This window comes from Halictus rubicundus, chromosome 7, assembly GCF_050948215.1.
Source record: "Halictus rubicundus isolate RS-2024b chromosome 7, iyHalRubi1_principal, whole genome shotgun sequence".
Classification (NCBI taxonomy): Eukaryota; Metazoa; Arthropoda; class Insecta; order Hymenoptera; family Halictidae; genus Halictus; species Halictus rubicundus.
In genome coordinates, this window is record NC_135155.1 from 20,724 (window position 1) to 164,902 (window position 144,179).

The 144,179-nt window shown below is 39.7% G+C and overlaps 7 protein-coding genes across 12 annotated transcripts in view; 3 read left to right on the forward strand and 4 right to left on the reverse strand.

Moving 5' to 3' along the window:
- Positions 1 to 2,782: 2,782 nt before the first annotated feature.
- Positions 2,783 to 44,225, reverse strand: LOC143355937 (ubiquitin-conjugating enzyme E2Q-like protein 1). Of its 2 annotated transcripts, XM_076791192.1 has the most exons (5): positions 43,488 to 44,225; positions 42,964 to 43,247; positions 13,353 to 13,760; positions 3,871 to 3,972; positions 2,783 to 3,796 (listed from the first exon to the last, which is right to left on the reverse strand). In XM_076791192.1, the coding sequence occupies exons 2-5, from the start codon at positions 43,213 to 43,215 to the stop codon at positions 3,791 to 3,793; spliced, it is 768 nt and encodes a 255-aa protein (XP_076647307.1). In that variant the 5' UTR covers positions 43,216 to 43,247; positions 43,488 to 44,225; the 3' UTR covers positions 2,783 to 3,790. The 2 variants fall into 2 exon arrangements, with proteins under 2 accessions (XP_076647307.1, XP_076647305.1); XM_076791190.1 differs by having other exon boundaries at positions 2,783 to 3,972.
- A 148-nt stretch (positions 44,226 to 44,373) lies between these two features.
- LOC143355934 (transmembrane protein 231-like) lies at positions 44,374 to 45,705 on the reverse strand. The gene is made up of 5 exons (XM_076791177.1): positions 45,567 to 45,705; positions 45,280 to 45,443; positions 45,070 to 45,192; positions 44,759 to 44,966; positions 44,374 to 44,660 (listed from the first exon to the last, which is right to left on the reverse strand). The coding sequence occupies exons 1-5, from the start codon at positions 45,703 to 45,705 to the stop codon at positions 44,398 to 44,400; spliced, it is 897 nt and encodes a 298-aa protein (XP_076647292.1). The 3' UTR covers positions 44,374 to 44,397.
- Positions 45,706 to 45,971: 266 nt separating this feature from the next.
- LOC143355920 (centromere protein I) lies at positions 45,972 to 51,756 on the forward strand. Its single transcript, XM_076791138.1, has 15 exons — positions 45,972 to 46,110; positions 46,214 to 46,339; positions 46,414 to 46,563; positions 46,663 to 46,751; positions 46,818 to 46,948; positions 47,515 to 47,695; positions 47,775 to 47,887; positions 47,952 to 48,106; positions 48,177 to 48,377; positions 48,663 to 48,769; positions 48,870 to 49,061; positions 49,174 to 49,298; positions 49,371 to 49,497; positions 49,570 to 49,740; positions 49,843 to 51,756. Exons 1-15 carry the CDS (start codon positions 46,062 to 46,064, stop codon positions 49,909 to 49,911), a joined length of 1,986 nt encoding a protein of 661 aa, XP_076647253.1. The 5' UTR covers positions 45,972 to 46,061; the 3' UTR covers positions 49,912 to 51,756.
- A 305-nt stretch (positions 51,757 to 52,061) lies between these two features.
- Positions 52,062 to 58,142, reverse strand: Trf2 (TATA box binding protein-related factor 2). The gene is made up of 5 exons (XM_076791178.1): positions 57,987 to 58,142; positions 56,772 to 57,065; positions 55,972 to 56,222; positions 55,766 to 55,860; positions 52,062 to 55,618 (listed from the first exon to the last, which is right to left on the reverse strand). The coding sequence occupies exons 2-5, from the start codon at positions 57,054 to 57,056 to the stop codon at positions 55,380 to 55,382; spliced, it is 870 nt and encodes a 289-aa protein (XP_076647293.1). The 5' UTR covers positions 57,057 to 57,065; positions 57,987 to 58,142; the 3' UTR covers positions 52,062 to 55,379.
- Positions 58,143 to 132,413: 74,271 nt separating this feature from the next.
- Positions 132,414 to 135,262, forward strand: LOC143355930 (uncharacterized). 3 transcript variants are annotated; one of them, XM_076791170.1, is made up of 6 exons: positions 132,414 to 132,994; positions 133,077 to 133,177; positions 133,269 to 133,465; positions 133,772 to 134,243; positions 134,322 to 134,544; positions 134,611 to 135,262. In XM_076791170.1, exons 1-5 carry the CDS (start codon positions 132,982 to 132,984, stop codon positions 134,493 to 134,495), a joined length of 957 nt encoding a protein of 318 aa, XP_076647285.1. In that variant the 5' UTR covers positions 132,414 to 132,981; the 3' UTR covers positions 134,496 to 134,544; positions 134,611 to 135,262. The 3 variants fall into 3 exon arrangements, with proteins under 3 accessions (XP_076647285.1, XP_076647284.1, XP_076647283.1); XM_076791169.1 differs by having other exon boundaries at positions 134,322 to 134,540; positions 134,604 to 135,262; XM_076791168.1 differs by having other exon boundaries at positions 134,322 to 135,262.
- A 476-nt stretch (positions 135,263 to 135,738) lies between these two features.
- On the forward strand, positions 135,739 to 139,495 carry Mts (protein phosphatase 2 catalytic subunit mts). Its single transcript, XM_076791175.1, has 6 exons — positions 135,739 to 135,992; positions 137,658 to 137,867; positions 137,979 to 138,242; positions 138,317 to 138,489; positions 138,994 to 139,101; positions 139,172 to 139,495. Exons 1-6 carry the CDS (start codon positions 135,891 to 135,893, stop codon positions 139,242 to 139,244), a joined length of 930 nt encoding a protein of 309 aa, XP_076647290.1. The 5' UTR covers positions 135,739 to 135,890; the 3' UTR covers positions 139,245 to 139,495.
- A 2,019-nt stretch (positions 139,496 to 141,514) lies between these two features.
- Positions 141,515 to 144,179, reverse strand: part of LOC143355928 (solute carrier family 25 member 16) — a 7,070-nt gene continuing 4,405 nt past the window's right edge. For 2 of the 3 annotated variants that reach the window (XM_076791165.1, XM_076791166.1), the window contains exons 5-8: positions 144,108 to 144,179; positions 143,688 to 143,844; positions 143,461 to 143,602; positions 141,515 to 143,392 (exon numbers count right to left, since the gene is read on the reverse strand). The exon at positions 144,108 to 144,179 is cut by the window's right edge and continues 114 nt beyond it. In XM_076791165.1, coding sequence (XP_076647280.1) covers positions 143,218 to 143,392; positions 143,461 to 143,602; positions 143,688 to 143,844; positions 144,108 to 144,179 — 546 coding nt within the window. In that variant the 3' untranslated portion in view covers positions 141,515 to 143,217. The remainder of the gene's footprint in view (positions 143,393 to 143,460; positions 143,603 to 143,687; positions 143,845 to 144,107) is intronic. The other variant, XM_076791167.1, reaches the window with a different exon arrangement.

Sequence of the window (144,179 nt, forward strand, 5' to 3'; positions counted from 1 at the left end):
GTGATAGGCCGACACCCCCTGGGTTAGTTTCCCGGTGTGGGGGGGTGTCGGTCCGTCCCTCCCCGATTGGGGAGGGGGATCCGTGGGGGGTATTGGGTGAGGAAGGGTCGGGGCGTGCCGGATCGCGCCTCCGACGGCCCTTCCTTCCGGTGGCGGCGTCTTCTTGCCTCGGCCGGGGCTGGTTCCTTCGGGATACCGGCTCCGAGCGGGACACGAAGACTCCGGGAGCTGTGGGTGGACCGAGCTGGGGCTCGGGAAGCCCAATCCGAAGGCTCCAGGGATGGGGACACCGGGCGGGTCCCTCCGCCCGGGGTCTTATAGCGTAGGCAGTGGGGGAGGTTAACCCCTCCCCCGGGGTATGATGATAGCCGGGAGGTGTCCTGTTGAGTACTCGCGTCATCCAGGCACCTCCCGTGTAGCTTAGGTGGGCGTGAGGTTTTAGTGGGTAGTCTCCGGGGGTTCCGCCCTCCGGGGAGAGTCCCACATAACCCCGGCTTCCCCCAGGGAGTCGGGGTATGTATAAAACATTTCCTCACGATAAAAAAAAGATATGCATTGACCTTTAACCGCTCAGCCAACCAGCAATGTTGTAAACGTTACGAACATTGTGGTATATGCCCCACTGTAACGAGTCCGTTTCCCGGCGGATCTCGATACAACGGGTTCCTCGCGGCCGGATTTGGCTCGCCGTGCCAGGGTTCGCGCGGGATAACGCGAGGGTTACGGCGGGACGCGGACGGTCGAGCACGGGTGATTAACGACACGAGTATTCAAAATGTTCGTCACTGTCCCGGCTTCGCGTTTCGGTGGTCGGCGGTCGCGATTCGGGTCTCGATCGCTCGGCGTTCGGGTCGGCCCTCCAGGTGATCCAGTACGCAGCGGCGTATTCGGGGTTCGCGGGTCGCGGAAAAATTCGGCACACTCGCGATTACAATTTCGCGGGTATAAATACACTCTCGCGAGTCGTATTCAGCGGGCGGCTTCTCGGCGTCGCAAAAGGACGATTCCGGTCGTGATCGGGCGGTCGGTATCGGCGGCTAGAAATCGGATCGGAACGTACGTCTTTTCGCGAGCGTGGCGGAAAGCCAAAGAGACCGTTTTCAGGCTCGTCTCTCTCGTCTCCTAGGCGAGGGGGTGCGGTGCGGTACGGTTCGCGGCCGACTTTTCCGGCGTCGTCATGTATCCGGCGCGACGGTATTCCATCATGGCGGGTTCCCGCCAAGATCGGTTCGGTGATGCGGGGATCGCAGGGGCGCTCGCGGGTGCCGGCGGATCTCGGTATCCGTCGGCCGTGTTCGGCTCGGAACGGGCCTGGCGCAGCCAGGTCTGTTACACCACAAAATACAATTTATTCTTTCTCTTAAATCACATTTCTTAGGTCAAAAAATGTAATAACTTGTTTCAATGTAATAAAGTTAAAAATTACTTAATATATACCTGCGGTAAAACCAACAAGTGTAACTTTCCTCCTAATAGCAGAAACGTCGAAAAAATTCGGTTTTTATTGTTTTTGACGATTATGTCCCACAAAAAAAAATCTTAAAAAAAATTGACGACACTGCCTGTTATAGTACTTTATCAGGGAACCAAACAGTAGAATAGCATGTTTTCATATTTTCGAGAAATCTGCATTTTTCCGATTTTTTGGGGGGTTTTCATTTTTTACGATCACAATTTGCAACAAAAAAATCTGAAAAAATTCTCAAAAATGCGCCTTAGGATCCAAACTTGCCACATTTTTTCAGAATTTTAGGAAGCATCAAGGTGCGGAAAATGCGCGGAAAAGCGCGCAATACAATTCACCCTGTAACTACCCTCACGGGCAAGCTAGGGGATTGAAATTTTACTCAGAGGGATTTGGGAAGGGCTTGGTCAGCTTTCGAATGGTTCATTAATCATTCAAAAACCTCTAAGGGCAGTTTTGACCATCTTAATCGGCTAGGCCTTTTATAAATTGTGTTAGATGAATAGTGTTTGTTATAAATATTTTTATATTTTAGAATGATTAAAAAATAAAATTAACTTTAATGTTTGAACTTTGTAATGTGTCCATTTTGCTTTCCTCCAATTTCCTCTGTATACCCCTGCATTCCTATACAGTAGATTCTCGTAAGTCAACCGAACGGTGTGTGTGTAAAAATATCCACTTTTAACTACAGATAATTAAATATTTTTTGCATTTGTTAAACAATAATTTTTAATTACTTTTCATTGATATTTTTGATAGAAAAATGAGTTGTTTAAATGTAATGTCTCAAACGATTTGTTACTTTCTGTGAGCAATAATTTTGTTAAATAAAAGAAGCGTTGGTTAATGGATTTTACAAACAACTGGTTTATTTTATTGTTGACTTTAATAACAAGGTTCTTGCACGAGGCTCACGCATACAGTGTTTCTATTAGACTGCACACACCACATTTAGTCGCAGATGGCGCTGTTCCATCATGGTAGCGTTCTCATGTATCATGTCGAATGTGAATGTACCCTAATACTCAACAAATTTTTAGGGATTTTAGAGGGATCCAGCGCGCTAGATTACTCTTTTTATCTAGCGCCAAGCATTACTGAAAATTCGCATCTTTGCATTATCGCGAAATGGCATGCGGATTCCCGGATTCCAGTGTGGTAGCACACTCTCACACACACCGCTCGGTCGACTAGGATATTGTACTAATTTTTGCGTAAGGTTATATTAATTATGCAGTAAAAACAGAGAGAAAGTATTAAGATAAATTGTGAAAAGAAAAGAAGAATGAAGTAATGTAATGTGGAAGGGTAAAGTTCAGTAAATATAAAATCACTGTTATTAAATGTAAATAGCTATACAGATAGATTTACAATAAATACAGAATATTTTATGTATTGATTAGATACAATAATGTAACACTGTAAATTATACTACCGTCAAAGTTATATCTATTTTGGACACATGGAAACATCGCCTGTGGAACAGGATATAATGTTAAATCTATTTTCTTTGGTTTAGCTATCGCCATATAAAAATGTGTGCTTCTGTGACATAAATATAACGAATGGTTAAGTTTTAACAAACAAACAACATACTGCATTCAAAAATCTTATGCACTCTCATGGCCCTATATAAAAAGTTTGCTATTGTGAGTTTATTACCATATAATATTTTAATACACTTATATACGAGTAACGACGTAGTTTGTGTAAATTCATAGCAGATTCACTTTCGCATCTCTTACATCCATCAGTGTATCATCATTCCTCATAAAATAATTTTTCTTTTTCGTTAGTAGACTGCAGGTTTTACGCATCTGCGGCAAGTGTAATTAAGTCAAAGATAATGAAGTATTAGCTTTAATAAAGCTTAACGAAGATGTGAATTTCTTCCTTAATTAGTAAAATTGTTCATTGAGATAACAAGATCCTATTTAATTACTGTTTCCATAGACAAGTTTATAAAAATGTGAATGCACACAAATATCCACAGTCTACCCATTACATGTCTAAAACAAGACACAAACAAATAATATTAATAATAGAATACAGGGGAAGCCCGAAATGGTGGCTACATACTTCATAGTACAAACTTCGCGGAAATCCACGACGATAGATTCAATATACGAAATCGCTAAGTAACATTCTTCAAATCAACAACTTTTCCTTTCTCAGCTAATCTGCTTTCTGCGGACTTTATCGGACATGCTTTCGCGACCTCGACAAAACTTCACGAAACGGTCACATTCTAAAAGGAAAACGATTCGAAATGAAACTAATCAAATCGGCACTTAAAACCTGCTCGCAATGACAGCGGTTCGTTTATGCCTGAAATAACCATGTTTCGTTTCATCGAAGCTATTTGATCGAGAGGATCAACCCTCGGCAAGCGGTGGCGTTACCCATCCATATTTTTCGTGCGTCTTAACAAGGCTCCTGAAAGATTCTTCAGCGGATCTCCTGTTGAACTCTTTGTTCGAGTTGAGCTTCCTCTCCACGCGACCCTGAAATTAAACATTTGTATGCAAAGTTAAACAATTAAATAAGATCGCTTATTAAATAAAACAAGTTCATCACGTTAGAATACGATTAAATAGCTTCGATACTGTAAATACGGTATGTAAATACGTCAGTAATCACTACGTCAGTAATCATTGCTACGAATTTGCCACCAAAATTTGTTTAAAAATTTCGATCAGGCTCAGTATTTGAGTGCAAAGTTTGCAGCCAAAATTCCATGCCAAATCAAGACCAAATCGAGGCCAAACCTTGGCTTCGTTATAGAGGGTAGGTCGATCACACTATTAGCGAACCTAACCTTGTTCTAAGAGTAAACCTTGCTGTAGGAGGGAAAACAGAATTAAATTATTGAAAATATGTGAAACTTAAAATTATATAATTTAGAAGTGTAAATAAAATTCTATCTTTCCTCCTACAGTAAGGTTTACTCCGATTTTGCTCGGTATACACTCGTAGAGCAAGGACTTAGTGCGACCGAACTGCTGTCGATAACGAAGCCAAGCTTCGACCTCAATTTGGCATGGAGTTTTGCCTGCAAACTTAGCACTCAAATCCTGTCGCTCTATTTCCGCATTTGGCTCAGAATTTGTCGACAAGTTTTGGTGCCATAGGTATACAAAATAGGGACCAAATTTTGTTCCAAGTAGGGTTTGGTACCAAATGGACAAGCCTTTTGCTCGCAAAGTGTGATACAAACATTGCGCAAAATTTGCTCGAAACAGCATTTGGCTAATTAGGGATGGACAAATGTTTTCTCACGCTCATAAATCGGTGTATGTTTTCCGGTATAGGCACATATACAGGAGCGTCAAGATAAATGCAGAATTTTTTCGAACAGTCACACAAATCAGATGTAGACAAGACAAATATAAACAAAGCAATTGTTGATAAGATAATTCACTATATAAGTCACCAATCAGTGAACAAGTGACGAAAATGTCACCCATTAATCGAGAATACGACTGAAGGGAGCGGCAATACTTAATTCGCACCGTGCCGGAAAATAGTCCGCTGAAATCATTTTTATAGTCAGCCCGACCCCTAGTCCCTGTTGCGGTCGGCCGCAATTCCTTTGACTGCTACATGTGGGGCGTAGTTCAGGCAAAGGTAAATGCAAAGCATTACAGTACCAAAGATACTCTATACAGCTCACCATCACGGAGGTGATTACAAGGTCATGGCAGCTAGTGAAGGCTACATCGAATAATTCCATTCTTTACATCATTCACTACTTTTGTACAAACTAGCGATAGAATATGACATTTTCTTCGAATTTGAACTGTTTTTTTTTTTATCCAATGACTTTTCTGCACATAACTCCACGACTCTGATCATGCATTTAAGTATTAATTTCAATACGAAAAATATTTTTACTATAACTCCTTCACTATGCAGATTCTAATTGTAAGAAATTTCTGTAGGTAAAAGTTGTTAGATTTCATGACATTTTTCTGAACATTCAAAAATTATTGTGCTACAACATTTAACAAAAAATGAGGTTGGCACCTTTTCAACTGTTAAGAAATTCACCTCCACAATATTCAAGTTAATATTTACAATAGTTTCTGACAAAGCAGCATGCAACACATCATCTTTTCCCACGGTATACATATACAGGGTGTTCATTTGAAAACTTCCCAGCCGAATATCTCGAAAAGTATGAAAGATATTAAAAAAGTGTAAAACACGTGTCCAAGGATTTCGAGGGGAAAAGAGGAGGACAGTACCAGTTTTTTATTTGAGTGGCGTTTTCAAGGTCATTTGAAGGTCAACTTTGTTTTTTCAAATGGAAACCCATATTTTTTATTATGGGATCTTATTGTACATAAAAAGTCCAGGGATTTTCGTACGATACATTTTTTTATCCGCGCACTAATTTCAGAGATATTTAAAGAGAAGTAGAGCGAGGTATATTATCGTGTAAAATTCTTTGACGCAAATCATTGATGTTTTCGAGTTGTACTAGCACGTACTATTTGAAAACAAAATAGTCCTCTATTGATCTCTTGTTTATGATGTCTCTCTTTCAATATAAGATTTTACTGTGACGTTCCTGTGCAAAGGAACGTGACGCTTGTGGCTCACTCGTAACGCGGTTAGCGGGAGCCACCCCCAACCGTGGAGTATCCCCATCGCGGGGTGTCCCCACCGCGAAGGAGCTCGCCACCAAAGTAAACAGCGAAAAAACTGGTCAAGCGCAGGTGACCATCACCCCACAAGGAAAAATTCGGAGAAGATCCCGAAATAGAAGAAAATATGGCGGAAACACTAGTATAAATTCGGCTGCTAGAAAGCCGCGGAGCGACAGCACAATAAAACCATTGAAACGTGCGAACTTAGAACCGGCACTCCAGTTTCCCTAACCGCTAGATTGGTCTGTAATTCAGCACGATCTAGCATCCGGTAATTTAAAATGATTAAAAGCTAGTATTTTACTGAAATATAGAAATTCCTTAAATCGCAGAAAACGAAACTCCCATTAGACACTAATTTCTAAGGTCCTATATTTTATATTATTAGAGCTTCAAACACCATATCCATTATCACCGATACAGGAACAATTACACTGACGCACACAAAATGTAAATAACACACACACACATACCCAGAATGTAAATACACATACACACATTGTAAATTTAAAACATTTTTTATAATATATCTATATATACACAAATCTTTGGGTATAAACATTCTTTTTCCTACTAGCTCTAAAATTCCTTTTCCTGCGAAATTAAACGACCCACCACGAAAAGACGTAACAGTACTATTTAGTCAAGTGTGGATCATCGTAATAAGAGATACTATATCGTAGTACAATTAATTGCATAAAATGGTGTTCTTTAGAAGAACGAATAGAAATAATTTTTATTTATGGAGCTGATGAGTGTACCCGTCGAACTGTTGCTATGTTTAATGTTTGAGAAGGTGGTTTGGTGTTCAGTAGAAATGAGTAGAATACCGGACGGACTTGGAACGTTGTTTATTTTCAAGGGCCTACTGCCTGCCTGTTTTGACGAGAGTGAGCTTGTAGACTGAAGTCTGTCTCCTCTTTTATACAAAATTTTAGTCTTTGTTAGGTGGGGGTGTCTTTGCATCCCCACTCTGGCGAATCGCACTGTAACGGAATTTCCATCGGCCGCACGCCCTCAACATGCTGTGTGCATCGTCAGGTAACGGGCCCTTTGCCTTCGCGGGGTTCCCGTACCATCGACTTGGTCCGTTAGAAATTCGGGGTTTTTTATGACTCTTTGCGAGGGCTATTGAGGCTGTCGCTAATAAAATCTAATTGCAACCCTAGAGGGCGTCTTAATGACTCTACCTGACAGTTTCCTCAAAAATAGCTTCAATTGCCGCCTGAGTTCTAAAACCTCTCCAGCATCTGCATTGTACGTGTCAACTTTATTATATGCAGCTGGCCGCTACAAATGATAGAAATCCTGATATACATGTTTCTCAATTTATTGTTGTGTTATTTTAGTATTAGGTATTTATTTAGTGTTACAATTAGTTGGGAAGTTTAAGAAAACAGGATCGGTGACTTTAAAAAGAAACCAGCCAAAATTCATAAAAGACGCTGATCAAATCGAAATTGTAGGACAGTTTAATGTGAATCCTACTAGTTCAATTCGATAAGTTGCAATGGTAACTGGTGTATCAGTGCGATCTGTACACAAATTACTTAAACATAACAAGTTTCATCCTCATAAAATGTAGTATATCATTATATAAAATGTAGTTACATCAAAAGTTATTGGAAGATGACTTTGACAGGCGGATTGAGTTTTCTGAGGAATGAACAAATATGATCAACATCGCTCCTAATCTAACAAGGGAACATATTCAGATGCGAAAATCAGATTTTGATGAAACTTATGGGAGCTTCTAGTTCTTTGAAAAATATTTTACACGTATTTTTTTTATCGGCAGACATCCACTTTGAAGGGGTGAAAACAGCCCTCAAAGTTGGGGTTCAAAACCACATTTTTTGAGATATCTCGGAAACCAGAGATCGAAAAAATTTGAATTTTTTTTTAAATTGGGTGTTTTTCAATGGGAAATGTAGTCGCGCAAGAAAATTTTAACAAAAGTTTTTTGTTTAAACAATATATTAAAATTTTGATTTTTTTTTGCAGTTTCTTTTATTTATTGTTAGTTCATTTTAATGTAAACTTGGGTGTGTGATCTTTGATCCAAAATAGGGGATACATGTTTCAGGATTTTCTTTTTTTTTGCCATTTAACAATAATTATGCATAATGGAAGATAGTCTTGCACCTGGCGTGCGTAGGAAGGAATTCTGGCTTGTTTCATCGAAATATAAGCATTTAGTATAAACGTGTATAGTATTTTAAACAATACCACTAGGTTATGTGTCGTTTATTGTTTTATTAGTAGCTAAAGAAGGTGGCGCAGGTAGCAGCGTGAAATACTTCAGTCAACCACGTTCTAAATAAGAAGAAGAAGATTCAATATGGACATTAGGTGCCGTGAACACACTTCTTCGTACACGAGGTCCTAACTGCCCTTTGACTCCTTTCAAAACAATATACAATGGCGATAGCAACTGTCCATCAGCTGAAATTGTGGGCTGGATAGTGTAGCTGTGAGTTGTTAACGATATGGATTGGACAAGAGCACCCGTTTCTTTTTCACCTTTGTGTGAAAGTGTTCGACCAGAGTGCAATTCCAACTGGAATCCACTTTGATCACTATTGAAAATATTGCTTGCGCCATAATTTTCAAAATACCCTTTCACATGACACACAAAATCGTCTGCTGCTGCGGTCAAATCTGTTAAATGGTTACTATGATGGCGGGTAACGAGTTTCGTCGTTTTTCTTGATACTATATTATAGTTCTCTTTAAACTTCCACAACCAACAGGACGATGCCTGAAATCCTGCTAAATTTATTGATGAATTTTCGATCATTGCCCACCGTCTCAAATTTATGTGGTGTACCAAAATTTTATTATTTCTTGCTACAATAAATTTTTCAAATGTAGCCTTTATTAATTTGTTCTTCCCATCTGTATAAATCTGATTGTCTCTTCAATTTCTTGTATTGGTTTTTTACAGTTTGGAAGTTTAGTGTTCTTTTTCTTCCACTCTTCCAATAATCTACAGCTTTCTTCTTATATTCTAAATCAATGTCTAAATATTCCATTTCTTCTGGACTCTCGTCCGGAGAACTTGAAGACGACGGTTTCGATGTTGACGCTGATTCCAAATCTTCTTCGTCTTCGGGAACATTAAATGAAGTCGGTTCGTCTGTTAGGTCATCGAATATCAATTGTTGTTGCGTTTCGAAATTCATGTACCCTGCTTCTCTGTACCTATCAATCAGATCTATAATAATGTGTGCCAGTTCAATTTCCTTCCCATTCGTGGGTGTTCCCTCGTTATTATTACTGTTATATGTTTCCATCAAAATGTTTATAACGTTCGTCGGATTGACCTTCACGTTTATAAAAACCGAATCTAACAAGAAAAATAAACAATCAGCAAAAGTAAAATTAATATAATTATCGGATGTTTTTTTTATTATCGTCAGAAATTATTTGTTTTATGTGGCACTGTTTTAAAAATCCGAAAGAAGTAGCCTTAACTTCTTAATATCCACGTTGCTTTACAAACCGTAATGCAGAAAGACTAATAGCACACGTAGCAAAGTGCCCATATTTATACATTCTTAAGACACCTTACGTTTCCCACTCTCTCACCCTAACAACCAATAGAAATGTTTGAAAATATTCGTGTTCTTCTGAAATGCTATATATAACTGAGGTAAAACTGATGTGAGGCATTTGCCACCAGCTCTTTTCAGAGCTACCATGAACGACGAGGGAAACTCCAACTTCGAGGATTCACAGTTTAAAAAGGCTGCAGGTATATTTTGACCGAAGGCCCAACGACTGCAGAAATTCACACGCGAATTGGCTATAAAAGTCGGTACCCTTACTCCGCCGCGGTAATTAGCACCGCGTCACGCTGCTACCTGCGCCACCTTCTTTAGCTACTAATAAAACAATAAACGACACATAACCTAGTGGTATTGTTTAAAATACTATACACGTTTATACTAAATGCTTATATTTCGATGAAACAAGCCAGAATTCCTTCCTACGCACGCCAGGTGCAAGACTATCTTCCATTATGCATAATTATTGTTAAATGGCAAAAAAAAAGAAAATCCTGAAACATGTATCCCCTATTTTGGATCAAAGATCACACACCCAAGTTTACATTAAAATGAACTAACAATAAATAAAAGAAACTGCAAAAAAAAATCAAAATTTTAATATATTGTTTAAACAAAAAACTTTTGTTAAAATTTTCTTGCGCGACTACATTTCCCATTGAAAAACACCCAATTTAAAAAAAAATTCAAATTTTTTCGATCTCTGGTTTCCGAGATATCTCAAAAAATGTGGTTTTGAACCCCAACTTTGAGGGCTGTTTTCACCCCTTCAAAGTGGATGTCTGCCGATAAAAAAAAATACGTGTAAAATATTTTTCAAAGAACTAGAAGCTCCCATAAGTTTCATCAAAATCTGATTTTCGCATCTGAATATGTTCCCTTGTAAGTAAAAACATTTGTCTTGGGGACGAATGCACTTTTTTCTTAAACGATGCTGTAAATCGTCATAACTGTCGCTATTGGTGTGACGAAAATCCACTTCTTATTAGAGAGAGTAATACTCAATGGACGGAAAAAATAAATGTTTGGGCAGGCATTTTAGGAAGTGCTATTATAGCACCTCTGTTTCTCCAAGAGAATTTGAATGGCAATCTGTATTTAAATTTACTGGACGACATCATTGATCCACTTATGACAGAAGGTCTTAAAAACCAAAGAGATGAAAGCGGCAATTTTTTGTTAAATGAAGGACTTTTGTACTTCCAACAGGATGGTGCTCCCCCGCAATACACATTACAAATTTGCCAGTGGTTAAACAATCGATTTCCACTAAGATGGACCGGTAGAAGAGGTGTTATTGTGTGGCCACCAAGATCACCAGATCTAAATCCAGTCGACTTCTTTTTGTGGGGACACTTAAAGTCTGTTGTTTATAAAACACAACCAGAAAGAAGAATTGTACAGGAATGTAGAGCTATTCCAACAGATACCTTAAAAAATGTTCGTTCAGAATTTGAGAATCGTATGTTGAGAAAACAACGGAGAACATGTTAAAAATTTGTTATAGTTATTGTTCGTGTACAAATATCGTCGTCGTTCCGTTGCTAGCTGACACAATACTGAGCTCACAGCCCGAGACCTTCTTATTTAGCCCGAGAATTTTCAATAATTGAAACCCCTCCATTGGTCCATATAATCTAATAGAAACGCAGCCATTGGCGTGCGGTCGCATCATCACCCGAAAGCTTTATATCCCTTTTTTGCGGAACCCCGGCATGTCGTCGCATACCTGCGGATTTCAATGGGGGGTCAGTACCCGATCTGTTCTTGACTCCTTGTTTTTCCTTCCTATTGTTTCCCTAAACATCTCTTTTCCCCCTCATGCGCTTAGCGAATCTCGTGGCTTCTTCCAGTAGCCTGACGGCCCCGGGTGGACTCTTCGGTCCCCCCTTGCTCGTTAAACCTTCATATCCGGAAATATTCCCTCCACTTGTTGAGGTTTTTAGCGGCCTAAGGTAGACGCAAGGCGTCTACCTTTACTCGTTGGCTTGACCATGCATTCTAACACCTGTATCGTTGCATTTCCGCCGCCGACATTCGCACGTCTTTACTACGCTTATGTCCCTTGCAATACACATATGACTACGTCTAATACGCACACAACTACATCTAATACTTCAAATTCTTATCTAATTAACTCTATCCGCAACAGTTATAAAGAAGTTACAAACTTTCTCGCAGCATAAGTATGACTCATTCTCCTTCTCTTTAAATATATCCGAAACTAGTGCGCGGATAAAAAAAAGTATCCTACAAAAATTGCTGGTCTTTTTACATACAATAAGATCCCACAATAAAAAAATTTAGGTTTCCGTTTGAAAACCAAAGTTGACCTTCAAATGTCCTTAAAAACGCCACCCAAAATATAAAACTGATACTGACCCCCTCTTTTCTCCTCGAAATCCTTGGACACGTATTTTACACTTTTTTAATATCTTTCATACTTTTAGAGATATTCGGCTGGAAAGTTTTCAAATGGACACCCTGTATACAGGGTCCCCCGTTAAGTTATGTCACCATTTTTTAGGAATTTCCGATAGTGCAATTAAAAAATGTTTTAGACAAAAGTTTGTCAGCACTTAGCGAGCTACATGTTCTCACATTCTTAAACCTAAAAAAATGCTTTTTACGTAAGAAAGTAAAGGTCACCTTGACTTTTTTAAAAGGCACCACATGTTTTGGACGTCATAAGATTGTTGCTGACGTCGAGACGAATTCAACAGTGTATTATACTACGACTTTGTATCGTATACAACGGATTGCAGATATCCTCAAAGATAAGGTGGTCATAGAAGGTGGATCGCAATTCGAACATCTAATGTAATTTGCTTCGTTTTGTAAGAAATAAGATTAATTGCACTATCGGAAATGCCTAAAAAATGGTGACATAACTTAACGGGGGGACCCTGTATAATTACATAATATCTACGTATGCATTGTATTAGGTTGTCCGGAAAGTTCGTGCCGTTTATCTGTAGGTGGCATTAGGATAGGTCTGAATATGTCAAAATGATTGAAAACAAATGGTATGCGTACATAGTCTAAAAATGTGATCTTTCAGGCATTTTTAGAAAAAAGTTTGATTGGGATACATTAATTTTTGTTAGTTTTATACGCTCTTAAATATGGAAGGAAATAGAATGAATTAGAGGTATTTAATGCTTCTTTCTTCCAAAAGCTCTTGGTGCTTGGTTGGGATGTGCTACCCCATTCACCCCATTAACCAGACATTACACCCTCAGATTTTCATCTCTTTAGGTCAATACAAAATTCCCATAATGACAAAAACTTTAACTCTATGGTCGACATAAAAAATCATATTTAAAAGTTTTTCGCCGACAAACGCAAGTTGTGTGAAAGATGGAGAAAGATTATAAAACAAAATGGCACTTATAATAATTCAATAAAGGTATGTATATCGAAATTTAAATGTACTGCGTTTGAGCTTCCCTTAAAAATCGGCACGAACTTTCCGGACAACCCAATACACACATACATAACATTATTCATATGCATGTACATACATTGTAAAATTGCCTCATTAGTGGATCAAATAATAAATCAATTTAAAATTATAGAATACTTCTTGCAGCAATAATAATATTTGCATAATATTAATCAAAAACAATATACATAAGTGAAAACAATAATCATAGCTCCTACCTGTCCTTTAACGATACTGGCGGCAAATTGTGTGATAACAGCCTCAATAGTGTAAGCACTGGCCCAACCTCGCGGTGTCAGAAGCTCCATGCAAATAGCACCACCTTCCATTACGAATCCCTTTTCAATTCTAGGCGAAATAACGCGCATAAATGGTGGCGCAAAAGGAAAGTTCTCTGGGAAGATGACATGTAAGAGGATGTAGGGTATATTGAGCTCTTTCATGTCAGCAGCAAGTTCACTCTCTGGATCGATCTTGTGCAGTCTGACATGCCATTCAAATAAATTATCGTTGACTAATTCTGCGGTGAAGGTCGACTCAAGCCGGTGCTGAGTCCTCTGAATTTCGCCAAGTTCCTTCATTAATCGTCGCAGACAAACTCTTTTGTCTGGTACTCCGACAGTATCCTAAAATCAATTAAAAAAGGAATATAATAAAACATATTATTGTCTGCCTATCGATGCTGCCTATCGATAGAAGTATGACTCGACATCTTTAAATTTCCCGTTTAAGTATTTGAAGTTGGGGCAAGTTGATACATTTTTCAGTTTTTTATTTATGCAATTTTTGTTTGAATCAATTATATAAAAAAAGTATCATAGATAAATATTAAGTTTAGCGGATCCAGCTACAATGACCTTGACCTTGACATATGTTGTTACGGACGTCATTTTAAACAACTTTTCGGCGGGTACATGTACAGGGAGGCGCTCAGTTGCGCACAATACGATTACGCACGTACACATTGCGCACATATCTTTTGGACACAGTATGATTGGACACAAGAAGAATCGGAAACGTTTCAAATGCGCACAAATAGAATTGGAAACATATTTATTGCGCACAGATAAAACTGGACACAAGCGAATCGCGAACAAATAGAAATGCGCACACTAATTTTAGACAGTGATGGAAATGCTGCCAAGTCGTCATTAATTTCGGGTTAGGGTTAGGGTTAGGGTTAGGGTTAGGGTTAGGGTACCAGGCACCTGGCAGAGGCTGCCCTGGACTGCGTTGTCGGGCGAATCCGGAGGATGGGGCTAACCGTGGCCGCCGCAAAGACCGAGGCGATCTGGCTGTATGGATCGCCTCGGCCGTGGCGGCTGCCCCGAGGTCAAGACCTCCGGATTCGTGTCGCCGAGACCTCCGTCGAGATCGGGCCCAGTATGAGATACCTGGGCCTGGTCATCGACGGCCGCTGGCGTTTCGTGGAGCACTTCGAGCTCCTCGCCCCCCGATTAGAGAGGACGGCATCCGCCCTTGCGCGGCTGCTGCCTAATATCGGGGGGCCGGAGCTGAATGTCCGCCGCCTCTATATGGAGGTGGTGCGGTCCATTGCCCTGTATGGGGCCCCCGTGTGGCACCGTTCGCTCGGGGCCAGCCAGAAAAGCCAAGACCTCTTAGAAAGAGTGCGGCGACGGCTGGCCCTGCGGGCCATACGGGGGTACCGCACCATCTCTGGGGAGGTGGCGGGTCTCCTCGCCGTGGTTCCACCACTCCATTTGGTGGCGGCGGAGCGGGCGAAACTATACCATATCGCCCGCTCGTTTCGCCGCCCGCCGGGGGTGGAACTCACGAGCGAGGAGGAGGAGGAGCTCGAGGCTCAGAAACGCCAGGCCCGGGCGGACGTATTTGCGGAGTGGAGGGTGCTCCTGGCACCCTCCGCACGTCCGATTGTCCGGGCCCTCCTGCCCATATTTTTTATATGGTGCGGGAGGCGGGGAAGGCTGACCTTCCGCCTCACGCAGGTGCTCTCCGGTCACGGTTGTTTCGGAGAGTACCTGCATAGGATGGGGCGGGAGCCGACCACGCAGTGCCACCACTGCGACGAGGACGTGGACACGGCGCGGCACACCTTAGAGGAGTGCCCGGCCTGGGCCGAGCCGCGCCGTGTCCTTAGAGACGCAGTGGGCGGGTGGGACCTCTCGCTGTCGACCGTGGTCGACCACATGGTCGACAGCGAGGGGTCGTGGAGAGCGGTGGCCTCCTTCTGTGAGGTTGTAATGACCCAGAAGGAGGTCGCCGAGCGGGCCCGGGAACCGGACCCGGGCTCGGCGAGGAGGGTGTGGGCGCGGGGACGACCCCCGCGCCGACGTGTGGCCCCCAGGAGGGGGGCGGCGACGGTTGGGAGGGCGCGGGGGTCTCCCCCGCGCCAACGTGTGCCCCCGGTTGTGGGGGGCGGAGTGGGGCTGGCGCGGGGAGTTTCCCCGCGCCCTGTTATGCCCCCACAACTGGAGGCGGTGAACTTGGGGGCCCGGGGTGTGAGCTGACCCGGGCCCCCGGGGGGGAGCATAGCTCCCCCCGTGATAGGCCGACACCCGCCGGGTTAGTTTCTCGGTGTAGGGGGGTGTCGGTCCGTCCCTCCCCGATTGGGGAGGGGGATCCGTGGGGGGTATTGGGTGAGGAAGGGTCGGGGCGTGCCGGATCACGCCTCCGACGGCCCTTCCTTCCGGTGGCGGCGTCTTCTTGCCTCGGCCGGGGCTGGTTCCTTCGGGATACCGGCCCCGAGCGGGGCACGAAGACTCCGGGAGCTGTGGGTGGACCGAGCTGGGGCTCGGGAAGCCCAATCCGAAGGCTCCAGGGATGGGGACACCGGGCGGGTCCCTCCGCCCGGGGTCTTATAGCGTAGGCAGTGGGGGAGGTTAACCCCTCCCCCGGGGTATGATGATAGCTGGGAGGTGTCCTGTTGAGTACTCGCGTGATCCAGGCACCTCCCGTGTAGCTTAGGTGGGCGTGAGGTTTTAGTGGGTAGTCTCCGGGGGCTCCGCCCACCGGAGAGAATCCCACATAACCCCGGCTTCCCCCAGGGAGTCGGGGTATGTATAAAACATTTCCTCACGATAAAAAAAAAAAAAAAAAGGGTTAGGGTTAGGGTTATATCCCCGTATGGCACCGCTCGCTCGAGGCCAGCACGCCCAGCAGCAAACTCTTAGAAAGAGTGCGGCGGCGGCTGGCCTTGCGGGTCATACGGGGGTACCGCACCATCTCCACCGAGGCGGCGGGACTCCTCGCCGTGATTCCACCCTTCACTGTGGTGGCGGCGGAGCGGGCGAAGCTATACCACATCGTCCGCTCCTTCCGCCGCCCGCCGGGGGTGGAACTCACGCGCGAGGAGGAGTTGGAGCTCGAGGGCCAGAATCGCCAGGCCCGGACGGAAAGTCTTTCGGAGTGGAGGGCGATGCTAACGCCCTCCACGCGTCCGATTGTCCGGGCCCTCCTGCCCATATTTTATATATGGTGCAGGAGGCGGGGAAGGTTGACCTTCCGCCTCACGCAGGTGCTCTCCGGCCACGGTTGCTTCGGAGAGTACCTGCACAGAATGGGGCGGGAGCCGACTGCGCAGTGCCACCACTGCGGCGAAGATGTCGACACGGCGCGGCACACTCTGGAGGAGTGCCCTGCTTGGGCCGGGCCGCGCCGTGTCCTGAGAGCCGCAGTGGGCGGGTGGGACCTCGCGCTGTCGACCATGGTCGACCACATGGTCGGCAGCGTGGGGTCGTGGAATGCGGTGGCCTCCTTCTGTGAGGACGTGATGTCCCGGAAGGAGGCCGCCGAGCGGGCCCGGGAACGGGACCCGGGCTCCGCGAGGAGGGTGTGGGTGCGGGGACGACCCCCGCGCCGACGTGTGCCCCCCAGGAGGGGGGCGGCGACGGCTGGAAGGGCGCGGGGGTCTCCCCCGCGTCAACGTGTGCCCCCGGTGGTGGGGGGCGGAGTGGGGTCGGCGCGGGGAGTTTCTCCGCGCCCTGTTATGCCCCCACAACTGGAGGCGGTGAACTTGGGGGCCCGGGGTGTGAGCTGACCCGGGCCCCCGGGGGGGAGCATAGCTCCCCCCGTGATAGGCCGACACCCCCGGGTTATTTTCCCGGTGTAGGGGGGTGTCGGTCCGTCCCTCCCCGATTGGGGAGGGGGATCCGTGGGGGGTTTGGGGAAAGGAAGGGTCGAGGCGTGCCGGATCACGCCTCCGACGGCCCTTCCTTCCGGTGGCGGCGTCTTCTTGCCTCGGCCGGGGCTGGTTCCTTCGGGATACCGGCTCCGAGCGGGGCACGAAGACTCCGGGAGCTGTGGGTGGACCGAGCTTGGGCTCGGGAAGCCCAATCCGAAGGCTCCAGGGATGGGGACACCGGGCGGGTCCCTCCGGGGTATGATGATAGCCGGGAGGTGTCCTGTAGAGTACTCGCGTGATCCAGGCACCTCCCGTGTAGCTTAGGTGGGCGTGAGGTTTTAGTGGGTAGTCTCCGGGGGTTCCGCCCTCCGGGGAGAGTCCCACATAACCCCGGCTTCCCCCAGGGAGTCGGGGTATGTATAAAACATTTCCTCACGATAAAAAAAAAAAAATTGGGTTATTAATTAGGGTTAGATAGGAAATATGTTTCCAATTCTATTTATGCGCAATTGAGATGTGTCCGATTCTACGTGTGCGCAATTGAAACGTGACCAATTCTTCTTGTGTCCAATCATACTGTGTCCAAAAGATATGTGCGCAATGTGTACGTGCGCAATCGTATTGTGCGCAACTGAAGGCCTCTCACATGTACAGACATGTATTGTACGCTCGGCGAGAGTTGGCACAGAATTTCGTCAGTGGGGTGCAGGGGGAATGGCGAGTCCCCACTCTTGACGCAAAGCTGCGGATCCCGCTCTTACGCTTTACTCCCGGCGGGGACGGTCGACATAGGCGTAAATAAGTAGGATCCGCGTAAACTATGGGGGGCACATGATATTCTCTGATTCTCACTAACCGTGAAGACTGGAGTCTTAAATTTAATAACAAAGTCATAAATTTCAAGCGTGGGTTGATGGATCCCTGCTGTGCGTGCAAGGAAAATAGGTTTCCATGGACCTGTTTTCCGTGCACGCACAATAGAGTTACGCCAATGTTCTGAACTCAGCGTTGCGTCGCCACGCGACATCGCTCTGTTGCAGTCACACTCAATACGCTTGTTTGCTGTCTTCGTTGAGCGATTCGGCCAATCGCGGAAGACGTGTAGCGCGTAGTGGGAGCACCACGTGGTACCGACGAGTTTCTCGTGCCAACTCTCGCCGAGCAAATAATACGCGTCGCTCGGTCTTAATTTCCGAGATAACAGCAGAAAACTTTGTGGGTTTGTAGGTGAAGCGGCAACTCCCTCTTTAAAACAATAGACGAGTTTCTAGTTTATTCAGTACTTAATTGGGTCGATGTTACGTTTAAGAGAGGCAGCTCGGATAACCTTGACCTTGCCATATGTTGTCAAGGTCACCTTTCTGAGTAACCACTAAGAGGTTTTAGCCGTCGCTCGTTCTTTATTCAAAAGTTATGTACGAGAAAGTTTGACAAAAACGACTAATATGTGCTTGGAAATATAGCAAGTATTAAGGAAAAAAGTCATTTCAACAGTAAAACGATAACGGACAGAGGATTGTCATATAAAAAATAATCAGTGAGCATGAGAAATGAGGATTTCAATCACAATTTAAGATATCTAATGAATACCCAGACCTCATTATTTAAAAAAAACATCAATGCGTTCGTGAAAATTGTATACTCTTTTAACACGTTGAACGCCACGTCAGCCATATGTGGCTGACGGAATTATTTGTGCAGGTTTTAAAATGAATTTTTACGTTGATATATTCATTGTACTAAACTTAATTAGGATCTGTAACATGCAAGAAAGTTGGAGGATTACTCAGTATCGTACATTTAATTTTTTGCCATTTTTATTTCATTAAATAACTTACTTTGATTTCATTGGATTACTCAGTATCGTACATTTAATTTTTTGCCATTTTTATTTCATTAAATAACTTACTTTGATTTTATGGAATTTTTGGGGTTTCTAGTTTGGCGTTCAAAGTGTTAAATAAAAATTCTGCAATGTAATTTCCTCCACAATCTCTCTATATTTTGTGTGTGAACACCAGTTTTGGGACCTATAAAATTTACGGAATGGTTCACTGTTCGATGTATATAATTTTCATTGCGTAAAGTATCGTATCCCTGCTGTGCATGGCACAGAAAAAATGTTTTTAGGGACTCCACAGTTCCTTAGGTAAACGGAAACTTAGGTATACGTAAATTGCACATATATTGTAAAAACGAGAATAGTAGTTTTTTTAAGGAAATATCCAAACTAGGAAGGAGATCATTCCATGTGAATTAAATCATTTGGGACCATGTTTCGAATTTTGATGAAATTGAAATACTGTTAAATCTTGGCGTTAGAGTTAGGATCAATGCGCACGTGGTGGATCGATTCTGCTTTTCCAGCGACCTTTGTTTTTGCGCGGGTCGTGAGAGAGTCGGTTGACGAACGCCGTTGCGGGAAGACACAAAGCTGAGTACTTCTCCTCTGTTTAATAAAGGTTTATTGGTATTTCATACGTTTTATTTATTGAAGATGCCTCGAACTCGTAACACTGGTGTCAGAAGTGGGATTTCTCTGGGGGCGAGTTGTGAGGAAACCGGCGACGTCCGGAGCCGACAGATTTTGAATTCGGAGGCTTGCATGGAGGAACGGTTTGCCGCCTTGGAACGGCAGGTCGAACGACTGGCAGAGCGCTCGGAGGAGAGATTGACGGAATACCAGGCCAGATTTGATCGATTTATAGATTCTTTTGAGATTTTTACTTCTTACTTTCCTAGTCAGCGTGGGGCAATTGAAAATAATGGAAATAGTGATGTTCACGTGTATAACAGTGCAGAGGATTGTGAGACCGGTAATGTTTACAGTATTTCCTCTGTCCCCTATCCCGCTAAAATCGCGAAATTCAATGGATTGTGTTCGTGGACACAGTACTTCACACAGTTTGGGTGTTTGACGAAAATAATAGCTTTATTGGATTCGCTCAAAGGGGAAGCTCTCTCGGTACTGACATGCTTGGAAGAATCCACATGGACTGATTTTCACGCGTTAGTTGCTGGTCTGAATGCTCGTTATGGTACTGAACACTTGGCCCAGTTAAATCGTTATAAATTTCATAATTATAAACAAGGGGCAGGAGAGTCTCTTCAAGCTATGGCAGAATAGATCTGCCTCCTTTCTCGCTCGGTCTTCGCAGACTTGTCTCTCGATTGTCAGGATAAACAGGTGCGAGAGAAATTTGTCGAAGCAATAAGAGATAATAATTGGAGGAAGGACGTCACCCTCGCTTCGATTAATGCCACTTCGTTGGGGGCGATGCTGGATGTAGCGTTGAGAACAGAAGCCCTGTATCATTCCATTTATGATCGAAATCGGTTTGAAACTGTTTGTTCGAGTAATCGTCGTGTTGAGCCTTATACCAAGGCACAGTCTGGTTTCAGTCTCGGGGCCAGAGTTTTCAGAATAGCCACAATAATGGACCTCAGAACTGCACTGTGGATCGCAGAAATAACGGGATCGTTTGTTGGAACTGCGGAATACCCAGACATCTGTCTTATAATTGTTCCGATGCTAAATTAGTTTCAAATTCTGGAAGCCAACAGTTTCAAAATTTGCAGAGTAAAAATTGTAAAAAGGATAGAGTTCCTTTTTTCGGGAAACGAAAGGGGGTCTGCGTAAAGGGGGTTTTGAAATCTCCGGTTATAGCACATAAAGAAAATCCCCCGTTCTCGGTAAATTCTAACGGTATCTGTGTAGAAGGTTTTTTAACAAAGTTGCACAGAAGTTTTTGATAGATACCGGGTCGGCGGTTTCGTTTGTGAGAGGTACATCACAGGGTGACACGAAAGGATCTGACATGAACTTGATATCAGTTACGGGAGAATCTGTCCGAGTTTTCGGTGTCAAAGAAGCTCAAATCATTATCGGAAAATTGAATACTAAACATGTATTCTATGTTCTCGATATTACGGACGTAATGTCGTATTTTAGGCCTGGATTTCTTGATGGAACATAATTGTTCGTTAGATTTGGAGCAGAATTGTTTTTCTTTTGATGGAGGAGAGAACGTTGATTTTGTGGGCTGTAGTTTTCGAAGACCGAAAGAAACGAGTATAACCGTAGTCGATTCTGCGGTTGTAGGTAGTCCCTGGAGACACTCTCCAGGGATAGTCCCACATAACCCCTGCTTCCCCCAGGGAGCCGGGGTATGAGAAAAGCATTTTCCCACGGAAAAAAAGACAAGACTGCTTCTATCGAAAGTTGCCCTGGGCTAGAGAATAAGTCTGGTGTTAAAAGCTTTTTAGGCTTGTGTACTTACAGCCGCACCGGAAAGTATGTTGACACCTTTTCAAGCGGAATAACTTTTTTAAAATTGGTCCAAATGACTTGAATCTTTTTTAGATGTTAGACCAACTAGTTTGCTAGGGAATGACTAAACAAACATTTTTTGAGATTGCAATTGGTTGGAATGATAAAAAAATGAAAAAATTATGATTTTTCAACTTTTTTATCTGAGCCTATAACGATAATTTAAAAAATGCGTTTTGTTGATTTCGGTAACTTACGTGCATACTAAAAATTTCATCGAAATCGGTCAACGTTGCAATGAGCTACAAACGTTTCAAGATGAGAGTTTATGGTGAAAGTCGCAGATTTTCGACCTTGCCAGGGAATTTCGCCGTTATGTGATCATCTTGAAACGTTTGTAGCTCATTGCAACATTGACCGATTTTTATGAAATTTTCAGTATGCATATAAGTTATCGAAATCTACAAAACGCGTTTTTTAGATTATCGTCATAAGATCAGATGAAAAAGTTGAAAAAACATAATTTTTTAATTTATTTATCATTCCAACCAATTGCAATCTAAAAAAACATTTGTTTAGTCATTCTCTAGCAAACTAGTCGGTCTAACATCTAAAAAAGATTCAAGTCATTTGGACCAATTTTAAAAAAGTTATTCCGCTTGAAAAGGTGTCAACATACTTTCCGGCGCGAGTGTATTTGTCACGGTTCGTGGAAAATTTTACTACTATTGCAAGACCTCTCTTTGATCTGACCGAGAAAAAGGATTTTGTTTGGTCACCTGATTGCGAGGAAGCATTCGTGGAACTGAAACGTTGTTTAATTTCGGCCCCAATTCTGGCATTTCCATTACCACAAGAACCGTTTATTTTAGATACCGACGCTTCTAATGTAGGCATAGGGGAAGTTTTGTCTCAGATCCAGGATAGTGCCGAAAGGGTGATTGCTTATTTTAATAAATCTCTGAGCAAAGAGGAAAGGAATTATTGCATAACTAGAAGGGAACTATTAGCAATGATTAAAGGCATGGAATAGTTCCACCATTATTGGTACGGGAGAAAATTTAGGGTACGAACGGATCACGCAGCGTTGCTTTGGTTGTTATCATTTAAGAATCCAGAGGATTAAATGGCGAAATGGATCGAGCGTCTTCAGCAATACGATTTTGAGATCGTACATCGGAGTGGAAGGATACATGCTAATGCTGATGCATTGTGTAGGAGACCTTGTTCGAAACAGGATTGCAAGCGTTGTACTGGTTTGGAAAAGAAAAAGGCGAGGCTACGGAACGACAAGATTCCTGTTTTTCTAATTTAGAATGATTTTAAGAAGTAAGAGTAGTGAACAGAGACCTTCTATGGAAACCTTATCCTCTTTTTCGCCAGAAGCTAAATTTTATTTTCTTATTTGGGATTGTATTCACATTAAGGACGGCCTGTTATTCAAAATGTAGGAATCTGCGTGTGGTCGTAAGATCATTTGGCAGTTAATCGTTTCAGAAAGTAAACGAGAGATGATTCTTCGAGAGGCCCATAATTCAGTCTCTGGTGGTCATTTTGGAGTGAATAAGACATTGAGTAGAATCAGGAAAAGGTTTTACTGGTTTAACTGTATTAGGGATGTTGAGAAATGGTGTCGCTGTTGCGATGTTTGTGTGTCGAGGAAAGGTCCACGTGATCTTAGTAAAGGATTACTTAATGTGGGTTTTCCTTTCGAACGAGTGGCCATGGATAGGGCCCCTTCCTAAATCTACTTCCGGGAACCGCTTTATGTTAGTTGTTCCTGATTACTTTACACGTTGGCCAGAAGGGGTATGTTTGCCCAACTTTCAGTCAAGGACGGTTGCTGAGACCTTTATTACACATGTTGTGAGTCGTCATAGTGTCCCTCGAAAAGTCCATTCTGACCAGGGACGTACTTAAGAATCGAATTTTTTAAAGAAATCTTAGCATTACTAGGTATCAAAAAGAAAGGTTGAATAGAAAAATTCTTCAATATCTTTCAATGTTCGTTTCCGATCATCAGAGAGACTAGGACGAGTTAGTTCCTTTGTTTCTTTTAGCATATAGATCAGCAGAACACGAGACATTGAAACTGTCTCCTTCCATGATGTTGTATGGACGAGAAATTTTATTACCCATGGATTTGATTAGAGAAAGACCTTTAGAAGGGATTTGCCGTCTAAACGAGTTCTCAGCTAATTTTAAAGATAAGATGGATTCTATTCATAAATTTGTCCGCACACAATTAGAGATCTCTTCACAAAAAATGAAACGACATCATGACTCCAGAATTGTGGAAAGATCTTTCCGAAAAGAGGAATCGGTCTGGCTTTATCAACCATATAGGGTTAAAAGTAAATGTCCTAAATTGCAGCCCAGTTGGGAAGGTCCTTACGTTGTTGTTAAAAAATTGAGTGAGTAGTATATAGAATTCGCAAGAATCCTAAGAGTGGGTACAAAGTGGTGCATATCGATTGCTTGGCTAAGTACCACGAGAGGTGATGTTTCTGTTTATGTTAGATTCTGGGTTGACTGTGTTGCTTAGATCACCTTTTTTTTTAATTGTATTGTTTGCTCTGGATTTTGGGAAGATTGTGATATGATTGTGGTCGAGAGAAACAGCTAGCTAGAAAAGATTACAGGTAGTCAGGATTCCCCGCTTCATTCGTACGCCAAGGTTTAGGAGTACAGACGAATTTTGATCGTTAAGGGGAGATAGTCTCGAGTGATGATGCGGAGCTAAGTCTAGAGTTGCTATACCGTGTCTTTTCTGATACAACCTACGTTACAGTGGTACTCGTGGCATTCGACCCCGAAATTTTGTTGGAACCGACTACTTCTAACGAAGGGGAAAGGAGGACGTCTGATATCCAGGATAAGAAGAGACCTACTGTTAAACTGTTCTTTTGGCAATGTTCTGTTAATGTTATCCTGCTTGGTGAGCCGCTAATTTCCTCAGGTTTCTAAACCGTGGGTTTCCCTGGGACAAGAAGGGCTTCCTTCTGACGTCCTTTTTTTGGGCAAATGCCAAATTAGTCGTGGTGCCGACGGGTCCACGGTTTTCGTTTCTTTATGTTTACTTCCGCGGTACCATTGGCCTTGTTGATTGAGAGTTTGTTCATTATTGTATTCACCTGTTGTTGAGGAGGAGGGAGGAAGTGTTACGAGTATCGATATGTTACGATATCGAGACATCGCGCCGAATGGTCTTCGTTGCAGGGTCGTCTTAGTGACGACGATACAACGGAGACATGAGAGAGTCGGTTGACGAATGCCGTTGTGGGAAGACACAAAGCTGAGTACTCCTCCTCTGTTCAATAAAGGTTTATTGATATTTCATACGTTTTATTTATTGAAGATGCCCCGAACTCGTAACAATATTATTAACCCCTTGCAGTCATATTAAGTTCATGCGGATAGTATAAGATTAGTATGATATAATATCAGTAGAGATACTACCACAAAGGGTTAATATCATTGTTTTGCAAATTTGACCACGGGTTCAAGTGTGAAAAAATTTGAAAGTAGAATTTGATTTGAATTTGATTTGTTTATATTTGTTATATATTTGTTACGTAATGTGCATCACCGTAGAAGGACGCCATTTTGAACACCTTTGATGATAACTTATGAGAAAGTGAGTGTTTTTTAACAGTTAACACACACACACATCTGCTGATCGATATTTTTAGTGTCATAAAAAATATTTTCTTCGCATTCACAGGTTCAGGATTCGTAGCCGAAGATATTCGACATCAGTTCAAGTAAAACTAAGTAAAACCTTAATTTTCAATGATCAAGGTCATGCTATTATACATATCTGGATGTATTTTTCGATCAGTTACACGTTGCAATAACAATAAAATGTAGTTATGCATAAAAAAAACACCGATGACATTGATAACTCCGAAAAAATGTCTTTCGGAAAAAAATATTCTTGCCAGATATTTGGTCCGTTGACACCATGCACATTACTTAACAAATATTTTTTGCATCACAATAACCTGAAGAGATACAGAGAAATCTCGTTGCATGGCAGTCCCGCCGTTCTTTTTACTGACACGAATACCAAATCGGAGGTTCTCACCGAGCGTCGCATTTGAAATACACAGGGCACGCTGGAAACCTAAGAGTCCTACCGTCTTCAAGTCATAAGAAACCTATGACCTCTCAGCGCTACTGACGTGGAGACGGCGAAAATGCCCGTCTCCGATACAATGTTGCACGGAGAAGCGGACAGCGAAGCTCGAGAGCCGTCGTCGCCGAGGAGTGTGCCACACATTGTAGGCTATATCGGTGTGAGACCAGAAGACCACTACTAACTCAATTACAAAACTTCTTTATTTTTCGTTATTTTTTCATGAAACTTTTACCAACATATTCGTGGCATTTTTCTGATTAAAATGAAACCAAATACGATATAATTCCGATGATATTTACTTGTGTAACGAGCGATAAAAGTTTCGAACGCAGAGAAGGACAGCGTATCGAGAGTAGGACGCGCTAGAAAATATCTCCAGCTACAAACTGAGCTATATTTTGTCTTGACACTCTGCAAAATAAAGCCAAAAACTCGAAGCACGTTCCTGACGTCAGAATTCATAATATCAATAATACAGAGCAAAAGATGAGACAAGTTTAGTCACAGACTAAAGACTCGTCGGACCAAGACCAAGACGAATCTTAACCTCTTCCCGTGCTAATTAGTCCGACGAAATCCGGCCCAAACGGTAAGGTTCAATGCGCGGTAAACAGACCAGAGTGATGCTCGAAAACAGTTGCAATACTAGCCGAATTGTAAATACCTGTGATACAGTCATTTGTAAATCATTACGCGAGTCTGACTCATGTTTACGTTTCGCCCGATTTTCAGTCCACAAGTCGGACTCGTGATGTTTACGTTTGTGCCAAAATCTTCATCACGAGTCAGACTCGTTAAAGTACAGGAAGAGGTTAAGTCTGTGGCTGAAGGCTGTGAACGAAAATTATACAGCAGTTACCGACCTGCTGACTCTGCAAAAGTCACGTAACTGCCCTTGGCTCTTGAGTAAAATATACAAAGTGTCATTTAAAAAAATGAAGGTGACCTTGACAATACTAAAAAAAATGTTGTCGAACTTTCTTTATTACAATGCATAGCCAATCGAAAACTGATCAACTTTTGCTGAAAATATTTTTTTGTCAGATTATCGCAAGTACTTGAAAAATCGTGAAAAGTGTTACGTGGGACACCCTGTATATAGACGATTGCCGGCAATTCGAAATTGTACCGAGAACCGACTGGCGCATTTGTTGACACATTCTTCGAAAGTTAAGGATCTTTTCTATGGCCTATAACTAAGGATGTGCCCCTCTTAAAAGAATAAAGGCCACATGTACTTAACGGACCTGGTCACAGAGTGGGGGAGGACTTCTCATTCCTTACCCTAGAACCATTCATGGCCGTGTTTCATTTAACTTTCGAGCGTTTTCGTTAGGCCTAGTTCAGACATTGCGGAAACCGCACGGACCAACTGCACGGTGCTTATTGACATTAACCTCTTCGTATTCGTTCAAACGCGCGGTTTCCGTGTCTGAACTATCCCTTAGTGTTGTGAGTCGTCGAGTACTTTGAACTGGGGCTTTGGACTGCGTTATTCCACATTGTTATTGCACGTCGTTATTTACATATTATTTATTATTTAAGTAAGTATTTTCATTGCTATTATTTGTTACTGTTGTTGTTTTTGCTTATGCCCTTCTGCTATATTTGTTTCAGTGCTATAACTTTTCTTTAAATATCATTATTTTAGTCTTCCCTGTATTTAGTGTCAATTCTTTTGTCTCTTTGTCCAAGCACTTTTCTAGCCTCTTCATCATGCATTTCAGTTCTTCCTCTTTATTTGCCACCGCCACTGCATCATCTGGATAGGCTAGGGACCAGAATCTTTCTTTACCCACACTTATTCCTCCACCCAGTCCTTTCCTAAATTCTTCCTCCATGTCGGCTATATACCGGATATTTCACTTAACTTGGCCATCTTAAATGTATCGTTTATTTTGTATGATAGAAAAAATGTAAGGGGAGAAAATATTCTGTTCGAAGGTGCCAATACGGTGATGGGCCGAATTTTTTCCTCAAGGTCATTTTTGTCGAGATTTCAAGGTCATCGTATTTTTTTAAAATAGGACTGCATATTTTCACTACAACAGTCTTATAGCTTATAAAAAATGAATCCAACGAGGTGCAATATGTTGACCTTCACGTGACCTTTAGCAAGGAAATTATGAAATGTTTATTAGTAACTTCAGTACGCGTTCAGGGACGGTAAATGAAGACACAAAAATTCTTACACTATATCGCACTGCTTTTACATACATGCACGCCCTCTAACCAAGTCCCATGGTTAATTTTAATTGCAATATTAATGTTGCGGAGTACTTCGCGACCGTTTCGCGATGACTTTCGCTGTGTATAGCACGTGATGTGCGGCGAGTTTCTTCTGGAAGGACCACCCACACCGATGTGGGAAAAAATAGTGTTGTTGGTTGGTGACCACAGAGTTTATTCGAACTAACTGTACAAAGGTGTTTCTCAGCACATCCCTTGAATCCGTGAGACCCCGTTGGTCTTGCGCTTATCGAAATGAACGAGAAAGCTCCGAAAGCTGTTCTGGTCTCGCAAACCGATTCCAAGTCGCAGAAGGCCGGATTCTCGCTCCCTTGCACCCTTATCTGCGTGAAGGGTGGGAGTAAGGAAAGTCTTCCCCTTCGCAGGAAGTGGACAGCAAATTCGACAACCGTGCCGAGTAACGCCATGTTAGAGGTTCGTCGGTGCCCGTAAAAAACCATTACCTTCACCCTGGCCATCACCGGTCGAGGCTACAACTTATGGCACGCCGAAATTACCGGAAAGACCCTTGAAATTGCTGCAGGATTCCCAGACATCTGCAAACCAACTGTCGACCGGCTCGACAAACCCAAAAAGTAAATCCGCGTCCGTGTCATAAATTGTTCCTTATTGCTAGCCTCGACAATTAATTTTAATCCCAATATTAATTTTAATGTTTAATTTTAATGTTTAATTTTAGTGTCTAATTTTAATGTTTCATTTTAACACTTTGAGCGCCCAACTAGAAACCCCAAAAATTCCATAAAATCAAAGTAAGTTATTTAATGAAATAAAAATTGCAAAAAATTAAATGTATGATACTGAGTAATCCTCCAACTTTCTTGCGCGTTACAGATCCTAATCAAGTTTAGTACAATGATTATAACAACGTAAATTTCATTTTAAAACCTGCACAAATAATTCCATCTCCCAAATATCGGTGAGGCGGCGCAGAACGTGTTAATGATTAATTTTAAGTTTTAGTTGTAATGTTTAATTTTAATGTTTAAGTTTAAGTTTTAATTTTAATGTTGAATTTTAATGTTCAATTTTAATTTTTAATTTTAATGTTTAAGGGGGGAGGGTCAAGTAAACAAGCGTTTCTTCTCGATTTCTTCTCGAATTTGTTTTGAAGAGAGCATAATATTTCTTTATTTACAAAAAATGGTATGTTATTGTGTAGCATCTAGACAATCTATATCAATTTTGAGATTATAAAAATATTCATAAATAACTGAGCAGCAGCTGCTTGGATTTGGCTCCTCTAAAATGCGCTGTGCAACACACAGATCGCTCTAATTATCTGAAATCACAAATCCAAAAGTTTTTCGTTAATATATAATAATACGCTTTGCATGAACCTAAAAGTTTTTTTTAAATTGAAATTAACAATGTTTATAACCATTTCTTTATAAAAAAAATTGTGACTTCTTTTCAAAGTGGCGCAGAATTTGTAATTTTTTAATTTTTTTTTAAATTTAGGTTCATGCAACGCGTATTATTATATACTAACGAAAAAATTTTGGATTTGTGATTTCAGATAATTAGAGCGACCTGTGTGTTGCACAGCGCATTTTCGAGGAGCCAAATCCAAGCAGCTGCTGCTCAGTTATTTATGAATATTTTTATAATCTCAAAATTGATATAGATTGTCTAGATGCTACACAATAACATACCATTTTTTGTAAATAAAGAAATATTATGCTCTCTTCAAAACAAATTCGAGAAGAAACGCTTGTTTACTTGACCCTCCCTTCTTAATTTTAATTTTTAAATTTAATTTCATAAGAAACAGTAATAAAGAAATTAATTAAAAATGATAAGCGTGCTTTGAGACTTATTTCCTCCATTTGCTTTTCAAGTTGTGTTTTACCTCCTACTCCCTTTTCGTATGACCCATTTCATATGTAGATTTGATTTTATTTTAATTAACATTTATGAACGTCTAAAAACGTTTGAAAGACGTACCTTTTTGTAACACAAAACCCCACGTTCAGGAGACCTTTGGAAGCCGTTCGGAAGCCGTTCGGAAGACATTCGAGACGTCTTTAAGTCGTCTGAATGTCCACCAAAAGACGTCTTAAGGACATCTTTAAGACGTCTCTGTGCTATCCGAGTTACATATTTTACCTAAACTATTATTGGAGCCATTATTGGGGACCATAGGGGCTATGATTGGGCCTAAACTATTGTAGTGCACTCCGAGCGTACATTGGTTTTTCCAAGCCTGCCGGTGAATAGCAATCGATCAGTCGATGCTCTTACAATTAGCTACCTGAATCGCAGAACGCCGCGTCCTTTGGCGTCCTTACCTGGCCGCAATTTTTGAGGCTGCGCAAATTAAAAAACAAAATGTCAAAGAGGAAGCATCGAAGTAACAATTCTAACAATTATGTAAAAAAACTATTGTATTCACTTTTTCACCAGGTCAAATCGTTTCAACCATGAGAAATGATATAGCCACTGTTAAAATTGGGTCATTCCACACGAAATCGGACACTTTACTGAGTAGTCTTTCGGATTTTGTAAAAATTTGAATAAACGAAATTAATAATAAGTGAACCACATGTGAAATTAATAATAATAAACTTACACAAATTATAATAGAAGTTGTTGAGACGCAACACAATGCAGGACCCACGAAAGGGTCTCTCGAACCTGACACCGAGTCCCAACCACTTCGATCACCCTTGCTAGAGGCAATAAATTAACCTAAGAGTCGAAGACTCTTGAGACCCAAACGACGGGACTCGTCCCATTTTCTCCGCGAGTTTCCGGCACGTAACAATCTAAGACAGCGTCTGGATAACTTCTAACCACTCACCCCCAATTTTCTCCCTCTACCATTTACCACCTCCACCACCAATTTCACATCTCTTAAATACCCATCTCTGCGTGCGAGTCGACAGTCTTCAGTTTGTATTCAATCAGTTCTCAACTAGTCACATCTTTGTACAGTCGTTATAATTAAACTACGTGTTATTGTTATTAACAAGTTGTCCATTTTCTCTACTACTCAAAACACCTCACCATCAAAAAGAACTACCTAGCACGGTTTTAATTAACCAAGCAGGAGTGATAGATGTGAGAAAAGTTGAATTAACCGATCTTTTCCATCTACGCACGTACATACAGTAGTAAACAAAATTAACAAACTTAACAAAACGCTATTCTCTATCCGACTCATTCTCAGTACTTTGAATGTGATTCCCATTCACGTTCTTCCAAACAATCTTGAATCTATCCTTACATTCTTATTACTTTTCCAATAGGTATAAAACATATATTAAAAACAAATTAAAACTGCATAAAACTGATTGATATATAATTATTACAAAATTGTATTATGCATAAAAATGATTATTATATGATTATTAATAACAATTTTCATTCTAATACCCATTTTTTGCAAAAGAAATTGAATTTTGACAAATATTGAATTTTTCCTGTAAATTCCGTACTGTGACTGTGTCCATATCTGCAGAGATTTCGGTCGCTGAGAAAACTTGTCTGTCGAGAAAACTCTCAAGTGGCCTTCGGATACGATCAGTCCCTGTGACCAACGAATCTAGCAACCATACAATTTCGGCGACTTGGCTGTCTTGTTTGCATCGACCCATATACCACCGTCACGGACACGTAACGGCACCGTTCCGACACAAATACAGTGAATCCAGGATATACGTCGCCGAGAATTCTGAGTTAGCCGTTGCGGAATTACCTCTACTACCGCGGGGTATACCCTGCGAGGGGCCAAGAAGCTCGAGACCCAAGAAGTGTGAACATGACACGGGTCGGGCATATCGGTGTGAGACCAGGAGAACACTACTAATCCAATAAGAAAACTTCTTTATTTTTGATTATTTTTTTATAGGACTTTCACCAATATATTCGTGGTATTTTTCTAATGTAAATGATACCAAATATGATATAATTCCGATGATATTTACTTGTGTCATGAACGATGAAAGTTAGTTCCCATTACAATTATGTTAACGGAAAAATAGTGTAAATATGATTCAAATTGTGCCGTGTTTGGTATCATCATAGACGAGGTATAGGATAGACCTATCATCCAATGTATTTTTGTGGCCCCCTTTTTTGGGGTCACGTAACCTTATTACCATTTTCGTGTCACATCCTGTATTACCAACTGGAACTAAAATCTGCTTCCTGAGCATCCTCAGTGGTAGGAATTAAAATTAAAAATAGCTATATATAGACTGCAGCTGTCACTGCAGTCTCGCGAATACAATAGAATATTGTTTTCTAAAATGCTTCAACCGTTTCAAATACTAATTTCGATTATGATTAATTAAACTTTATGATAGGTATAAATAATAAATGAATGAAACTGTACGTACAATAAAGAATATGTTTACCAACAAAATTCGAAATGTTGTATACAGCCAAATATTATGATAATATGTACTTTATAAATGTAATGTATACAGGAATAAATTCATTGTTTAGAACTGTATTGTTATTGTTATAGGATGACATAATTTTGATCCTATTATTGATTAACTACATTGCTTTCTGTTGGTATGGAAAATATCACACAACTTCACGTCTTCAAGCTGCGGAATTTTTAGCGCGTTTCGGCTTCTTGACCCGCGTGCGTTGCTGGTGGTTGCGTGGTTGTGTTTTTGTTTGTTTGGTCTGGGATTTTGTTCTGTTCGTTCATGTATTATCTTTTGGAATAAACGTTTGTTATTTGTGAAGCCCCATAAATCTCACACTTTCAACAATAAGAAAAGAAATAAACAAGATTTCGGTATATGAATCATACGTAGATTATATAGCAAATGATTTTTATGAAAATTTTCATGAACATTACAAAACAAATATTTTAATAACTTACTAAAAACTACAAAGCCAAGCTTTGAACGTAACTTGGTTATATACAGGGTGGCCCACATAACTCTGAACAGCTCAATATCTCGAAAACTATGCCATCGATTTTAAAGTTCTTAGTCTTAAATTGCATGGAACTGAAGGGCCTTTCCGACTACATAAACGTGAAGTGGCCTCCCTTCCCCTTTAACGGGGGAGGGGAGCTACCTTTGTAATTTTAAATGGAACCCCCTATAAAATGTTACATATTTAGATTCTACCGGAAAAAACAAGTCAATTTTGTCTGAAACATTTTTTTGTCAGATACTTCCATGATGAGATATAACAGTTTGAAGTTTCGAGTTGTAGGTACTTGAAGCGCTCGGAAATAGCGTTATGGAATTATACGCGCTTGAGTCCTTTGCTTATTCGTGAAGAAATAAAATGTACTTTAAATTAAATGTTCAAAATGTCCACCACGGGCTTGTAACATTTATTTACTCGAAACATGAAAGTTGTTCTAACATTTTTTAACATTTCGGGAGTCACTGAAGCGCAAGCGTCACGTATTCTTTGTTTCATATCCTCTTTTGTCGTCGGTGGTTCAAACATAACTTTGTCCTTTACATATCCCCATAAGAAAAAATCTAATGGTGTTAGATCGGGGGATCGAGGAGGCCATTGACGAGGTCCCCCACGACTTATCCATTTGTTCCCAAATATTTCGTTCAAAAATTGCCTGGTGATGATTGCAAAATGTGGAGGAGCGCTGTCTTGTTGGAACCACATTTCTCTTCTAACGTGCAGTGGCACATCTTCCAAAAGCGCAGGCAAATGATTTTTTAAGAAATCACAATAACTTGCAGATGTTACAGTTTCTTGAAAAAAATAAGGTCCAATCACAAAATCTCCTATTAGGCCACACCAAACATTTAAAGACCATCGATGTTGAAAGGGAACACATCGCATCCAATTTGGGTTTTCCACGGCCCAATAATGCAGATTATGTCTATTTACATGCCCTGAATTCATAAAAGTGGCCTCATCGGAAAAAAGTATTTTGCACAAAAAGTCGTTTTCCACAACACCCTGCAGCCACTCACAAAATCTTACGCGGTGATCGTAATCTGCTATCGAAAGCTCTTGTGATAAAACCATGTGATATGGATGATACTTTTGCCGTTTCAAAATTCGTTGAATTGATGAACGACTAATATGTGATGTTTGTGCAAGTGTACGTTGACTAATATGAGGATTTAATGTAATTGCAGCAAGAATACTGGCACGATTATTTTCATTAGTGACAGCTTTACTAAGCCGCTTTTCTAAATTATGAAATGTTTCTAAATTATGAAGCGCGTATAATTCCATAACGCTATTTCCGAGCGCTTCAAGTACCTACAACTCGAAACTTCAAACTGTTATATCTCATCATAGAAGTATCTGACAAAAAAATGTTTCAGGCAAGATTGACTTGTTTTTTCCGGTGGAATCTAAATATGTAACATGTTATAGGGGGTTCCATTTAAAATTACAAAGGTACCTCCCCTCCCCCGTTAAAGGGGAAGGGAGGCCACTTCACGTTTATGTAGTCAGAAAGGCCCTTCAGTTCCATGCAATTTAAGACTAAGAACTTTAAAATCGATGGCATAGTTTTCGAGATATTGAGCTGTTCAGAGTTATGTGGGCCACCCTGTATAATACTGTTCTGATTAAAAACATAAAAGCATAAGTTGCCAATAATGCTCGATTGTCCATCTGCTTAAATTGTAGGTTGTTGGTCGGTCGCCGATCTTTAAAGTTCCGAGCTCGATGAGTCGCGAGATATCGGTGTGAAACAACTACCAATCCAACTGCAAAACTTCTTTATTTTTCATTATTTTTTTTTATGGAACTTGCACCGACTAATTCGTGGCATTCTTCTGATTAAAATGACATTAAACACGGTACAACTTGGACTGTATCTAGTATTTTTATCCGTAGATTTATCCGAAGGCTTCGAATAAACGGCGGCGACGCCCGACGACACCCGCCGAAGACCCAGCGACTGACGAACGGCATACAATATACGCAGATGGAGAATCGAGCATTATTGGCAATTTAAGCTTTTATATTTTTAATTAAAATGATATTGTTAATATGAATAAGTTGTAGAGCTTATCCCGATGAAAATGAGTCCAAACACGACATCATTTGGACTGTCTTTAATGAGATTGCAATTTTTATCGTAACATTACGTATCAGTGAAACTTGTTCGATTACACTCGAATTTGACCTCATTTTCGTCAGGAAAATCCCCTCTATTCGCTCGTCACAATTTCATGAGGATATATTGAAAAATCTAAAAGTTTAAACTTTCATATATGCGCGATTCTCCATCCGCTTACATTGTATGTCGTCTGTCGTCGCTGGGTCTTTGAAGCTCGGCGCTCGGCAAAAGTTATTCGAAGATTTATTCGAAGCCTTCGAATAAAAGATACAGATAAGATATGAAAAAATTATTCCAAGATTGAATAAATCCGCTTCGAATAAAAAAAAGTATCTTTATTCGTCGGATAAATTCTCGTCGAATAAAATTATTTATCCGATACTCGTCGAATAAAGATACTTTTTTTATTCGAACCTTCGAATAACGAATAAAAATTTTTTATCTTTTATTCGTTATTCGAAATTTTGATTTAGATAAATATTTTGCTCAACTCTGCATACGAGCATCGAAAGTGTTTGTATGAATATGATGCGGCAACATTGCCCTTTTAAAAGCTGACAACGCAGTAAAATCTATCTTCCTCGTCACACACCTCTTGTGTTGCAACGTCAATCGACTTCCCTTTCTGATTCATAATAGAATACGACGATAGCTCCATCTCGTATTCATCAGTCAGCTACGTATTTGTAGGTAATACCATTTCTGTAAAGGAAACTGTACGGCAGATACCGACCACCGAGTCTTGAAAAGTCACGTGATTGTCCCGGGCCACCGACGAAATATATATAAAGACTGCCAGCCTTACGGGAGAATGTGTCGCTCGAAAAATACGGTGTTTTCTACCGCCCTCTAGGATAGATTTTGGCTGGAGTAAGAAACAGAAGGCCAATGACGGTATTTCGTCGGTGCAGAAGGCCACTAAGGAAATTCTCGTCGGTGAGAAGGTGAATCATCACGGACCCATATCGATTATCAAATGTTACATTCTCCGACCAGAGTTGGGCAAAATATTTATCTAAATCAAAATTAAGAATAACGAATAAAAGATAAAAAAATGTTTATTTCCTTATTCAAAGGTTCGAATAAACAAAGTATCTTTATTCAACGAGTATCGAATAAATAATTTTATTCGACGAGAATTTATCCGACGAATAAAGATAATTTTTTTTATTCGAAGCGGATTTATTCGAACTTCGAATCATTTTTTCATCTTTTATCTGTATTTTCTATTCGAAGGCTTCTAATAAATCTTCGAATTACTTTTACCGAGCGCCGAGGTTCAAAGACCCAGCGACGACAAACGACATACAATGTAAGCGGATGGAGAATCACGCACGAATGAAAGTTTAAACTTTTAGATTTATCAATATATCCTCATAAAATTGTGACGAGCGAATGGAGGGGATTTTTCTGATGAAAATATGGTCAAATTCGAGTGTAATCGAACAAGTTTCATTGATACGTAATGTAACGATAAAAATTACAATCTCATTAAAGACAGTCCAAATGATGTCGTGTTTGGACTCATTTTGGTCGGGATAAGCTGTACAACTCATTCGTATTAACAATATTGTCCTGATTAAAAACATAAAAGCATAAATTGCTAATAATGCTCGATCCTCCATACGTTTACATTGTATGCCGTTTGGCAGTCGCTTGGTCTTCGACGTTCGACGCTCGTCGGTCCTCGTCGGGCTTCGTCGTCGTTTATTCGTCGAGCTGGCAAAAGTTATCCAAAACCTTCGAATAAATCTACGGATAAAAATACTAAATACAGTCCAATTTGTACCGTCTTTAGTGTCATTTTAATCAGAAGAATGCCACGAATTACTTGCCGCAAGTCCCATAAAAAAGTAATGAAAAATAAAGAAGTTTTGCAATTGGATTGGTAGTTGTTTCACACCGATACCTCGCGACTCTACGAGCTCGGGACTTCAAAGGCCAGCGACCGACCAACAGCCTACAATGTAAGCAGATGGAGAATCGAGCGTTATTGGCAATTTATGCTTTTATGTTTTTAATCAGAACAATATTGTTAATACGAATGAGTTGTAGAGCTTATTCCGATCAATATGAGTCCAAACACGACATCATTTGGACTGTCTTTAATGAGATTGTAATTTTTATCGTAACATTACGTATCAGTGAAACTTGTTCGATTACACTCGAATTTGACCTCATTTTGTCGTCTGTCGTCTGTCGTCGCTGGGTCTTTGAAGCTAGGCGCTCGGCAAAAGTTATTCGAACATTTATTCGAAGCCTTCGAATAAAAGATACAGATGAAAGATGAAAAAATTTCTCGAAGTTTGAATAAATCCGCTTCGAATAAAAAAAAGTATCTGTATTCGTCGGATAAATTCTCGTCGAATAAAATTATTTATTCAATACTCGTCGAATAAAGATACCTTTTTTATTCGAACCTTTGAATAAGGAAATAAACATTTTTTTATCTTTTATTCGTTATTCTTAATTTTTATTTAGATAAATATTTTGCCCAACTCTGGTCGGAGAATGTAACATTTGATAATCGATATGGGTCCGTGATGATTCACCTTCTCACCGACGAGAATTTCCTTAGTGGCCTTCTGCACCGACGAAATACCGTCATTGGCCTTCTGTTTCTTACTCCAGCCAAAATCTATCCTAGAGGGCGGTAGAAAACACCGTATTTTTCGAGCGACACATTCTCCCGTAAGGCTGGCAGTCTTTATATATATTTCGTCGGTGGCCCGGGACAATCACGTGACTTTTCAAGACTCGGTGGTCGGTATCTGCCGTACAGTTTCCTTTACAGAAATGGTATTACCTACAAATACGTAGCTGACTGATGAATACGAGATGGAGCTATCGTCGTATTCTATTATGAATCAGAAAGGGAAGTCGATTGACGTTGCAACACAAGAGGTGTGTGACGAGGAAGATAGATTTTACTGCGTTGTCAGCTTTTAAAAGGGCAATGTTGCCGCATCATATTCATACAAACACTTTCGATGCTCGTATGCAGAGTTGAGCAAAATATTTATCTAAATCAAAATTTCGAATAACGAATAAAAGATAAAAAATTTTTATTCGTTATTCGAAGGTTCGAATAAAAAAAGTATCTTTATTCGACGAGTATCGGATAAATAATTTTATTCGACGAGAATTTATCCGACGAATAAAGATACTTTTTTTTATTCGAAGCGGATTTATTCAATCTTGGAATAATTTTTTCATATCTTATCTGTATCTTTTATTCGAAGGCTTCGAATAAATCTTCGAATAACTTTTGCCGAGCGCCGAGCTTCAAAGACCCAGCGACGACAGACGACATACAATGTAAGCGGATGGAGAATCGCGCATATATGAAAGTTTAAACTTTTAGATTTTTCAATATATCCTCATGAAATTGTGACAAGCGAATAGAGGGGATTTTCCTGACGAAAATGAGGTCAAATTCGAGTGTAATCGAACAAGTTTCACTGATACGTAATGTTACGATAAAAATTGCAATCTCATTAAAGACAGTCCAAATGATGTCGTGTTTGGACTCATTTTCATCGGGATAAGCTCTACAACTTATTCATATTAACAATATCATTTTAATTAAAAATATAAAAGCTTAAATTGCCAATAATGCTCGATTCTCCATCTGCGTATATTGTATGCCGTTCGTCAGTCGCTGGGTCTTCGGCGGGTGTCGTCGGGCGTCGCCGCCGTTTATTCGAAGCCTTCGGATAAATCTACGGATAAAAATACTAGATACAGTCCAAGTTGTACCGTGTTTAATGTCATTTTAATCAGAAGAATGCCACGAATTAGTCGGTGCAAGTTCCATAAAAAAAAATAATGAAAAATAAAGAAGTTTTGCAGTTGGATTGGTAGTTGTTTCACACCGATATCTCGCGACTCATCGAGCTCGGAACTTTAAAGATCGGCGACCGACCAACAACCTACAATTTAAGCAGATGGACAATCGAGCATTATTGGCAACTTATGCTTTTATGTTTTTAATCAGAACAGTATTATACAGGGTGGCCCACATAACTCTGAACAGCTCAATATCTCGAAAACTATGCCATCGATTTTAAAGTTCTTAGTCTTAAATTGCATGGAACTGAAGGGCCTTTCTGACTACATAAACGTGAAGTGGCCTCCCTTCCCCTTTAACGGGGGAGGGGAGGTACCTTTGTAATTTTAAATGGAACCCCCTATAACATGTTACATATTTAGATTCCACCGGAAAAAACAAGTCAATCTTACCTGAAACATTTTTTTGTCAGATACTTCTATGATGAGATATAACAGTTTGAAGTTTCGAGTTGTAGGTACTTGAAGCGCTCGGAAATAGCGTTATGGAATTATACGCGCTTCATAATTTAGAAACATTTCATAATTTAGAAAAGCGGCTTAGTAAAGCTGTCACTAATGAAAATAATCGTGCCAGTATTCTTGCTGCAATTACATTAAATCCTCATATTAGTCAACGTACACTTGCACAAACATCACATATTAGTCGTTCATCAATTCAACGAATTTTGAAACGGCAAAAGTATCATCCATATCACATGGTTTTATCACAAGAGCTTTCGATAGCAGATTACGATCACCGCGTAAGATTTTGTGAGTGGCTGCAGGGTGTTGTGGAAAACGACTTTTTGTGCAAAATACTTTTTTCCGATGAGGCCACTTTTATGAATTCAGGGCATGTAAATAGACATAATCTGCATTATTGGGCCGTGGAAAACCCAAATTGGATGCGATGTGTTCCCTTTCAACATCGATGGTCTTTAAATGTTTGGTGTGGCCTAATAGGAGATTTTGTGATTGGACCTTATTTTTTTCAAGAAACTGTAACATCTGCAAGTTATTGTGATTTCTTAAAAAATCATTTGCCTGCGCTTTTGGAAGATGTGCCACTGCACGTTAGAAGAGAAATGTGGTTCCAACAAGACAGCGCTCCTCCACATTTTGCAATCATCACCAGGCAATTTTTGAACGAAAAATTTGGGAACAAATGGATAAGTCGTGGGGGACCTCGTCAATGGCCTCCTCGATCCCCCGATCTAACACCATTAGATTTTTTCTTATGGGGATATGTAAAGGACAAAGTTATGTTTGAACCACCGACGACAAAAGAGGATATGAAACAAAGAATACGTGACGCTTGCGCTTCAGTGACTCCCGAAATGTTAAAAAATGTTAGAACAACTTTCATGTTTCGAGTAAATAAATGTTACAAGCCCGTGGTGGACATTTTGAACATTTAATTTAAAGTACATTTTATTTCTTCACGAATAAGCAAAGGACTCAAGCGCGTATAATTCCATAACGCTATTTCCGAGCGCTTCAAGTACCTACAACTCGAAACTTCAAACTGTTATATCTCATCATGGAAGTATCTGACAAAAAAATGTTTCAGACAAAATTGACTTGTTTTTTCCGGTAGAATCTAAATATGTAACATTTTATAGGGGGTTCCATTTAAAATTACAAAGGTAGCTCCCCTCCCCCGTTAAAGGGGAAGGGAGGCCACTTCACGTTTATGTAGTCAGAAAGGCCCTTCAGTTCCATGCAATTTAAGACTAAGAACTTTAAAATCGATGGCATAGTTTTCGAGATATTGAGCTGTTCAGAGTTATGTGGGCCACCCTGTATATATCTCGTCGGTGCCCGGGCTGCTGATACAAGTTGTAACTGTCGACAATTAATCACGTAATCTGTGTAAACTACGCAAGAATAAAGCTATAATCCTAACAATTAATTTAACGTTATATAATATATTATTTATATTTGAACCTTCTGCTATTAAATACAATTTTCAAAAGGACGGAAAATTATTCAAAAGATTATCAACAAAAATTTTAATGACAGTTGTTATGCGAGGTTCCATATTCGTTACAAGTTATGGCACGTCTGTTGTTATAGATAGTTAATTATTATCGATAACCAATTATTTTAAAACAGATAGCAATAATGGTAAAAGATCAACTAAATCTGAACTCCTGTATGCTTTTACGATTTAAAGATAAGTCAGATCAGCAATAAACAGAATTGTATACAGATTTATTGTTTATAATTAATAAGTTCTTGCACAACTTATGAAAATATTTGGAAAAAAGAACTAATAATTGTATATGTAATGTTAACATATAATAACAGACACGCTGCAACTTGTAACGAATATGGAACCTCGCATAACAACTGTTATTAAAATTTTTGTTGACAATCTTTTGAATATTTTTCTGTCCTTTTGAAAATTTTATTTGGTAGCAGAAGGTTCGAACAAGCCAAAACAACAGTTTACATGAATCAATTTCAAGATAAAAATAGCGCTAAATAGGTATTTCAATTTTCAACAACAATTATTTTGTTTACTATCAGTAAATAAAAGTTTATTTATATAAATTGAAAAAGCATTTATTCAGCTTTAAAATGTGTATAGAAACAGAAAGCATTGTATTTAAACAGAGATGAAATATTCAGGTTGAATTAATCATGTAATGGCTCGTTTCGTTTACTTTTCCAGAATTGCGACTGTAACTTGGAAAATAGCCGAAATACGCGCTGTGCATTACACGACAGTAACAGTAAATTGGCAACTATGCGACGAATATTCTCGGATGTGATTTGGCAACTACGCCTTCGGTACCTGTAATTGAATATGATTCCTAAACTCACCACTCTAAATCGTAGAGGGCATACCAAAACCTCTGATTTATTGAACAGTCGATATTTCAGAACATGAGACATGAAGTCCCATAAGATGATAGGTCTATCCTTATACCTCGTCTGTGGTCATACCTTACCTTCATGAAGAGGACAGTGATGAGATATTATGAGGGTTTTTTCGCACATGCGCTACGATTTCAGCGTCAGTAAAGTAAAAGATTGGCTAAAATGGGATACCTCGGTCATTCCGCAAAATTTGGTATGATTTGATTTTGAAAAATGAATGTATAACATGTGTATGTCAATCAAATATTAATAGTAACTTACAAAAAATTCGTAGCACGCTTGTGTCGTCATCTCGTCTTGGACTCTTCCGGCATTTTCCCGCCAATAATAGTACCCTACTACTTTCGCCTTTCGCCGCAATATAAATACGTTACTGCATTGGACGCGCATGCGCGCAAAAACCAACACAATATATCATAACTGGAAGAGGGCAAGCCGGCCGCATGGCAACCGATGTAACACGACATGAATGCACCAACGCATACCAAGTCAAAATGCAGTCTTTTGTTAAAACGGCCAGCTGTGGTCGTAGCCGGACCGGACTAGTGCGCGTTTAGCCATAGTCCGACCGACCTATCCTCTTCACGCGGGTAAAGTTTCGGATTCCACCTGCAACCTTTGCAAGTTTTGGTGGAAAATGCATAGCAAATAGGGACCAAATTCTGCTCTACGCATGTTCTTGGCACCAAAATAACCGCCTTTTTCTCGCAAAGTACAATTACGAACGTTGATCAAAATTTGCTCGAAGCAGGTTTAGCTAACTGGGTAGATATGATTCAAAAGTATCTACAAGGTACAATTGGTAAAAGCATTTACTTTAGCAAATGCTCGAAACTATGTCCATTGACTTCGACACACTGTCGTAGTCGATAAAGAACAATACTAAAAATAAATATTTTTCTCCGAGTTTTCTGTCGTAGTTATTTTTTAATTATATCTACTTCACGATGTTATAAGTCGTTAGATTCGTTTTGACTTTAGCTATTACATGACGACAATGGAACTATACAGATCCATTAAAGAAAAATAGATGACCTTAAAATCTCGGAAAATACGACCTTGCATAATAATAAATGAGCTATTTAAAGTGGTCAAGTTAGATGACACACCGTGCACACAATCGTGCTAGATTTCAGCGGGCGTCATCCTACGACAAATCGTTGCACGTATAAACGAAACAACATTCATATGTAAATGTAATAACGTGGATATGGGCCCCTTCACGCTTGATTTTTCTGAGAAACTGAATTTGAGATACTTTTATCTAGACTCTCGGCAATTCAGTGGATAAGAGAAAGAGAAACACAGATATCGGAGAGCGGTACCTGAGCTGGTGTTCCACTAGATTTCTTGGACTTGAAAAAGCAAGTTCCATGACTGGAATTACCGGCAGTTGAATTCTCAGGCAGAACACCATCCGATGGTGTAACTGCATCCGGACGATGGTGTCGACTGAGGAGCCTCCTCGAAGGCGAGCTTGTCGAACTACTTGCCGCCTCTTGCTCCGCAATTTTCTCAGAAGATCGGAAGAACTTCCGGAACGCGGCCACGACCTTCTCCTTTGATCTCGTAGACATGGCTCGTGGTCGTTTTTTTTTCCACCAGTATTCTAAAATTCGAATATTCGAATCAATTTAATTAGAATTCCTGAAAATCTTAATTTCCGATAACAATCGCAATAAACCGGGACGCGACCCCTTCGACTCTCATTATTAGACATCTCACCAATACACAGAAACGTAATCATTACAAACAAAAACAGGCGAGAAAAGCTGCAGAAGGGTGAACATCGCAGCAGCATTCGCAGCTGCTTAGATGTTATGTTACTATTGTATGGCAGTATTCTCACCCTTTTCCGTGGCGTTGATCAAGATTGGTTTCGGGAAATCGGATACAGCCTCTTGCAAAACATTTTAACGTTGCTTACCACTAAAAACACTGTATTTCAAGGCATAAATAATTGATAGAAGAGCTGTTGTGTATATTAGATGCGACACTGTGCGAGGGTGCAAGAGGCGAAAGACGCGGAGATAGAACACGGCGCAGTCTCCACCCTCATTGAACTGATCGAGCGCGTAGTTCGGAAAGAGTTGCTAACTTTGTCGGCCAGGGCCATGTTATTCTTCATTATTTCGACTTTACAAAATGTCCGTTAAACATAATGGCCCGCCTTACTTTAATCGTGGACTATAGGAGTCGCCGCGACCCTATTGAAATTTATAGTGATAATTATTTAACGTATATCGACGTATCTATTTGAAGGTTTAGATAAACTTATATTATCTCATTGCGTTTTCGATAGTGCAAAGCAAAATTGATTTCCATTTGTCAGTTCGTCAAAAATGAATATTAAATAATTAGATGTGAATTAGGAAACCAAAAAAACGCTAACATAGAAATCACATTACAAAGAAGATTTCTTTTTCAGTTTTAGAGGTTTTTAAAGTTTCTCCTAGATTTATCCAATTAGTTCGACATTAAATTATTATAATAAGGTGGTTTTTTGGAAAGGAACACAGGGCTGACAAGCAACAGCGGTCCTGTTCGACCACGACGATTTAAGACACTTGATATTGATCTAGTTTATGTATCTGATATCAAGTAATACTGGATTTTGTAGCAGATTGTAACTAAGCAACCATGTCAGTGTGTCAGGGTATTGATACAAGGGTTAGAAAATTTATCTATGTGTACATAATTCTGTAGTAACTTACAATAATGAAATGAACATGTAGTTTAATTATTAGTATTTACGATAATTATTTATTCTTCCATGGAACCATAATATAACAATTCAAATATTTTCTGGAGAATAGGAAAACTAAAATATGTTTTGTTAGATAAGCAAAGACAAGAAGGCACGATAAATACTGAATCCATGCCCATTTCAATTCTTCCCATATACTAGGTTGATAATAAATTAAATGTTCCCTATACATTAATTCTCCACTGACTATTACTTTATCTTCTTTGGAGAATTTGATTCGGTTTGTCACATGTTCATTATTTATTTTGGCTGAAACTAAAAATTTAAATATACTACCATATATCTTTTTTTAATGTAAAATAGAAAAATGTATATGTATGTTAATCTCAATGGATTCAATGGATAGTACTAACACTTTTCATTGGCATTTTTTATAAGCAATTCCTCTAATGTGTAGTCAGCCATTTCTATACTGTAATTGTATAAATTGTATGAACCTTGGCTACTAAGAAGACCTTTCTGCTCTAATGTCAAATCTCCAAAAAATTGTACTTCTTGTACTTCGTCATTTAATACATGATTAAATACAGCGATTGACTCCATTGTCATATGAAATATTTGCTACAAAGAATCAACAGCATAAATACCAATATCAAAATATTATACATAAATTTATAGATTCATAGTAATATTATTATCATTACTACCTTTATAATGTTATTACCTTTAATTTAAAATTAAAGAAAAGTAGAAGTTTCAAACTCTTAATTGGTGTGTTTGTGTAAAACTGAGCCTCGAACTTTAAAATATCTTTCATTCCATCACTGTTCATGTCTATTTCTTGCACCTAAAATTTCATAGACTTCATTACTGCAAAATACATAATTGATTGATTTACATGTACCAATAAAAATAATTGCGGTAATAATAAAACCTTTATCAGTATACAGTCATCTGTAATTTTATTATTTTTATATGTTGTGAACATTGAACAAACTATGGGATTAATATTATAATCCCTGTATGCTAATAATATATACTTATAATTAAATGATATATCAGGCATCTCTGCATACACACGATTCATTAGATAAAAACCTGCAAATTATAAGCATTAATAACAAAGTAGACTGAATTAAACATTTTTCCGGAATAATTGCAGTATTCTTTGAACAGTATCAATAACAAATAAATAAACTTAAAAAAAGAAGAAGTACTCACCTCCCGCGTTAGTAATAATCAGGAATGGTGTAAGGAATGACAATATAAAGAAAAATAATACAACAAGAAAACTTAAAGAACATATTTTACTTTTATATTTATAATTGACACAGCTTGAAAATATTTCTGCAGCCGCCATATTGACGCGCTGTTTTGACACTTGGGAAAATAAAGTGGCGGGAAGATGAAGTTGAGAATAGGTTAAAATGTTTGCAATGAAGTAACCGTGAATCTTTTACAAACAACGAAGTATACTTAAGTACATATTCTTTAGTGAATTACATAAAAAAAAAGACGTCAAAAGAATATGTTGATGTAATATTTTAAATGCAATAAATGAAGTGTTAAATGCAAGAACGGACAAGAAAATATATTAAACTAGGCATTTATTATCAAAACATTAATTTTAATACAAACAATAGTACAAACAATACAAATAATAGTAGCGTATTTTATGTAAACTACAACTGTTAAAAATTCTACTGCAAATATATCATGGACGAAGAAGAGAATATTTGTATACAATTTGTACAAAAACTAAAAGGTATATAAAAATTATGGAACATTAGTTATGCGAAATAATAGAACCAATGAATAAACATTTTTTTATATGTTATATGACTCATTTCTATAATATTTTTTTATAGCAAAAGGGAAAATCTTGACTAACTTTGAAGTGTTACTTAATACATTACGAACACATGTTGTGTCAAAAGGCTTAGAGAATGAAAGCATTAATTTACTAGCAGATGCTATTATAAATACTGACTTAGGTTTGCATATTTAAGAGCATATATAAGCATTAACACTATTTTAGATAAACAGACTAAAAAAAATTATTCCACAGGTGCTACTAAATTAATAGACTTAATAAAATGTTTGGTTCCAAGGTATAAAATACCTGAACAAACATTTAAATTAATTACTACATGGTGTTTGTCGTCTCTGAATAAAATACCAATCACTGTGTCTATTATCGTTATACAATGGATAATTGGTAATATCATATATATAAATATATTTGTAACAATATGAATTATATATAAGAACTTCATCTATGAAGTTACAAATATTTAAATTATATGTATGATTTTAGGCTTATGGAACTATCAACTAATTGATAAAAAGGTTTTAAATATATATTATAGCAATTTATTTTACATAATGCTAAAGAAAGAGAAATTGGTAATTTTATTGTCTATATACTGATAAACCATTGAATACGTTGTATTTTATATAATTTTATTTTAGGAAAAACATATAGCACATCTTATTTATATATTAACAAAGCCTGAAGATATAACACGTAGAGATATCACAAGACTGATCAAGTTACATAAAAAATATTCTAAACCCCAAAAGCATATCGTTGTATTGTTATCGTAAGTAATTGTTATCATTAATGAACTAATACTCTGTTTGTACCATACAATGGTATACATATCACTTTTATTTTTGTTTGAAATTATATTTATTAAAAAATCTGTAACACAATATAATTCTACATAATTACACTATATTACACTATATTTACACTGCATTAAGTGTTTTTTTGCTATATCTTAACAACACACATAAGTGCTCTTGATTTTTTAAACTTCTCTTTATCGGTATGCTCCAATTTGCAATGAATTTTATTCTGTAATAGGAACTACAGCATACAGCAGTAGTTCAGCAGTTAATTGCTTCACTTTGTCTGTAATGTCTATTTTGTAAAGCAATAGTTTTTGGAGCAATATTAGCTATATCAGCTCTACATTGGTTGATGTTTCAATTTTTGTGCGTTTTATTTTTTCTTTTTGTGAAACAATGTCTGCTTATATACTACATTTATTCAGTTAGATTATCGTAAGCTAATAAAAAAGTCATAGTTTACTAAATGTAGATTATAGTATAAAACAGGAGTACTACACATCTTAACAAAACAATTACCTAAACTGCATTTTAGATTATTCAAATCCTATAAACCTGAACTTGTTCCTGAGAAAGTTGAGTCTGTAAATATAGAAAGTGTATGGAAACCAATTCCGGAGGAACTGCAAGTAATGCTACAAAGTGCTAAAGCTCGTGTAGAAATTCAGGAAATGCAATCTCTTCATGCAACATCATTCAATTGGAATACATTTGATGTATTTATTTGATATATAAAATACATATGAATACAGCTCATAAATATATATATATATAATATTTTTAACATATTTCTAGCTATGTAAAACGAAAAAATCTGTGATACCACTGTTACCATCTGTACGATACTTCCAAATTGGTTCTAAAATTTTCAAAGAAAAGGATACAAAATCCATTTTTGATATATCCAAGTAAGTAATCAAATTAAATGTTTTAAATCATATAATGAAACTCCTATATAATGAAATATTTTAGAATAGAAGAATTGGGAAAATCGCATTTTAGCATGGAATTGCCATGCAATGCAATATCTCTTTTAACTAATACGGCTGGATATCATCTTCTTACTTTCGCTGATTTTCATTATCAAAGTAGATTTGCCTATAACCTTTATAATACGTTAATAAGAGGTATGTATTATAGTTCCAATTTTCTTTATATTCTATAAAAGTATTCATTACGATTGTACTCTTATTTTAGCATTTATTGTGGAAAGAGAGAAATTTTCTGAAGAAGAAATTAATAAATTACTCGATATGACTGTTGAATTTTCACGTTACATGCAGCAGGGTATACTTGTTGTTGGTCGTTTTCTCGATGAATATCTTTATTTTAATACAGGAGAACATCAATCAAAGTTATTAGCCTTATTACAATGGATGACATTGGTATCTGTTAGTGGTATGTTATTATAAAAGTTATATATAGACTCCGGATTTTATGCATTTTTGATAAAAATGTGCAGGTGCAATTTAAATCAGTGAAAAGATTAAAAGACTTTAAGATTGTTAACATATTATTTTCACTGCATTAAAATTGTTAGTGAAAAATATAAATTTATGTTTGGCTCTTGTGCCTTGATGCCCAAACTTCTTATTTTACATAAAAAGATCCAGAGTCTAGTTATATACTATTTAATGTATTATAAAAGTGTAAAGGTATATTATGGAAATGCTATGTTTACAGATTTACAAAACAAAGTATTGGTACACGTGAAAAACATGTATTATGAATCCTCATTAGAAGCAAAATGTGAAATTATCAGAACATTAAGGATATTGATTACGAACTTGGTAGATAAAATAGTAAACTGTATTCTTATCTCATTATTTAATCAAACACTATTCCATATAATTTAGTGATCATTAGTAAAACTAAAACTATTTATTGTAGTTTGTTCATCAAGGATTTGAAGAGTGCCATCAAAAAAATCAGGCTCCATTTCTGAGGCAAACCTCGGTGGATAATTTGGAAGATATTATTGTTATTCTGACAGAATTTATTAAAGATCTTATCATATCTGGTTTGAATCTGTACGTTTATGATATTGTATTACTTTCAGAGGCTTTAACATTTTATGAGGAGGTATGTAATAAAATTAAGTAATAGTGTAGTTAAAAATAGATTCATGTTAGTGAACCATGCAACAAAGTAAAGTTCGATCATTACATTTTTCACTTCAATATATAATCCTCAGGTTTGTAATTTGGAAACCCGGAGTACTATATCATCATTCACATTAGCACCCCCAGCAGTAATATATGGAAGTTTCCTTACACCAAGTTGTGCAATTTTGTCAAGAATCTGTAAATTATTATTGAGGTATGTTGTCTATGAATGTCAATTTTCTTATGCTTGAGATATATTTCATTAATGTGAATTGAATTGACATAGGTATTATGAAATGAGTGTAAAATTAAAAAAGCATAAACAACAATATAAACTAAACTTGTTAAAAAGAAATATTAATGTTATATCTACATATACTCGCGATATTATGACCGCACTCTGGTATGATGAGGTATGTAGGAATAGCAATAATTAAAATCATAAAATCATTTTTTGAATACATGGAATATCTTGTAATTTTTAGGCATTCACAAAACAAAAGGATAAACGCTTTTTAAGCACTGTTTCAAAGAAAGTATTAGATGATTTGGGATACTGTGATTTAAATTATCTTTTAAATATTAGTAATCATTGTGCCATTTTACCTTATAAATGTGTATTAAGTAAAGCTGGTCTTGGGATTAACACAAAAGAGGTGGGAATTCATTTTTATGAACATGTATATGATTAATATAGCTCTTAAAAAATGTATTAAATTTTGTAATGTTTATCATTAATCGTGAAACTTCTTTTTCAGGATTTTAAAAGTATATCATTACATTATTATTCAACTATATATGAATTCCTTAATACATTCGAAACTTAATGGGAATTGTAATTGGTGAAAAAACAAATATAAATTTCAAAATATTTGCTAAGTGTAATGGAAATTTTAGCAACTTATAATACATGATCATTTAAAGTGTGATATTAAATGATCTGCAATATTATATCTTTGTAAACGGACACTACTTTTAGCACTTTTTATAATCTCATCAATAAAAACATATTGCTGGTATGTTATAATTCTCTCAGTACCATAAGCAACTGTCATAAATAAAGTTAATTTGTATTTGTAAACATAAAATAAATAAAGTGATCAAAGTTTGTACCCCATCTTGTGTAATAATCAAGTCATATAATATATTTTAATTTATAATGTTTACAATAAATAAAATATATACATGAGATATGTATACTCAGATTAATTGTTACATTTTATTTTTTTTCGATTTACATACAAATTTCCATTTACAATTCATTTAACAGTCTTTAATACATATTTACCTAACAAAAATTATACATAAATTATTATGAATACCTTGGACTCCTACCTTACAAACTATATAGCTTTTTTTACAAGTTTTTCAGTTTATTTTAATGACGTCGTACATTGAGAAATTTTATTCATTGGACACATTGCAGTAGATTGACTATCATCAATTGCTTTTTTGGATTTCTATATATTTCTTAAGAAAAATGATTCGATAGTATACATTCATTTTATAGTAAGATTGTTTCAAGATAGCGAGTGTGAACATCTCCTGGTTTTCAAATTTGTAGCGTTACATCAAAAGTACTTAAATACACATTGCTTCTAAATGAGGCCATATATTAATGCAATGTTTTTAAATGCTAAGCACATCGTACAGCTATCTTAATTTACCATTATGCAACATATATAATATTTATTACTCTATTACTATTATTAATATATGTGTAGAATAAAGTGAATTAGATATAAATAAAACGAGACAATGTGTTTGTTCGAAAAGTTAAATAAAAACTGGAAACCACAATTTTACTGAATACTTCTCTAAATTTTTAGAATACAGATCCATGACAATAGTATTTTTGAAATATTATTATTTCAAGAGTTCAATTATTCAATTATACTTTGCATAGAATACGAATAAGGAGATTATGTTAAATTACTAAATTAAAGAAACATAATTTATTACAAATACTGACATAAATAAAATATGTTATCTTATTATTTAATTGATGTCACATGATACTGATGCATTTTACTACATTGTTTTTTCCTCGTATATTATTATACTCATAAAAAGCAACTTAACATTGAAAGAAGTCTTCGAGTATGATCTTATAACATCAAGGTGTTAATCATCAATAAAAATTAATAATTTCTTTTGCTTTTTGTTTAACAAAACAGAACATATTATCATATACTTTTAATTTGTATAGATTATCTGAATCTGAATTTGTTTTATATATTGTATTATTTAAAGATTTTTACAGATATAAGAATACACTTATGCTATTTATATATACATAAAAATGTGCCTATTAATAAAGTATACTATGAAATTGTATTTTACTATTCATCCATTATTCATTTGTTATTACTATGACTGTAAATTACATAAAAGAGTTGACAGAGAATGTTCACCTCTCTACCAAAATTGCCAACAAATTAATTTTTCTAACAGTGTAGAAGATTACTTCCAATTCTGAAGAAATCTAAGTACTTTCTTTTACTGTACAAGCACTGTCTGGAATCGCATCTAAAATGTGATCAATCTTGAGCAATGTATTCATGTTACCTATACTATTTTTAATCGTAACATGGTTTTATAAACTGTCTTTGGTGTATACATATTTTCAGACTAGAGAGTAGTAGTGTTACAAGGCCTGGAATGTGAAATTCTATTTAGAAGCACATAAACACTTTCGTTTCTCTGTTAGAATAATTGTAGAAATTCGATCAAAATAAATAGTATACTCGACACAAAAGTAAAATTGATTCTATTAATTGTAGGCAATTTCAAACATACACAAAGAAATATTGAAAGTTTTTGGTGAAGTTCTGTGAAGACGCACGTTTGCTGCATTGCTTGATGCTTATGTTGTATCCATGAGGTATAGATATTATAAGGATTAGCATTAATTATAAGGACAGTGGATAAATTATGACATGTTGTTAAAAAAAATCCATTTCATAGACAGAAGATGTTACATTAAGAAACTATATAGAATGGTACTATTTTATTGTCATGAATTTGAAAAATCATTGAAATCAATGAGTTTAATTAAACTATTGAAGAAATGTACAAAATAGATAGCATTAGTCATAATCTGATTGGCAGTTATACATACAATCATAATAAACAGTGGCATTGCTAAAACTTAATCTAAATTACGTATAATACTACTAAGATCATTGCAGTTCCATGTTGACACTAAGTTGAATTTGAATACAAATTCATCTGTAATTCTTCCTAGACCTTTCATTTATAACGTTTAAATAAAACGTGGTTCGCATAGACTTATTTAAAGACAATAATAATAAACGGCACAATGATAATGCAGGAATTTCCATTTTTTATGTTCATTATTGCATTTAAAAAAACTAGTAACACTGGCAGTTATGATGATGGAAAAATCTATAAAGAAATATATGCAGAAATAAACTATGTTTACCTGAAAGCTATCAAAGAAGCAGATTTTAATTTAAGGTCTATATATGAAAATAATATGATTCCTAATCGTGATAACAGTATTCTTTATTCTATATAAAAAGTAAACATTCCTGTACTTCATGCATACAATCGTACAGCAACAGTAAGTAATATATTCATGAATTAACAGCTATCACAATGTTCATTTTTCGTAACACAGTAACACAATGAAGAAATATTTTTCACAGTATGTAAAATGAACAGTGTGCGTTATTATTACAAAGGATTTGTATGATATGATCTACATAATGTATTAAAATTATTGATTACTAAATTTTTTAATATTATTATTGAAGAAAGTCGTTTTGCAAAAAGTAAATCATTAACGGTTCCTCTAATTTATTCTCCCAAACCAAACTGAAATTCTGCAATTAATTAAATAGAATACTGCAATAACCCATTTATTTCAAAAGTGTCACTTCAAACATTTACTTTATGTTTTCATAATGAAGTGTAGCTAAGAAGCGTGAATAGTTGTTTTATCAATAAACAATTTAAAAGACATAATTTCTATTCCAAAATTGTACATTTGACATTTGTTTAAAGAAAATATAAGTATAAAATACAGAAAATTAATAAAAAAGAAATTGTCACATTATTACATCATAAATTAAATGTAATTCATATTTAATATAATTGATTGAAACGATCATTCCTTTATTGTATCTCAAACCGATGATATTTTATTCCAAAGTGTATGGAACATTACTGTAGTTAATTACATGTTGTACAATTTCGAACCATTTCCAAAAAGTTATACAAAAACTAAACTAGATTAAATAAAACTGAATAAACTTTAAGTGATTAGACAATCATTCTCGCATTATTTCAATTCCCAATATGGCATGATTTTAATTTCTATGTTAAATTTGCTATATTTTAGACTTAATGTCACGTGTTTGTTCAAACTCAAGTCTTTTTAATTTTTGCATTGAATAGGTATATTATAGGCAGTGACTATAGCTTCTTCATAAAAAAGAGTTGTGTAGTATAACATATAAATAATAAATTATAGAAACTTATGAAAAATTCAATTAAGCTCAGTGTACGAATATTCTCTTGTATGGCACGAGGTACAGATTAATTTTTATTATATTATATCGAAAAGTATTGCCAATACATTTTCACACACACACACGCATACTTTTGATACGAAAAGGAATCATAAATCATGTTTATGTAACAATTGTAAAGTACGCATTTTGTTTACTAATTTTTAAGAAATATACAACTGACTGCGTACCAGTGTAGATGTTTGAATAGTTGTATTTATCGGTATGTCTTACGGAAGTCCGTACTATTGTACCTAAATAATTAAAAAATAATCAAAGAATGATTCTCTCTTAGATTATACGAATTTCGCGTCACATATATCCGCAATTTATAATATTAAACAGAACTTAAAAATAATTCTATGTCAGTCAAGCTTCTCGTATGTAAAACATATTAAATTTTAATCATTGAATACTTCAATAAAGTCAATAAGAAGAGAGAAGGAATATATAGTATAACAGTGCTTTGCAATCTATAATATAAAATGATATCGAAGATGATATGATTCAAATGCACTTATCGCCATAAGGATACTGCAAGTGACAAATAAATAAAAGCTTACATGTAAATGATTAATATAGGAAACGATAGGTAATATTGTATATGACTTTATTCTATTTTATTCTCTAAACTTCTGTTGCGATTCTCAAAACATAAGTAGAATGAAAAATGGTTTTGACTAAAACTTATAACTCATTTCGAGAAGTTCTTTTTTCAACAACAGAAACGAGAGATTGAATAGACAAAATATTTCCAACTAAAATTTGTTTTTATACGAATATATTAGAATAAATAATGAGACCAAATCATAGGACACTGTATTTAGACCTGTGTAATTTTCAGATGATTACTAGTTAAATTTAATATCAATTTTATGTATCTTCTGTAGAAGATCAAATTTTAAATTATTTGCATTGTTTCCAATATAATGTAACTTAAAATAATGTCCGTGAAATATTCTCACATCCACTGAAACGTGTCATTGTAGTACAAAAGTTAATAATTATAATGAACAAAATTTTCAGCTTCTTCGATGCCACTTTGATCACTTTGCCTCAAATTTTGAACATCCATCTTTGGCACAGTATGTTAATTAAGCAAAAATAGATTACATCTATGAGTAGAAAGAAGTAACACAAAAGACAGTAAGAATGTACACGCTTTTGATTGCCACCACAATACTTCAGTATATAATCATATCGATTACATATAATCAAGAACTTTAGCAGCATGTACTTTTTTTTTACCTAAATTATAAAGGAGTATACTTACAAACAAGTCCGCTGTAGAACTGTTTTTAATCACTTAAATGTACTAAGTTTTGTCACAGAAAAAAAAATGAGGAAAAAGAAAACGTTTGAAACAAATATTCGAAAATTGTTCGCTAAACAAAACGATTATGTATATAACATTGTTGTATGTAACATATTTAATATTTATATGTACATAGATGCATATATGCATACATAAATGTATCTATGTACATATACATACTATTAAAGAAAGTATATTACTACAATATTGTTTCGACAATGGTATTCAGTTCGATTCAATATTAATGTAACCATAATTAAATCACGCATGCGTGGATATTTGTTTCTGGCACTCACACATTGTCTTTTCACTAAGAGAAAACGAATGCTTCACTTCACTCTTTATGATTTTCAACACTTTTGTACACAGAGAAGTGCGTATCTATTTTTCAAAGAACAAGATATAACAGTTCCACAATTAACAAAAGGGCGGCAAAAGAAACAGATCAGTCCCAACTGGCATCGCTCTCAGCTCCTTCACCTTCATCTTCTTCATCCGAAAATATGGTGTCATATACATAATCTGGGTCATGTAGGAACTCGTCATGATTTCTTTTGTTTAGACCAGTTCTACGCTTCTTTGTTGCCACTGCAAGTTCATCTTCTGCTGTCCTTTCTTTACGAAATTCATACACTAATGGATAGATGTATTCGATTGCTGCCTGAACAGCAGCAACATTAGGAGCTGTAATATCCATTAATATGTTATATGTTCAATAGAAACGGATTTAAGTAGGAGCAAATTTAAAAGGAAAAGTAAATCGAATATATTCAAATTTAATGTCTTTTACTTTTTAGTCAATATCAATTTGGAATAAACAATAATACAAACCAGTTACAGTAACACTGCCTGTAGAAAATATCTTCAGAGTAGCTTTTGGTTCTTTTAATTTGTATGTAACACCAGGATGCAATTCTGGTTCGTAACTGTACAGAATAAACATTGTTAATAAATACTAATAAAGTATAGTACTATGAGCAACTATGAATGATAACCATTTCTTTTCTGATATTGTCATATAAATTAACCACACTTACTCTGCATTTTCCTTGTGATACAATGAAAATGATGTTATCTTGATTGCAAATGGCATACAACATGTACCTAACACATTAACCACCCTATAATTGTTAAATCGCACTTTGAATCCAAGTTTCTGTAATGAACGAGCAAATCTTCTTGCTGCTATCTTTGCTTGAACTTCACTGGTTGCACCAGTGCACGTTACTTTACCAGAAGACCATATAGAAGCAGTAGTATAAGGTCTTCTTAATTTCATTGTTATCATCTATAACAGTGCATACATATGCAAAGAATAACTACTACTGAATATCACAGCAATAAACACAAATTAAATGTAGATTATTTCATCACATTTTATAAATAATATCCTTTTTAGATTTTAGTTAACCTATGATTTGAAACATTCAATTGAAAATTAACATCACTACTCAATGTAGTAAATGTATTTAAACTATTTAAATTATTGTACAATATTGAAGAGTTTTATGATTTAATAATGAAAACAAATTCAAGGGCATCCGATTTTATTCATTTTTAAAAAATCACAATTCCTTATTATTAGTTATAAAAAATGAAGAATGTTATACTAACAGTTACTTTTAACTTCTTTTATAATCTCTAATGAAACATTGTCATTCAATTTCATTTCTACTTCATAACATATCATTTTTCATAAAAAAAACCTTGAAATATAGATTAAGAATACATTGAACTTATATTGCTAAAATCCATTTACATAATTGACACCATCACATTACTAAACATATTACCTAAATTCTTTGTTACAAGAAAGCAAGATTACTTTGAAACATACCCCATTTTCCCTTCTATACTCCACATTAGATCCATTAAGCGCAATTTCTCGTAAATTTAAATGACACCTAACACTGAAGCTGCAGACTACATTATTAATAACAATATCCAGTTCACGAGGCTCTTGTTCAGGAGGATCCATGTAAGGTTGAATTTGCCCATCAAACAGTCTTTCATCTTTCTCTTCTTTACATATACCTGTATTATCTAAATTATTTACACCTTCTACATGATTTATTGTGTTCGTTAGAGGTTTCATGCCATTCTTTTGAATAGCAGTTGCCATAATATATACCTGAAAACATAAAAGTGTTGCTTCTATTATTTTTATATATTATAGAGTACATTTAACTATTTCTTAGAAATGAAATCACATATTATTTTTCTTATTTTTCATAATATAAATTTAACCTTTCACAGAAGGACTTCTTAATTCTTATATGTATGTTTGTTTTCATTTCAATTAAATTTTCAATTGAATTTAAGCAACACTTCTTTTTTAGAAGTAATTACTATTATTAATTATGAATAAATCTCTTGTATTCAATATAAATAAATCTATTGTTATTATTCGATAATTAATTAATCTAAATACTAAATAATAAACGAATTTTTAAGTTTTTTTTACTATCAGTCGTTATTTTAATATTATAAATACATTAAAAAATTATAAATTTGTAAAGCTATATAGAAAACAATGTTTGAAAAAATATTATCAATGGAAACTAATAATGAAGAGATAGAAACTGAAACTTTTTATTTCTCCAAATAACAAAAAAATTCATGAAACATCGTTTTATTACATGGTCGTAACGAAATCATTGAAATTATTCGATTATAAAGTTTGCATGTTGCATGAAATAACTAGTAATTCGATCGATATCATTAATTTACAGAAATAATGAGCTTCTGTGCGCTAAATCAAACTAATATGTACTAAACTAGTTTTGTAGCTAATGCATCGTGGAAATAAGAAAACATTTTCAAGAAATTATAATTTATAAATGCACCCTCGTATACAATGCCAATGACGAGGGAACATTTTTGTACAGATTACAATACATCCGGAACATTCTGTGTAATACGAGGTGAGATGACAGTAGTAAAAGATGAAATGCACGATTGCTGTATCGTTGAGTATTAAATGCCAGAGATATTAAATGAAAAGGTTAAGATTTTGAAGAATGTCGGTAAAAAGAAAGGAAGGTGTACTCACGTGTGACTATGATGTGTGCTTCAGTTATGTTTTAATTAATGATAACTTCTTTGTTGACAAGTATTAGGAGAACACAAAGTTAGCTCAATAACCAGTGCCATTGTTTTCGGCCATCTTCACTAGACTGGCTACTAATCCGAGTCACGGACGTGACAATGATACATAAATGGGAATACTCATTGATGAAATGCGAATCATTGCACTTCTCATTTACAATTTCAATTAACCATATTTCACATATATACTTTCTCTTATAAAAGATTAATTTCATAATGTCAAATTATATTATATTACATCAAAATATGTTGATAATTTTATGTGAACTTATATCTATGAACATATATGTTTGTATAAAATACATCTAAATTGTATTTTGTAATGACATAAATTTTCCTAACTGTTTCGATTGTCCTAATGAAAGCAACAATAAAAATATTTTAAGCGTTTTGTTAGCATCGCATAGACTCCTCTATATAGTGAGAAAAAGATTTATTTTCATTATATCCACGTGGGTAAGAAGTAATGTTATTTGGCAATAGAGTTCAACTACCTATGCTTTGCGTATGATCACAGGCAAAATTATATATACAGAAGCAGACAAAAGCTTCTTACACAGACGAAACTCCTATCGAAATCTTTAATGTTTATAGTACCTAAGTTTAGTAACCTTGATAACATCTATCAGAGATGAGATGAGAGCTCTCACGCCCGGGCTTTTTGTGCAACCATATTGTGCTGCCCGATGACCTAAATTTAGTCTGGATCCGATCCTACACCCACGGTAGAGGGGCTCCACGTATAGCCTGGATGAGATTTCACATCCACGTTTAGCATGGAACAGACCCACGCCACCGACGAGATATACAGGGTAGCCCACATAACTCTGAACAGCTCAATATCTCGAAAACTGTGCCATCGATTTTAAAGTTCTTAGTCTTAAATTACATGGAACTGAAGGGCTTTTCTGACTACATAAACGTGAAGTGGCCTCCCTTCCCCTTTAACGGGGGAGGGGAGGTACCTTTGTAATTTTAAATGGAACCCCCTATAAAATGTTACGTATTTAGATTCTACCGGAAAAAACAAGTCAATTTTGTCTGAAACATTTTTTTGTCAGATATTTCCATGATGAGATATAACAGTTTGAAGTTTCGAGTTGTAGGAACTTGAAGCGCTCGGAAATAGCGTTATGGAATTATACGCGCTTGAGTCCTTTGCTTATTCATGAAGAAACACAAACAATAATATTTACAATTCTTGAGTTTGACTCACTTATCTATGAAAACGTTTTCTGTTTAGAGCTGTTATTCAAGCAGTAACATTGTGATTATGGCTAGTTTTGACACAGAAGTGAATATGTTATTAACGTTAGGTGAATGCCAAAAAAATTATCGGCGTGCAGCAGTGATGTTTTTTGAACGTTATGGGATCAAAAAATGTTATGCAACATTTCATAATTTAGAAAAGCAGCTTCGCGAGCACGGTGAATTGTATAAAAAAAACTCGCAATAAACCTAAAGCTGTCACTAATGAAAATAATAGTGCCAGTATTCTTGCTGCAATTACATTAAATCCTCATATTAGTCAACGTACACTTGCACAAACATCACATATTAGTCGTTCATCAATTCAACGAATTTTGAAACGGCAAAAGTATCATCCATATCACATGGTTTTATCACAAGAGCTTTCGATAGCAGATTACGATCACCGCGTAAGATTTTGTGAGTGGCTGCAGGGTGTTGTGGAAAACGACTTTTTGTGCAAAATACTTTTTTCCGATGAGGCCACTTTTATGAATTCAGGGCATGTAAATAGACATAATCTGCATTATTGGGCCGTGGAAAACCCAAATTGGATGCGATGTGTTCCCTTTCAACATCGATGGTCTTTAAATGTTTGGTGTGGCCTAATAGGAGATTTTGTGATTGGACCTTATTTTTTTCAAGAAACTGTAACATCTGCAAGTTATTGTGATTTCTTAAAAAATCATTTGCCTGCGCTTTTGGAAGATGTGCCACTGCACGTTAGAAGAGAAATGTGGTTCCAACAAGACAGCGCTCCTCCACATTTTGCAATCATCATCAGGCAATTTTTGAACGAAAAATTTGGGAACAAATGGATAAGTCGTGGGGGACCTCGTCAATGGCCTCCTCGATCCCCCGATCTAACACCATTAGATTTTTTCTTATGGGGATATGTAAAGGACAAAGTTATGTTTGAACCACCGACGACAAAAGAGGATATGAAACAAAGAATACGTGACGCTTGCGCTTCAGTGACTCCCGAAATGTTAAAAAATGTTAGAACAACTTTCATGTTTCGAGTAAATAAATGTTACAAGCCCGTGGTGGACATTTTGAACATTTAATTTAAAGTACATTTTATTTCTTCACGAATAAGCAAAGGACTCAAGCGCGTATAATTCCATAACGCTATTTCCGAGCGCTTCAAGTTCCTACAACTCGAAACTTCAAACTGTTATATCTCATCATGGAAGTATCTGGCAAAAAAATGTTTCAGACAAAATTGACTTGTTTTTTCCTGTAAAATCTAAATATGTAACATGTTATAGGGGGTTCCATTTAAAATTACAAAGGTAGCTCCCCTCCCCCGTTAAAGGGGAAGGGAGGCCACTTCACGTTTATGTAGTCAGAAAGGCCCTTCAGTTCCATGCAATTTAAGACTAAGAACTTTAAAATCGATGGCATAGTTTTCGAGCTATTCAGAGTTATGTGGGCCACCCTGTATATAAAGACTGCCAGCCCCCGTGTTAAACTGCGAGTCTCAAAGTGGGTCCCAGCCACTGATATATATATATATATATATATATACCAGAGAGGAATCTGGTGATAGGAAGCAGAGAGGATAGGAGAGTGCTCACGCCCGGGTTTTCGGCGTTCCCGATATAGTGCTGACATCTGCTCAGCCTTAGCATGGCACAGAACCGTGTCGTCTTTCCTAGAACAGAACCGGTCAGTCTTTCCTGGAACAGAACCGGTCAGTCTTTTAGCATGGCACAGAACCGGTCAGTCTTTTAGCATGGCACAGAACCGGTCAGTCTTTTAGCATAAAACTGAACGCACATTATTTTTTTAACCAGGATTAGAACGTACAGCTTAATTGTTTTATGTGAAATATGTAACTAACATGTAAATCTTGTGTACAAAATCTCTAATTAATATAAATTAAGAATAATATTAATTGTAATGATACGTATTTTATTTTTTTCCAATTTTGTAGTTGCAAACTCTAGTTGTAAAAAATGGAAAACCCGGAAAAATTCGAACAAATACAGATCTCATATCGAAGTTTAAAAGCGACCAACCTGAATATTAATCTAATAATGAGCTATTGTCATCAACACTATCTTAAATTTTTTCATATATTTAGCTACTGTTATTATTAATTAAAAAAAATTTTCTTTCATGAATAAATATTTTTTCCACCTCAGCACCATAAGATTTTTACTAGATGACTTTAAAAACACATTAGAACTATTTTTAAATAATTTTACTCGAAAACATTCTAGTTTGCTCTTTATTTCACCGTTCTACTAATTTTTTATGGGCTGCATTGCACTCTTTTACAACTCAATACCAGGGTACCATCCATATTCAAGGAAGAACAATTTTTTGCGACGATCATTGAAAAAACAAAAGTGTTTCCTTCATTTTAGTCCTTTAGTGCGTTGGTGACGTAGCGCCCAGCACACCTACCTGTGTTCTGTGTCACATCTGGAGTTTTATGGTACGCTAACTCGCAAGCCAGACCATACAAGCGAATGCATCCACAACTTCTAGAGACCTGCCTCCAAAACTAATTAAAGGAAGGCTAGACATGCAGTGTGTACTAAACTCCTCAAAAGAGGCGGATTCCAGTCGCTCGTGTTATAAACCTCATTCGATACTTCATCGAAAGGGTGATCTTACATATTTCTGTAACAGTTCCAAGTGCATGCACTTTGTTCATGATACACTCTTTGTAATTATTAAATTCAATTAAATATTAAGTAAATCTTTCACGGTGCTAACGGCCCTCGCAGAGATGGGCATTATTTGGGATAAAAAATTATTTAAATAAAAATTCGAATAAAAGATACTTTATCTTTATTTGTTATTTGAAGGTTCGAATAAAAAAAAGCATCTTTATTGGACGAGTGTCGAATAAATAATTTTATTAGATGAGAATTTATCCGACGAATAAAAATACTTTTTTATATTCGAAGCTTCAAATTAAATTTTAATTTTTTATCTGTACTGTTATTCGGAGGCTACGACTAGTTCTTCCGAATTTCGAATAATTTTCGTCAGCTTGATTAAGCGGCTTCGAGCCCCGTCGGCCCAGGCCCAGAAGCTCGTGCCACCTCGGTCGCCCAGCGGTGCAATAGGGTCTCTTTATACTTGCCGGGACCGGAGGGTTTTACGTAGGGACTATAGGTCCAAATGCCGTGTTACCGATTATCTGTCGTAAAACGGGCGCCGCCGTCCCGGCGTTAGAGCGATCCCACCGGCCGCCGTTGCCCGTCGGCCGAGCAAGCGGCTGATCATTACCAGATGGCCTTTCGAGACCGCGTTGACAGTTCCCTGCTGTGCGTGGCACAAAAAAAAAAAAGGTTTCTCGGGGCTCTACAGCTCCTTAGGTAAACTATCGGTATCCCTCCTCTACAACATTATGGAAATAGGAACCGTACCTGCCTCTTCGTGAAACAGCATCACACATCCTTATATATTAACCTAAATTGTACATATATTGTAAAAACGAGAATAGTTGTTTTTTTTTAAGGAAGTATCCACGTTAGGAAGGGGATCATGCCTTGTGAATTCGATCATTTTTGGGGGACTATGTCTCGAATTTTGATGACATTGAAATATGTTGTGGTCCAAGTGAAAGTGGAAGAAATCCTCAGGACTCAATCACATGATAATTTGTAGAATAAGAAGAATTAATTCCACATAAATTGCATCGTTTTGTCTTACGACACGAAAAAATGTATATGGAAAACTTCTGAATTGTTGTCCATAATGACCTACAGATGATTAGATGCAAGGTTCCCAGGCAGGAATGCGATGGCGTATCTATATCTTGTCCAATGAGACGAGACAGTAGACGTTAACATAGGCGCTCGAGTGCGACAGAGTTGAAGTTACCCTTGCAAGACAATTAGCAAAGGACGCACGCTGGGTGTTTCATTGCCTCGGTCTCGTTGGTCAGAGCATAGGTACGAATGCGCGGCCGATTGGATCAGAGTGCAAGGGACAGGCCTCGTTTCACACGACTATCGGCTATAGTCGAGATATTGGCTACAGCGGTCACACATACTATGTTGCGTGTTACGTCGAAGCCAAAACACTGGGACTGCGGGCGCGGCTGAGATGGGCATAGGCAGATCTAACGATAGACTCCCCAAAAATGGTGGCACTGAAAGAATGGCGACATTAAAATGGTTTTTTTTGGGTTGCGTCGTAAGACCTTACGTACGACGCGACAAGCACGCGACCAAGGCCAGGTATGAAAATCCCTGTCGACGACCTACCGACCATGGACGTCATAAATCAAAAATCCTTCCGATTGTACCCAGCACTTTCGTAATTTTTAAGCCAGCCGAATGCAGCACATGCGGAACCTTGTACACCGTTAGCGTACTAAGATTTACAACCGTAGATGCTTGCGAACCAAATGTTATACGTATATTTCCACTTTTCCAATTTTCCACTATTTCCACCAGCTTTCGAACACACCTTGCAAACCAATGAATTCTAATCATTTTAAACTTGTTCTCCGGAGTTTTGACTTATATAATCACTTATAAGATATAAGATATAATTTAACAATGCTAAAATTGATTTGTGAAGCTGATTTTCATCGTTCCATCGTTAAATTAGATTATAGTTTGAACCATTACTTCTTAACATTACAACTCAGATGAACAATATTCTTTTCTCTACTTCGAACATGGATTGTGAGGCGGATGCTGTGGTGGCACCGGCGGCCGATGCCACGCGGCCTCTGCCAGTTGGCGGCCGCCGGTGCCGGCGACCCGTGTCGGGCGGCCGAAAACGGATGCCCAACGGCTTGCCCAGCTCTCAGCGGATGCATAGGCATCCCCGGGGTGTAGAGGGGAGTAAACTGTTCGAGAGTTAGGTAGCGAACCCCTGCTGTGTGCGGGTCTTAGCTTTTGTTGCGAGCATCTCGAGCGCCTTCTCAGGTTGCCAGCGACGGTCCCGGCTAATATGAAGCAGGAAAACGCGGTAGTATTCATACTAACGCCGGCTCCGGCAAGTATACAGAGACCCATAAACGGCAGCCGCGCGATCCGAGGCGAGAGCAGGTATATCGGTGTGAAACTACTACTAATCAAATTACAAAACTTCTTTATTTTTCATTATTTTTTTGTAGCACTTCCATCAACCTATTTGTGGAGTTTTTCTGATTAAAATGACACTAAACACGATATAATTTGATCTGTATTGCTATTCAAACGCTTCGAATAATTTTCTTCGAATAATCTTTGTCAGCTATAAGCTGTTAAAATTTTTGTACAATTTGATTGTGTGGAGTTATACGTGTAGACAAAAGTATTTACTTTGATTGTAATTTCACTTACTTTAAAAATTAGCTTCTCTTATTTAAATTGAAATGTAGGGAATTTAATATTATATTTTTCTAGAATTGTCTAGACATCATGATTGCCCATGCTCAGACATCATGTCTGGATCTGTTTTACGATCGAGTGAGACACTGTCACTTTTTAGTTATTTATTGGCATGCTTGGCCCTAAGAATTCGTTACGGGCTTGGGTACGGGACCAGAAGCGGGAAGACAGACCAGCCGTACTCCACTCAATGACAATTCACACATTGCAGGCAGACACTCAGGAGAAAGGCGATACAAGTTTCGGGGAAAGATCCTTGAACAAGGGATCTTTCTGCAGTATCCTGCGAGGCTTACGTGAGAAAATGAATTCACGGAGTCAGTAGGCGTTGCACAATTTACGTAAGGTTAATGATAGTTCAGTAAGTTAAATAACACGATATTAAGCAAGCCATATAGAAGTTAATAATAACATCACTCTCCAAAAAATTGTTATGATTTACCATATTTATATACCTTCTATGTGTATGTAACTCCGTAAGGAGTTAATGATATTATCGATTTATATGTAAGTTCATTCGAAACAAATTCGTCAAAATGCCGGAAATATTGTCTTTTAAGTTTTTCACGTGAAACGTGCATTATTTCAAATATTAATACAAATAAAGGTTACGCACATACTTGCCGAATATACCTAATGTAGTTATTAAAAAAATCAAATATATTAAAAATCACGTTATAAGTTACAAATGAAATACTATTATTACCATTATCTATTTCAAAAAGAACGCAGAGTTGAATCTTGGGTATTGCGATAACTCGCTCGCCCGAACTTGCCCGATTCTTTTCGAACGCGCTCGATGAAGTCGGGTCATGGGCCGTCCGAAAGGCTCGGACCGCTCGACGTGTCCCGATTCGAGTGCCCGATTCACGAGCCGGCCCGCACATCCCTACTGTGTCACATCTGGAGTTTTATGGGATGCTAACAATCGACATTTAGTTGCAAATCAGACCGTACAAGCAAACGCATTCGCAACTTCCAGAGGCCTGATTCCAAGGCTAAAAGGAGAGGCCACGACCTTCGGGTCACCGATTCTGTTGAAATTTTGCACACTTATAGATCTCGTTCTCCTGTTCACGAATATATACCATTATAGGGGCAGATACTCAATACTTTTCGAGATATTGACGATTAAAGTTTCATTGTTTCTTATATAATGCCGTATTTTTCCTAGATTACAAGAATCGGTGTGGCACGACGGTAGCATACCAAGTTTTCAGCCGAACGACCAGGGTTCAAATCTTGCCGACTAATGCATTTTTTTTTAATTATGTTTTATCATTGTCTATTTATATTATTAATTTCAATCGATTAAATTTCACGCATAAAATTGCATTTTGAATTATAAATAACATGTATTTATTTACTAAAAACAGAATTATTTACTATTATTATATATTATTATTTATATATCAAATATATATATTAAATTTTAAGAAGTCTTTATAAATATCCTGTGTTCATTTTCCGGTTTCCGAACAAGTTACTGTTACGTTTGTGTGATGTGACATAAGTTCAACTACCTTTACTTGAACCAGTGCGGTCTTTTCTCCCTTTTATGTTATCGTAATTTCGAACGTTGATTGATACTGACGTCTTGTCTGATCCATGTTGATTATATAATTTAAATGGAATTGCTAGGTGATATATTTTACTACTTTCCGATAATTTTCGGCGGCCTGCTATGTTTTATCAAAATAAAATCGGTACTTATCATTATATTGAAATTTAATCGATTTAAATTGATAATATAAATATACAATGATAAAACATAATAAAATTTTTAAAAAATGCGTTAGTCGTCAGGATTTGAACACTGGAACATATTTACTATATCTGTATTTCTATCGATATCTGCATTCCTATGTAATAAATGATTTTTTGCTTTTCCATCAATGATATTATTTCTTAACTTATTCAGTGATATTACTTATTAGAAGATCAATGATATTACTTCTTAACTTACACCGTATTATATCCCGCTTTGTATTAAACAATTTCTGGATATTATTCCGAAAGGCACCGATGGCCGATCGAGATGAAACTTGGTGGGTATGTAAAACTCAACATTCTGAACAACTTTTTCCTATACATGTAACCGCGGCTCGGCCATAGTTTCGGAGATATTCCTATACGTGCACGCCCGAGGCGTGCGTATCACATTTCTAGCGGAAAAAACATAAACAGATCATTGTGTCGATTCCGTCCCCTCAACGGCCTAACCCCAACAAACTTGAATTATACCTCCGGCTGTACATCCGAAACGCACCGGGGAAACACAATACGCACGCCTCGGACGTACACGTATAGGCAAAATTCAATGTAGTAGTAGCTGCAGTTTTCCGCGAATATCTCCGAAACTATGGCTGAGCCGCGGTTACATGTATAGGAAAAAGTTATTCAGAATGTTGAGTTTTACATACTCACCAAGTTTCATCTCGATCGGCCACAGGTGCCTTTTGGAAGGACAGCCCATCTGTTATCTAAACATTCTTTTAAAGTCCTTTTTTACAGACGCAGAGGAAGAAACGCTCTGTATTTTGGAATTCAAGTAATTGTAGACACTTGTATGATTCTGTTATATATACTACTTTGACAAAATTAGAAAATAAAAATTATGTGGCGTGTGTAATACCGTACAAAGCAGTTTCAGATGAATGATAATGTGTTCAGGAACTGTTACGGCAATATGTAAGATCACCCTGTCGATGAAGTATCGAATGCGGTTTATGACACGAGCGACTGGAATCCACCTCTTTTGAGGAGTTTCGTGCACACTGCATGTTTAGCCTTCCTTTAATTAGGTTTGGAGGCAGGTCTCTGGAAGTTGTGGATGCATTCGCTTGTACGGTCTGGCTTGCGACTCAATAGCGATTGTTAGCGTACCATAAAACTCCAGATGGGACACAGAACACAGGTAGGTGTTCTGGGCGCTAAGTCACAAACGCACTAAAGTACTGCATTGTGGAAACTATTTTGTTTTTTCAATGATCGTCGCAAAAAATTGTTCTTCCTTGAATATGGATGGTACTATGGTATCGAGTTGTAAATTAGTGTTAAACAGAGCTGCAATGCAGCCCATAAAAAATTAGTAGAACGGTGAAATAAAGAGTAAACTAGAATGTTTTCGACTAAAATTATTTAAAAATAGTTCTAATATGTTTTTAAAGTCATCTAGTAAAAATCTTATGGTGCTGAGGTGGAAAAAATATTTATTCATGAAAGAAAATTTTTTTTAATTAATAATAACAGTAGCTAAATATATGAAAAAATTTAAGATAGTGTTGATGACAATAGCTCATTATTAGATTAATATTCAGGTTGGTCGCTTTTAAACTTCGATATGAGATCTGTATTTGTTCGAATTTTTCCGGGTTTTCCATTTTTTACAACTAGAGTTTGCAACTACAAAATTGGAAAAAAATAAAATACGTATCATTACAATTAATATTATTCTTAATTTATATTAATTAGAGATTTTGTACACAAGATTTACATGTTAGTTACATATTTCACATAAAACAATTAAGCTGTACGTTCTAATCCTGGTTAAAAAAATAATGTGCGTTCAGTTTTATGCTAAAAGACTGACCGGTTCTGTGCCATGCTAAAAGACTGACCGGTTCTGTGCCATGCTAAAAGACTGACCGGTTCTGTTCCAGGAAAGACTGACCGGTTCTGTGCCATGCTAAAGCGGCGATGTTACGAAAGTGGGAACGCCGAAACCCCGGGCGTGAGCACTCTCATTCCTCTCTGGTAGGAATGCCGGAGAAAACGAACACTGCGTTGCGGTTCAGTAAGAACCCGTAGGTCGTTTATTCGACGGTCTAGGTTAGACCTGAGTTTTACACGTGTAGAGAACTAGAGATACTTCGCGGACGCGTCCGTTCGCTTCGCGGTACAGCGGAAGAAAGAGAACGAGTTTCGACTCGCACGCGAGTAGTTCCCGCGTTCGGTGTGAGAAGGGAAACTCGGGTGATCGGCGCGGCCTAGGGAATGGCGACGGTGGCGCCATCCACCCTACAGTATTGTAGGTTTAAGGGTCCCGCGGATAAATGCAGAACCAAGATGCAGCCTACTCTGCACAGAACCACTAGGAGACTTGCTACTGTTGCGTCGCAGTGTGGTGGGATGGGGATTTTTGTTGTGGGTCCGGGTGCCCGTGGAGCGCTGAAGCGCTCTGCTCGTGGAGGTTCACAAATAACTTCGTACACAGAGTAAAATGGCGAAAATAATTGTTAAAGATTTATTTGGAAATTCTTGGAGATGTAACTCCCTCGGTTCTATAATGAGTTCTGTGTCGTCCTGGAGCTTCGAATCCCTTTTTTAGCTTCTTCCTTCTCGCTTCCTTAGCCAATAGGAAAATTGGGATCTTCTGGCTAGGCGTTGATTCGTCGGATCACTCGTCTTCCGGTTGCTGCTTGATGGTGATTGGCAGTGGATGGATCTTAATAGCGCACGCACGGGAGTGGGGTACGCATGAGGGTGAAGCCCCGCCAAAACAAGGGACGTGGGGCCATGTGGGACCGAACGAGAGAGAGGTCCGAGCGAGTTCCAAGAGGTCCTTGACTGAGAATTTATGACCTCTTGTCCTTAACTGATTCCGGACTTCGACTATCCCTAATTTATGTTGAATTGGAGAAGCTACTCTAAGAGGCTGCGTGACTTTCTCTAAATTCCTCAATTAGTCTCGCCGACTCGAATTTCGTCAAGGATCTCTATGGAACTCTCCCGGTCTTTCTTTACCTACTCTAAACTATCGCGTCCAAATAGAATACATATGTATTAAATACGCGATTGCATCTTATATTTAAATTTCCCTCTCCGCGCCATTAATCGATACAAAATATATCTAGCTATGTTCGCGTGGTCAACTGGCCACGCTACAACGCCACAATACGTGTAGGGCCGACGGCGCTCCGCGCATGCGTTATGCAGTGAACGCTTTTGCGCGTGCGTTACCAGACGATCGCGCCGACACGCTTGTCGCCGTCGCATCGCCTGCTCTCTCTTGTCTGGTGTTCCACCATGTTCCACCGCGTGTGGACGTGTCGATAGTAACCGTCCCGTGTCGTGGCCTCCCGGCCGACGACGTTGTTTCGTCGCGCCGTGGAAAATCTATTACTACGCCGTCCGTGCCGCAGCTATTTCGCTGTTCGTCGCTTCTCGTACGAGTTTTATCTCCGCGTTGTTATCGTTAACAATAAATTCTGTTCTCCGTTTCCGACCTGTACGTTTACTGCTCGTGAGGGGTGGGCCTCACGAGCGTAATCTCATTTCCTTCTGCGAACACGTGGCGCGTCCATATTGGCGCTGCGCACGGAGGAGTTATTTCCTGCGTTCTCCGCTGAGAACGTGTGGCTTCTGGCCACTGGTGACCCCCTGAACTCGTACATCGAGTCGTCTTCACTCCACCGCGTCCGTGGTGGTGGAGCATACATATACCAATTGTGACCTCGGGTCAACGCAACGTACCCGTACCGGGACCGCCATGTCCCCAAATACGGTGTTTTTTACCGCCCTCTAGGATAGATTTTGGCTGGAGTAAGAAACAGAAGGCCAACGACGGTATCTCGTCGGTGCAGAAGGCCACTAAGGAAATTCTCGTCGGGGAGAAGGTGAATCATCACGGAACCATAGCGATTATCAAATGTTACATTCTCCGACGAACGTATTCGAATTAAACAGATCATTTTTTTCGTGTTGCTTTTTAAGATTTAAAATATTGAAAGTAAAACTAATATCAAGGACAAAAAATTCGTAAAAATATTTTACGTAAGAAATTATTAAAGCATACTTTTAGGAAAATCAATTTCTACTTCAAATTTCATATGAGATACCTTAATTTGTAATTCAAAAATGTTTCATGAACAAGCATTATTTCCTTACACTTTATTTTATAGATAATTGTTCCAAGTATCGATCTGTGGGAACAGAAATATGTTGAAAACCAGAGTAGCGTTTATTTAACGTACTATTCCGAATAATATAGAGTTTGAGAGAGAATCACGTGGATGAATTAATATAATATAAAATAATATAATTGTAGGAGCAAAGATGCGCAAATTTTTATTGAAATAGACATTTCAAGCAGCGAATAAAAGATAAAAAAATTATTTATAACGCGTCAAATAAAAATAATTATGTTATCTCTTTTCCATACGTAATGAATTTATTCGACGTATAAAGATAATTTTTCATTGGGTTGAACGATTCATTTTTAGCGTTGAATAAAGTGTTCATTTTCATCTATGTTTTTATTCGGCGGTTTATTCGACTTCGAATAACTTTCGGAGCCGTGTTCGAATGCTGTAACGAGCACAAAGCACTCAAAGACTGGCGCGCGCGTTAAAATGTATGTAGGAATTCTCAAATATAAATATCAATAACCGTAATTAGTCAGATTTTTTCAAAATTTTTGCATGCAATTAATTGGAAAAAGTTGACCAAGAATCGAATGGCGCAACGGCCATTCAAATATGTTGAAGGGTATTTTTGACTACCTCATCCGGCTAGGCTCTATAACGACGAAATATTCGAAATTGTAATATTCCCATAATTTAATATCATTTAAAATGTTTCAAGTACTATTTAAAACTATGAATGAGTTTGAATAACAAACTAATTTAAATAGAGAATGAAATTTTAACAAAAAGTATAAGATTATTGTAAGCTCGCTATTAATGTGCAAAACTCGGGTCCGATTAGAGAAAAGGACAGCGAAGCTCGACAACCGTGGTCGCCGAAGAGTGTAACATAATATGTACGTGTTGGGTATGGTACATCGGTGTGACACCACTACCAATCAAACAACAAAATTTAATTATTTTTCATTATCTTTTTATGGCTTTTTCACAAAAAAATTTGAGACATTTTTCTGATAAAAATGATACCAAATATGATATAATTCCGATGATAATTACTTGTGTAATGAACGATTGAAGTTTCGAACGCAAAGAAGGACAGCGTATGGGAAAGAAAGAGACGCGGAGAGTCGAAGTGTTCGGAAAAGATGAAAACCTGGCGTGAGCTTAGGCCTTTAAATAAAAAAATGAACTATGGGACTTTCACCAACATATTCGTGGCATTTTTCTAAGGAAAACGATACCAAATATGACATAATTCCGATGATATATACTTGTATAATGAACGACGGAAGTTTCGGGCGCAAAGGAGGACAGCGTATGAGAAGAAAGAGACGCGAGGAGTCCTTCTCGCCTCGAGTTCGGCTGCTCGATTTTCGCCGCGTTGCACAGTGCGGACAAATAGCCGAATTTCGGTAAAAAGTGTAGATGTGGTTACTAATGTATATGTATTGACAATTACTCACAGAAAATGAAATTTAACAATACAATTAATAAATATGATTATACATAAAGTTTATTGCTTAGAAAATATAAAAGATATAAAATATAAAGAAACAATACTATATGGTATAAAAAATAGCAATAAAATTATAATTAAAACTTAAAATGACAGACACTTTTCAAAACTTTTTATTTAAATTGTTACGAGCCAGGGCTGCGAGCAACGCGAGAGGCCGGCGAGGGGTTGTTACCCCAGGAATATGGTTTCAATTTGTTAGTTAGGTACGCGGACGCACCCAATGCGAGATCGGGGAGCCGCTAGGATAGTTGACGTGGAGGACGCACCTGATGCGTAATCAGGGAACCTCTGGGAGGTTGGAGTCAAACGCAAACGCACCCGATGCGAAACCGAGGAGCTACTAGGAGGATGAAACTTCGTGAACGCACCCAATGCGGAATCGGGGAGTCACTAGGAGAGACACGCGGCGAACCCGATTTAAAAGGAAGGTGGAAAACTCACAGACGCACCTGATGCGAGACCAGGGAGCTGCTAGGATACGGAAGAACCCAATGCGAAATCGGGGATCCGCTAGGATGGTATAATTTTCGTGGACGCACCCAATGCGAAACCGGGGAGCCACTAGGTTGGAGAAGTCTTCGTTGAGTTGAATCTAAGATTAGTAAGCCTCGTAACTTATATATAATTTAATTGATACAATCCGAGCGGTAAGATTGTATCATGTGGGAACGTTCAATTATTAGATTAGGATATCGGGCAATAATTAAAGGTTGTAGATTACGCGAGTTAACAAACAAGACAAATATATTCTGATTTGGAATAGTTACAAGTGTAATTGTTTGTGTCGCGAGTGGATGTAGTAAGTGTACAATTAGAGAAATTGTTACCTAATGATGCACGGTGTTGACGCACTGGCAATGCGGGGTTAGATAGCTGTTAGAGATTTATCGAGGAATCGAGAGGAGGCGGACGGGGTTCGCAAACTACGAACTCAAATCTAACCTTTTTATATAGTTCTGTATTTTTAAACATGTTCGGTAACGAACAACCCTGTACAAAGCTGTAAATACATGACTCAGATGACTGGATCAACGGCGCGTGCGCGACGTCGTTCCTGCGTCCCCTCCCGCGCCCCGCGAGTCCCGGGTGGATCGAGCAGCTCGGCGGCCCTCGCGGGCCGCGCGGGGGACGGGCGTCAGGAGCCATCGATCTAACGGCCGATCGACGCAGTCTATCTGTACTATCGACATTCGACAGATCTCAAGCGTTTCCTCTCTGTGTATTCCTTGCGATCCTCGTTTCGTCGGGCTTTTTTCTGCCACTCCGTTTCTGCGAACTGACGGAAATCTTTCACAGTGTTGAAAGATCCGAAGAGTTCTCAACAATAGCGATTGTTGAATGCCAAATAGAATATATACCAAACTAACGGAATCTATAAGGTTACGTTTGATTCGAAAGGGACTTTAACCCGATCTCACTAGACTTGACGCGACTGCACGAGTACTGAACCGCGTCTGAATCTTGACTGAACCGCTTCTCGACTAACCGAAGAGGATGAAAATGCATGGGTTTATATACCCTAAAAATGAGAGGGGAATGTATCTGTTTTATTTTACGGTCGCGTACTCGTATTTGTCGTTTCAAGTGAATTTAAGGTTTGCAGCTGGATCTTTTGTTTATAGGGGTAAAACAAAGGGTTAGCCAGGATGTTTCCTATCAAAGACTATCTTGACAAAACATTCCAGAAGGGGATGTTTTGAAGATTTCCAATTTAGGAAATCGTACGGTGCTGTTACTGAATCATGCTTCGTGCCAGTTGCGTCCAGCCGGAGTACAATCATTAAACAAGGGGCCTGTTGGGACGCTTTTCGTTCTCAGAAAAGAGATTAAAACTTCTAATCGAAATGAACGTGGAGAAACGTCTCCATACGTAACAAAATCCGCAATAAAAATTTAAAATGTGTCTTTACCTCTATATTAGTGATATACATACTGAAAATTTCATCGAAATCGGTTGACGGAGAAAAAAATCTTTGTATCTGTGCGTTTGTACAAATAGCAATAATACTGCCTCCAAATAGCATGTGGGTGTCGGGTGTAATAACGGAGACTGGTGTTACGTTGGCGTACTTCTTTATTCGTCGGTGGACCGTCGACCGTCCTGTACCGACGTTCGCGAGCGAGTGTCGATCGCATGCCTTCGACCGACCAATTCTCCCTCGCGTCAGTCGATTGTTTAACAGATGGCGACCGTCCCCGGAGCCGATCTTCACGTGTTTCTCTGCGGCTTTCCGAGGACGGTCGCCGCCGCGTATACAATGTATGTTTGTCGGTGGTCGGCGTGCTCTTTGCGCGGGCCGCCACAAGCATTATATGGATAAGTGCCGTCGAAAGTTAGTTTCATTACTTAACACTTTTATTTCTTTACTACCTCTACTTGAATAATTGCAGTCAATGCAGTCGAGCATTAGAAGTGGTATTATCGGATAAATAAGTAAAAAAATTAATTTTCTGTTTTTTACTACGGATCACAATAAGAACGATTGAATTTTGTCATTACTTGTATATTGTATTTATTCTTTTTTTTATTCTATTATTCTATTATTCTGAAGTGTCTATGGGTTCGCGTGTTCGGAATGAATGGTACAAGTTTTTGGTATAGCGTACTTTATTTCTTGAGACTTAGATACAACGCGTCACGGAAGCTTTGCTCGACTGACTGTTGTCAAGTGCCTCGCTGTCTCCTGTCCCCGGTCTTAGGGAGGCTTCTTACCTATTCCCCGAATCGTCCTGATTGGCCGGGGCTGAATTAGCCTTTTTGGCCAATCAGGCACTTCTTCGGGGACTCCTGCGCCCTTGACGCGCTTTCCCTAAACGCGGGGGCGGTGTCGTAAATGTGGTGATGCAGCGGGATTTCCTATGGGCCCGCGGTGCATGACGTGGCCGGCTGGCGCCTACCTGCCTAGCTTCCGGGTCCCATCGGAAAACCCGAGGTTTGTGGTACCCGCACGAGCTGTTGAGGCCGAAGGCAAAAATCTAATGGCCAAAACGTGCCATAACAAAAGATGCTAAAACGAGTAATGGCTTTCTCAAAAACAGCTGTGGGGCAACGGGTTCCATAAACTCGCTCGACCATTTGCACGCCAAATGTTGACAATTGTACGTGCCGATGGCCCGAATTCTATAACTATTGCAGAACATATTTGTGTTCGGCGAATTGCCGATTGCCGTGACCGTCCAGCGGTGGACGCGGAATGAGGGCACCGGAAAGAAGGAGGAAGTTCCGGAGGAAACGAACGGACTTCGCAAGACACAAAAGGTGCGCTGGATTAACGATAATTTATTAAACGACCCAACTCTCGGTACATTGACGCTCGGACGAACACGGAGGACAACGACGAGTACGGAAATCTTGCACGCGGCGCGTCGGAGAATCTTGACCGCGGAAGAGCGGAAATCTTGCACGCGAGACGAGACGATTCGCGACGCGGATGAAAGGAGAATATTGACAGAGTACAGAGTATAAATTATATGAACAATGATCGATAAGCGCTAGAAGAAAGAGGACTTTCGCATGGTCGTGAAAGAACGACACTCGCGATTGAATTCGTGCGAGGCTGCCGCGAAAACGAAACGGAATCAGCGAGTATAGACGTATGAACTAGACGCGAGTCCGCTGAGAGCGTATGGTAGAATGAACATACGAGAAATCGTTGTCTCCGTCGGAGCGATCGGTGGATCTTGAAGAAACGGGCAGTTTGAATTTTGGGGAAACAACAGGAGAGAGACGAACGAACCACGGAGCAGGAGCGAGACAAAGGAAGGACGAAGCAGAAGCGATCGCATCGACGAAGACAACATGTACGAGACAAGAACAATAACGGGCTATTTATAGATTGGTTTCAAACAGAAATTAGACCAACTCGTTACCGTCCGAATCTCGAACAGTTGAATAATCATTATTTTATAAATATCGCAATAATTTCCAAATTAATTAATGACACCTATAAACTATCGATTATAAAATAATGATTACAATGGTGAACAATATGGAAAATAAGAGGACAATAAGAGTGTAATGAAATTATACAATAAAAAATAATTATTTTCATTCTACGCATTCTACGTTTATTTATTGCTCGACTGCATTGACTGCAATTATTCAAGTAGAGGTAGTAACGCAATAAAAGCGTTAAGTAATGAAACTAACTTTCGACGGCTCTTATCCATATAATGCTATTTGGAGGCAGTATTATTGCTATTTGTACAAACGCACAGATACACAGATTTTTTTCTCCGTCAACCGATTTCGATGACATTTTCAGTATGTACCCAGTTAGCCAAATGCCCACTCGACCAAATCGAGTGGAATGTGTGCTGCACACATTGCGAGCATAAGACTTATGTATTTGGTACCAAACCCTGCTCGAAGCAGAATTTGGTCCTCATTTGGTATGATTTTGGCACTGAAATTTGTCACCATATTCCTAGTCGAATGCGGATACAGATGGATGTCACAATCTGTTACAGATGGAAATGCGTATTTTTGTTTCTAACTGCAGAATTCATGTATGCGAAATTGACACGGAATGAGATGTGAAATATTGTAAGAGATTAGTGGAGGATGGCTACTGCTAGTCATTTTGATGCGAAAATTGTGTATACCACAAAGAGTAAACACCCGAATCTCGTTGACTTTGGCGACTACGCGATAGCGTTTGTTGCATCTCAAGCCAATAGCGTGTAAAGATAGTCACAATGTGTCTATCTTAGGCCGCAAAAACACCTCAATTTGGAGAACTTTCTCACCTGAAGGGTTTCTAGCGAGCACGGAAAAACCGAAAGGTGGATCCGGGGCCGCCAGGCTACAAAGGGTCGCGAGGTTCGGGTAAAAGGAAATATGATTGTAAATTAAAGCGATTAGCCGTCTGGTGAAAGTCATTGCGCATGTGGCATGCAAGGATGAGCCCAGAATTTGTATACCTGGGACGACGGTTTAAAATAAACAGTACAAAGCGACAGCTTTAGCCTTTTCCACGAATCTCAGTTTAGTTGAAAAAGTAGGGGAACAGTATGTAAAGCGCGCGAGCGAATTTTCAGTTGTTGTCCATTCGTCATCGAACCACTACGCAAATCCGAATTTGTTAAACGGGTGAAAAATAAAGTTGTGTTCAGATACATTTTGGTGCCGAAACCCGGGAACTTGCTGTCCGGTAGACTTTCACCCGTGAAGTAGTGGATACGACGATGGCGGGAAGAAAGAGAAAAATACCGTCGGCTGAACCCAGTACGGATGCGCCACGGAAGAAGCAGACTCGAGCAACTGCGATGGAGGAGCCGAGCCAGGAACGGGAGCCTCCTAATGACGACCAACCGGGACCATCCAGAATGGTAGGCGTTTCTGAAACCACACCGTCCAGGATGGGAATCGTCGTGGAAGAGGAAGACCATAATCCGGACGAAGACATCGAACTGCACGCTGGGGCACATAGTACCCCTCAGCAAGAATCGAGTGAAGGTATACTGCATACCCTGCGAATCGGAGACGCGGCCGCACATCTCGCTCAAGCGATTGAGAACACCTTAAAATGGGTGCGGGAAGCGTCGATGGGAGAGGGAAACTCGCGTTTCGTGAACCGTTTAACTTCAGCAGGCAAATTACCCACGTTCTCGGGAGATCCGTTGGAATGGATACATTTCAAGGAATCGTACCGTCTAACAACAGAGCTCGGTGCGTACAGCGATCGCGAAAATATGGCTAGACTTTTCACTGCGTTAAAGGGAGAAGCGCGCGACGCTGTAAGCACATTGTTAGCCACGAGCCAGGACGCGGACACAGTGATGCGTGCTTTGGAACTAAATTTCGGTAACAAAAACGTAGTGGCGCGGAAAATTATAAACGACATCAAAGGTTTGCCTCACCTTGACGCGGGCAGTGTCAACATAGCGCAATTTGCGACAAAACTTCGCAATGCGGTCATTGCCTTCCGATCTTTGAAACTCACCGGATATTTGCACAGTCTCAAATTAATTCAAAACGTGGGAAGCAAATTCCCGTCCGCTCTAAAATATGCGTACAACAGATATTCCGTCGAATCATTATCTGAAAAATCGCAATTGGAAAAGCTATCGGATTTCCTGTACAAAGAAGCGGAATTGGCAGTGGAAGCGGGGGTATTCAATATGGATACGAATCTCGCATCTTCGTCGCGGACGACGCCGGCGTCGCGACAGCGGGTGACATTCAAGGGTCGGAAATTTTCGGATAAAGGTGTGTTCGCTATAAATACAGTGGAGAGCCGCGAACAAGATGTCGAGAAATGCGTATTTTGCAACAGATCAAATCACGGTTCGGAACACTGTCGTGAATTTGCCCGAGAAACAAGAGCGCGTCGATGGCATCTGGTGAAAAGACATAGATTGTGTTTTAAGTGTCTACGCAAGGGACACCCGCGTGACAAATGCAGGGGGGTAAATTGTTCGACGTGCAAAGGCAGGCACAATAGTCTTCTCCACAATTTCAAATTCGGAAATGAGAATAGCAAAGCAAAACAGAGCTCAGGAAAGGGCTCGGGAAATCGCGAACGAAACGCTCCCGACGCGAGTGCAGAGTCAGGAAACCCCCCTAGTAGACCGTGACTAGAAGTAAGGTGTTCGTTGTTAAAGATTCTGCTGGTCCGAATTTGGGGACCGCGACGAGACGTAGAGACATACGCGCTGTTAGACGAAGGATCGACGATCACGTTAATCGATCAAACATTGTCGCGCGAAATAGGAGCGCGAGGGACGCGTTCAAACATGTTCTTGAAGGGCTTACTAACCCACGAAAAATTAATATCCAATTGTGAGAGGGTTCAGTTCGGCATTCAAGGGGAAGGAGGTCGATATGAAATCAAGCAGGCTATCACGATTCGAGATTTGAACCTCCCTACCCAGTCTATCTCCGATGAGACCGCGAATCACGTTGAGATTATGACAAAAATAAAATTAAAATCGTATATAAATGCACCTCCCAGAATCCTTATAGGACAGGATAATTGGCCCTTTATAGTAACTCGGGAACTACGTGAAATAAAAAACGCGGATTATGTATTGTCGCGTTGTCTGCTGGGTTGGACCTTACACGGGAATACTAAAAGTCACTCGAAAAGAAAAGAACTCTTAAGTTCACATGTGACGTGGCAGAGATCTCACGAAAACGTGTTACACGACCAGGAAAGTCTTGACGAACTTGTGCGAAAATATTTCTGTGTAGACACTCTCGGTATCGACTATTTAAATAAAAATGAAAATAAACAAAACCGGGCTGTGAAAATTTTGCAAGAGGCCTGTCACCGCAAGGGAAATTTCTGGGAAATAGGACTCTTGTGGAAAGACAATAGGGCGCGGAACGTGAACAGCAAGGGGTCCGCTCTGAAAAGACTTATTTCGTTAGAGAGGAAACTTGATCGCGATGCTGAGTACGCAGCCCTTTACTATGCGGAAGTAGATCGATTCATAGAAAAGGGCTACGCGGTAAAGATTCGAGACGATGAAATTGGGGAGAATTCGTGGTATCTGCCCCACTTTGGAGTGCAAAACATCAACAAGCCAGGCAGAATTAGATTGCTTTTGACGCTGCGGCGAAGTCAAAGGGTATTAGTTTAAACGATCAGCTTGACCCGGGGCCAGATTTGCTGAAATTTTTACCGGGAATTCTATTGCGTTTTCGTTTACACAGGTTCGCGTTTAAAGCAGACATTAAAGATATGTTCTTACAAATAAGAATTAAAAAGGAAGATCAGATTGCTCAGAAATTTCTTTAGCGTGGACGAGACCGAGTAAAATCTCCTGAGACGTATGCAATGACACGTTTGATTTTCGGTTCAAAATCGTCGCCATGCTGTGCTATATACGTAAAAAACAAAAATGCTGAGGAATACGGTGAGTCAAAACCGGACGCGGCAAAGAGTATTATTGACGACAGCTATATGGACGATTATTTAGCCAGCCGGAAAACCATTAAGGAAGCGACAGAGTTGATTCGCGATGTCATTCAAATAAATTTGGATGGAGGTTTTGAAATGCACGGTTGGGCTAGTAATTCGAAAAAGATTCTAACCACGGTAGCGGAAGGACGGAGACCAAAGGGTCAAAATGAAATGCGTTTAGGCGATCAGGGGGGAGAGAGAGTGTTAGGACTTATTTGGGATACCGAAACAGATGAGCTTCGTTTTAATTTGGGTATACGAAAAATCCCGGAAACCATTTTGACAGGCAAAGTAAAACCTACGAAACGCGAATTTTTGCGAATAATTATGTCCATTTTTGATCCGTTGGGTTTTCTTTCCCCGTTTACGCTAAAATCGAAAATACTAATGCAAGCAATATGGCGCAGTGACGTAGGATGGGATCAAGAGATAAGGGATGAGGAACATCGGGTATGGATGTCGTGGCTTAAAGGACTCCGTGAAATTAAAATTTTTCGCATTCCGCGATGCTACGCACCAGATGAAATCAAATACCTAAAAATACAATTACACGTATTTTGCGACGCAAGTTTAAAAGGATGCGCAGCGGCTGCATATTTGAGATTTATCGGTAAAGACGAACGAATCTGGGTATCCTTTGTGATGGCTAGAACTAGAGTAGCGCCATTGAAACCGATGACGGTACCCCGACTAGAATTACAAGCCGCGGTAATAGGGGCGAGATTAGCGAAAATGGTCGCGAAAGAACTGGGTAGCGAGATAGATCGGCGTTTTCTATGGTCTGACTCCAGCACGGTAATTCACTGGATAAGGTCGGAGCCGCGAAACCGCCAAACATTTGTTGCAAATCGTTTAGGAGAAATTGGAGAGCTAACGTTGAGTTCGGAGTGGCGCTGGGTCCCATCTGGTTTGAACCCCGCGGATGATGCAACGCGGTGGTTAAACGAATCTTTAAATACAAACGATCGCTGGTTCAGCGGTCCGGGATTTTTGCAACAACCCGAATCAAAGTGGCCGGTAGAAAAGATCATGAGTGAGGTAGATAAACGTGAAATTGACAACATAGAATTGCGTAAAACACAAGTGTACGTTGTTCAATCGAGCGAATACCACATTCCGAGTGTCGCAAGGTTTTTAGGCTGGCCAGGGTTGCTCGTAGCGGCGAGAAGGGTGAAGAAAGCTTTCGATCGCTGGAGGGGAAAACAACAGACGCATATAACGGTAGAAACTATATACTCAGTGGAGATGTATTGGTATCGGACCATTCAAGGAGAAGTTTTCGCGCGAGAGATAGAAGCTTTAAATACTGGGAAAGGGATAAACAAAGGGAGTAAAATCATTGGCTTGAAACCATTCATGGACGAAGTCGGGATTCTAAGAGCACGCGGAAGAATCACCAAATTCCGTGACGGGGTGTTTAATAACCAACCTATAATCTTAGACAGTAGACATCCCGCGACTATGTTACTAATACGAGCATATCATCAACGTTTCTTCCACGGGAGCAGTAACACGGTGGTAAACGAAATACGCCAAAAATATTACATAGTGGGTGTTAGACGAGCGCTCCGCTCGCTAATAAGTAAGTGTCTTATCTGTAGGTTTCGTCGAGCAAAGCCGCGAAGTCCGGAAATGTCGAATTTACCACCGGGTCGTGTAGCGTACAGGCAACGACCATTTAGCCATTGCGGAATGGATTATTTTGGTCCGATGCAAGTCAAGATAGGAAGACGTAGGGAAAAACGTTGGGGCGTACTCTTCACGTGCCTTACAACACGGGCCGTTCATTTGGAATTGTCAGATAACTTGACCACAAGTTCAGCTATAATGGCTTTGCAGAGACTAGCGGCACGGAGAGGTTCGCCTTTAGTCGTGTACAGCGATAACGGCACCAATTTTAAAGGAACCAGCAAAGAGTTACGTGACGCTGCAGCAACGATTGATGAGAAAAATCTACGGAGTTACGCGTTAGAAAAACGAATGTGTAGCGGCTAGATGGGCGCCGGAAGAGAAATCTTCAGCGCACCAGCGCCAAGAAAGATTTATGGTTTGCACAGCATAAGACGCTATTTGTGAGAAAACGTCTTTAACGTTTTTGGCCACTTAGCGGACAGATGTGTCCTTGTAGTTCCTAGCGACGAACTCAATAGCGCAAGTGGACGCCATAAATTTTGGGTAGTCTAAGGGTCTCCAGCCTAGAGTGTCCCAGCGACGCGTGCCTGGTTTCTATCACCCGGGAAAGCTGGGCCCATTGACGTAAGCCAGCAGTCACGTACCGCACTTAGCACGGGTCCGGAAGACACCCCGCTGCATCACCAAAATTAGATTTTTAACAGAACGACACGCTCACCCTTCTCACGCACGAGAGGCGTGGAACGTGGGCGTGTTATGCAAAATGCACGGATTGGTGGAAGTTCCCCGCAAGGACTTCCACCAATCAGCCGACAAGCATTTTTGAGAATATACGGCAGAGACTACCGACGCGAAAAGGAAGTCACGAAGTCGAGACACAGCCGCGTATCCGCCGAGTGACTTAGAGTCTAGTCCGGTCGTTGCTAAGTTGCAATAACAGTTCAACCGCGAGTCGAAGCGAATCGCCGGTTTTAGTCGAACCACCCCGGACGCTCTCGCGACATCACTCTTTATTGTAAATAAACGACTCAGTCACGTACACCTGATTTGAACACTTATTCTAAGGCACCCGCCTTATATAACCCTGTTCCTTCAAATGAAATGGATTTTCAATCCACCGGACGCTCCTCACATGGGTGGAGTATGGGAAAGGCTCATCCGTTCGGTAAAAAGTGCACTCCAGGCCATTCTACGAGATCAAATACCTAGTTCGGAAGTTTTACATACACTATTAGTAGAAATAGAACATTCCGTTAACTCACGACCTTTGACGCATATATCGGTAGACCCGGGCGATGAGGAAGCATTGACACCGAACCATTTTTTGCTGGGTACGTCATCAGGGGAAGTTCAATTAGGAAGATATGACGCTCAAGCCACGTGTCCTAAAAGACAGTGGAAAATCGCGCAGTCTTTTGCGGAATCGTTCTGGCGACGTTGGCTGCGCGAATATTTACCCACCTTGATTTCGCGTCCGAAGTGGCATAAATCAGATACGAACTTAAAAAAAGGGGATCTCGTGCTAATCGTCGACTTCCAAATGCCGCGAAACTCGTGGAATACGGGAACTATCGATGAAGTATACCCTGGAGCGGATGGCGTGATTAGAATCGCCAAGGTGCGTACGGCAAAGGGTGAATTGATACGACCCACCAGAAAATTAATCAAATTAACAAGAAATACCGATGACAAACACAATTAGTAAATATACTGTTTCGTTTAAGCGTTTAATTATATCGTTTACGTTTGTACATAAAGACAGGTGCGATTGTATGTAATCTAAGGTAAAATTAAAAAAAAAAAACCTTTAATTTTAAGGGGAGAATGTTACAGATGGAAATGCGTATTTTTGTTTCTAACTGCAGAATTCATGTATGCGAAATTGACACGGAATGAGATGTGAAATATTGTAAGAGATTAGTGGAGGATGGCTACTGCTAGTCATTTTGATGCGAAAATTGTGTATACCACAAAGAGTAAACACCCGAATCTCGTTGACTTTGGCGACTACGCGATAGCGTTTGTTGCATCTCAAGCCAATAGCGTGTAAAGATAGTCACAATGTGTCTATCTTAGGCCGCAAAAACACCTCAATTTGGAGAACTTTCTCACCTGAAGGGTTTCTAGCGAGCACGGAAAAACCGAAAGGTGGATCCGGGGCCGCCAGGCTACAAAGGGTCGCGAGGTTCGGGTAAAAGGAAATATGATTGTAAATTAAAGCGATTAGCCGTCTGGTGAAAGTCATTGCGCATGTGGCATGCAAGGATGAGCCCAGAATTTGTATACCTGGGACGACGGTTTAAAATAAACAGTACAAAGCGACAGCTTTAGCCTTTTCCACGAATCTCAGTTTAGTTGAAAAAGTAGGGGAACAGTATGTAAAGCGCGCGAGCGAATTTTCAGTTGTTGTCCATTCGTCATCGAACCACTACGCAAATCCGAATTTGTTAAACGGGTGAAAAATAAAGTTGTGTTCAGATACACAATCCATGCGAAGTCTCCACGTAAAATTCCATGCGGAATCATGCGATATTTCGAGCTAAACTGTGCCTTCGTTATAGAGGGCAGGTCCGTCGCACTAAGAACGGACGTAACCTTGTTCTAACAGTAAATATCGGTAAAAATTGAAGTAAATCTTCCTGTGTAGGGTGGGAAAAGGTATTTTATTTAAGTTTCAATGCGTAATAAAGATAAAGTGATGCGTAAACACCACAATGTGTCGTGAACGACAAAGTGCCGTGTTGTGGAAGGCGAAGAGCGTACGTGCGAGAAAGGGAGAGAGAGAACGAGCGCGAAGAGTGTGCGTGCGAGAGAGAGAGCGCGCGAAGAGTGTGCGAGACAGAGAGAGCACGAGGAGTGTGCGAGAGAGAGAGAAAAGGGCGCGAAGAGTGTGCGTGCGAGAGGAAGTGGATTCGAAGAAGATTGAAAGAAGGATTTGGAAAGGGATGACGGAATATTTTTAATATCTATTAATTTTTTATTTAAATTCAATTTATTTTTAAACTCTTACAATTATGATAATACAATATAATTTTAAATTAGCAGTGAAAAGTGCTGTTTGGAGCATTGAAAAGTGCTGTTTAGTGCTTTTTTTTTTATTTTTATTATTTTAAGTGGAGGGAGGTTGAATGCTTTACGCACAACTTCTCGGGGCCATTCCAACCCCGAGAAAGTGTGGGACTCCCTAACCGATCGCCCGCCCCCCCTTTCAGAGGGGCGATGTGATGGCGAGGGTTTACCCCCACTAAAACTCCTCCCTCCACTTGCGCCCCCGGTTACTGGTGTTGTCCCTGCTCCCAGGGATTGGGTGGTCTCGTACTGCTCGAGGGCTTTTTGTGCCGGACCCTTTCTTTTCTTGCTTTCAGCACCACTCGCATCGAATCCTGAAATTCGAGGCGAGTGGGCCTTGCAAAAGCTCTGCTTTCGCAAGCTGCATCTGCAACATTAATTTACAAAGATACGGTCATATTAATGTTAATGTATTAAAGTATTTATGTAATGTATTAAGTAATAAATAATTCTTACCGAAAAGGGCCCGCACAATGTTTGTGAGATACAATGGTTGGCGACTCTCCTTGCCAAACCATGTATAACATTGTAAGAGGCTGTCTGTGACAGCCTCTCTAAAAGAGGCACTGAGTGCCTCCTTTAAATTAGACCCACCCAGGTAGGCAAAGTAGTCAACCTAAAAAATAATATATCATTAATATATAGACTCACACGTGCGCGCGCACATAACAGTGGAATAAATGCATACACTTACCACATTACTGTACTGCTCGTCTGAGCAGTTTTCAAAATTGTCTACATCTTCCCTCGTTTGAAGAGGTAGACAATTCGGCTTTCGCCCATAATGCCTGGGCCTGTCCTTCCTGCTTAATATTCTACAAAGAAAAAATAAATTTTGTTAATTCTTATTAAGTATTGCCATCATACTGTCACTACTGTAATTTCAATTTGTTAAATTACATACTTATTACATACTCATTATAATGCCATATAGTGAGCGCTCCGGGGGGATGCATGGTATAGGATGGTATAGGTGGTGGTATAGGAGGTTGTTGTACATAGGATGAGGAGGATGCGGATAAATCTATCGGGGAGGTTGATGGTAGTATAGGTGTTACGGGTGCCTGTGAGGGATTGGAAAGCAATCCCCCCGTTGTTCCCCGTTGTTCTGGCGAATCTGACTCCAGAAATCGTAGTAGCTCCACATCGGAGCCACCGGGAGTAGGCGATCTAATGATGCGGCGTTTCCGTCGCCGTGGTTCCTCATCCGACGAGGTGGTCTGATACCTCGGCGGTTTATGGATCGTCCTCCCTGGTCGACGGTCTCGAATCCGAAGAAACATATCAAAAATAATATAATGATATACCGATAATATATATAATATTTTAGATTAATTATATCATAGAGGAGACTGAAACTTACCGATTCCATTGCCTTTGAAATGCCTTCCATTGAAATACTGCTTTCGAAATGTTGCATTCACGAATGCACGATAGCGAATAACCGTAGCGATTTTCATTTTTCTGCATGCGGTCGTTTTAAAACAAATGACATTCATATCTCGCGCCAACTGTGCGCATGCCCTTAAGGATATAACACAATAATACGCGTAAATATTAATGCACACATTTATAATTTAATTAATTTAATTCTTAATTTTTAATTTTAATTCATTAATTTCTTTTAATGCTGTAATATGTATAACTTTTAATTTATGATACGCGTATGTTAGGTGTTGCGCGTTACGCGATCATGCGCAGTGCAGTTTGCGACACCAGACCGGGAATAACACCTCTCACGACGAAGGTGTCAGTGTTTCGACACGCGCACTGATTCCGTCTTGTTTGATTAGTGATTCCTTTGTTAGTTAATTACTAAGTATTAAGTTCGTGAATTAACTCTAAAGCAGTGAAGACTGGATGAGCAGTGGATTCGAAGGAAGGAAGGATAGAAGCAGACAAAACGCCAGATAAGTATTGCCACGTGGTATTGTTACCAATACACGTAACAAATTATTATATGATATATTTTGTATATTCTTTATTCAGTTTTATTTTACCCCCATGGATCGAGTTTTGAAGAAGTCGGTTTCGCGGAAACCGTATAATCAATTAAGACCTAGGCAGAAACGAAATATTCGGCGCGAAATAACCTTAAATTTGAGAAAGTTTTCACGTGACAATGAATTACAAAGTCCCCCTAATGTTGATAATCTGCAGGACATTCCCAGCACGTCTTCTTTATCCGTGCCTGTCAGTAATAATAATAATGAAAGTCTTGTTAATATTCCCACCACATCTTCATTCACGCATGATTGCTCTTCTACCTCTTCATGCGATGATGTGGTTTGGGAGTCCGCTGGTACTGTTTCAGAAGTATCATTTCGTGATCGTTTGGCATCTTGCTTTGTGGACAATAATTTAACGCACACTCAGGGGAACAACATCTTATCTCTTCTACGTACTGTGACGTGGCAAAATTTGCCCGCGTCCCCCTCAGTCGATACTAAGAGACCGGGCCGCCCTTTGGCGCCGCCACCGCGATATCGGCACTCGCGAGGGCTCTCCCAAGGAACGCCGAAGGCGCCTTGAGGAGAGGCTAATGCGTTTTGAACGCCGCGCCACTTGGCGCGACGCGAATTTCAGGACCGTAGCCCCCCTTTTCCTACTGCCAGGAACGCGGGAAACTTCGATAAGAGGACGGCATCGGACGAAATCCCGAGGAGAATATCATCGAGGAGGAACCGAGCCCGGGTTCACGGATGTGCCGTCGAGGGAAAGTCGGACCGGAGACGACGAACTTCTCCACCCTCGTCGCTGCCTCATCCCGGATAAGCAATAAGGATCCGACGCGGGAGCGGCTCGAGATCTTCCTCCGCGGGAACTATGAATTCACGGAAGACAACACCGTTGACGTAAATTAGTGCCGGAAGCCGTAGGCCCCGGACCGCAGGGCGTGGCCCTGCCGCGCGAGCGTTAGCAATAGGTCCGAGCGTCGCGCGAGAGTAGGAAAACTAGGAAAGTGGGGGACGCCTCGCTTCCGCGTTAAGGTCGACCCATACAAGACCGGAACGGGACCGGGGACGTTTGGCCGCTAGATTCGAAACCAGGGTGTAGGGTTTGAGTCGACGGGGCTTCAGTGTTCCAAACTATATTTCTGCTCGCCCCGGTTGGGTCATTATCTCGAGCGTTTGACCATTTCCAGATGGCCTTTCGAGAGCGCGTTGACAGTTCCCTGCTGTGCATGGCACAAAAAAAAATGTTTTTAGGGCCTTCACGGTTCCTTAGGTAAACTATCGGTATCTCCCCTTTACAATACTATGGGAATAGGAAACCTTCCTGCCTCTTGGTGAAACATCATACATCCTTGTATTGTATGTAAATTATACATACATATATTGTAAAAACGAGAATAGTTGTTATTTTTTTTTAAGGAAATATCCACATTAGGAAGGGGATCATTCCATGTGAATTCGATCATTTTTTGGGGACTATGTCTCGAATTTTGATGACATTGAAGTATGTTGTGTTCCAAGAGAAAATGGAAGGCGGGGGTTGAGCCGGGTTATCACAAAAGACTGCTGTTCTCAAATTATTTATTTTTTCCTTGGTGAATGTCATTTCTTAATTAAAAAATATTAGAAATATCTTTGTTTTGCAAATTTTACCACTGGTTCAAGTGTGAACAAATTTGAATAAATATGGCTGTATTTTACTTTTCTTCATCTTTCTCTTTGAAATTTCGTTTTGTAATTCGCGGAGCCGCAAAACTATTTATTGTATCATACTATTCATTATTTTAGGTTCATAAAATTGCTGGATATTCTTTAGACATTCTGAAGTAAGGGTCGCTAGCGAAAAAATGTATGTATATGGAAAACTCCTAAATTCTTGTCCATGATGGCCTAAACATGATTAGATGGAAGGTTCCCTGGCAGGAATGCGATGGCGTATCTATATCTTGTCCAATGAGACGAGACAGTAGACGTAAACATAGGCGCTCGAGTGCGACAGACTTGAAGTTACCCTTACAAGACAATTAGCAAAGGACGCACGCTGGGTGCTTCACCGCCTTGGTCTCGTTGGACAGAGCATAGGTACGAATGCGCGGCCGATTGGATCAGAGTGCAAGAGACAGGCCTCGTTTCACGCGTACTTTTGGCTACAGTCGAGATATTGGCTACAGCGGTCACACATACTATGTAGCGGGTGACGTCGAAGCCAAAACAATGGGACTACGGGCGCAGCTGTGGTGGGGATAGGCATACCTAACGGTGGGCTTCTCAAGAATGGTGACACTTTAAAAATGGCGAAATTAAAATGGTTTCAAGTGTACGCTGCACCGCGACATTGCCTTCTTTTTGACGGCAGACGAGCGGTTACGAGCAGCAACCGAGCAGCTGTACTTGTTGTCCTTACACCATGTACATATGCGACTGCCACATGATCTAATACAATTATGAATTGTTAGAGAAATTGAATTCACGGACCTGTTTTTAAAAAGTCGGACACTTCAAAATTGACGAAATTAAAATTATTTGAAGTGAACGCTGCACCGCGATACATAGCCTAGCAGCACTGTTAGTTCCTCAACACAGGATAGGAAAATCGCACGTTGCTCCGAAGACGGGTGAAATGATACAGCAATTAACGTGATTTGTAATACGTCAAAATGATCGTAGCTACATATAACAATTTATTCCACTTTGTACATTAACACTGTAGGAAAATCGCACGTTGCTCCGAGGACGGGTGAAACGATACAGCCGGAAATTCCTCTCGGTTCACCGCTATGTTCACTTTTGGCGCGTACCGATCCCCGCCGGCTCGCAGGCCTACCGGCCCCGGTCGACCCTTTGGGTCTGACCGTGCACGTTGCCCCAATTCGCAGAAGGGTTATCACATCCTTCTCCTTGGGTCATAAACGGGCCTAGATCGCTGGTGTCAGCGATCTTACCACGCGGCCTTTTGTTCTTTCCGACCTTTCGAGGTGTCGAACACATGTCACGCGATGCCGGCGAGAATCCCCTTTTCAGGAGACCGGTGAACACAACGGTTTCGCTCTGTCTCTCTTTCTTCACACACACACTTTTACAATCATCATTCATATAAGCCATACAACGCATTTCTTATAACTAACGCCAATACAAGTGAATATACCAGAATACACCAAAACAGCCGAACACGCCAGAATACAACAGAATACGCATAATGTTTCACACCACTTTCGAATACATGTAGTAACAAACGGCGGATCCGTAACACTCTATAAACATAAACGGCATTTCGTCCGCAACAATAAACATAAACGGCATTCCGTCCGCAACAATAAACATAAACGGCATTTCGTCCGCAACAAGCACGGTTGGCGCACGGTAGAATCAGAGCACGGGAGGCTGTTAGGCCTATGGTCTCCCGCGCCCGGGTTCACTTGAAATAATTTAGTTTCGTCAATTTTGAAGTATTCACTTACTTAAAAACAGGTCTGTAGAGGGGACACTTGGGGCTATAACCTCATTTTTTAAAATAATACAACGTTTATAATGTTCTTTAAACATTCTGAAGTGGGGGTCGGCAGAGTTTGCCCTAAAATTGAAACTTTCACGTAGTAACGAGAAAGAAAACAGGAAAAGAGGTCCGTATTTTATTGGGGTATTGTGCAGTCGGAGTGTACAGGAAAGGTAATTACCATCATTAGCACAGAGGACATTGGTTTTTCGAAACCTGTCGGAGAATAGCGGCCGATCAGTCGTGCACTTACAATTGGCTACCTGAATCGCCGAACGTCGCGTCCTTACCTGGTTTTACCTGATTGAAACCTTGGAGGCTCCATAAATTAAAAACCAAAATTTCAAAGAGGCATCATCGAAGTACTGCTCTGCAACTATTATATTAAAAGAACTATGATATTCACTTTTTGACCTATCAATCGAATCTCGAAGGATTCTTTGATAGCGAAAAAAATGTTCATTACACAAACCGCTGAAAATGAGTTTTTGGGAGTTTATAGCGAAAACATAAGAATGAGCACGATCTAATGAAAATGGTGACTTGTTTAAAAAAAAAGTGGTGTCACCTCAAAATCGACGAATTTAGAATTATTTGAAGAGTGAGCACGTCGGCTGTTCGAGGCGGTGTACCGCGGAGCAGCGTTCGCTTGAAATAATCTGAACTCGTCGATTTTAGACTATCCATTTTTTTACAAACAAGTCTGCAAAGGGAACACTTGGGGCTATATCCTCATTCCTTCTAAATTTTTTAATGTCCCTCTGCTATTTTTCCGAGTGATTCCGAGATTCGATTGATAGGTCATCATCATCGGTGAAGTAGTTTTTAAAATAATACAACATTTATAATGTTTTTCTCCCTTCGCCGCGGCCACGCCACGGCGACCGGGGTCGCTGAGTATTCTTCGCAAGAATATTTCGTGAAACCCCGGCCCGGGCCCGGTCGGCTCTACCATAGGATCCTCAGGGGTAAGCGGGGAGTAAACAGTGCTGGGGTTCTGGTAGCTAACCCCCGTGGTGCGCGGCACTTGGCCCTTGTTGCGAGCATCTTGAGCGTCTGTCAAGTCGCCTTCGACCACGGCCAACTCTGTATGGCATAGGGAAAACGTGCCCCGTTCCCGGTCCCGGTGAAACCCGTCTTGTATGGATCGACCTTTAGCCGGCTGGCGCAAAGTGGGTCACTGTGTCGTTGGCTGTTTCGGGAGATACCCCTTAAGGATTGCTTAGAAAAAGTCTAACTTTGCGTCGTGAAACCACACACTAAGGGTAGTTGCCGAGAAAACCTGCGGAAAGCTGTGCCGTGTGGTAAGTGCCGATCAGGCCTCCATCATATTTTAGTGACTACTTTCGCGTTGGCTCGGCGGACGTTTTGTGAACGGTCGTAATTCGTGTCGCGATAGACGAGTTCCCTAATTGCCGGTAAACGCGCGCGAGTTAAAGTCGTGTACGGCCCGGGACCGTCGGCCGGTGAACGAGCGAGCTGAGGGAAGGTGAATCCGGTCGGACAGCGGGGAGCCGCGTGACCGTCTCGTTACGATTGTACGTCGCCGGGTTTTGTAACGCGAAGTCACGGGTTCACTGGGGGCTCGTATCGTTGCCGGCTCTTGGTGAAAAGATGCCAACCTCGAGACGTTCCTACGGTGGGACGACGCGACGTGTCCGAATCGTTGTTCCCGACGTGTTCCGACGGCTACCGTCGACGGCAAAGTCTGTAGCGCGTATTCCATCTGAATTTGGTCGCGCAAGGTCTCGATAGGAAAGATCGTAAACGCCGTGCATCGCGTTCGCGACCGCGTTCGCGACCGCGTTCGACGCGCCTAAAGAAGTTTCGGGTACGACAAGCGCGAGCGAACGTCCATCCGTCGCGTATTTTGTACAATCGTGCGGGCTTCTCTGACCACCGATGCCGAGTCCTGCCGGCAGCCTTTTGTAACACCCGAAAGATAATAAATGTAAAGTAGAAGCCCAACTTCGTTTGCCGTTATTCTGAGAAACCTTCCAGCCGCGGGGAATGCCCCGTCCTCCTTCCCCGTAGAACCCTGACCCGTGTAGTAGCTTTCCAGGATATCGCGCGGTGCTCGTCGAGTCGAAATCTAAATAAAGTATTATTTTAGTACTCTAAACTTTATATAGTACTCACAAATATTTTTAATTATTTCAGATACCTATTTTTCCGAGAATGCTTTACTACCAGAATTACCACCGAAAGTAATTTGGAACAAACGTCAAAACAGTATTATTATGAGTTGATTAATGAAATGAAATGTTATCCCGATACAATGCCGTATCCTTGGCTAGCAGCTAAATTAAATCAGCTTCAATTAGATGTCTGCATACATAATTTTTCATTAATATATCCATTCCAAGAACAAACGGTAAACAAAAAAGAAAAAAGGTAAACAAAAGGATATTATATTCTTAATAACAGAACATGAACAGTTAGGAACACAGGCTTGGTTGGATGCCTATCATCTATCATCTGTATTTACTTCGAGATCGAAGTAAAGAAGAAAGAATTAGCGATGTTGGTATTTGAGATCAGTGATAGTTCCACGTTCTTAGTTCCACAACTGACGAGAGTATCTCGACGTTGGGGCCGTTACCGACCGATCCCAGTACCCACCTGGGACTCACTTTAAGACTCGCAGTTTAACACGGGGGCTGGCAGTCTTTATACAGGGTGGCCCACATAACTCTGAACAGCTCAATATCTCGAAAAAACTGTGCAATCGATTTTAAAGTTCTTAGTCTTAAATTGCATGGAACTGAAGTGCCTTTCTGACTACATAAACGTGAAGTGGCCTCCCTTCCCTTTTAACGGGGGAGGGGAGGTACCTTTCTAATTTTAAATGGAACCCCCTATAAAATGTTACATATTTAGATTCTACCGGAAAAAACAAGTCAATTTTGTCTAAAACATTTTTTTGTCAGATACTTCCATGATGAGATATAACAGTTTGAAGTTTCGAGTTGTAGGTACTTGAAGCGCTCGGAAATAGCATTATGGAATTATAAGCGCTTGAGTCCTTTGCTTATTCGTGAAGAAATAAAATGTACTTTAAATTAAATGTTCAAAATGTCCACCACGGGCTTGTAAACATTTATTTACTCGAAACATCAAAGTTGTTCTAACATTTTTTAACATTTCTGGAGTCACTGAAGCGCAAGCGTCACGTATTCTTTGTTTCATATCCTCTTTTGTCGTCGGTGGTTCAAACATAACTTTGTCCTTTACATATCCCCATAAGAAAAAATCTAATGGTGTTAGATCGGGGGATTGAGGAGGCCATTGACGAGGTCCCCCACGACCTATCCATTTGTTCCCAAATTTTTCGTTCAAAAATTGCCTGGTGATGATTGCAAAATGTGGAGGAGCGCTGTCTTGTTGGAACCACATTTCTCTTCTAACGTGCAGTGGCACATCTTCCAAAAGCGCAGGCAAATGATTTTTTAAGAAATCACAATAACTTGCAGATGTTACAGTTTCTTGAAAAAAATAAGGTCCAATCACAAAATCTCCTATTAGGCCACACCAAACATTTAAAGACCATCGATGTTGAAAGGGAACACATCGCATCCAATTTGGGTTTTCCACGGCCCAATAATGCAGATTATGTCTATTTACATGCCCTGAATTCATAAAAGTGGCCTCATCGGAAAAAAGTATTTTGCACAAAAAGTCGTTTTCCACAACACCCTGCAGCCACTCACAAAATCTTACGCGGTGATCGTAATCTGCTATCGAAAGCTCTTGTGATAAAACCATGTGATATGGATGATACTTTTGCCGTTTCAAAATTCGTTGAATTGATGAACGACTAATATGTGATGTTTCTGCAAGTGTACGTTGACTAATATGAGGATTTAATGTAATTGCAGCAAGAATACTGGCACGATTATTTTCATTAGTGACAGCTTTACTAAGCCGCTTTTCTAAATTATGAAATGTTGCATGACATTTTTTGATCCCATAACGTTCAAAAAACATCACTGCTGCACGCCGACAATTTTTTTGGCATTCACCTAACGTTAATAACATATTCACTTCTGTGTCAAAAGTAGCCATAATCACAATGTTACTGCTTGAATAACAGCTCTAAACTGAAAACGTTTTCATAGATAAGTGAGTCAAACTCAAGAATTGTAAATATTATTGTTTGTGTTTCTTCATGAATAAGCAAAGGACTCAAGCGCGTATAATTCCATAACGCTATTTCCGAGCGCTTCAAGTACCTACAACTCGAAACTTCAAACTGTTATATCTCATCATGGAAGTATCTGACAAAAAAATGTTTTAGACAAAATTGACTTGTTTTTTCCGGTAGAATCTAAATATGTAACATTTTATAGGGGGTTCCATTTAAAATTAGAAAGGTACCTCCCCTCCCCCGTTAAAAGGGAAGGGAGGCCACTTCACGTTTATGTAGTCAGAAAGGCACTTCAGTTCCATGCAATTTAAGACTAAGAACTTTAAAATCGATTGCACAGTTTTCGAGATATTGAGCTATTCAGAGTTATGTGGGCTACCCTGTATATAGACTGCCAGCCCCCGTGTTAAACTGCGAGTCTTAAAGTGAGTCCCAGGTGGGTACTGGGATCGGTCGGTAACGGCCCCAACGTCGAGATACTCTCGTCAGTTGTGGAACTAAGAACGTGGAACTATCACTGATCTCAAATACCAACATCGCTAAACATGCCGCGCTCGCTACCTAAATAGAACATTTGCTCGTGAATTACGGAAGAAACGTCAGTGACATAGGCAATAAATAACGTATAATGCGTAGAATGAAAATAATTATTTTTTATTGTATAATTTCATTACACTCTGATTGCCTTCTTATTTTCCATATTGTTCACCATTGTAATCATTATTTTATAAACGATAGTTTATAGGTGTAATTAATTAATTTGGAACTTCTTGCGATATTTATAAAATAATGATTATTCAACAAAATATATTATGTAATAGTTATAGAATAAAAAAAAGAATAAATACAATATTCAAGTAATGACAAAATTCAATCGTTCTTATTGTGATCCGTAGTAAAAAACAGAAAATGAATTTTTTACTTATTTAACCGATAATACCACTTCTAATGCTGGACTGCAATTATTCAAGTAAAGGTAGTAACGAAATAAAAGTGTTATGTAATGAAACTAACTTTCGACGGCTCTTATCCATATAAAGCTATTTGGTGGCAGTATTATTGCTATTTGTACAAACACACAGATACACAGATTCTTATATCTTGCAATGCACGTTGTTTTTTTCTCCGTCAACCGATTTCGATGAAATTTTCAGTATGTGTATCACTAACATAGAGGAAAAGACACATATTTTAAATTTTTATTGCGAATTTAAATTAAAAAGTTTTGAAAAGTGTCCAAGTCATTTTAAGTTTTAATTATAATTGTATTGTTTGCTATTTTTTATACCTTATAGTATTGTTTCTTTACATTTTATATTTTTTATATTTTATAAGCAATAAACTTTATGTATAATCAATAATTGTATTGTTAAATTTCATTTTCTGTGAGTAATTGTCAATACATATACATTAGTGTTAGGATTAAGGATTGAGAGCGTGCAATAACGAGAACACTGGTGAGATATAAAAACCTTTAATCAAGAATAACTGTAAATTCGGCGCGGTCAAGCGTACGTGCGAACAAGACGCGATGCACTCTCAGAGTGGTGGGAGGACGCGACGAATAAGGGTCGACACATACAAGACGGGTTTCACCGGGACCGGGAACGGGGCACGTTTTCCCTATGCCATACAGACTTGAGAGGCGCTCAAGATGCTCGCAACAAAGGCCCAGTGCCGCGCACCACGGGGGTTAGCTACCAGAACCCCAGCACCGTTTACTCCCCGCATACCCCTGAGGATCCTATGGTAGAGCCGACCGGGCCCGGCCCGGGGTTTCACGAAATATTCTTGCGAAGAATACTCAGCGATCCCGGTCGCCGTGGCGAAGGGAGAAAAACATTATAAATGTTGTATTATTTTAAAAACTACTTCACCGATGATGATGACCTATCAATCGAATCTCAATGGACTTTTCGATGTTTGAAAAATTGTTGGTTTTACAGACGCGTAAAAATACGTGTCACCCTTTTTTCATTATATTATAAGACTAGAACTGTCACACCGATGAAAATGAGTTTTTGGAAGCTTATAGCGAAAACATAAAACTGTTTACCGAAAATGTTGTCATTTGGAGAAAATGTTTTTTCACCATTTATTTGGCAATTATTTTAAACAAGTGCTATGTTTTCGTAGCAGGTACCTTTGTAAAAATTTGAAAAAAATTGAGGCTATAGCCCCAAGAATCCTTCGAGATTCGATTGACAGGTCAAAAAGTAAATATCATAGTTCTTTTAATATAATAGTTACAGAGCAGTACTTCGATGATGCCTCTTTGAAATTTTGGTTTTTAATTTATGGAGCCTCCAAGGTTTCAATCAGGTAAAACCAGGTAAGGACGCGACGTTCGGCGATTCAGGTAGCCAATTGTAAGTGCACGACTGATCGACCGCTATTCTTCGACAGGTTTGGAAAAACCAATGTCCTCTGTGCTAATGATGGTATTTACCTTTCCTGTACACTCCGACTGCACAATACCCCAATAAAATACGGACCTCTTTTCCTGTTTTCTTTCTCCTTACTACGTGAAAGTTTCAATTTTAGGACAAACTCTGCCGACCCCCGCTTCAGAATGTTTAAAGAACATTATAAACGTTGTATTATTTTAAAAAATGAGGTTATAGCCCCAAGTGTCCCCTCTACAGACCTGTTTTTAAGTAAGTGGATACTTCAAAATTGACGAAATAAATTATTTCAAGTGAACCCGGGCCCGGGAGGCCATAGGCCTAACAGCCTCCCGGGCTCTGCTTCTACCGTGCGCCAACCGTGCTGCTAGGCTATGTATCGCGGTGCAGCGTTCACTTCAAATAATTTTAATTTCGTCAATTTTGAAGTGTCCGATTTTTTAAAAACAGGTCCGTGAAGTGAATTTCTCTAACAATTCATAATTGTATTAGATCATGTGGCAGTCGCATATGTACATGGTGTAAGGACAACAAGTACAGCTGCTCGGTTGCTGCTCGTAACCGCTCGTCTGCCGTCAAAAAGAAGGCAATGTCGCGGTGCAGCGTACACTTGAAACCATTTTAATTTCGCCATTTTTAAAGTGTCACCATTCTTGAGAAGCCCACCGTTAGGTATGCCTATCCCCACCACAGCTGCGCCCGTAGTCCCATTGTTTTGGCTTCGACGTAACCCGCTACATACTATGTGTGACCGCTGTAGCCAATATCTCGACTGTAGCCGAAAGCACGCGTGAAACGAGACCTGTCCCTTGCACTCTGATCCAATCGGCCGCGCATTCGTACCTATGCTCTGTCCAACGAGACCAAGGCAGTGAAGCACCCAGCGTGCGTCCTTTGCTAATTGTCTTGTAAGGGTAACTTCAACTCTGTCGCACTCGAGCGCCTATGTTTACGTCTACTGTCTCGTCTCATTGGACAAGATATAGATACGCCATCGCATTCCTGCCAGGGAACCTTCCATCTAACCATGTTTAGACCATCATGGACAAGAATTTAGGAGTTTTCCATATACATACATTTTTTCGCTAGCGACCCTTACTTCAGAATGTCTAAAGAATATCCAGCAATTTTATGAACCTAAAATAATGAATAGTACAATAAATAGTTTTGCGGCTCCGCGAATTACAAAACGAAATTTCAAAGAGAAAGATGAAGAAACGTAAAATGCAGCCATAATTATTCAAATTTTTTCACATTTTTTCACACTTGAACCAGTGGTAAAATTTGCAAAACAAAGATATTTCTAATATTTTTTAATTAAGAAATGACATTCACCAAGGAAGAAATAAATTATTTGAGAACAGCAGTCTTTTGTGATAACCCGGCTCAACCCCCGCCTCCCATTTTCTCTTGGACCACAACATACTTCAATGTCATCAAAATTCGAGACATAGTCCCCAAAAAATGATCGAATTCACATGGAATGATCCCCTTCCTAATGTGGATATTTCCTTAAAAAAAAAAAGTAACAACTATTCTCGTTTTTGCAATATATGCATGTATAATTTACATACAATACAAGGATGTATGATGTTTCACCAAGAGGTAGGAAGGTTTCCTATTTCCATGGTATTGTAAAGGGGAGATACCGATAGTTTACCTAAGGAACCGTGAAGGCCCTAAAAACATTTTTTTGTGCCATGCACAGCAGGGAACTGTCAACGCGCTCCCGAAAGGCCTTCTGGAAATGGTCAAACGCTCGAGATAATGACCCAACCGGGGCTAGCAGAAATATAGTTTGGAACACTGAAGCCCCGTCGACTCAAACCCTACACCCTGGTTTCGAATCTAGCGGCCAAACGTCCCCGGTCCCGTCCCGGTCTTGTATGGGTCGACCCTAACGTGGGAAGACCGCTCGACTCGCCACCAACCTACGACGCTGCAGTTATACCAACTTAAACGTAATGCGGTGGTCGCATTCGGTGATTGGTTCTGACGTCGTACCAACAATTAGTAACCACATCTAGACTTTTGCCCGAAATTCGGTAATTTGTCCGCACTGTGCAACGCGGCGAAAAGCGAGCAGTCGAACTCGAGGCGAGGACTCACCGCGTCTCTTTCTTTTCATACGCTGTCCTTCTTCGCGTCCGAAACTTCAATCGTTCATTACACAAGTAAATATCATCGGAATTTTGTCATATTTGGTACCGTTGTTATGTACGTATTAGGGACCCGAAATTACGATACTTGTCTGCAGATGGCACAACCGGTTAATCTATCAATTTCGCGGCATGAGTTCAAACGCCTCAAAGTACTAAGGTACTAAACTCCCGAACGCGGCTTTATCTGGGAAGGGAAAATGGATATAAAATGTTATAACGTAACTTGGTCGGAAAACTTTGCTGTATTTCTAATAATGTTGATGGGTCGACAAAGTGATTTTTGAGATCAAAAACGAGTATCGCGGGCCTTTGCTCTGTTCCTTTTATCGGACCTCCGGTTCCAGGATGCGTTGATAGTGGGGCGTCGTGAGGTCCAATCAGAAGGGTAGTCTCCTCCCCTAAGTTGCGTGGGCCTAGAATGCGTAAGGCCTCGAAGGAGTGGCCCAAGGGGACGTAATCTGAGGGGTTACTCGCGTGTAGCATGCCACGTGCGTTTCGATTGCCGTTCGATGTCTTCGTAGGTGGCCTCTTGTTCGGGGGTGACTAATTTATGTCTTCCAGGTCCTTGAGGGAGGCTGTAGAGCTGTCTTCTCTCGGGTCTGTTTTTCCTCGTTGTCCTTCGCTTAAGCGGGCCTGGTCCTAGTAGAAGTGGTTCCGCTCCGTTATCGCTTGCAGCTGGCATTCCTTGCGTCTCGCTTTCCCTACTCGAGTGACCTCTTAACTTAACATAACATTTTCTAACTGCGCTTTCTTAAAAATTATCCTTATAGAATACGTGTCTGTTCGAATACGCGCGGTATCATGTCTAGTTATTACCGAGATGGCGCCTGTTTCGATTAGGGCGACGTCACACCGTTTTCCGTAGAAAAATGCCACGAGTATGTTGGTGAAAGTCCGATAGAAAAATAATTAATAATGAAAAAGTTTATTTTTTTATTTAAAGTCCTGAGCTCACGCAAGTCTTTCATCTTTTCCGAACGCTTCGACTCTCCGCGGCTCTTTCTTTCCCATACACTGTCCTTCTTCGCGTCCGAAACTTCAATCGTTCATTACACAAGTAATTATCATCGGAATTATATCATATTTGGTTTCATTTTAATCAGAAAAATGCCACGAATATGTTGGTAAAAGTTTTAAAAAAAATAACGAAAAATAAAGAAGTTTTGTAATTGGATTAGTAGTGGTCTTCTGATCTCACACCGATATAGCCGACAATGTGTGGCCCACTCCTCGGCGACGACGGTTCTCGAGTTTCTCTGTCTGCTTCTCCGTGCAACATTATATCGGAGACGGATATTCTCTCCGTTTGAATACCAGTCATTTTGGTGTGCCATAGGTTTCTTATGGTAGAGTTGGGCAAAATATTTATCTAAATAAAAATTTCGAATAACCAATAAAAGATAAAAAAATTTTTATTCGTTATTAGAAGGTTCGAAAAAAGTATCTTTACTCGACGAGTATCGAATAAATAATTTTATCCGACGAAAAAAGATAATTCTTTTTATTCGAAGCGGATTTATTCGAACTTCGAATAATTTTTTCATCTTTTATCTGTATCTTTTATTCGAAGGCTTCGAATAAAGCTTCGAATAACTTTTGCCGAGCGCCGAGGTTCAAAGACCCAGCGACGACAGACGACATACAATGTAAGCGGATGGAGAATCGCGCACGAATGAAAGTTTAAACTTTTAGATTTTTCAATATATCCTCATAAAATTGTGACGAACGAATAGAGGGGTGTTTAAAATCTGCATCGGCGGATTTCTCGTCGCCGTCTTCATTATAATTCGATTCCCCGAATTAACCGTTTAATCCGGGTATTATTGCCACCGACACCGGCGTCGTGCATGAGCGATCACGCATCGGCGTTTTTGCCCGTCGCCGGTAAACACCGTCTTCCTCGCGCGACAACAGTCATCTGTTCGAATTTGTAAACACTGGCTCTCGTGCGATTCTCATGCACGCGCCGCGCGGGCCGTTGGTTGTTTTCCAAACTCCGAAATCCACTGCCTCTACCCTTTGTTCCCATCGCAGCCCCGACCGTTGGGACGCCGTTAGGACGTCCTAACGAACGGGCTGCTCTGCCTCATCCTTGCCTATTTCGAAAATCCCACTCCTCATCCTGCCGAAACCAACGGCCCGCGTTAGTATAAGTAGACCTGCGTTTCCGAAACGGGCCTCCTTTGACTCCTGCTCGTGATCGACTGATCCTTGCATAGCGCTGATTTATTGTCTTTACGATCGACTGATCGCCGTCTAATACAAGTGTCTGCGGGCTTCGCGTTCACTCCTGTACCGTTACTGTTACCGTTCGTGAATATATCTTTTGTTTTCATTATATACTCTCTCGTTCGTCACACTATCCTCCTTCCTTACATATTTCACTGTTCTTTCTCTACTGCACCTTTTCTGAGTCCTTCTGACTCAGCACTTGGCTATATTCCGCAACATTTGGTCCTTCGAGCCGGAACCTTTCCACTTTCCCATCCACGCGCACTTCTCCATCTCTTTTCTTGTATACTTTTCCTTTCTCTTCTTCTCCTTTCTACTCGTCATGGACTCGCTTATCGCCCATCAACACATTCTGTTCGGGCGCATCGCACGAACCGTGGACAATCTCCGGAAGCAGGGCAAAGCGAATATCAACAAGGGGACGATTTTGGCCAAACTGTCTTGTTTGGACCAGGCCTGGGCGCAGTTTCAAGACCGCGACGCTCAAATCATCGCCTCCACTACTGAGGAGAACCGTCAGGTGGACTACTTCACCGAGGACTTCTTCGACCAAACGCAGGATGTGTACTGCAATCAGAAGGGAATTCTGTCCACGATGCTCGAAGACGTCGAGCAGAGTCAGGCACCCTCAACTGCAGGACATCCACCCACGCCAGGGCCCAGACCTCGATCGTCACTGCCACGGATCACACTGCCCACGTTCTCCGGTCAATTTACTGACTGGACGCGATTCCGGGACCTCTTCATGTCCTTGGTCATCGACGACGAGGCCTGGACGGATGCAGAGCGCTTCCACTACCTGTCGGCGAGCCTCACCGGGGAAGCAGCGCAGCTGATTCAACGGATTCCCGTCACTGCCGCCAACTTTGACCAGGCCTGGAAATTGCTAGAGCACCGCTACCAGAATCGACGACTTCTGGTTGCCGCGCAGTTCGACGCATTGTACAACATCAAGCCATGTGTCAATCATAGTGCAACGGAGCTCAAGGGCCTCTTGAACTCCACGTGCAACGCGACGGCGGTCCTGAACAGCCTCGGGGTACCAGTCACCGACGAATCCCACTGGATCGTCCACCATACCATCCGTCGACTGGACAGACACACCTTGAAGGAGTGGGAAAAGTCCCTGGGAAACAGCGTGAATCTCCCCGCCTTCTCGGAACTCCTCGAATTTCTCGAGACGACGACGAGAACTCTCGAGGCTTTCGAGTTCCGTCAGGGGACTCGCACTCCCGCACCATCAAAACCGCCGCCCACGAAGGTCAAGGCGCTACACACCGCCACGGACGCCGCATCGAGGCCTCGGTGCAACCTGTGCCAAGGAGACCACATTTTGTGTTTTTGCAGCGCGTTCCGATCCTTGACCCCTGCAGCCCGTCTCCAAATGGTCACGAGTCGCCGCTGGTGTAAAAACTGCCTCGGTCCGCACACCGTCGGGAACTGTCCGTCGGCAAAGCGGTGCCAACGGTGTGCCCAACCACACCACACGATGCTGCACGAGGCGTCCGACGGATCCAGCAACGCATCGACGGTCGCAACGCTGCACACCACGAAGAGGCTCAACTCCACCTCTGACTCAGGTCCTGTCTTGCTCGCCACCGCCCTGGTCACAGCGACTGCAGGACGCCGGATGGTCACAGCTCGCGCACTGATTGACCCCTGCTCTGAGGTGTCGCTCATCAGCGAAGCACTGGCCCAGACGATGCGACTTCCTCGGACGTCGTGTTCGCGCCTGGTCCTCGGCGCCGGAGGAAAGGCCACAGCAACCTCCCGAGGAAAGGTCAGACTGACCCTGACGTCAACCGTTCCCGGACTCGGACGGTCATGCACGGTGGAGGCACTGGTGCTGCCCAGGCTGACGGCCTACAAGCCCTCTGGTGCCACCCACACTCCGCGCTGGCCCCACATCAACGGCCTGCCGCTCGCAGACCCCAGGGCAACCTCGGCGACACCGATCGAGCTCCTGCTCGGAGCGGATGTGTATCCCCAGATTCTTCTGGAAGGGATACGTCGCGGTGGACAACACGCTCCAGTCGCTCAAGAAACCATCTTCGGGTGGATTCTTTCAGGGCCGACTGCGAGAGGAGGATCACCCTCCCGAATCGTCTCCACTCACACGACCACCACGGACGATCTGGCCGCTCTGGTGCGTCGCTTCTGGGAACAGGAGGAAGTTCCAACGACCACCAGGCACTGGAACGCAGAAGAAGAGGCCTGCGACGAGGGGTTTCGTCAGACCCACTACCGGCAGTCGGACGGACGGTACGTGGTTCGCCTCTGCTTCAAGGACGCAGTCCACGGATTAGGGGAGACGCACAGCGTTGCCCGACGCATCCTGCTGTCCACCGAACGGCGCCTCCAGACCAGTACGACCCTCCGTGACCACTATCACAACTTCATGAGAGAGTACCTGCAGCTCGGCCACATGCAGGAGGTCGCCAGGGAACTCGAGTGTCCCCAAGCGCCGCACTTTTACCTGCCTCATCACGGAGTAATGAAGGGCACGGGCGCCTCCGCAAAATTGAGGGTGGTCTTCAACGGGTCCCGACCATCTTCGACCGGCCGCTCGTTGAATGACCTCCTCTCCGCTGGTCCCAAGTTACAGCGCAACCTCATGGACATCTTACTGAGGTGGAGGCGACACAAGTTCGCTTTCCTTACGGACGTGGAAAAGATGTACCGCCAAATCCAGGTGCATCCCGACGACCGGGACTACCAGCGAGTGCTCTGGAGGGACAACCCGGACCAGAGGATCCAGGTGTTCCACCTCACCACCGTCACATACGGACTGACCTGCGCCCCTTTTCTGGCCATCCGCACCCTGCTGCAGCTTGCGGACGACGAAGAGGAGCAATTCCCACGAGGTGCCGCCATCCTGAGGGAAGCCACCTACGTGGACGACATCCTGTCCGGAGCCGATAGCGAGGACGAGGCCCGACAAACCCAGGAGGAACTCGTCGGAATCTGCAGGGCGGGCGGCTTCACGCTAAAAAAGTGGAGCGCCAACAGCACCGCCCTGACCTCGCACCTGCCCGACGAGGACCTTGCCCTGTCCTCCACGTTACCTTGGCAGCCAGAGCTGGGATGCAGTGCCTTGGGGCTGAAGTGGCACACACAGTCTGACACACTGACCTTCAGTTTCCAGGGCCCTCCGACGTCTCCACTTCCGACACTATCGAAGCGGTATGTGTTGTCCCAGGTGGCAAAATTGTTCGACCCCCTCGGATGGCTGGCACCCGCGACCATCCGAGGGAAAATATTCCTTCAGCAGCTGTGGCAGCACCGCCTCGACTGGGACGAGCAGCTTCCATCGACCGCAGCTGAAACGTGGATGAAACTTTCCGCCGACGCGGCCAACCTAACGTCGCTGAGGCTCCCACGATGGCTGGGCACGGAGCCAGCTACGACCACTCAGCAACTCCACGTCTTCGTGGACGCCTCCGAACGAGCCTACGCTGCAGCCGCCTACATCCGGACCAGCAACCCACACCAGACACAGGTCACTCTGGTTGCAGCAAAAACAAAGACAGCGCCGCTCCAGAGCCTGTCTCTCCCACGGCTCGAGCTGTGCGCTGCAGTACTGGGGGCCCGACTGCTATCCCACCTACGCCGCGAGATGGGACTGCAGTTCGACACGAGTCACCTCTGGTCAGACTCCACCGTCACCCTCGCATGGCTACACGGTGAACCGACGCGGTGGCGTACTTTTGTCGCCAACAGGGTGGCTGAATTCCACCGAACTGTACCGGACGTCCGCCTACACCACGTCGGCAGCCAGGACAACCCTGCCGACTGTGCCTCGCGAGGCATTCCCGCCAGCCAGCTCGCGAGTCACCCCCTATGGTGGCACGGACCCGCGTGGCTCACCGAACATCCCACGACGTGGGACACGACCTCGCCCACGCTCGACACCACCGAGGAGGAGCGGGCCCCGACGACGACCAGCTTCCACACCCGGATAGCCGACACGGAGCACGAGTCCCTGCTGCATCGTTACTCATCGCTGACCCGACTTTTGAGGGTCACTGCCTGGTGTCTGCGTTGGACGAGACGTCGACCAGCTCCGTCACCAGGAGACGTCTTCCCGATCCTGCATCCAGAGGAGGTGAGCCAAGCGGAGGCGCTCTGGATCAAGATTGTGCAGGGATCGACCTTCGAACGAGAGCTCTCTGCTCTCAACAATGGACAACCTCTTCGACCGTCCAGTGCCCTCCGAGCGACGACCCCGTTCCTCGACAACCAGGGCATTCTACGGGTGGGAGGGAGATTAAAAAACTCCCTGCTCTCCTATGACGAGCAGCACCCCATCATTCTGCCATCAGGATCAAAGTTGACCGAGATGATCGTCGAGCAGCACCACCGACGGACACTGCATGGGGGTGTGCAGTTGACCCTGGCATCCGTCCGCCAACGATTTTGGATACCACAAGGACGCCAAAACGTGAAGAAATGCGTCTCCCGCTGCATCAGATGTCTCCGATGGCGGGCGGCAACCGCCAGCCAATTAATGGGCGACCTACCACTCCACCGGGTCACGCCATCGCGCCCATTCACCCACACAGGCGTGGATTACGCCGGCCCGTTCAAATTAAAAACGGCGCCAGGACGTGGCCACAAATCTATCAAGGGGTATGTGGCCATTTTCGTTTGTTACAGCTCCCGGGCAGTCCATCTCGAAGCTGTGTCGGACTACACCACGGCCGCCTTTCTCGCAGCATTCCGGCGATTCACTGGCCGACGGGGACCATGCGCCTCTGTAACGAGCGACTGCGGCACAAATTTCGTGGGGGCTGACCAGGAACTGCGCCGCATGTTCCGGGCATCGTCCAAGGAAGCAGCTGCCATCGCCGGACAGCTGTCCAAGGAGGGAGTGCGGTGGAAATTCATTCCACCAGGAGCTCCTCACTTCGGCGGGCTATGGGAGGCAGCCGTCCGCTCCGTGAAGCACCATCTCCGTCGCGTCGTCGGCGACAACGCTCACACGTACGAGGAGCTGGCGACGTTCCTCTGCCAGGTGGAGGCGTGCCTGAATTCGCGTCCACTCCAGGCACTGACGGACGACCCAGAGGACCTGACCCCCCTGACGCCGGGACACTTCCTCGTCGGAGGCCCCCTCCTGGCCACCCCGGAGCCCACGCTGCACGACGTCCCTACCTCGCGGCTCTCCCGGTGGCAACAACTCCAACAGCGGGTGGAACATTTTTGGCGACGTTGGTCCGCAGAATACCTGCACCAAATTCAAACGCGAAGGAAGTGGACAACCACCCAGCCATCCCTGGGCGTCGGGGACCTCGTGCTGGTGAAGTCCGAAGCCACCCCCCCCACGAAGTGGCCGCTCGCACGCATCACCGACGTCCACCCTGGAGCCGACGGCCATGTCCGGGTCATCACCGTTAGAACAGCCACCACTTCGTTCACCCGGCCGGTAACAAAAATAGTCCGACTTCTCCAGACCGGAGAGAACCAGGCATAACCTGCCGTCGCGCCGCGCCGTCCGTCGACATTCCCCCGCTTCCGCGATCTGTCCACATTCGGCGATAGCCGAAGGCGGGCGGAATGTTTAAAATCTGCATCGGCGGATTTCTCGTCGCCGTCTTCATTATAATTCGATTCCCCGAATTAACCGTTTAATCCGGGTATTATTGCCACCGACACCGGCGTCGTGCATGAGCCATCACGCATCGGCGTTTTTGCCCGTCGCCGGTAAACACCGTCTTCCTCGCGCGACAACAGTCATCTGTTCGAATTTGTAAACACTGGCTCTCGTGCGATTCTCATGCACGCGCCGCGCGGGCCGTTGGTTGTTTTCCAAACTCCGAAATCCACTGCCTCTACCCTTTGTTCCCATCGCAGCCCCGACCGTTGGGACGCCGTTAGGACGTCCTAACGAACGGGCTGCTCTGCCTCATCCTTGCCTATTTCGAAAATCCCACTCCTCATCCTGCCGAAACCAACGGCCCGCGTTAGTATAAGTAGACCTGCGTTTCCGAAACGGGCCTCCTTTGACTCCTGCTCGTGATCGACTGATCCTTGCATAGCGCTGATTTATTGTCTTTACGATCGACTGATCGCCGTCTAATACAAGTGTCTGCGGGCTTCGCGTTCACTCCTGTACCGTTACTGTTACCGTTCGTGAATATATCTTTTGTTTTCATTATATACTCTCTCGTTCGTCACACTATCCTCCTTCCTTACATATTTCACTGTTCTTTCTCTACTGCACCTTTTCTGAGTCCTTCTGACTCAGCACTTGGCTATATTCCGCAACAAGGGGATTTTCCTGATGAAAATGAGGTCAAATTCGAGTATAATCGAACAAGTTTCACTGATACGTAATGTTACGATAAAAATTACAATCTCATTAAAGACAGTCCAAATGATGTCGTGTTTGGACTCATTTTGATCGGGGTAAGCTGTACAACTCATTCGTATTAACAATATTGTTCTGATTAAAAACATAAAAGCTAAAAGATGAAAAGATAAAAGATGAAAAAATGATTCGAAGTTCGAATAAATCCGCTTCGAATAAAAAAAATTATCTTTATTCGTCGGATAAATTTTCGTCGAATAAAATTATTTATTCGATACTCGTCGAATAAAGATACTTTTTTTATTCGATACTCGTCGAATAAAGATACTTTTTTTATTCGAACCTTCGAATAAGGAAATAAAAATTTTTTTATCTTTTATTCGTTATTCGAAATTTTTATTTAGATAAATATTTTGCCCAACTCTGGTCGGAGAATGTAACATTTGATAATCGATATGGGTCCGTGATGATTCACCTTCTCACCGACGAGAATTTCCTTAGTGGTCTTCTGCACCGATGAAATGCCGTCGTTGGCCTTCTGTTTCTTACTCCAGCCAAAATCTATCCTAGAGGGCGGTAGGAAACACCGCATTTTTCGAGCGACACATTCTCCCGTAAGGCTGGCAGTCTTTATATATATCCCGTCGGTGCATGTAGCCTACTCTACGTTAAGATTATGTTAGAAAGCCACGTGGTTGGATCTCGGAAGAAAGAACACTTCGTTGCGGTTCTATAAGCAGAGAGGAATGAGAGTGCTCACGCCCGGGTTTTCGGCGTTCCCGATATAGTGCTGACATCTGCTCAGCCTTAGCATGGCACAGAACCGGTCAGTCTTTCCTGGAACAGAACCGGTCAGTCTTTTAGCATGGCACAGAACCGGTCAGTCTTTCCTGGGACAGAACCGGTCAGTCTTTTAGCATAAAACTGAACGCACATTATTTTTTTAACCAGGATTAGAACGTACAGCTTAATTGTTGTATATGAAATATGTAACTAACATGTAAATCTTGTGTACAAAATCTCTAATTAATATAAATTAAGAATAATATTAATTGTAATGATACGTATTTTATTTTTTTTCCAAGTTTGTAGTTGCAAACTTTAGTTGTAAAAAATGGAAAATCCGGAAAAATTCGAACAAATACAGATCTCATATCGAAGTTTAAAAGCGACCAAACTGAATATTAATTTAATAATGAGCTATTGTCATCAACAATATCTTAAATATTTTCATATATATAGCTACTGTTATTATTAATTAAAAAAATTTTCTTTCATGAATAAATATTTTTTCCACCTCAGCACCATAAGATTTTTACTAGATGACTTTAAAAACACATTAGAACTATTTTTAAATAATTTTACTCGAAAACATTCTAGTTTACTCTTTATTTCACCGTTCTACTAATTTTTTATGGGCTGCATTGCAGCTCTGTTTAACACCCCTTCACAACCCAATACCATGGTACCATCCATATTCAAGGAAGAACAATTTTTTGCGACGATCATTGAAAAAACAAAAGTGTTTCCTTCATTTCAGTCCTTTAGTGCGTTGGTGACGTAGCGCCCAGCACACCTACCTGTGTTCTGTGTCACATCTGGAGTTTTATGGTACGCTAACAATCCCTATTGAGTTGCAAGCCAGACCATACAAACGAATGCATCCACAACTTCCAGAGACCTGCCTCCAAAACTAATTAAAGGAAGGCTAGACATGCAGTGTGTACTAAACTCCTCAAAAGAGGTGGATTCCAGTCGCTCGTGTCATAAACCGCATTCGATACTTCATCGACAGGGTGATCTTACATATTTCTGTAACAGTTCCTGAACACATTATCATTCATCTGAAACTGCTTTGTACGACATTACACACGCCACATAATTTTTATTTTCTAATTTTGTCAAAGTAGTATATATAACAGAATCATACAAGTGTCTACAATTACTTGAAATCCAAAATACAGAGCGTTTCTTCCTCTGCGACTGTAAAAAAAGGACTTTAAAAGAATGTTAAGATAACAGGTGGGCTGTCCTTCCAAAAGGCACCTGTGGCCAGAGTTGGGCATTATTTAGATAAAAAATTATTTAAATAACGATTCGAATAAAAGATACTTTATCTTTATTCGTTATTCGAAGGTTCGAATAAAAAAAGTATCTTTATTCGACGAGTATCAGATAAATAATTTTATTCGACGAGAATTTATCCGACGAATAAAGATAATTTTTTTTATTCGAAGCGGATTTATTCGAACTTCGAATAATTTTTTCATCTTTTATCTGTATCTTTTATTCGAAGGCTTCGAATAAATCTACGGATAACTTTTGCCAGCTCGACGAATAAACGGCGACGGCGGCTGACGAGGACCGACGAGCGCTGAACGTCGAAGACCCAGCGACTGCCAAACGGTATACAATGTAAGCGGATGGAGAATCGCACATTATTGGCAATTTATGGTTGTATGTTTTTAATCAGAACAATATTTTAAGAGGAATGAGTTGTACAGCTTGTTCCGATCGAAATGAGTTCAAACACGACGTCATTTGGACTGTGTTTAATGAGATTGTAATTCTTATCGTAACATTACATATCAGTGAAACTTGTTCGATTACACTCGAATTTGACCTCATTTTCATCAGGAAAATCACCTCCATTCGCTCGTCACAATTTCATGAGGATATATTGAAAAATCTAAAAGTTTAAACTTTCATACGTGCGGGATTCTCCATTCGCTTACATTGTATGTCGTCCGTCGTTGCTGGGTCTTTGAAACTCGGCGCTCGGCAAAAGTTATTCCAAGATTTATTCGAAGCCTTCGAATAAAAGATACAGATAAAAGATGAAAAAATTATTCGAAGTTCGAATAAATCCGCTTCGAATAGAAAAAATTATCTTTATTCGTCGGATAAATTCTCGACGAATAAAATTATTTATCCGATACTCGTCCAATAAAGATGCTTTTTTTTATTCGAACCTTCAAATAACAAATAAAGATAAAGTATCTTTTATTCAAATTTTCATTTAAATAATTTTTTATCCCAAATAATGCCCATCTCTGCGAGGGCCGTTAGCACCGTGAAAGATTTACTTAATATTTAATTGAATTTAATAATTACAAAGAGTGTATCATGAACAAAGTGCATGCACTTGGAACTGTTACAGATATATGTAAGATCACCCTTTCGATGAAGTATCGAATGAGGTTTATAACACGAGCGACTGGAATCCGCCTCTTTTGAGGAGTTTAGTACACACTGCATGTCTAGCCTTCCTTTAATTAGTTTTGGAGGCAGGTCTCTGGAAGTTGTGGATGCATTCGCTTGTACGGTCTGGCTTGCGAGTCAATAGCAATTGTTAGCGTACCATAAAACTCCAGATGTTACACAGAACACAGGTAGGTGTGCTGGGCGCTACGTCACCAACGCACTAAAGGACTGAAATGAAGGAAACACTTTTGTTTTTTCAATGGTCGTCGCAAAAAATTGTTCTTCCTTGAATATGGATGGTACCATGGTATTGAGTTGTAAATTAGTGTTAAACAGAGCTGCAATGCAGCCCATAAAAAATTAGTAGAGCGGTGAAATAAAGAGTAAACTAGAATGTTTTCGAGTAAAATTATTTAAAAATAGTTCTAATGTGTTTTTAAAGTCATCTAGTAAAAATCTTATGGTGCTGAGGTGGAAAAATATTTATTCATGAAAGAAAAATTTTTTAAATTAATAATAACAGTAGCTAAATATATGAAAAAATTTAAGATAGTGTTGATGACAATAGCTCATTATTAAATTAATATTCAGGTTGGTCGCTTTTAAACTTCGATATGAGATCTTTATTTGTTCGAATTTTTCCGGATTTTCCATTTTTTACAACTAAAGTTTGCAACTACAAACTTGGAAAAAAAAATAAAATACGTATCATTACAATTAATATTAGAGATTTTGTACACAAGATTTACATGTTAGTTACATATTTCATATAAAACAATTAAGCTGTACGTTCTAATCCTGGTTAAAAAAATAATGTGCGTTCAGTTTTATGCTAAAAGACTGACCGGTTCTGTGCCATGCTAAAAGACTGACCGGTTCTGTTCCAGGAAAGACTGACCGGTTCTGTGCCATGCTAAAGCGGCGATGTCACGAAAGTGGGAACGCCGAAACCCCGGGCGTGAGCACTCTCATTCCTCTCTGCTATAAGAACCCGTGGGCACGTTTTATTCTACGGTCTGGCATAGACCTGAGTGAATACAAGAGAGCAAGACTAGAATACTTCACGAGCGCGTCCGATCACTTCGCGATACAGCGGAAGAAGAGGAAGAGTTTCGGCTCGCACGCGCGTTGATCCCGCGTTCGACGCCAGAGAGGAAACTCGAGTGATCGGAGCGGCCTAGGGGAATGGCGACCGTGGCGCCATCCACCCTACACACTGCCCCCGAGTGTGTGTGCGTGCAGACTGGTGTACGTCCACGCGACGATGACCAGCCTGTTACAAGAGGTGTGCTTATGCTGTATATACATTTCGTACGACACTATGCTACAATACAATAGTTTAACAGGAGGTGCGCAACTAATCTACTATACAATATGTCTTAATCCTACGCGATTTATGTACACTTATAGCTAAACGCTTGCCGGCTTGAGGACTACGTCGGTGTTTTAATCCGCACCGATTTAGCTCGCGAATACGTGCGCAGCGCGGTGTGCTGGCTCGCGACGGGGGGTGTTTGGGAAACGTTTCCCAGGTCCTCGCGGCACTGGTATGCAGGCTTGACGTTCTCAATAGATACGGTGCGTGGTTTACCGTTTACATCGATTTCGAGAACGCGGTCGGAAGGTCGGTTTACGACCTTGTGCGGGACGGTGTACGGTCGTTCGAGCGATTTTTTATTGGGACCGGCGCGCAAAAACACGTGCGTACATGTGTGTATGTCTCTGAACAAGATAACGCGTTTTTTGTGCCGTTGCGACACGGGAACTGGTTTAACGTTACGTATGTGTTCCCTAAATTCCTCAACGAACATTTGAGGGTCCGCGGGACCGTCGTCGAGGAGTACGAACTCGCCCGGAATGCGCAGGGATGTGCCGTATAAATACTCGGCGGGCGACGAGCCCGTGTCCATGACATTGGTTCGCAATCCTAACATGATTGTTGATAGCACGCGTGACCACGTGGGGTTCGCGTGACAAAGTATCGCATTTTTTAGGCATCGGTGCCAACGCTCGATAATGCCATTCGAGGCAGGGTGGAACGCGGTGGTTCGGATTCGGTGGCAACCGGAAAGTTGAAGAAGCGCGCAGAAAAGTCTCGATTCAAAGTGACTGCCCTGATCTGTTGTCAGGGTTTCAGGGGCGCCGTAACGAGAAATCCAGTGATCTACGAACGCCCGGCAGACAGTATTCGCTTCTATGTTCGCGAGCGGGATTGCTTCAGGCCATCGAGAGAAACGGTCGATCATTGTCAGGCAGTAGCGGTAGCCTTCCGACAATGGCAAGGGGCCGATAATGCCCATGTGGACGTGACGAAAGCGTTCGTCCGGGGCGACGAAATCTGCCGGTTTGACATGATTGTGACGCGTGACCTTCGACTGCTGACAGTCTAAACATTCACGCGACCACTCGCGATGTCTTGATGCATGCGCGGCCAGACGTAGCGTTTACGGATCACGCGGTCTGTGACCTTCGCGCTCGGATGCGCGGGTCCGTGGAATTTGTCGAAGATTGCTCTGCGCGACGGGCCCGGAATGTACGGACGGAGGACTTCTCCGGAGAGATCGCATACAATCGCTATGTGAGTGGGTCCCCACCGAATTCGCCGTAGGGCCAGCGAGTGGTCGGTGGAGGCCAGAAGGGTTTTGAGCTCCTCGTCGGTTTCCTGTAATTTCGCGAGCTCCTCTAAGGAGATGTCCGCGGCGAGATGCAGGGTATCGACACGTGGAAGGGAGTCGGCGACGACGTTTTCGGAGCCGGGGAGATGCTCGAATCTCGTGGTAAACTGCGAGATAAAGGAAAGTTGGCGTAGCTGGCGAGGCGACGCCTTGTCTGCGCGTTGTCTGCGCGTTGTCTGAACGCGTACGTGAGAGGTCTGTGGTCGGTGACGACCGTGAAATCGCGACCTTCCAGAAAATGCCGAAAGTATTTGAGGGCTTCGTAAACAGCGGTTAGCTCGCGGTCATACGCGCTATACTTCCGTTGAGAGGGGGTAAACTTCCGAGAGAAGAATGTTAACGGTTTCCATGATTCTTCCAATTTCTGCTCGAGCGACGCTCCCATTCCGCAGTCGGATGCGTCGGTGACAAGACGCGTGGCTGCATCAGGAGAGGGATGATTCAGCAAGGTCGCGTTCGCGAGGTCAGTTTTAACTCCTGCAAACGCTTCCTCTGCTTGGGAGGTCCAGAAGATCTCGCGCTTATCGCGTTTCTTGGATTCGAGGATGTACTCGTGCAAGGGTGCTTGCGCTACGACCCAAGAACCTGCGAAGGTCCGCAATCGTCTTGGGCTTCGGAAAATCTAGGATGGCCTTGACCTCGTCAGGAACGGGTGCGGACCCATTCCTATCGATGATATGTCCTAGGAATTCGAGGCGGGGTTTGCCCAATTCGCACTTGGCGAGGTTCAGCTGAAGCGAATGTTCTTGCAGGCGTTGCAGAACAGTGCGGAGGTGACGCTCGTGCTCCTCGCGATTCGAGGAGGCGATGAGGATGTCGTCAATATATGCGAACACGTAATCGAGGTCTCCGAGGGCACGGCATATGTACCATTGAAAGGTTTGCCCAGCGTTACGGAGGCCGAAAGGCATTACAGTGTATACGAACAGGCCGAAAGGGGTTATTACGGCGGTTTTCGCAACGTGTGTAGGTGCGACGGGAATCTGCTGATATGCTCGTTGCAGATCGAGCTTGGAGAAAATTGTTTTTCCGAAGAGATTGACCGAATAGTCGTGAAGGTGAGGCATCGGATATCTATCGGGTACGGTCACCGAGTTTAGACGGCGGTAATCACCGCATACTCTCCACCCCCATCCTTCTTGGGCACGAGATGGATGGGGCTGGTCCACGGACTGCTGGACGGACGACACGTTCCTTCGGCTACGAGCCGTCGGAACTCGGCTTTCGCAGCTGGCAGCTTGTCCTGGGTAAGACGTCGCGCGCGCTCGGCTACTGGAGGACCTTCGGTCACGATGTGGTGAAACACGTCGCGTGGTGAACCGCAGTGCGACTGCGACGGTCCGATGACACCGGGGAATTCGGAGAGTATCCCCGCGAACGGACATGCGGGATCGACTGACTTGACGCTGAGTAACGGCGACGGTCTGCTCGTGCAGACGGTAGAGATCCGCGAGAGCGGGTCGATCAGTCTGCGATGGCGCAGATCGACCAGAAGGCTATAATGATTAAGGAAATCCGCGCCTAAAATCGGGTATGGAACCGCGGCGACGCAGAAGTTCCATGTGAACGCACGGCGAAGGCCTAAATTAAAGGTTAGGCGCTTCTCGCCGTATGTTGAAATTTTGGTTTCGTTAGCCGCGTACAGTTTCAGCTCAGCTGTGCGTTTCTTCGCGGCGTCGGTAACGGGTAATAGCGAGAGATCGGCACCCGTGTCGTTGAGGAAGTTAAGGCCGAGATCTCGATCTCGAACATGGAGACGGTGAGAATCGGCACTCGGCGTGCTCGCCTCCGCGCGGCTAGTGCTACTCAGTTTCCCGACTGCCATGCGCACGGCTTCGCGCAATTACGCGCGTCTTTCCCGAATTTACGGTGAAAGTGGCAGAATGCGTTTTCGCGCGATTTGTCACACGCGCCTGACCTTCCGCGAGAAGATTCTCCTCACAGCATTCGCCAGATCGGCTACTTGCTTGGCGAGAGCCGTTACCTTCGCTTCGAGCTCGTGGTTCGATGAAACTCGCGAAAGTTCGGAAGAAACGGCCGATGCGACGGCATCGGGCGTTCGCAACGCCGCGGAAGACACGGAGGGAACGACGGAGACCGAGGTTTCCACGACTTTCTCAGCCAGTTCGGCGAACTCGTGAGGATCCGTGATCCTAGACATGGCGAGGATCGCCCGAATTTGAGCGGGAAGCTGCTCCAAGAAAATCGTATGACTGACGTCGTCGTGACACGAACCGTCGTTTAGGTTTCGGAGACGCGTCAGGATCTGCGAGGGTTTTCCCTCAGTGAGGACTTTGCCCTTCAGTAGCCGGTGTAACCAGAAGAGAGAGATTTTCCGCTCGTTACCCGGCGTTCACACCTCACTCTTTCTCTCTCTCGCACGCATCGTCTTTCTCTCTCTCGCACGCATCGTCTTTCTCTCTCACACGCGTCCTGCCAATCATACCTTATTCTCTTCATTCGCGCGCACTTTCAAACTGTTCACTCACTACACAGTACAGATAAAAAATGAAAATTTAATTTGAAGCTTCGAATATAAAAAAGTATTTTTATTCGTCGGATAAATTCTCATCTAATAAAATTATTTAATCGACACTCGTCCAATAAAGATGCTTTTTTTTAAACGAACCTTCAAATAACAAATAAAGATAAAGTATCCTTTATTCGAATTTTTATTTAAACAATTTTTTATCCCAAATAATGCCCAACTCTGCGAGGGCCGTTACCAGCGTGAAAGATTTACTTAATATTTAATTGAATTTAATTATTACAAAGAGTGTATCATGAACAAAGTGTATGCACTTGGAACTGTTACAGAAATATGTAAGATCACCCTGTCGATGAAGTATCGAATGCGGTTTTTGACACGAGCGACTGGAATCCGCCTCTCTTGAAGAGTTTAGTACACGCTGCATGTCTAGCCTTCCTTTAATTAGTTTTGGAGGCAGGTCTCTGGAAGTTGTGGATGCATTCCCTTGTATGGTCTGGCTTGCGACTCAATAGCAACTGTTAGCATACCATAAAACTCCAGATGTGACACAGAACACAGGTAGGTGTGCTGGGCGCTACGTCACCAACACACTAAAGGACTGAAATGAAGGAAACACTTTTGTTTTCTCAATGATCGTCGAAAAAATTGTTCTTCCTTGAATATGGATGGTACCATGGTATTGAGTTGTAAAAGAGTGTTAAACAGAGCTGCAATGCAGCCCATAAAAAATTAGTAGAACGGTGAAATAAAGAGTAAATTAGAATGTTTTCGAGTAAAATTATTTAAAAATAGTTCCAATATGTTTTTAAAGTCATCTAGTAAAAATCTTATGGTGCTGAGGTGGAAAAAATATTTATTCATGAAAGAAAAATTTTTTAAATTAATAATAACAGTAGCCAAATATATGAAAAAATTAAGATAGTGTTGATGACAATAGCTCATTATTAAATTAATATTCAGGTTGGTCGCTTTTAAACTTCGATATGAGATCTGTATTTGTTCGAATTTTTCCGGGTTTTCCATTTTTTACATCTAGAGTTTGCAACTACAAAATTGGAAAAATATAAAATACGTATCATTACAATTAATATTATTCTTAATTTATATTAATTAGAGATTTTGTACGCAAGATTTACATGTTAGTTACATATTTCATATAAAACAATTAAGCTGTACGTTCTAATCCTGGTTAAAAAAATAATGTGCGTTCGGTTTTATGCTAAAAGACGGCCCGGACACCGACGAGATATTTAGAAAGACTGCCAGCCTTACGGGAGAATGTGTCGCTCGAAAAATGCGGTGTTTTCTACCGCCCTCTAGGATAGATTTTGGCTGGAGTAAGAAACAGAAGGTCAACGACGGTATTTCATCGGTGCAGAAGACCACTAAGGAAATTCTCGTCGGTGAGAAGGTGAATCATCACGGACCCATATCGATTATCAAATGTTACATTCTCCGACCAGAGTTGGGCAAAATATTTATCTAAATAAAAATTTCGAATAACGAATAAAAGATAAAAAAATTTTTATTTCCTTATTCGAAGGTTCGAATAAAAAAAGTATCTTTATTCGACGAGTATCGAATAAATAATTTTATTCGACGAGAATTTATCCGACGAAAAAAGATAATTTCTTTTATTCGAAGTGGATATAATCGAACTTCGAATAATTTTTTCATCTTTTATCTGTATTTTGTATTCGAAGGCTTCTAATAAATCTTCGAATTACTTTTACCGAGCGCCGAGATTCAAAGACCCAGCGACGACAAACGACATACAATGTAAGCGGATGGAGAATCGCGCACGAATGAAAGTTTAAACTTTTAATTTAATAAAATGGAGGGGATTTTTCTGATGAAAATGTGGTCAAATTCGAGTGTAATCGAACAAGTTTCATTGATACGTAATGTTACGATACAAATTACAATTTCATTAAAGACACTCCAAATAATGTCGTGTTTGGACTCATTTTGATCGGGATAAGCTCTAAAACTCATTCGTATTAACAATATTGTTCTGATTAAAAACATAAAAGCATAAATTGCTAATAATGCTCGATCCTCCATCCGTTTACATTGTATGCCGTTTGGCAGTCGCTGGTCTTCGACGTTCGGCGCTCGTCTGTCCTCGTCGGGCTTCGTCGCGGTTTATTCGTCGAGCTGACAAAAGTTATCCGAAGATTTATTCGAAACCTTCGAATAAATCTACGGATAAAAATACTAAATACAGTCCAATTTGTACCGTGTTTAGTGACATTTTAATCAGAAGAATGCCACGAATTACTTGCCGCAAGTCCCATAAAAAAATAATGAAAAATAAAGACGTTTTGCCATTGGATTGGTAGTTGTTTCACACCGATACCTCGCGACTCTACGAGCTCGGAACTCCAAAGACCAGCGACCAACCAACAGCCTACAATGTAAGCAAATGGAGAATCGAGCATTATTGGCAATTTATGCTTTTATGTTTTTAATCAGAACAATATTGTTAATACTGTTACGAGCCAGGGCTGCGAGCAACGCGAGAGGCCGGCGAGGGGTTGTTACCCCAGGAATATGGTTTCAATTCGTTAGTTAGGTACGCGGACGCACCCAATGCGAAATCGGGGAACCGCTAGGATAGTTGACGTCGAGGACGCACCTGATGCGTAATCAGGGAACCTCTGGGATGCAAAATCAGGGAGCTGCTAGGATACGGAAGAACCCAATGCGAAATCGGGGATCCGCTAGGATGGTATAGTTTTCGTGGAAGCACCCAATGCGAAACCGGGGAGCCACTAGGTGGGAGAAATCTTCGTTGATTTGAATTTAAGATTAGTAAGCCTCGTAACTTATATAATTTAATTGATACAATCCGAGCGGTAAGATTGTATCATGTGGGAACGTTCAATTATTAGATTAGGATATTGGGCAATAACACTGTCCAACAAAATTAAACTTTTTTCGAATTTTGCAATACCTGTTGGGTGATTCTTATACACTTTGTCATCCTAAAACCGAATCTGAAAGTAGAATTGCTCCATCACGCAACGTTTTCGAAAAATTTTGGTTTTTGTAAAAATGCCCGATTTTGATACGAAACGACGAGTTACGCAAAAACTAAACACGCGAGAAAGTTCAAATTTGAGTCAAGAGATAGAAGGGACTCTCCTCTACATATTCATATAGTCAATTATATTTTTATGGACTTCCTAATAGTTGTAAATGGTTGTTAAAGTTTGAAAATGTGCCGACGCGGGTACTTTGTACGCTCTATTTTTGTATTTATGTGAAAAATCCTTTATCTAGCAGGAATTTACTATACAGGAATGCATTCTACAGACATTTCTGGTAAAGAAACCATTCACGAAAAGTATTTGGTTCCCTTAATGTACGAGAAGGATCAGAAAATGTTAATTGACAGCGTGTGCGCGACGCGTTCGCGCCAGACGGCCATTGCAGCCTTTTCGCGACTCGCCAGGGCCGTCGCTATGCGTAGTCGACGTTGGTACCACTCAAGTATGTCTTTGCTTACTATGCTTAATTAAATACATTTTTTTTGTCTTTTTGGGTGCCAATCATTACAAAAGATTATAAAAATACGAGTTATATTCACATTTCATTGTGGAAATGCTTAATAAAGAAAATTGAATACAAAAACTTACCTATTTCTGATGTAAACAAATTTAAAATGTTTCCACCTTGCTTGACGTTTGTTCCTGGTATCCCGATTTTCAATAATAAGTGTCCAGCAGTAATCAGCAAGCATCCGCACATAAGTCTTTTCCTTTGTAATGTTTTTCCATTGTTGAAATATCTTGATGAAAGATTAATGCTGGAATTGTATTCCTTGTTTTGATTTTAAAATAATTTCGTCATGAATAGAACAAAAACAGTCCGGCTGATTTATACACTTCCGCGAGATTTTATCGATTTAATATAGAGCGATCTATGTCTTAATTATGTACTTCGATCAATAAAATCGATAAAAATAGTCCCATTTACATAGTATTTGGACTTATTTTAATCGGAAGAATCTTGAATGTCCATTGGTATTACAATTATAAAGATAAGACAACAATTACTGAAAATAAAATTTTCCAGTCACCGCATTGCTGCGGTCAATTTTCTTTATTAAGCATTTCCACAATGAAATGTGAATATAACTCGTATTTTTATAATCTTTTGTAATGATTGGCACCCAAAAAGACAAAAAAAATGTATTTAATTAAGCATAGTAAGCAAAGACATACTTGAGTGGTACCAACGTCGACTACGCATAGCGACGGCCCTGGCGAGTCGCGAAAAGGCTGCAATGGCCGTCTGGCGCGAACGCGTCGCGCACACGCTGTCAATTAACATTTTCTGATCCTTCTCGTACATTAAGGGAACCAAATACTTTTCGTGAATGGTTTCTTTACCAGAAATGTCTGTAGAATGCATTCCTGTATAGTAAATTCCTGCTAGATAAAGGATTTTTCACATAAATACAAAAATAGAGCGTACAAAGTACCCGCGTCGGCACATTTTCAAACTTTAACAACCATTTACAACTATTAGGAAGTCCATAAAAATATAATTGACTATATGAATATGTAGAGGAGAGTCCCTTCTATCTCTTGACTCAAATTTTAACTTTCTCGCGTGTTTAGTTTTTGCGTAACTCGTCGTTTCGTATCAAAATCGGGCATTTTTACAAAAACCAAAATTTTTCGAAAACGTTGCGTGATGGAGCAATTCTACTTTCAGATTCGGTTTTAGGATGACAAAGTGTATAAGAATCACCCAACAGGTATCGCAAAATTTTTTTGGTGTTGGACAGTGTAATTAAGGGTTGTAGATTACGCGAGTTAACAAACAAGACAAATATATTCTGATTTAAGATAATTACAAATGTTGTTGTTTGTGTCGCGAGTGAATGTACAATTTGAGAATTTGTTACCTATGATGCACGGTGTTGACGCACTGGCAATGCGGGGCTAGATAGCGATTGCTGAATGCCAAATAGAATATATACCGAACTAACGGAATCTATAAGGTTACGAACTGATTCGAAAGGGACTTTAACCCGATCTCACTAGAATTGACACGACGTGACTGCACGAGTACTGAACCGCGTCTGAATCTTGACTGAACCGCTTCTCAACTGAACCAAAGAGGATGAAAACGAATGGGTTTATATACCTTGAAAATAAAAGGGGTACTCTGTTTAAGATTTGATGTCGCGTAGGGTCACAGTCACATTTTTTGTCACTTCTAATGAAAAGCAGGCCTCAGTTAGATTTTCGTTGAAAGGGGTTAATGAAGGTTATCCGGGCTATTTCCTATCAGAATATTGATTAACGGATGCCAGAAGGGAGTGTCTAGAGATTTTGATATAAAGAAGGCATACAGTATCTTTTGTTAATAAAAGGGGCCTGTTGGGACGCTTTTCGTTCTCAGAAAAGAGATTAGAAATTCTAATCGAAATATACGTGGAGAACGTCTCCATACGTAACAATACGAATGAGTTGTAGAGCTTATCTCGATCAAAAATATGTCGGTTACATACACATATACCGCACGTATCGATCGGCGATACGGACCCCACCACCGTACCATACTACGTTGTTCGCGAGTCCGGAGACAGTGAGGGATCGCGAGATATCGCGATCCTTGTCGAGCTGCGCACGCATCGATCCCCACTCGATAACGATCGAAGGAGGTCGATGCGACCCAGCGATCCAGCACTCTACGTCTGGAAGCGGTCCGGGAAACACGCGTTTAAGAATTGTGTCTGTTCGACGAAACACGGTACCCGTTAGAGGAGTCAAACCGACTCGGCGGAGCAAGGCAAACCGTCCTTCCTGCTCTCAACGCGTACGCGCCTCAAACCGAGGAGTCACGAGCGCAAACCGCGCCGTGGCACTGTCGCAACGTTTTATATCAAGCTCCGTGACTCTCGGACGTGACCGCGTAGTAGTCAACGAAATTATATAATTTTCACCCGCTTAAAGATTGATCGGGAAATGTTTAATTATCAATTCCGAAGTGAAGCGTTACTATTGTCAGTGTAGGTCACTTGCAGCGAGCAAGTCGCGAGTACTATTTAGGAGCGAAGGCGAATGGAAAGCGCCGTGTGTCGGCAAGACACAAATTTATAAAATTTAGAGAACTGCGTCGAACAGAGATAGAAACGCGTCGCGAAGCGTGCGATAATCGCGTCGAACAGACACAGTAGATTCGCTTCGTCCTTCAAATATAAATATTATTATAGGGTACCTATAAGTATCGTTTCAAAGATACGGTACGTACTATACGGGTCGAAGCGAGACAGTCAATCATCGCATGATCGCGGTGGTCCTTCCGAAACCTCAACCGAGCGTACTCTGAGGCTACGAAACGTACCAAAGGGTAAACTCCTGGGTTCCGAGGGACTACCGAGGTTTTCTGTGAGTCTCGTCTGGATCGAGACTCTTTCATTTCGCTCAATCAGGGTTCTTCTGCCGAGACCTTAATCGAGGGTACTCCGAGGCCACGCACCGTGCCAGAGGGTACTCTTCTGGGTCCCGTGGAATTACCGAGGTTTGGTGTGGGTCTCGACCAGATTCGAGGCGATTGTACTTCGTACGATCGCGGCTACTCTGTCGTGACCTTATCAGAGCTTGCTCCGAGGCCACGTATCGTGCCGAAGGGTAGACTCCTGGGTCCCGTCGAGCGACCGAGGTTTAGTGCGAGTCTCCCCCGAATCGGTACGAAAGAGCATCGCACGATCCCGAGTATTCTGTCGTGACCTTTGTCCGAGATCACTCCGAGGCCACGTATCGTGCCAAAGGGTGAACTTATAGGTCCCGTGGAATAATCGAGGTTTAGTGCACGTCTCTACTGAATCGAGACGATCGGGCCTTGCACGATCGTGGACACTCTGCCGTGACCAATATCCGAGAATACTCCGAGGCCATGTATCATGCCAAAGGGTTGACTCGTGCGTCCCGTAGAGTGACCAAGGTTTAGTGTGCGTCTCCACCCAGGCCACTTGTACGAACATCGTCCAGGTGCCCGGATGGTCTGACGGGTACGACGTCGTTCGATCGCGGATTTCGGGTCAGATAGGAGCGATCGGACTTTGCACGGTCACTGACACTCTGCCGCCGCCTCGTCCGAGATTGCTTAGAGGCCACGATTACGTGCCGAAGAGCAGAATCATTGGAAGCGTGGAGTGACGGCGATTTCGTGTTTGTCTCCATCCTGATCACTCGTACGATTATCCGGCCGAGTGTAGGGACGGTCAGACGGGTCACGAACTGCTTGTCGCGGGGCGCGATCCGTGCTGAGTGATTTTCTAAACCGATTCCGAAAACCGGACGTAGAGTCGAGCGAGCGTACCGCGAGCGTTTTTCACGCGTTCATAATACCTTGTTTATGCGTCGCGAGCCGTCGGCACGGGAGGCCGACCTATTGTTCCACACGGTACCTTGAATTAACTGTATCCAAACACACACGACGGTTCTTACGAGAATATATCATCTTTGGTTACTTTATCTGGGCTTCAAATATCTCATTTAACTCGTCCATACCTCGCCGCTTTCCAGTGCCTGGAGGCACGAATCCATTCCAGCTCGCGAACGTGCAAGCTTCGAGAAGTTAGGGTAGTAACCGGCCCTGCGAGACGGTTAGGGATAGTCTCGAGACGCGAAGTAGAGATACGGGTAACAGCGTATGCGAATAGAAAGAATAGGGAGAAAAGAACGGTTACATGATATTTACTTGTGTAATGAACAACGGAAGTTTCGGACGCAAAAAAGGACAGCATATGAAAAGGAAGAGACGCGGCGAGTCCTTCCCGTCTCAAGTTCGACAGATAGGTTTTCGCTGTTGACAATTAGCCGAATTTCGGGCAAAAGTCTAGATGTGGTTACTAATGTATATGTATTGACAATTACTCACAGAAAATTAAATTTAACAATACAATTAATGATTATACATAAAGTTTATTGCTGATAAAATATAAAGAATATTAAATGTAAAGAAACAATTCTATAAGGTATAAAAAATAGCAAACAATACAATTATAATTAAAACTTAAAATGACTTGGACACTTTTCAAAACTTTTATCTCTACCTCTATGTTAGTGATACACAAACTGAAAATTTCATCGAAATCTGTTGACGGAGAAAAAAACAACGTGCATTGCAAGATATAAGAATCTGTGTATCTGTGTGTTTGTACAAATAGCAATAATACTGCCACCAAATAGCTTTAAATGGATAAGAGCCGTCGAAAGTTAGTTTCATTACATAACACTTTTATTTCGTTACTACCTTTACTTGAATAATTGCAGTCCAGCATTAGAAGTGGTATTATCGGTTAAATAAGAAAAAAAATTTATTTTCTGTTTTTTACTACGGATCACAATAAGAACGATTGAATTTTGTCATTACTTGAATATTGTATTTATTCTTTTTTTTATTCTATAACTATTACATAATATATTTTGTTGAATAATCATTATTTTATAATTATCGCAAGAAGTTCCAAATTAATTAATTACACCTATAAACTATCGATTATAAAATAATGATTACAATGGTGAATAATATGGAAAATAAGAATGCAATAACAGTGTAATGAAATTGTACAATAAAAAATAATTATTTTCATTCTACGCATTATACGTTTATTTATTGCCTATGTCACTGACGTTTCTTCCGTAATTCACGAGCAAATGTTCTATTTAGGTAGCGAGCGCGGCATATTTAGCGATGTTGGTATTTGAGATCAGTGATAGTTCCACGTTCTTAGTTCCACAACCGACGAGAGTATCTCGACATTGGGGCACCGACGAGATATATATAAAGACAGAGAGGATAGGAGAGTGCTCACGCCCGGGGTTTCGGCGTTCCCACTTTCGTGACATCGCCGCTTTAGCATGGCACAGAACTGTGTCGTCTTTCCTGGAACAGAACCGTGTCGTCTTTTAGCATGACACAGAACCGTGTCGCACATTATTTTTTTAACCAGGATTAGAACGTACAGCTTAATTGTTGTATATGAAATATATAACTAACATGTAAATCTTGGGTACAAAATCTCTAATTAATATAAATTAAGAATAATATTAATTGTAATGATACGTATTTTATTTCTTTCCAATTTTGTAGTTGCAAACTCTAGTTGTAAAAAATGGAAAACCCGGAAAAATTCGAACAAATACAGATCTCATATCGAAGTTTAAAAGCGACCAACCTGAACATTAATCTAATAATGAGCTATTGTCATCAACACTATCTTAAATTTTTTCATATATTTAGCTACTGTTATTATTAATTGAAAAAAATTTTCTTTCATGAATAAATATTTTTTCCACCTCAGCACCATAAGATTTTTACTAGATGACTTTAAAAACATATTAGAACTATTTTTAAATAATTATAGTCGAAAACATTCTAGTTTACTCTTTATTTCACCGTTCTACTAATTTTTTATGGGCTGCATTGCAGCTCTGTTTAACACTCATTTACAACTCGATACCATAGTACCATCCATATTCAAGGAAGAACAATTTTTTGCGACGATCATTGAAAAAACAAAATAGTTTCCACAATGCAGTACTTTAGTGCGTTTGTGACTTAGCGCCCAGAACACCTACCTGTGTTCTGTGTCCCATCTGGAGTTTTATGGTACGCTAACAATCGCTATTGAGTCGCAAGCCAGACCGTACAAGCGAATGCATCCACAACTTCCAGAGACCTGCCTCCAAACCTAATTAAAGGAAGGCTAAACATGCAGTGTGCACGAAACTCCTCAAAAGAGGTGGATTCCAGTCGCTCGTGTCATAAACCGCATTCGATACTTCATCGACAGGGTGATCTTACATATTGCCGTAACAGTTCCTGAACACATTATCATTCATCTGAAACTGCTTTGTACGGTATTACACACGCCACATAATTTTTATTTTCTAATTTTGTCAAAGTAGTATATATAACAGAATCATACAAGTGTCTACAATTACTTGAATTCCAAAATACAGAGCGTTTCTTCCTCTGCGACTGTAAAAAAGGGCTTTAAAAGAATGTTTAGATAACAGGTGGGCTGTCCTTCCAAAAGGCACCTGTGGCCGATCGAGATGAAACTTGGTGAGTATGTAAAACTCAACATTCTGAATAACTTTTTCCTACACACGTAACCGCGGCTCAGCCATAGGTCGCGGCCGAAACGGATCGCGAATTAACGAACAAACTGGAAACAGAAAGCGACATTGTTAGCGAGGACATGAGCGATAAAAAACCAGAAAGTCCTGTCGAATCGAACGAACGATCCAACGAAAGTATAGACACGGACGCGAAAAACGAGTCTGCCTGTGATAACGTGTCCATATCTGTAATAGAAACAAGCTCTAGTGAGAAGATCGGTATCGAAGAAAAATATACGATTTACGAGCTCGAGATATTAGCGATAATAAGAGCGCTTAGAAAATTTAGGGTTTATTTATTAGGTATACCTCTTAAGATAATTACGGATTGTCAGGCATTTTCCCTAACAATGAAGAAGCGTGATTTGTGCGTGCGAGTAGCTAGATGGGCTCTACTTTTAGAAGAGTTCAATTATATCGTAGAACACCGGCCGGATAAAAATATGTGCCACGTAGATGCGTTAAGTCGTTATCCCACGTCAATAATGTACATCGGAGGACTGGAAAACAGCGTTGTGTGTAGTATTAAGAGAGCGCAAAGTGAAGACAGTGAGCTAAGAGAGATAATAAGTGCCGTAAATCAGCATAAGGTTGACGGGTTTGTGTCGAAAAACGGCATATTGTATAAGTGCGCGCAAAATAATGCGTTTATAGTAGTGTCTAAAAGTGTGCAGGCGCAGGTAGTGAGGCAAACGCACGAGCGCGGACACTTTGGGGTCGTTACGACAGAATCTATTGTGAAAAGGGACTATTGGTTTGCGGGCATGCGGTCGAAAATTGAGAGGGTCATTCGGAATGGTGTACAATGTACTTTGGCCGAAAGAAAAGCAGGAAAGCAGGAAGGATTTTTACATTGCATCGAAAAGGGAACTTTATGGCTTTATGCTACGCGCTCCACGGACACTGCAAAAGTCTTGGACAAACTAAGAAAGCAGGCGGTAATATTCCGTAATCCAAGACGAATTATTACAGACAGTGGAACTGCGTTCACCTCGAACAATTTTAAAAGAAGAAGACGAAGAAGATGCAATATCGCTAAAGGACAACATCTGAGGGCAGATGTTATTGTAGGATGGCCGATTGTGGTGTCGGATGTCGGGCATGGGAACCGTCGAGACGAAAACGACACCCTGTCGAGTGATTTGGGCGCCGTCGAGGACCGATACTCTTCGACTGTTTAGATTAAGATACAGCATTGGACTGTTTAGGTTAAGATACAGCATTGGACTGTTTAGGTTAAGATAGAGCATTAGACTGTTTAACTTTAAGGAACTGTATGTGTGTGTTTGTGTGTATGTGCGTGTGTGCGTAGAGTGCGAGCTTGACGCGTTTTCTTTTAACGAAGACGACGCAGTCGAGAGAAAAGCGCACGTGAGAGAGCTTCGGCCTGCGAGTTGCGGTCGGAGTTGAGAGAACAAAGTATTGCGTTGAGTTTTGACCTGCGAGGTGCGGTCAATCGCGTCGTGTATAATTGTTTTGTCTTTTTTTTTATTCCAAATATATATATACTGTTTTATTCATTTTCCCGCACGTAGTCAGTCATATTTTATCCCACACATGTATAGGAAAAAGTTGTTCAGAATGTTGAGTTTTACATACCCACCAAGTTTCATCTCGATCGGCCATCGGTGCCTTTCGGAATAATATCCAAAAATTGTTTAATACAAAGCGGGATATAATCCGGTGTAAGTTAAGAAGTAATATCATTGATCTTCTAATAATAAGTAATATCACTGAATAAGTTAAGAAATAATATCATTGATGGAAAAGCAAAAAATCATTTATTACATAGGAATGCAGATATCGATAGAAATACAGATATAGTAAATATGTTCCAGTGTTCAAATCCTGACGACTAACGCATTTAAAAAAAATTTTATTATGTTTTATCATTAAATTTCAATATAATGATAAGTACCGATTTCATTTTGATAAAACATAGCAGGCCGCCGAAAATTATCGGAAAGTAGTAAAATATATCACCTAGCAATTCCATTTAAATTATATAATCAACATGGATCAGACAGGACGTCAGTATCAATCAACGTTCGAAATTACGATAACATAAAAGGGAGAAAAGACCGCACTGGTTCAAGTAAAGGTAGATGAACTTATGTCACATCACACAAACGTAACAGTAACTTGTTCTGAAACCGGAAAATGAACACAGGATATTTATAATAACTTCTTAAAATTTAATATATATATTTGATATATAAATAATAATATATAATAATAGTAAATAATTCTGTTGTTAGTAAATAAATACATGTTATTTATAATTCAAAATGCAATTTTATGCGTGAAATTTAATCGATTGAAATTAATAATATAAATAGACAATGATAAAACATAATTAAAAAAAAATGCATTAGTCGGCAAGATTTGAACCCTGGTCGTTCGGCTGAAAACTTGGTACGCTACCGTCGTGCCACACCGATTCTTGTAATCTAGGAAAAATACGGCATTACATAGGAAATAATGAAAGTTTAATCGTCAATATCTCGAAAACTATTGGGTATCTGCCCCTATAATGGTATATATTCGTGAACAGGAGAACGAGATCTACAAGTGTGCAAAATTTCAACAGAATCGGTGACCCGAAGGTCGTGGCCTCTCCTTTTAGCCTTGGAATCAGGCCTCTGGAAGTTGCGAATGCGTTTGCTTGTACGGTCTGATTTGCAACTCAATGTCGATTGTTAGCATGCCATAAAACTCCAGATGTGACACAGTAGGGATGTGCGGGCTGGCTCGTGAATCGGGCACTCGAATCGGGACACGTCGAGCGGTCCGAGCCTTTCGGACGGCCCATGACCCGACTTCATCGAGCGCGTTCGAAAAGAATCGGGCAAGTTCGGGCGAGCGAGTTATCGCAATACCCAAGATTCAACTCTGCGTTCTTTTTGAAATAGATAATGGTAATAATAGTATTTCATTTGTAACTTATAACGTGATTTTTAATATATTTGATTTTTTTAATAACTACATTAGGTATATTCGGCAAGTATGTGCGTAACCTTTATTTGTATTAATATTTGAAATAATGCACGTTTCACGTAAAAAACTTAAAAGACAATATTTCCGGCATTTTGACGAATTTGTTTCGAATGAACTTACATATAAATCGATAATATCATTAACTCCTTACGGAGTTACATACACATAGTAGGTATATAAACATGGTAAATTATAATAATTTTTTGGAGAGTGGTGTTATTGTTATCTTCTATATGGCTTGCTTAATATCGTGTTATTTAACTTACTGAACTATCATTAACCTTACGTAAATTGTGCAACGCCTACTGACTCCGTGATTCATTTTCTCACGTAAGCCCCGCAGGATACTGCACAAAGATCCCTTGTTCAAGGATCTTTCCCCGAAACTTGCATCGCCTTTCTCCTGAGTATCTGCCTGCAATGTGTGAATTATCATTGAGTGGAGTACGGCTGGTCTGTCTTCCCGCTTCTAGACCCGTACCCAAGCCCGTAACGAATTCTTAGGGCCAAGCATGCCAATAAATAACTAAAAAATGACAGTGTCTCACTCGATCGTAAAACAGATCCAGGCATGATGTCTGAGCATGGGCAATCATGATGTCTAGACAATTCTAGAAAAATATAATATTAAATTCCCTACATTTCAATTTAAATAAGATAAGCTAATTTTTAAAGTAAGTGAAATTACAATCAAAGTAAATACTTTTGTCTACACGTATAACTCCACACAATCAAATTGTACAAAAATTTTAACAGCTTATAGCTGACAAAGATTATTCGAAGAAAATTATTCGAAGCGTTTGAATAGCAATACAGATCAAATTATATCGTGTTTAGTGTCATTTTAATCAGAAAAACTCCACAAATAGGTTGATGGAAGTGCTATAAAAAAATAATGAAAAATAAAGAAGTTTTGTAATTTGATTAGTAGTAGTTTCACACCGATATACCTGCTCTCGCCTCGGATCGCGCGGCTGCCGTTTATTGCACCGCTGGGCGACCGAGGTGGCACGAGCTTCTGGGCCTGGGCCGACGGGGCTCGAAGCCGCTTATTCAAGCTGACGAAAATTATTCGAAATTCGGAAGAATTAGTCGTAGCCTCCGAATAACAGTACAGATAAAAAATGAAAATTTAATTTGAAGCTTCGAATATAAAAAAGTATTTTTATTCGTCGGATAAATTCTCATCTAATAAAATTATTTATTCGACACTCGTCCAATAAAGATGCTTTCTTTTATTCAAACCTTCAAATAACAAATAAAGATAAAGTATCTTTTATTCGAATTTTTATTTAAATAATTTTTTATCCCAAATAATGCCCATCTCTGCGAGGGTCATTAATTACAAAGAGTGTATCATGAACAAAGTGAATGCACTTGGAACTGTTACAGAAATATGTAAGATCACCCTTTCGATGAAGTATCGAATGAGGTTTATAACACGAGCGACTGGAATCCGCCTCTTTTGAGGAGTTTAGTACACACTGCATGTCTAGCCTTCCTTTAATTAGTTTTGGAGGCAGGTCTCTGGAAGTTGTGGATGCATTCGCTTGTATGGTCTGGCTTGCGAGTTAGCGTACCATAAAACTCCAGATGTGACACAGAACACAAGTAGGTGTGCTGGGCGCTACGTCACCAACGCATTAAGGGGGCCGGCAGGCATTTGGCCTTGACTGTCACGATATGTTACGCTATGCCTTTTTTTCTAGACATTTTACGTCTTAAATAAGTAAGTAATCAATTAAAAATGCATACCACCGTGTTTGTACATGTCTTTGCTGTGTCTGTATAGAGCCCTTTTTTCGATACGAACACTAAATCTCGCGAAATTAAGAGAATCTCTCAGCGGCAGCCATCTTGTGACGTCACACTTGCTTCAGAATTCGAATTTTCTGCCGAATATTACAAATTACTCCACGATGAGGTAGAAATTCGCAATTTGGGCTCTATACAGACATAGATTGGACTTTTAGGAAACACAATTGACCACTTCTAAACTGCTCATTGCAATATTGAAGCGATAGTTTGAAAAGGTTTTGACCCATGCATACGTATATGGATTTCAAACCCTGCCGGCCCCCTTAAAGGACTGAAATGAAGGAAACACTTTTGTTTTTTCAGTGATCATCGCAAAAAATTGTTCTTCCTTAAATATGGATGGTACCATGGTATTGAGTTGTAAAAGAGTGTTAAACAGAGCTGCAATGCAGCCCATAAAAAATTAGTAGAGCGGTGAAATAAAGAGTAAACTAGAATGTTTTCGAGTAAAATTATTTAAAAATAGTTCTAATGTGTTTTTAAAGTCATCTAGTAAAAATCTTATGGTGCTGAGGTGGAAAAAATATTTATTCATGAAAGAAAATTTTTTTTAATTAATAATAACAGTAGCTAAATATATGAACAAATTTAAGATAGTGTTGATGACAATAGCTCATTATTAGATTAATGTTCAGGTTGGTCGCTTTTAAACTTCGATATGAGATCTGTATTTGTTCGAATTTTTCCGGGTTTTCCATTTTTTACAACTAGAGTTTGCAACTACAAAATTGGAAAGAAATAAAATACGTATCATTACAATTAATATTATTCTTAATTTATATTAATTAGAGATTTTGTACACAAGATTTACATGTTAGTTAGATATTTCATATAAAACAATTAAGCTGTACGTTCTAATCCTGGTTAAAAAAATAATGTGCGTTCGGTTTTATGCTAAAAGACGACACGATTCTCTTCCAGGAAAGACGACACGGTTCTGTTCCAGGAAAGACGACACGGTTCTGTGTCATGCTAAAAGACGACACGGTCACCGACGACACGGTTCTGTGTCATGCTAAAAGACGACACGGTTCTGTTCTAGGAAAGACGACACGGTTCTGTGCCATGCTAAGGCTGAGCAGATGTCAGCACTATATCGGGAACGCCGAAAACCCGGGCGTGAGCACTCTCCTATCGTCTCTGGTTCCGTGATGATTCACCTTCTCACCGACGAGAATTTCCTTCGTGGGCTTCTGCACCGACGAGATACCGTCGTTGGCCTTCTGTTTCTTACTCCAGGCAAAATCTATCCTAGAGGGCGGTAGACAACACCGTATTTTTCGAGCGACACATTCTCCCGTAAGGCTGGCAGTCTTTATATATATATCTCGTCGGTGGTTTCATTCATCATGTAGGCCTAGCATCCGCGCGGTGTCTGAACTAGAATCCTCGACATGAGATTTAAAATTCTATCAGCAACAGCGCCATTGTAAAATATTGGTTCCACAATATTAGTTCTGGATGATACGGTAGGATGTGACACGGAATGTTACGGGGGCTCTAGAGCCCCCGAGCGTGAGACAGAAAAATACATTGGGTGATTGGTCTACTCCTATACCTCGTCTGTGGTTCCAGGAAAGACGACACGGTTCTGTGCCATGCTAAGGCTGAGCAGATGTCAGCACTATATCGGGAACGCCGAAAACCCAGGCGTGAGCACTCTCCTATCCTCTCTGCTCTCACATCCTCTCTGCTACTGATTTTGTCTACAGTCATACATTACAAATATATAGATAGTAGTACTTCAGTGTCAATTCTGTTTCCTGCACATGAAAAGGATAAAGACTTAGAATTGTTGAAGAAATAGATATAAATAGATTCTAAGATAAGAACAGTGTTTTTCATTTTTTGCAACGATAGCACAATTGTAGGAAATTAATTGGCATACACATAAATGATAAAATTCAACCATAAAGTAAAACAAGCTTGCATAGTAATATCAGAGAGGAAATCTCTGATAATATCATAATAATATATTTTAACACAATAGTTTAAATATTTTATAATCTTACAAATTTTAAAATTATTTTTCATGAATACTAATTAAAAATAATGTATGAGCATTACGAACAACTGATTGCATATTCCGTAAAGTATACGCATGATTTAATTACCACTTACGCTATATAACAATTCGTGTATGCGGGGTGCTGTAGAAGTTACAGTGTTCGAACCACAAGTGAATTAGATTCTAGCGTATTTTAAACGCCATTCTGATTGAGTACTAGTATTACAATTTTCTACACATTTTTTAATCGGGAATACTGAATTTTAAGGATCTTCGGTGATTTTATTCTACAATAATGGCACACAATGGTAAAGTAACTACAACCCTGTGTGTAAGAATCGACAAAAACAATCAAGTATACTATTACACTTGAAAGTATGTTTGTTTTAGAAAATAATAGAAACGAAGGATCAGCAGAAATTGAAGGGGGAAATGGAAATGATGGAAACGAAGAATCAGAAATGATTCTTATAATAGATCCAAATAGTGAAGTTTGTCTCCATTGCAAATTTTTTTGATATTTATTTTCCTTATCTGTTAATAAATTTATCATGTAGATAATCACTTTTATTCTTATTTTAGGAATTAGATTTCAATCATTCAAGATTAACAAGACTAGAAAATTTGGAACCATTATCAAAAATACGCAAATTGTGTTTTACATGGAATTTAATAAAAAAGATTGAAAATCTTGATACCCTTACAACATTGGTTGAACTAGAATTGAGGGATAATCAGATTGTTGCAATAGAAAATTTAAGTGCTCTTGCAAATTTAGAGTATGTAGTTTGTAGAAAATAATACATTACTCAAAACAATTAAGGAATATTATGTAAAAATTATGATAAATTATGAATGCAATGTAATGTAAGCATTTAAAGTTTATATAAATGCTCCGCACTAGGATTTGTGTAAAGGTGCTGCAAAGAACTTTGAAGTCCAAGTAATGACAAGAACTTGCTTGTCATTACACTCATGAAACTAAATTATCCTCTAATTGTTTTAAGTAACATAGATTTGTCTTGCAAAAGATTAGAATAACAAGAAAATAGTTAACGGATTTTATAACATTTTGACATTTTCAGGCTTTTAGATCTATCTTTCAATCGTATTAAAAAAATTGAAGGATTGGAGAATTTATTGAATTTACAAAAGTTATTCTTATCATCCAATAAAATTCAATGTATTGAAAATTTATCGCATCTAAAAAATTTAACCACTCTCGAATTAGGTGATAACAAAATACGTGAAATCTGTAATTTTGAAGGTCTTGAAAGTTTAACAAGTTTATTTCTTGGTAAAAATAAAATTACAAAAATTGAGAACCTAGAAAATTTAATAAATCTTCAGTTACTAAGTTTACAAAGTAATCGCATTATACAGATAGAGAATATAGAAGAACTAACAAAACTAGATCAACTATATTTATCTGAGAATAATATAACAGTCATAGAAGGATTAACAAATTGTCAAAAGCTAACTACATTAGACTTAGCGAATAATAAAATAACAAAGATTCAAAACATCGATCATTTAGTAAACTTGGAGGAGCTTTGGGTAAGAACAGAGTTATTTTCCTTAAGAACTTACTGTATTTAATTTTAAATATTTGCTAATCCTTAATATATTTTACAGATAAATAATAATGAAATTGATGATTGGGCAACCATAAAAAACTTAACAGCTAATAAAAAGTTACAGACTGTTTATTTAGAACATAATCCTATAGCTGCAGATCTAAACTACAGAACAAAAATAAAATTGTTGCTATCATGGCTCATCCAACTAGATGCAACACTTTGTAGATGAATATTGAAATGCTACTAAGTGGATCAGTATAATAATACCAATAATGTACGTTTATTAACTTTTTTATTTATTTTAATCTTTTCGTACTAATTCCAAAGATTTTTTTAGCACACAGAAAACATTAGAAACATGTTGTCGACATTATTAATGGAAGATGTGATACAATTAATGTTTCTTCAATGAGGAACACATTCCTCTTTTTACATTTAATATTGTATTAATAACCTTGTTGAAATTATTTAATAATAAAGATTATTTATTATTTCTAGTAATTAAAATACAGAATATTAATGAAATTACATCCATCTGTAGGATGTGCTTTACTTGTTTAAAATACTCAATGTGATTGTCTTCAGTTTTATTGTCACAGTAATTCTTGCAGGGGCTACTGTATGTATAAATTACTAACATGTTGATTAAAAATGACTAAACATATAAAAATCTGGAATGTAACTTTATGTTTATTGATGTACACTAAAGAAATATTGAGATTCTATATATATATATATATATGTATTTGTTAAGTGCCTTATAGTCATTAAACGTATTATTCAATTATTATGAAATCAAATTTCTAATGTAAATCATATCCGCTAGTAAAAATAATTAAACTTCAAATTAACATTTAATACCATTTCCTAGAATAATTTGCAAAATCTTAAACATTTTGTGTATTAAATTTAAAAAATGGAATTCTACAGTTATGTATATATGGATTGGGTGAAACCATTTTATGAATGAAATTTAATAAAGAAAATTTGGAAATATGGTAAAGTATATGTTATTAATTATATAATATAAATATTTTGGTTCGTCGAAAAACGTTGATTATCTTTTAATAGATCAAATTAGTTTCCAACGTTTATGTACGAGTCTGGACAGTTAATGTTTGAAATTTAACATATGCATAATCTGACACACTTTGATCTATGTATCAATTTCAAAATTACCACGCATTTCATATTCAACCATTTTCGTTATTTTTATAGAATTTTATCTGATATTTATACGTCATAGCGAAAGTCTGATGTTTCTAAGAGAAACGTAATCATCGTCATTAAAATGATGCAGTCATAGTCACACAGTATACAATAGTTCAACGCACGCGACAAGAGTAAAGTCGACGTATGATTGGATAAGTTAAGATCAACGCGAACGGTGATTGGTCGACATAGTAATCCAGGTATAGTTAGCGAAGCACGCATGAATTGAGTATGACGTCATCGTCAGTACTCGCGATCGGCCATTTTGTGAGTGTGTGCTTCATCAGGACATTTGTGTTAAGAAGCTTTTCCAGTAAAACCGAATGATTTAGTTTACAATACGGATTTGCTTTACTTTTATTACACGTGCTAAAGGCGCGGAGAATCCGTAAACTTTACGTAGATTCGTACAATGGAGGAAAAAGCGTCGTTGAAAGAGCTCGACCAGTGGATAGAACAATTAAATGACTGCCAACAACTAACAGAAAGCCAAGTGAAAACTCTATGCGAGAAGGTACGCGATGCATCTTGAATTATCTGTTTGTCGATTCGACTGTGCTTATTTAACTGCGAGATCTTTCGTGCCTTCCGAAACCAATTTTGGTTTGCTGTTTCATCTTCGTTTATTGGTACTTTACGATGCCGCTAAGCATGGCTTGACATGTCATTGCGAATCTCATTGCGATACGTTTGAATATCTTACAAGTGCAGAAAAAAACTACCAACATTATACGGTTTTATATTCTTGGCAAACTTCGGCTTTCGGTAAAAATTTTTATTTTGAACGCGGTATAAAGTCCAAACATCGCGTTCACTGCTATTAAGGCCTCTATTGCAACTTGTTCGTGCCTATTATACTGTCTAGTTCGTTAAATCAACCGTCGATTCTATTTTTGCAACTTTTCGATTAAGATTTCTTACAGTACATAAAATGCATACTATTTTTGCGGTTCGATCTTTTCTTGCATGCACTCGTAATGTTATGTTAAAATTATTGCAATTGCTCTCTTAATTTAACAACGCGACCGCGCGTGCGTGTGTGTGCCTATGCATACATATGTGTATATATAATTATATATAATAATATTCATAATATATAATATAATGCAATACAGTATATAGATAATGTGTAATAACACTCGCACACATGCATGCACGCTCTCTCTCTCTCTCTCTCTCTCTCTCTCTCTCTCTCTCTCTCTCTCTCTCTCTCTCTCTCTCTCTCTCTCTCTCTCTCTCTCTCTCTCTCTCTCTCTTATTGTATTACTCGTTACTATCGAGTACAAATAAATTAATACAGTAATGAATGCAGTGTCCAATAATCAAGATTTGTTGCGGACAAGAATTTATTTATTATAACGCAGAGAGTGTATTATGTTCAGTACCTATACAAATAGTAATATTTAAAAATACATTCTGTATTCAAGAAATATTTGTTGAACTTGGTGTTGTATCTAAAATCCAAATATGAAAGTACATAACGTTGACACTTATAAATTTTATTCATGCAGTCAATGTTTATTAAATGTCTAGTTTATTATCAAATTTTATGATCACTATTTCAACTATTCGCGTATTATATCTAATATTCATATCATTGACACATAGAGATCATAGTTACTACTATATTAAGAACTAGTTTCTTATCAGTTGCTAAAACATCTATTATGTATACATTATTAAGGTATGTGATTATTTGTATTAAGACTAATATTTATGTGTACATATTTACACAATCATCAATAATTATTTGGACACTTGTATTTTCAAAATATATGACTCGCTAATTAATAAATTTTGCTAATAAATATGCTATTCAGTGTTGAATTATGTATATAAATAAAAACACAGTAATTAAAGACAAATGAGAATTTTCTTTTATTTTTATTTTTTAAAAGTTTTTCTTTAATAATATCTATTTTGTATTTTATTTTCATATTAAAAAATGATAAAAGTGAAGATAATATCTAATGAACTACAATGTAAAATATTTGAAATATTATTTTGAAATAGATTTGTATTATACTTATACTAAGATGCTATTAATTGAATATTAGCAAATGTCCAAATTTGTAGAGACTGTAGTATATGTATTATAAGAATAAGAATAAAGAACATTAACTCAAGCAAATACTCCATTTATGACTACAAGTGATAATACGATTTTTATGTTTTTTAGGCAAAGGAAATTTTATCTAAAGAATCTAATGTTCAAGAAGTAAAATGTCCTGTGACAGTATGTGGAGATGTACATGGGCAGTTTCATGATTTAATGGAATTGTTCAGAATAGGAGGCAAATCCCCAGATACAAATTACCTCTTTATGGGTGACTATGTAGATCGTGGTTATTATTCTGTTGAAACTGTTACCTTGTTAGTTGCGCTCAAGGTAGGATTATTATTAATAATTAATGGATATATTTACTAAAAAAATAATATAAATACCTTAGAGTAGGTCGAATTTAATAAAACTTTTTGAACACTTTATACGTAAATATAGGTCAGATATAGAGAAAGAATAACAATTTTACGTGGTAATCATGAATCAAGACAAATCACACAAGTATATGGATTTTATGATGAATGTTTACGTAAATATGGTAATGCCAATGTGTGGAAGTTCTTTACAGACCTGTTTGACTATTTGCCATTAACTGCACTGGTAGATGGTCAAATCTTTTGTTTGCATGGTGGTTTATCACCATCGATTGATACATTAGATCATATACGAGCCCTAGATCGCATACAAGAAGTTCCACACGAGGTATGTATTCTTTATTTTTAGAACTAAAATAAAAATAAAGTAGAGTATCTAATACTTGTCCGTATTTTATACAGGGTCCTATGTGTGATCTTTTGTGGTCAGACCCAGATGATAGAGGAGGGTGGGGTATTTCTCCCCGTGGGGCAGGATATACTTTTGGACAAGATATTTCAGAAACTTTTAATCATTCTAATGGTCTGACATTGGTATCGCGAGCGCATCAATTAGTTATGGAAGGCTACAACTGGTACATTTTTTAAAATTGCTCATTAATCGTTTTATTCTGCATATGTATATAACGCTATGTTTATTCGGTACAAAAAGAAGTAGGCAAAAAGAGGCGATAAATTGCCTCAGTGTGGACATAGCTCAAGGTGTTTGATTATATGTGTCAAATATTTTAAATAGTGATTCTTTAATCACAAGCCAATTTAAGACTAAAGTCAAGAATAACAGTTTTGATATAACACCTTTGTTTTTAAGTTATTAACGATTAAATTCGTCCAATATGGTACATAAGCTACCTTTCTGTCTCCGTCTTTAGCACGGTACGCTATTGTCTGCGCCCTTCTTTAGGTACATCACTATTGGCGAATCAAAGAGATTTTTAATCTTTAATGACTTGCAAACATACAGCTAAATCACCATTCTTTTCTTTCGTCTTACATTTTGTTTTATAGATTTATCCTGTAGAATATTTAATTTATGATATCTATAGTATACATATCATAGTTTGTATTTATTTCTACAGGTGTCACGATCGTAATGTGGTGACTATATTCTCAGCGCCTAATTATTGTTATCGCTGTGGAAATCAAGCTGCAATCATGGAATTAGATGATGCTTTAAAATATTCATTGTAAGTTTAACCAAACAATTTGTTTAGAACTGAATAAGATACCTAACATTCAAAACAACTGATTTTTCAGCCTTCAATTTGATCCAGCTCCAAGACGCGGAGAACCACATGTTACTAGGAGGACACCAGACTATTTCTTGTAAAGAATCATACTCCAAAATTAAATATTAAGATAGGGGTATGGAAATGATTCAGGCTTTATAGCAATGCCACTGAAAATAATTTATGGATAGAACATCATAAGAGTGTAAGGTTTCAGCTATCCTTACGCATCATATTATAGTCTCAAGTATTATATCATGACTCACTTCGAGGTGTCTCATTCAGAGACAAAACACACATCTGCGTATTTTACATGTGTCCAACACCATACATCTAGACACAACATTAATTGTATACATGAAAAGGAAAAACAAACAATAATGTACACACGTACCAATTTAAAATTCACGTATTGCATTGAGTTCTATAACTTTCATTATACTGCTTGTATTTTTATTATCGAAGAGAAAAATATGAACGTAATACATGGATTGAACGTAATAAGTAGTGCGAACGAAAATATGTACATGGTACTGTTTTGAAACCTTAAATTAATATTAATTTATTGAAAATTGTTTGTACGGGCAAAATTATTTGTTATATGTACTAAATAAAAATAATGTTGTTTAAGGTTTCAAGAATTGTACTACAATGATCATACTTTATATTTACGAGAGTGTCACATATATAATTAAAATGAATGGGGCATGAAATGTTCCACTTCAGGGGAATATAAAAAGGGTTGATGCAACAGTAAATTTGGCATACACGAATTGTGCCATATAAACAGTTTAATAAATTCTTTAGTGGATTTCTTTATTGATCTAATGTAGCATTACACATTACAGTTCATCAGAATCATAATAACAATTCCAACAATCTCGCTATTATTACTAAAGTTGTTTTATTAAACGGATCGTAATGTAATGTGATTTTCACAAACACATTTTTATAAATATATTGTAATGATAATTAGTAATATTAGCTAGCCGATTTGTCTGTGCTTTAGTAGTTTTTTTATTCCAATTATATTAGTCAATCTTTTTTATTTTCTAAACTTACATGTTCAGATGCAGTTTTCAATTTTTTATACAAATTTAAATGTACGACCATCTTATTTTCTTTTCCTTCTTTTTCTTTTTTTTTTAATAATTTAAGGAAGTCGCAACACTTTTGCATCAATCCTGTTAAAACTTTCTAAGTGAAATATACCTTATACTGAATGAATTCATGCATTCACGATCATTAAATTGAAAGTTAACTGCTTATGAACCTACCGTCAACCTTTTTACTAATTCATAGGTATAAAATGATGCTTCTGGTAAATAAACATGTGTAATGCAATTGAAACAAATTTAATGTGTTTTGTCAAATCATTCATATTCGTCAGTACGCAGTACGAGTACGCAGACATTGTATACATGAGCATCAGATAAATTGCAGAATACATATATTCATAGAAGTAAGCATTCATAAATGTAATTTGAGAATATGCATTATAAAATAATATAGCAGAAATAATAGGAGAACAAAGTGAATATATAGTTGCACATTATAGTAATTTACTAAGACTGTAAATCTAAAAGAAAGTAGCACAGAAATAATAATATTGTGGATACAGCATCCTTTTTGCATCATGCAGGGTTGAGCATTTTTTTGTTTTATATCACATACTAAACACATTTATTGGATTAAAATAAAATTTCCTACATAGAATTAAAAATCATGGTAGCTGTTATAACAAGATCAACTGAGTTAATTAGAAGTAAGTCTTACATAAATATCAGTAATAAATTTTAGAACGTGTATAGTTAATTTTCCATTTGCTTTATTTATTCTATCTTAAAATATTTCATCAAATGAATAAATTTAACCACGAAAAAACTTATTAGCCGTTAGACTCAATATAAAATCTGTAAATTATTACTTTCGAATTATTATCAATTTTTATTTGTGACAATATGATTTTGAATCGAGCATCCTTTATTCAATTGTAAGAATTATACATTTACATTTTTCTTATTTAAATACAATTTCAGTAATGAGTGACAAATTTCCATAGGTTTGATTTAAGATTATCGACAGTAACATGCTTTTATCGGAAGCTAATAGATTGGTTACCAATGCACATGCATAAATTCAGTTAAAAACTTTAAACTTCCTAACACATTTTTATTGTGTATATAACTTTGAAACAACTCAATCAGTTTGTACCTGTATATAATTATTATGTATAAGATGCATATTACATTTTGTATATATCAATTTGGGATAACATCTTTTATGATATCTTTTGCAATATTTCAACATACAAAAAGGTAATTTGATAATTATGGATTATATGTGTGTTTGGTTTTTGACTTTCAAATGCTTTCGTTGTTTTTATACTTCAGATATCATGAAATTATAAGTTATGCATATTGAAGTTGAACATTTGAAAGATCTGTACAAGTGCAGATATTGCTGAAGTATGGGAAAAACAGTATGCTTTGAACTGATGTTATGTCGCCTCACTATAAGCAAAGCTAGAGAAATAAAGAGATGTTATTATATTTAGAAAGTCCTACATCATTTTTTTACGTTGAAATTTAATGACACAAAACTTGGGAAAAATTAATCTTAAGACTAACAAGAAATTCATTATTCACGTTTATGTTAACCATTTTTAAATAAGCTGTAAGAATAGTGAGATTTTTATAAATAAAATGGTATCTATAAATTACACAATTCTAGAATCATTGTATTAAAGATGAATACTTCAAAGTAAACGACAAAAGTAAAAAATATTAACTACAGTATATGCTAAATATGAATGACTGTCAACATGCTTAGATGTTCAGCCCCGTTAGCCAAATGCTGTTTCAAGCAAATTTTGCGCAATGTTTGTATCACACTTTGCGAGCAAATCGCTTGTCCATTTGGTGCCAAACCCTGCTTGGAGCAAAATTTGGTGTCTATTTTGTATGAATTTGGCACCAAAACTTGTCGACAAATTCCGAGCCAAATGCGGAAATAGATGGATCGGAATTTGAGTGTTAAATTTGCATTCAAAATTCCATTCCAAATTGAGGTCGAACCTTGGCTTCATTATAGATGGCAGTTCGGTCGTACAAAATCCTTGCTCTACGAGTACATATCGGACAAAATCGGAGTAAACCTTGCTGTAGGAGGAAAAATAGAATTTTATTTAAACTTCTAAGTTAAATAATTTTAAGTTTCACATATTTTCAATAATTTAATTCCGTTTTCCCTCTACAGCAAGATTTACTATTAGAACAAGGTTATGCTTTTAGTGCGACCGACTGTCCTCTATAACGAAGCCAAGGTTTGGCCTCGATTTGGTCTTGCTTTGGCATGAAGTTTAGGCTGCAAACTTTACTCTCAAATACCGAGCCTAATGCGGAAACAAATGGATCGGAATTTCTAGACAAATTTTGGTAGCAAATTCATAGCAAATAGCTTACTGGGAGTATACTCAACATCGTTTATTAACTTCTTACGATTATTTAATTAGTTTATTCGTCTTAATATTTTTCATTTAACAAAAAAAAAAGGATTAGTAAACAGTATTTTATTTACAAATCTTTTCTTTTAATGTATCGAATTTACAGGGTCTCTAACTACTATTACACATTTATCGTATTTCTATTTTCTGTATTTACACATAATAAGATTGATGTATATTTTTTATTGAAAATTATTGTATATTTATTGAAAAATATCTTCATTTGCACATTCATAAGTTATTGCCAGAGAAAAATTTTATTTAAATATCACTTTGACTGTACATACAGTTAAAATAATTACTATTAAATTACTGGAACAGAAAATGATTGGTTAATTATAACTGAAATAGTATGTTTTATTCATTTTTATTATTCACTGATGAAAAATTATAAAATAACATTAGAATGTTATTTTATTATAATATAATATTTTAAGACAGGTGTGGTACCCTATACAATATTGCTCAGATATTGATAACTACTTCAAAAAACATATTTTATTCTATTCATTGTACTTTTACTTGGAGAGTTCAGAATATTATAAATTACTACAGTTGTACAAAATAAATTATAATTTCATTCCTGCATCTAAATTGAAAAGTTGCGTCATGATTTCATACGTTGTGAAACTAACCGACATCATAGGAATAGCACGTAAATAATTGATGCTCATCCCACGATATAGACCCTTTGCAATGCCGTTTTCTTGATATATCTTTATTATGGTTTTTAACATGTTATTACTAAAAAAAAAAAAAACAACTACAAAACCATCATCTTATATAAATAATTATTTAATAAATACATTTACCTGAATTCATGTGTAGTGGCATTCATCATAGCCAATTGCATACGTCTTTTAGTTACATCTAAAGGGTAACTAACACTTTGAGCGACAGCACCTGCCATACCTCCACACAGTAATCTTGCTGGTACAGTTAAAACTAATCCACCTATTGTAAAAAAATTTAAAGGACATGCTTAAATATAAAAATCATACAGTATGGTGTTATTATTACAAAAGTGTGCATATCATACCAGTACTTTTATCACACTTTGTACAAAGATAGTCTGGTGCATGTATCATGCATAAGTACTTAAGTTTCTCAAATATATAAAATGCCAATCCTCCATATGGAATAATGGCGATCACATTCGGCCAAAATCCTCTGTACAATGCTCGAATACCACCTTCCTGAAATACTTGACAAATTCTAAAACGAGAATTCATTGTACATACAGTACATAGATTTTATTCAAAGTATGTCTTTTGACAGCAAACCATGTATATTAATGAAACTTGAAATACCTTGACCTTGTTGATACATTCTCAGCTTATCTAATATCTTCCATCTTTAACCAAATGTATTGATACATACGTGTGTTGCACTTTCTTACATATTTAATAATAATCTATTCTAAAAAATGTTCACTAGAGATAAGACTAATTGATATTACCTTCTTATAAATTATAATTCCTGCGTTGACAATTCCTGCATATACGTGTTCTCCGGCGACTTGAAAAGCAAG

Bases quoted from the DNA above. Each gene is read 5' to 3' on its own strand.
- LOC143355937 (XM_076791190.1), bottom strand. From the start codon at position 43,215: ATGTCTACGAGATCAAAGGAGAAGGTCGTGGCCGCGTTCCGGAAGTTC. The intron at 13,761-42,963 runs GTACCGCTCTCC...AATTGATTTTAG, and splicing joins CTAGTGGAACACCAGCTCAG to GATACTGTCGGAGTACCAGA. The intron at 3,973-13,352 runs GTAGGAGCTATG...GTTTAATTTCAG, and splicing joins CCAGTATCGTTAAAGGACAG to GGTCGCGTGGAGAGGAAGCT.
- LOC143355934 (XM_076791177.1), bottom strand. From the start codon at position 45,705: ATGGCGGCTGCAGAAATATTTTCAAGCTGTGTCAATTATAAATATAAA. The intron at 45,444-45,566 runs GTGAGTACTTCT...TATAATTTGCAG, and splicing joins GATTATTACTAACGCGGGAG to GTTTTTATCTAATGAATCGT. The intron at 45,193-45,279 runs GTTTTATTATTA...ATGAAATTTTAG, and splicing joins ATGACTGTATACTGATAAAG to GTGCAAGAAATAGACATGAA.
- LOC143355920 (XM_076791138.1), top strand. From the start codon at position 46,062: ATGGACGAAGAAGAGAATATTTGTATACAATTTGTACAAAAACTAAAA. The intron at 48,770-48,869 runs GTAGATAAAATA...TATTTATTGTAG, and splicing joins GGATATTGATTACGAACTTG to TTTGTTCATCAAGGATTTGA. The intron at 49,299-49,370 runs GTATGTTGTCTA...GAATTGACATAG, and splicing joins ATCTGTAAATTATTATTGAG to GTATTATGAAATGAGTGTAA.
- Trf2 (XM_076791178.1), bottom strand. From the start codon at position 57,056: ATGGCAACTGCTATTCAAAAGAATGGCATGAAACCTCTAACGAACACA. The intron at 55,861-55,971 runs GTAAGTGTGGTT...TATTCTGTACAG, and splicing joins TATCACAAGGAAAATGCAGA to TTACGAACCAGAATTGCATC. The intron at 55,619-55,765 runs GTTTGTATTATT...TGGATATTACAG, and splicing joins AGGCAGTGTTACTGTAACTG to CTCCTAATGTTGCTGCTGTT.
- LOC143355930 (XM_076791168.1), top strand. The intron at 133,466-133,771 runs GTATGTAGTTTG...TGACATTTTCAG, and splicing joins AGTGCTCTTGCAAATTTAGA to GCTTTTAGATCTATCTTTCA. The intron at 134,244-134,321 runs GTAAGAACAGAG...TATATTTTACAG, and splicing joins TAAACTTGGAGGAGCTTTGG to ATAAATAATAATGAAATTGA.
- Mts (XM_076791175.1), top strand. From the start codon at position 135,891: ATGGAGGAAAAAGCGTCGTTGAAAGAGCTCGACCAGTGGATAGAACAA. The intron at 137,868-137,978 runs GTAGGATTATTA...ACGTAAATATAG, and splicing joins CCTTGTTAGTTGCGCTCAAG to GTCAGATATAGAGAAAGAAT. The intron at 138,490-138,993 runs GTACATTTTTTA...TTATTTCTACAG, and splicing joins GTTATGGAAGGCTACAACTG to GTGTCACGATCGTAATGTGG.